Here is a 142,206-nt window from a genome sequence, read left to right on the forward strand (position 1 = left end):
TCAGCAAGAGCAGCGCGCCTTTCAAGCCAACACTCTCAAGACTCTTTAGGAGCTGCGAGATGAGATAGTTCCGGATCCTAGTCCTCATACTCGGAGAGCTCGATGCGAGCCGGGAGAGAGTAGTTCGAGTTCATCTCGATGTAGTTAGTTACCCCGGGCGGATTCTGACTAGGCAAATCCCTAGTGTCCACATAGATGTAGTTTGTTTTCGTATTAATACATGTCTTTACTTTCTGCACTTGTAGTTTTTATTAGTATTATCTATTATGTATGCCTGTGTTTTGTGGAATTTGTATAAGGATTTGTTGTATATGAGCAGAAGGAAATACAAATACATCATGCCCAAATTTTCTTATTTATGCACTATGCATGTTTTTACAAATAAATTCAAAAAATCCAAAATATTTCATGTTAGAATAATTACATTTTTACCTTTTAGTTAACCCATGTACATCTTGTTCTATATCTATCAACCCACACTCCAAACTTGTTTGGGGGTGGTATATTCTCATCACGAAGAACATAGTACATGTTATTGTTGTTTTTGCTCATGTTTTTATGGTAATCTCTTTCCTTTTCTTCATACTTTGGGGACAAAACATATTTTTGTTTGGGGGTGGTATAGTAACATTCTACAAAAACTAGGCATATATTATATAGCAATTCTTATATTATATATGTTTTGACTCCCACCTACGTGGCGAACGTCCATTGGTAGGAATCTCCATTTTATTCGTTTAATCAACAGGGCTAAAGCCCAATTTGCAATATCATGGATCAATGTACAAGCTCATTAACTCATGTGGCTAAGGCTGAACCTTAGCCACATGGCTTGCCACTAATGTACGTTGATTTATGTCCAGATTCGTTTCTTATCAAAGAGATAATTATCAGTTGAAAGTTATAGTCTATCACAATTACTCAAGCTACAAGATTACTTGAGATACAAGGACTCTCTACTCTACCTATATAAATACCAAACTATTTTTCATTCAGAACTACGTTCTTGAGACTTGATCCCATTGATAATTTGGGTACGTAGGCAACCGCAAGGTACAGTCTTATCATTCCCCCAATCACCATCATTTTTCTAATTACTTTTCTACGTTCTTCGTCTCTTTTATCAACACTTGATGTTTTGATCATATCTGGTCGAAACATAATTGGCGCCGTCTGCGGTTCTTATGCAAAACCGACGATCACGTTCTACAAAAGTTATGAGGAATACTCGACGAGCCTAAGTTCTCGATGCACTTACTGACGATCATCGCGAATGTGCGGTTCCAGGTCAACCTGGTGGTATCGAACTACTCCCTCCTATTCCTTTTCAACATCCGATTGCATACGACCCGGCTACCGTTCCACCGATGCGCCAAATTATTCAAAGACGGTTATTGCCTCCTCGACGATTCTTCGTCATCTGTTGCGGATAATGTCCGTCATATGTCTCGAGGCATTCTTGTATTGAAAATATTACACTGGCCTTGTTTCATGCTGTCAGACGTCTTAAGCTTATTTCAAAATAGGAGTAGTCGAAGTTTATACTTGTCGAATATCCGCTGCGCAAGTTTTTTCGCAACGTCTACGGATCGAGTCGCAGAATGGAAAAATTACCTTAGCGTTTACAATATTGTCTCCGACACTCATACAATTAAACAGAGACAAACTTTGGTTTCGCTAATGACTGATTTTCTTATTGATGATATTCCTATGTCGAAAGCATTACTCGATGAGGAAAACGTCGATCTCTAATTGTCATTACCTCCCGGGGGCGATGACTTGAAATATTTATCGGATATATCAGCTAATTGCTAGATTTACACCGATAGTTCGCATAATAAGTCTGCTTCCGGTCTTGTTTGTGTCATCTTGAAGTTGAATGAAGACATAATTGAGAGGTCTCTACATTGGGGATTTGACGCGTCAAATAAAATGGCCGAGTCCGAAACTGTCATTTGTGGTATACGCACAACTCTTCAGCTGGGGGCGACTAAGTTACGATTAATTATTCTAAGCTAGTCGTTAGCCAATTTGAATGATAATATGCGGCTCGCAATGATAGAATGGACGTTTATTTAGACTTCGTTCAACGAATTGCATGAAATTTTACATCTATCATTACTGTACAGTATCCGCGTTATGATGTAAGGCATCCTGATTCTATCGCATACTTATCCGTGGAAAATCAAGTCGTCACTGTTATGACAACACTGGATTAACCACTTATGCTGTAAGATGATTCCAACGAGCTTGACACTGATAATGTCTCGGTATCTACCGACGATGATCATGCAGCTGACGATGCTCAAGAATTCCTGATGACTAAAAAACTCTATCACAGCAGCACAAGTCTCAATCCTATCCTTCGTTGTTTGGGCAGAACAAACAATTTACTAGGCCTTGAAGGAATTCATTCAGGACTATGTGAACACCACTCCCGGGGGCGAAGTCTCACTCACATAGCAATGACCCAATGGTATTGGTGGCCATACATGCCAAAGGATGTTAAGCGTTTGTCCGAGAAGTGTGTGCCTTGGCAAACACATGATATATGATATGGGTCAACTTCCCGCGACGAAGCGTCATCCAATCCATAAAACTTGGTCATTTGCGAAATGGGGCCTTGACATTGTTGGTTTATTTCCGACAGCCCCTGACAGTGTTCGTTTCTGGCTCATCGCAACAAATTATTTTACTAAATGAGCGGACAAAATTAACAAGTTGAACGAAAAACCTGAGTTCTAATGTTATAATTTTGTTTCCATCGCAACGTTACTATCGCTCCGACAAAATTTGACGAAATTACCACGTTTAATTTCGTCAGTCTAAGTTGAACGCTTTTACGCTCGCTTAATCGTTACTATCGCTACAACAAAATCTGACGAAATTACCACGTTTAATTTTAAATCGGTCCTAAGATGAACGCCGTTATTTACCGCTAGTAGTCGTTATTATCGCTATAACAAAATCGGCGAAATTACCACGCTTAATTTCGTCGGTCTAAGTTGAACGCTTTTACACTTTCGCTTAGTCGTTACTATCGCTATTTACAAAACTCGACGAAATTACCACGCGTTTAATTTCGATGGGTCCTAAGATGAACGCTTTTATGCTCGCTTAGTCGTTACTATCGCTACGATAAAATCTGACGAAATTACCACGTTTAAATTAGATGGGTCTAAGTTGAACGCGTTTTTCGCGCTTTAAGCGCTTAGTCGTTACTATCGCTATTTACAAACTCGTGAAAATTACCACGTTTAATTTCGTCGATCTAAGTTGAACGCTTTTACGCCGCTTAGTCGTTACTATCGCTACAACAAAATCGGCGAAATTATCACGTTTAATTTCGTCGGTCCCCAAGATGAACGCCGTACGGCTACAAGCTTTTAGTCGTTACTATCACTACGACAAAATCGTGAAATTACCACCAATTTAATTTTCAATGGATCCTAGTTGAACGCTTTTACACTCGCTTAGTCTAATTTTGCCAAGTTAAGTTAGCATTGGGGCGTTTTCTCTATATGGGGCGCCTCTGCTCTATTTCATTTCAACTACATAAATCAACAACATTGTCAGTTTTCCACAGGTATGCTATCTGTCACAACAACAACATTCAATAGCAAACACATACTTTATTTTTATTTATTTTTCATCAAAAGAAGTTTTAGCTCTATGGTATTACATTCACACAATTACCTAATCAATTGTCTCACAAATTATCTTACACGCCGAAAGAGTAAATCTTCGTTTTCTTCTTTGAAATCTGCATTTGCTTCGCTTAGCACTTTCGGCTAACTATCTTCCGCATTTATTATTTTTTTTAAGGCATTGCGCCGCTCTTTCTCAACAAAACTTTTCGTCAACTTCATTATTTTTTCTAAGGCATTGGGCCGATATTTCTGAGAGACACTTTTCGTCGATTTTTCTGAGCAAAAATTTTCTCCGACTTCTTTATTTATTCTACAGCATTGCGGCGTGATCACCTTGAGCAAAACCTTTCTTCAGCTTCTTTATTTTTTCTAAGGTATTAAGATCTTTCCACTCGAAATTTTTCGTCAATATCTTTTGCTCGTAATTCCTCTGTTTCAACCTGCGAGAAAAATACAAATCTTTTCGTCAGTTTTTCAGACTTGACCAAAATTTTACGATAACTGATAAAAAAAAATACAAACATATCTGTTTCCGACACCGCTTTGTCATATTCTCCGCACTTTTCTTCGTTTTCTTCGTCTTCTTCAACAGGCCAAATTTAAGTTTTATCGAAACTCAATAATTTAAGCTTAATATCCTAGCCGATCCAATTTGAAGCTGCTCGATCCTGAGCTAGATTATGTCGTGGCCTTGTGTATTCGTTATATCTATCACCTTCTTTCCACCTCACCAAGTCTACGATCGTCAACGCATCTTCTTCTTCTTGATTATATTTCGCCCGTATAGTACGGTCGTTTCTACCTGCAAAAAAAATAATAAATAAAATAAATAAATAAAATCGGGTCAGATTGCTCAAAAACCAGATTTACTAACTCCACGAGGGTGAACCGGGTCAGATCAAGGCAACACAGGTACAATGCCCTTCTCTTCCTGGCGCTGCACCGTATCGTGTGTAATTGAAACAAGTTTTTTGAGTGCTGGCGCCATCAGTATCGCCCTCACCATCTTCTCCAGCAGGTCTATGGGAATCCCATTCACATGGATCACTTGAAGAAGATGGACTACAGCTCAGATATGAGATTCCACTTTGAAAAGATGATGAGATAACATCGGACCACACAAGACCAAATCTGAACGAAATCAAATTCAACAGAGTCAAACCGTCAAACATTAGCTCAGAAACCCTTTCCTCTTTGCTTAGTGCAAATTTTGAGTTCAATGAGGAAACAGATTTTCACCTTTTTCTTTATGAAGGTCTGAATAAGATTCTGATGGGGCTGTGTAATGTATCCACCCTAAGCTTATGTGGTTTCTTTATAGAGATTATCTCCAGGGATCCAGATTTATTACCTCGTCTTCCTACCAAATGTGGTAGCCTCAAGCATCTGAAGGTTGAAATGTCCCCTACCAAGCACCATGTCAATATGATAATCTCTTTGCTAAGGAGTTATCCAAACCTGCAACTCTGAACATATGTTTCAAGGAACATTCAACATCCACGACCACGATCAATACGAGAAGATATCAGCAGTTACAACAGTCATCTGCTCTTGATACAATGAAGCGCCTTAAAAAAGTTGAAATTGATGACTTTGGAGAATCTAAAGTAGGTAGTATTCCTGCGCCAATCAAACCATTGCAGATATTTGTGTTTGCCAATGTTGCATTGGCACTTAAGGCAGCCCCAGACAAGCAAGAGAAAGAGCTGCTCCTGTTAGGTATCTTGATTCCGTATGGGACCTTATATTCATTAGATAACTCACATGAAACTCCTTTTTTACCATTGCATTGGTAACCAAAACTGATTTTAAGTCCTCCATCAGACGCATGATCCGTCTCCCCTAGCATGTGGCAGATCTTTGCATGTAAAGAATCACGACACCATAAACATCAAGGCAAGAAAGAAGAATATGAGGAAAGAAGGTACCTTAAAGCAGAGGAGACCGAGAAAGTGGGTGACTATCAGTTTTAAAACCGTATAAATAGACAAGCACAGTACTCATCCAAAACAGTTTATGGTACGGTGGGAGACTTAGTGGTATATGTGTTATCTAATTCTATTATCCAAACCGACTTAAGTACTGGTGGGATTCTTCTCCAACTCCAACTTCATCTCTACTCTCAATTCTTATCTCATCCGAACACTTTGAGTCCGATTAGTACTTCAACATAGAATTACTACCTGGTTGATATTCGATCAGAGAAAGACAAGAACAAAGCTGGTGTTCCTCACCTTCCTTCCATTGCTAAAAACAAGATTATATCAATTCCGTAAGTAGTTATGCTTCCTTTTATATTCAACTGCTGTTATGTACTTTTGCTATCTAGAACAATTGGCAAGAAGAGAAGTCCAGACAAATTAGTAGGGTATTGCCATCGTAGCAGACGTAATGATATTGTTTTCTAAATTTGTAGGAAAGAAATACATTTAACTACATTACGTCCCGTATACATTAATTTGACATTATGTCGTTTCCGATAAATTCACGAATTTTTTCCGATTGTCCATTTTCCTATCGTTTACGTTCACACGACACTTTGTTATACATTCCGCTTACTATTTTCTTATTCCAAGTTTTTCTTGATTTTTCTTCTCTTCTTTGCCATGTGAACTTTGTTCGCATGACAAAGAGGGGGCGGTGTTTCGACCCCCACCTACATGGCGAACGTCCATTGGGAGGAATCTCCACTTTATTCGTTTAATCGACAGGGCTAAAGCCCAATTTGCAATACCATGGATCAATGTACAGGCCCATTAACTCATGTGTCTAAGGCTGAACCTTAGCCACATGGCTTGCCACTAATGTACATTGATTTATGTCCAGATTCATTTCTTATCAAAGAGATAATTATCAGTTGAAAGTTATAGTCTATCACAATTACTCAAGCTACAAGATTACTTGAGATACAAGGACTCTCTACTCTACCTATATAAATACCAAACTATTTTTCATTCAGAACTATGTTCTTGAGATTTGATCCCATTGATAATTTGGGTACGTAGGCAACTGCAAGATACAGTCTCATCATTCCCCCGATCACCATCATTTTTCTAATTACTTTTCTACGTTCTTCGTCTCTTTTATCAACACTTGATGTTTTGATCATATCTGGTCGAAATAATATATATTAAGTATATTTCTATATTTCTTTCTTTTTGTAAAAAAATTTCGAAAAAACCAAAAATATTTTTCTGTTTAGTACTAAAAGTCTTATTTTCCTTTTTCTATGATGAACAAATGGTTTAGAAGTCTCATTATAGCAATAGAGTAAAGATTCGTTCTTCGAACTCAGACTAATACACATACAATAGTTTATGCATCTTTTCATGAATGGCATGCATCAGTATCATTGATTGTATATAGCAGTAAGTTTCCGAAGCCGAGGATAGAACAATTAAGTTTCATATCCTGTAAGAATCTAGCCAAAAACCTCATCTGAATGATTATTGAGTGATGACACAAAAGATGTCCGGATAGAAAGACCACACGTCCACTTGCTTGATCATCACGCCATATCTTAGGAGAGAATTTAGGCCATTTTTGGATCGATATAGCCAAATAAATGTTAAAAACCCAAAAAGATAGTTTTTCCTCTAGTTACCCCCCTTGAGCCTTCACCAATTTCTAAAAACCTTTTTATTCTTCTCCATCAATCCCTGAACCGTTACTACACACAATAAAAAACGTACCCAGCTGACAAGTTGAGAATTGGATGAATAGTAAAAAGATAAGAGAAAGCCTTGTACAAAAACAGAATAGTTAGAAGCTTCGAAAAGAAAAGAAAGAAAAGATTCAAAAAAATTGAAATCTCCCAAAAGTTCAAAATCAAAAGGAGTCGATTTCAAAAGAAACAAAAGCAAAGTTAGAACTCCCAAAAATCAACATCATATTGAGTCACAAAGCCAAAGGGCTAAAGAATGAATCACAAATTTGGAAGTAAAAGGACAAAACGAGGTTCTTCTCTAGTTACAAATATTCTGAAGACCCAATTTCTCAACTTATCAGAGTTTGTTTTCCCTTCCTTTTATTTCTAAACCACTAACTTAGCCCTGTAATTCATAATAAAAGACTTCTAGCTCAATTAGGAATAGGATGGTGTGATAGTAAGTAGATATTGTGATCAATCGACCCCGATTTTTTTGGACGTCATTCGTGTATGTGAGGAATATAAGTGCCCTCTGCACTTGAGAAAATGAAACTTCTATCGAGAGTGAATTGCTACACACCCCTAGAGTTGTGATTGCAACACACCCTAATATTCTCACTACTTTTTTTTTTTTTTTAGAACCCACCTTTTTGGAGTTTTGAGCAAAGACGCTCTCTCCAAAAAGATTCAAAACCCACTTTAAAAGACTTTTTTTGCATTTCACCACTCATATTTTGCACGTTTATCTTTAGATGATTAAATTACTGTGTATATGTTATTCTGAGTTCAGTTCAAAGGAGCTTTTCTTTATTCCCCCGCTAATGAGATGTATAGACTTTTGAGGATAAACAAGTAAACAAGACATTTGTACTAGATAGAGGAAGTTTGTGAGTACCTTCTATGGAAAACTCTCAGGAGGCTTAAGCTCGTTCAGTAGGAAATTCCTAGTGGTTTAAGGCCTTGTTGCATATGGTCAATGCAATCACATTCCGCGAAACGAGACTAGTATAATAAATCACACATTTGTGATCTTAGTTTTTTCTCTCTCATCTTTGCTCGAGGACAAGCAAAATGTTGTTTGGGGTAGTTGATCAGTCCCCAAATGTGCATTTTATTACCTTTACAATGTTTCAAATATGCCCTTCTTACGCTTAATGAACAAACAACTCATAGCTTTTGCAGGATACCGGCCATTTAGGACTTATACTCTTAATAAATGCATTTTAGCGTAAAAAGGAGTGCTATCGACGTTGCTTGGGAAGATTCCAGCTTATGAGAAAAAGTGTTGAAAAGTCAAAATCAAAGTCAATGGTCAACAGTTAGGGATTCAAAACCAAAAGACGGAAGATTATATCCTTAACCCATAAGACTAAAGATTGTGTCCTCAACTCAAAAGTTGGCATCATTAGCAAGACTTGTTCAAAAAGATACATAAACCCTAATAAGGTGTCTTATTTTTAAAGGATGAAGGCAAAGTTGTAATATGTAAATTGTGTGGTATATAAGCCAAAGTGAGAGGATAGAGAGCTTACCCTAGAATTAATCTTTGGTTATTAGGAGTAGATTAATATGTCTTAAATTAATAGTTTAATTGTTATTTACATTATTTTCCATTTTCATGTTCTTCAAGTTTTAGTTAATACTCAAGTTCTTATTTGTCTTCATACAAGTTTTCAATCTTGTTTTCCTTTACTCTTATCTTTTTACTTCTTTCTACTTTGCATTCACAACCCCAACACAAATTCACTATATAGCGTCGAAAAGTATTAATTTTGAAATCTGGTCGGAATTTCAGTTTTTCAATAATTCGGAATTCCAAGAATTTCGAAATCTCGAACTATGGTGCCAACATCACATCAGCACCCGGGTATAAATAGAAGTGACTTCTTTATAAATGCCGGTCATAATCTCGTTTTTCTCATTCAGTAAATCAGTAATAAAGTAATAAACAAACATGCCGAACCGCCACGTGCGCATGCAAGTCAGGAAATATTTCTCTCTAAACAAGGAAATGTACTCCCAGCAAGACTTAAAGAAGATGAAGAAGAAAGAAAAAAAGAGGATGCTGACAAGAAATAGTGGAAGTAATGAGGGGAGAGCTCAGAAGCTGGTCGTTTTGGTTGTTGGATTTGCTCTGTTCCTCATAATATTGTGGTTGGGACTTTCAATACATGTAAACGCACACAATATTCCTCGTCTTCAAGGTAACAAAAATACACGCTCTCTTTCTTTATGTGACTGTTTTGTTTGTTTATACATGTCAATGCATTTTTGTTGGCGTTGGACTAGAAATAAACAAGCTCATTTTTGTCTTCTTGGTGTTCTTGAGTTTGGATTTTTATTTGTTGTTGGCGTTGGTGCGACGAGTGACGAATCCTCTGTTGCTAGGGGTATGTTCATTCATTCTTACACTGATTATGGTAGTTTTGTATGTGTCATATCTGTTTTTTTTAAAAATTGTGGTAAAGACAAGCCCCTACTGTTTTTTTGTTTGTTTATCCAGTTTTGCTTTTTTCACTGTTTTCTTGTCTTTTCTTGAAACTCAAGATGGGGATTATTTGATTGGGAATGTTTGTCTGTTCTTCTTGTGGAAAATTTCAGTTTCTTGGTGAAAGTATGATACGCCCCCAAAATTTGAAGTCGTCTTTTGAGGGTACTAATATATTATGATTTGTTTAGGTATTGATTGCCATGCTAATCAAGCTAGCGTGATGAGTGACGAATGCTCATTTCCTTGGGGTACATTTGTTCTTTCAGTTCTTACTTGTAGTTAATTTCATCTTCGTTTGTATTTGTTGGCGTTACTTGTAAGTAAATTCTAGAATTGTGTTTGTCTCTGTTTTTAATGCTTTGGGCATGATAGTGCTATTTAGTAAGACTATTTGTGTTATTATTTGCCTTATGTGTTGTTTGGTAGCATTTGGTTACTGCTGTTATGGTGTTTATGTGTTTTTGAAATATTAGTTGGTCTTGTTGATTACTGATTGCAGTGGAGAAAACTCGTCTGCCGATGATCCCTCCAATTTACTATGAGAATGGCAGCGTTGCAGACATTAGGACTGGTCTCAACTTTGGTCCTTCTAAGGCAACCATCCTGAACACCAGCAACATGGTATTCGAGCCACTGAACCATCATAAACACGAACACCGGAGCGAGGCCTCTGAGTTGATACAGTCATGTCTCCTCTGCATTTCTTTTGGTAAAGATGTTTACAGTCAGCTCTTCCTACACGACTGCTCTGGTTTGAGGCTTAAGTATGGTGGTACAGGCTTTCTACACTTTCTAGTGAAACAGATTACTAGGGAGGTCAAGGTATACCTATTTTCAGCTAGTTAAACTTTATTGTCTTGAGTTAATTTCTTTACATTTTCATAGAGATTCTTAATTTGAATACTAAAACGCTACTGGAAAATCAATTGATGCACAGATAACCCCTCCGTTTTACGGTCAGAATGGTAGCATTGAAGGGCTAGTGACTGGTCTCACTTTTGGTTGTTCTGTATCCCCTTCTTTTAATGCATGCTGGGGTGAGCTCTTATCTTTAATTGTATACTCTATCTACAAAAGTACTGATCACCTTCCACTTAAAGTTTCCTTAGAGCTGTTTAGTTTGATATCATTCTTTTACTGCTTGATGGGAGCTGGGAACCTCTTATCTAAGAAATTGCTCTATTTGTGAATGTCAATCGTTTTTGCAGATGAAATCTCACACTATTCCAATTTGGAAGACCCTAAAGCTGCTGAGTCTGGAACTGGAAGGCCAAAGGGAATGTTGTAGAATTTTTACAAACTCTTCTACCATTGTCTCCAGATCAACTCTTGAATTCTACACAGGCCAAGCTCCTAATGGAATGGAAACCTACTGGATCATGCAATATTACAGGACAGATCAGAAGGGGCACTCTGAGATTGCCAAGGCTAAGGTATTTTCAGACCCTTATCAACCTCTAAGCCAACAACTTTCTCTAATTTTCTGTAATTTGTCCGTAATAATAAGAAGCTTAACTCAAAAGCCTGAAGAACTATAAGATTAAAAACTCATTATACACACTGGTGGGGACCACGTTTGATTGGATGATTTTGACATTAAGCATGTCACATGTGTATATGTGTATACATACATCACGCATATGTTTTGCCGTGATGTGTGCATACCATAACTGATTATTGAAGATATACTTTAATCTTCAATTAGACACATATACTCTGACTTGATTTAAAAAGACAGTGCTTCCTACAAAGTTTGCAATGGAAACGATGAGAAGGTTTTACTGATGTTATATTTCCCTGTCTAACATCAGTTCAAACTTCTGTATTAGGTGAAATGGGCTGATGATTGTGGGATTTTGGCTGACTCCAAGAGATATAGAAAGGTTACAAGGTCCACTGTTTCATTTCAAGGCCTTCGTGGAAGCTATATGGTTTTTCTGAGCAGGAGCTCATTGTGAATTTGTGATATATAGTAGACCTTGATAGTCCACTGACATTTTTACGAGTTCCAAATGCTCTAGTGAAGAAAACCTTGCAACTAAGCATAGTGGTGGGGCTTCAAAATGTTCGTTGTCTGCAAACTGTTAGAAATCTGAGACCTTGTATAACTGACGAAAGTTGAGCTACTAAGAGTGGGATGTAAAAGCTTATGAAGAAGCATTGATGTTTAATGTGATTCTAGTTGTTTTTTGTATTTCCGTTTAGGATTTAGGTTGTACATACAATACCATTACTATACAAATGAATGAATAACAAATTTTGAATAGAAATTAGCACATTTTGGTATAAGATACTGTTTTTTTTTTTTTCGATCGATAATCAGTATAAGATACTGTTCACAAGAAAGACCGAAGAAAACATACATCCTACAGAATATCAGTAGCAGCTTAAGGGTTTGAAACTTGACATAGGTCTGCTTCCAAGTAATGGTATGCGGGATGAGTCTAACAGTAAAGGCCCACAACACTCTGGGCAATATATAATATAGTCCGGCTTAAACCCTGATGCGAAGTACACAACTGAAACGAGTTGTTCTTGTGATTTGTGGCAGTTACAATAAATTTAGAGCATTGAATATCACACATAAGTTTATTTGAGCTGGATATAGTGAAATAGAAGGATAATGTAATGTCGTTTGGTTAAGTCACCATACACTTACTAGAATATCATCGGTCACTTACTCACCAGTTGTAGAACCTCATTTCCTAGTGCAGGCAAATATTTTATTTTATACGTGACTTTTTATGTCAACAAAACGAGTATCTAAGGTTGCAAGATTCCATTTCTACATGCAGTGGGGTGGGCAATGGGCGGTCGGTAGCCAACCTGATTAAAAGCCTTTCAAAATTTATGGCGGTCGGCCAGCCCATATTACTTGCCCTCAAAGGCTTTAGGGCCGCCTATATATATATATATATTTTTTTACTACATCAATTTTAAAACTCATTTATATTACAAAAATGTCTGATAATCTACAAACTCAAAATCCAAACAATCCAATCTAGTAATAATCCCGATAAGTCCAAAATTTAAAAATCTTGACATCCACAATCTAATGAATCAAGTCAGCTCACTAAAATTACATTTTAAATTGAAATATTATAAAGAAGAAACATAAATTTTGGTTATTTGTTAAACTATTTGAATATCAATTATTTCTATAATAGATTCAAACAAATATAATATTACCTTTCTTCTAATTTTAAAAGTGATTCAAGCTTTATTTGAAATGGAAATATTGGCTTTTGAATAAGTGATGGAGAAGGTTTGAGATTAAAATGTCGATTTGTTTTGGTTTCTATTAAAATGTCCGTTTTTCAATGGTGTCAAGGAAATCTTTATTTTAGACTTGGCTTGGATGTGAATAAAAATATAATTTATAAGAAATAAGAAAATAATAAGTTATGGACTTTGATCGGTAAAGTCTTATTTTTTATTCACCAGTTGTAGAACCTCATTTCCTAGTGCAGGCAAATATTTTATTTTATACGTGACTTTTTATGTCAACAAAACGAGTATCTAAGGTTGCAAGATTCCATTTCTACATGGAGTGCTATATGCAAAAACCAAAACCAAAACCAAAATTGCAATACCTTGAGACTTGGGCCCATGCCTCAAGGGCAGTCCAATTTAGATTCCCAAGCCCTTGACCTTACCCTCTGCATGGCCTACCGCCGGTTTGATTAGAAGCCAATTTGTGCCCATTTCGATTTCGATAACTACTTCCATATCGTCGTGTTCAAATCTAATTAATTTTTCTATCGAAAAAAATATATATATAATTAATGAGGCTTTTCCTCCAATGTATTTCAATATACATCAATCTCAGCCACACATCTAAATTTTTGTTAGAAAAATAAAATTCTAAAGCAAACTTGTTAACTGGAGAAACTGGTTAGATAATGAAACAAGTATAGAAAATACCGAATCTACCCATGATACTAATCGAATGGAAAAGCAAAAAAGTAACCATCGTACTCTCAGAAATTTTGAACCTTCGGAAAAAAGGAAATAGTTACGATATAACACCGGATATATATTAGTAAGGATAGGAAACCCAGGGTTAAGAGATAAACTTTCATTCCTTGTTTTTAGGGGAATTTGAAAACAAAAAGGAGTTCACACGGAGTTTTTAAAAACACAGAGAGTTTTTACCCAAAAAAAAAAAAAAAAAAAAAAAAATGAGAGTAACATCAATGAGGGGTTGCTGTGTAAGTGTAAAAAAGAAAAGGTTTAAAAAAAGGGAAGATCGTCTTCAATGAGGGGTTCTTTGTGTAAGTGTTTTCGGGGTTTTTCCGCTTTTGAAAATATAAGCTCTTTTTACAAGCGGTGAGTGGATTTTCTTTTTTTTTCTCTTTGATATATATTAAGCTTCTATTTCTATTATCGTGAATTATATTAATGTCTTGTGGTTTGACAAAAGATTGGATAGAATGGATGATGCAAGTGTTGTTTGATATGGTGTCAAGGTTAACAATTAAAATATAATGGGTAATTTCCACGTTGGTTTCCTGTTGGATAATTTTGTATGTATTAATACACTTATTTTGTGCGTGTTGGATTTCTCCTCTTAAATTTTGTTAAGGTTTGGTTACTTATATTAAGAGCATCTCTAAGTGGTGGTAGCATACTCTTCATATTTGAAGAAAAAATTTGAAGAAGTCGGTCGCAAATTTCGACCAACTTTAGGTGGTCGCACATTTCGCCCGCAAAATCACTTGTAGAGCCCACCATGTGCGACATTAGTACTGACGCGTGCCAATATCACTGTCGCGTGACAGTGGTACTCGCGTACCAGTACTAAATGTCACGTGCTATGTTTAATATAATGTCGCGCGACAGTCAGACTTTTGTCATTTCACAACTTTTTTTTCAACTTAGTCACTCTAGTTTTAGGAAAAAAATAAGTTTCAACGACGAATACGTCTATAATAACCAAACACGATAGAGTGGTGATGGTGAGGAAGAAGAAAACAGTGGTAATAGTGCATACGTTTAGAACAATCCCATTGGTGATCTAGATAATGAACCAACCACTTCTGGAGCTGGAAATCAAGGAGCTGAGGCTGACGATCCATTGCTGCTTCAATATCAGGAAGTCGATTTTGAAGCAAGATATTTATATGGTTGATTTCAGCCATCTTAGGGCGGTGTCTAAGAGGTTTTATAATAGGCATGTCTCAAGAGTTGTTCTTGAACAACATGTATGTATTTTAATTTCATATATTAGAAGTAGTAGTAGTTAATTTTAGTAGTTCAATACGTACATTTTTATTTTTATTTTTTAAATTTTAGTTTTATTTTGCGTACATCAGAGATGTGTTATGTATCGGGTTTGGTGCACTCCACGTGCACTTAAGACGTGGTGGGATGATATTAAAAAAGTCGGTGCACTTGACCATGTTAGAGATACAATTTTAGCGACTCCCTTTGCTCATCTAGTTGACATCCCTTACAATAAGACTAACATTCAGAAATTTATTAATGGTTTAGTTGAGAGATGGTGGGATGGTACACATACTTTTCACTTCCCTCAAGGAGAGTTGGGTTTTACTCTACTAGATTTTTGCATGATATCTGGTTTGAGTATAGTATAGGATATTGAAAGGCGTTTGGTTCTAGTTTTTTTTCAACAAAAGCAGCGTTTTAAGCGTTTTTAACCGTTTTAAACTTAGGTAATCCGTTGAGATGTAACAAGAGTGAATTCCGGATGTATTTTGCTTTTGACTATTAATAATTAATTGAATTCCGGTTAAAATAAGGATAGATGGTTGTAAAATCCTTTGTATACATAAAAACTTCTAGTATTTGAAATTAATGATAGAGAATAAAATTTGTTGACTTTAACTCTACTTTTAAAGGGATAGGGAGCCATTAGACTCAACCTCATACAAACATTAAAGATCGGCGTCTTTTGCACCAAAATATATGTTTTTAAATAGATGTTTGTATATCATCTAGCTAGGTGTATTTTTTGAAATGTTTTATGAAATTCCAGTGGGACTAAAGTGCTCTCGAAAAGTAAAGAAAAGAGAACCTCACTTGGTTTGCAATCTTTGCATCATTAAATTTACAAAAATTAGCGTCATTAGAAGTTCTCATCTAACTATCTAAGTATGGGGTATATGAAAGTACCGAGTTACTTACTTACGTTCATACTTGGGAGTCCCTCTTATTATACCATAGAAAGTAGTGCAGCACCCTCAACCCAAATATAGGCTATAGCTATGTGCCTATTAATTCCAGAGTCCAGCTCAAAGACCCAACCTTGTTAGCTGTTGTGCTGTAATTCTCTGATGCTTGCATTAAATAACATAGTATCCAAAAATAACAAAAATGGGACATTGGGAATGGGACATTGGGACCTTTGCTCTTTGAATGGAGTTATAAGCACTTTCTCAACTGAAGCGCATTATTTATTTAGGTAACCTCTTCATTGGAAAGTAAATTCCAACTTTCACCACTGAGTGTTTAGCCATATGAGTCTCTCAACTCTCAGACAACTAGCTGAATAAAGGCGTTACTAACTTACTATTACGAAAAAACTATTTTGTACGTTATAGTGAGTTGGTGTTAGGAGCCCATCTCTTTAATTTTACTTTTCTTTTTGTCACGGTAGGTAACAAAAAAATTTCAATAACAATCGGGAAAATAAAAAGTAGTACAAGAAAATGAGTCGAGATGAAGGGATTTTCAATACTAAGATTATCAACTTCACACACAACTTCGATCTCCAGACAACAGTGCAGTTTCTTTTCCTTTCAAGCTAAGGAGAGTTGTGCATGCATTGCACACTTCGTGCACTAAACTATACACGCCTTGTACTAGCGGAAATAGACTATGGCAATAATAAGCTTCACTTTGATGATGTAATGCAAAAACTTCTACATGTTGATATCCTTAAGTTTCTGGATGTTCAGTTTTCTAAATATAATATAACTCTTTACTCATTCCAGATTTTTCAAAGGTGAAATGATCTTACAACATTTTACCCTCAGTGGGGAGCAAAAATGTTCTGTATATGAGCCATTCGCCCATTCATGGGATCTTAGATAAACAAAACTCACTGTATAAATCCAAAGCAGACTGAATTACCCTTGGCTAGCATATTGTTTATTGGGAAGCGCCCTCCAACCAATATCACGCCGAAAGAACCCTTCCTGCCAGTCAATTTGATCGACTGCTTGATATGCCCTGTCATGTGCCTCTTCGATATCCCTTCCCTTCGCTGTTATCCCAAGTACACGACCCCCAACTGCAATGTAGTTATCACTGGAGTCTAGTGAGGTTCCAGCATGAAATATTTTAACTGATGGAGCAACACTCTCTGCTTCTTCGAGATTTCGGATTACTGTTCCCTTCTTGTAGGTCCCAGGGTAGCCTTGACTTGCCATCACCACCACCATAGCTGAACCAGGGGACCACTTTACTGATACACCACTTAACTCTCCTTTACATGCTGCAAGTAGTATTTGTGCTAAATCAGATTCCAACCGGACCATCAGAACCTGTTTGAACAGTTCATGCAGAAAAAATCAGGGAACGGCAGATACATTTATATAATGAAAACTCAGAATATGAAATATGATCATTTTCATTCGAGGCTGTGATTGTGTTTGGCTTGGCAGGAAATTGTGGTCAATAGACACTGTAATCTGTATAATTTTTTTCTTTTTAAGTTTGGTGACTGCTGGGCGATGAGAAAACATCTAGAAGTACAATTCCCAGCACGACTTCACAATGTGTCACCTTGGCATATGCGACGAGTCTACCATAACGACAATCACATGTAAGGCTCTTTCTCTGATGGGAACAGTGCCATCGCAGTTAGAAGTTAGAGCAACTAATCGACCATATAATTTGTTATAACTTCTTTGCACAAAGAAAGGGTTGTGAGCATCCTATCATGCCAGACAACTGATTCATACTTATGATGGATTTTGAATATGAATGAGTTGCCTTTTGACCCAGGGAAATTCCTGGACCAAGCCCATATAAGAGCAGGTTCACTACCTTGCATGTGTGGTGGCATCAACTCTAACATTAGTACTTTTTCAAGAACCTTGACAATAACCTGGATGAGATAAGTTAACTTAGGGTTATGACTAACCTGGCACTCCGGATCTCCAAAACGCACATTGTACTCAATTAGCTTAGGTGCTCCTGTTTTCTCAATCATGAGCCCTGCATACAAGACCCCAACAAACTTGCAGCCTTCAGCAGACATTCCTTTCACTGTTGGTAGGATTATAGAACTCATAACCAAAGACTTCAGCTCTTCTGTTAATATTGGTGCTGGCGAGTATGCACCCATTCCACCCGTATTGGGTCCTGTATCACCATCCCCAACGCGTTTATGGTCCTGAGCTGATTCAAGAGGTATGGCATTCTCACCATCCACCAAGGCAAAGAATGAAGCTTCTTCTCCTTCCAGAAATTCCTCAATAACCACAGAGCAACCCGCAGAACCAAATATACCCTCAACCAACATTGAATCAACAGCTTCATATGCCTCCTCCAAAGTCATTGCAACTACGACTCCTTTTCCTGCAGCAAGTCCATCTGCTTTGATAACAATGGGTGCGCCTTGTTCTTTGATGTACTGCTTTGCATCAGATGGGTTTGTAAACGTTTGATACTGCAGGTATGATCAGCAAAGAATTAGAATATATTCTGCAACCATTTTAACAAGGCAAGAGTAGAAGTCATCTTGAAATTCCTTTTTAACATGAAATGATGCAAGTTTTATACAAAAACAGCATTCCCAATATACTAACAACTCCAAGAATAAAGGACGATCCCAGTGCAGGACTAGCAAAATCGTGATTTTCTGCTACATGATGCATCACTAATATGAGAGAATTGGTGCCTGATAATAGAACGTGTTAGTATATCGCACTGGTGTACGATGTACAATATGGCTGTCATTTGAATAAGCAAAAATAGAGTCACTTACACAAAATTGTGAAACAAAAGAACATTTCTTACTGTGTACTTCCAAGACAGTAATATTCCAATACAGGAGAACACTTTTGAAGATGCTATTGAAAATAAAATAATATTCTTTGCAAATATTCCCCATCATTGAACAAATCATTATCCTTTTCTCTCATTTCACTTTTTGCGAAACAAAAGCTTTTGAAGTTTAAAAGGTATGGAATTGCATTGAGTCTCATAAAAGTGGAGAAAGAAAATCAGTAAAACTCTGTCATAATTACATTCTAAGGCACAAATATATTTTTCTGCAACTGGGAAGACTAGACCCAGAGACAAAACTAGCATGTTCATATGTATCTTGGAACTGCCTTCAAATTGACAAAATAAGCCACAAATAAAAGAAGATTGAACTCTATCATACTGCAAAATAAATCTTTACAGACCTTAGCAGTGGGAATTCCATACTTGTGACACAGCTTCTTCATGAAGTCCTTTGAGCCCTCTAAAGCAGCAGCCTCCGCTGATGGGCCAAAAGTAGGAATTTCTGCCTTTACGAGATCATTTGCAAGGCCCGCAACCAATGGAACTTCTGGCCCCACCACAACCAATCCAACTCCCCACCTCTGGCAAAACGATATGACATCTGAGCTATTAGAAATGTCAAGGTCAGATATGCAAGTGGCATCTCCCGAGTTAGAAATCCCAGCATTACCAGGAGCACAAAAGACAGCACCACAGGATGCTGATCGCTTCAAGGCATAGCAAAGTGCATGTTCCCTTCCCCCACCACCGATGACCAACACCACCAGCCTCTCTTCTGACATTAAGAAAAATTCTCAATCGTAAATTATAAAACACAAGGGAAATCATGAGTGATTCAAAAACCATATACAGAACTAAGAAGATATCAAGTAGCTTCAAGCAGTTTACAACATCTTACAAAATTTTCCTTGAAACAAGTAAGACATAGTAAAGGCAATGACTTTGCATCAACAAAAGCCTACGAAAAATCATAAGGGTTGTATGTTAGGGGACGTTTTATGGGTAGACTGCAAGCTATGGAGGAGGCAATTATCTCGATTGTAGGGCTAATTTTTATTTTGTTGAAAACCTAGGAGGAGTGGAGGGATACTGCATTTGGCAGCTTCGTCTTGGGTGTAGGACTCGTAGTTGGGCTGTGTGACGTGAGGACTTTGATCTATGGATGTGTCCTCTTAGGATTCATAAGATATCTCATCCTATAACCCTCTTCTTCATTGGATAACTACAATATCATCAGATGAAAAACTACACCCAGTAGTCGAAAGTTGAAGAAAGCATTGAAAAGCATTACAATTTTAGAGCACAAACCAAGTGATACAATACAAACTTGAATACAGTTATAAAACAAAAGGAAAAAAGTTTCTATTTCCAAACTATACACAATACATTGGAAATAAAAAAAACGTGTAAGAAACTAGAAGACTGAAAAACATGCAATTTTAGAGTTCACAACATGTATACCATATGACATTATGATGACATTTCAGTATCAGTAAACAAAAGAACCATTCCTATTTTTCAACATTTGAGTTATCATTAAAATTCCTTACCCGAAACACGCTCACTGTTGTTCTTACCGCCTCCACTTCCACTGTTGAAACCAGATTGCTCAGAAATCTGGGAAAAGCACTTAAATAGCTGACACGAGCTCCGCAAGCTGAACTTGTGCGATGGGGCAAAATAAACCGAAGCAGGCCGATTCACACTAAAGGATTTTGACACTGACTTGTCAATACAACTCCAAAATGCCACTCTATTTGAAGCAATGCAAGCCATCATACAGTCCTTTCAAATAAAACCAAATGTATTCCCAACCAATGTACAACTCAACTCCTAACACAATATTCACCCCTTTCTAGCTGTCCCTTCAAAGATATAAAACACTAAACCCTGTTCTTAAAATACCTCTAAAACAATAAAACTATCAAAAAGAATCTTACTTTCTTCCTTCCTTCAATATTCCTTAAGCCCCTTTTTATTCTTTTCACTATCTGAATACGTTTTCCCTTCAAGTTTTGATATTTATACTCAAAGCAAGTGAAAATTATGTTAAAAACCGAACCTTTTTTTTGTAGAAACTAAGAAAACCCAACTTCCTGTGCTTCAAGTTTTGAGATGGAAGCTCGAATGGTGAAAAGAAAGTAAAGAGTCATGTATAATGGGCCTGGTCTTTTAAAGATATTACCCATTACTCAAGGCCTATATACCCTGGCACCATTTATCAGCCACCCACATGGGGCCATGGGGGACCTTGAAAAAATAAATGTACAGAGTCTACTCCACTGAATGTGTTGAACAAGTTGTTAAAAGAGTTGAGTTGAACAAGAATGGCTGTTGTTGCTGGGTTCATTTCAACTCCATTCTCAATAGTTTCCAACTCTAAAGCTAAATTTTTTGAAACAAACTTTAGTCCAGTTCAACAACTCTATTATCATGCACATGCATCATCATCATCACCCTTATCCACATTTTCCACTACTGTTAAATTCAAAAGACAGTTTCCAACACATATTTCTTTTCCAAAAGCTTCTGCTTCTTCCTTCTCTTCAGGTATAACTCACTGCTCACTTTACTGTATGTATATATCACTATGTTAGTCTATGTGCATCAGTGCATGTGTGTTTTTTTTTTAAATATATATTATGTCTCAATTACTACTAGTTTTAGTTAATTTAAAAGATTGGGGTGTGCCCAATGTTTCATTAGTGATTTTGTGAGATTTTGAGTGGTTGGGAAGTTAAGGTTCTTGGTTTTGTGGTTGGATTTCGAGAAATTAAACATAGAGTTGCATTTATAAATGTATACTGTTATGGTGTTGAGTGAGTGGATATTAACAGAAATTGTGGATTCCATTTGCTTTAGTTTGTGCAAAATGTCTACCTATGATCATGTTTTGTTTACCTTGTTATGCACCGAACTGTTTGTTTCGTGGGCATTGATATACAAATCTCTTTCCGGTGAATTGTTTTGGTAGGAAGTACAGAATATGTCATCGAGCCAAATACAGATGTGAAGTTTCAAACATATTTGAGCCTACCAGGTTGCTCCAGTCCTTTAGCTTTGATTGGTACAGGTAAATTGCTAAATTATAACTATGTATAGATGTGACAAGAAATAGATTTATGCTTGTGTATGTAGTTATTTAGGAGATACCAAGCTCATGGACCTTTCCAATGGTACACTTGCATTTTGTTTAGACTTTATTCATTGCTGCTTCAGTTTGTTTGACGATATTGGTCGAGGCTTTATATATAATTTGATATTAACATAATTGCAGGATACAGGGAGAAGGTTTTCGCAATTATTGGTGTAAAGGTCTATGCTGTAGGTCTATATGCAAATCTAACTGTACTGGAAAACTTAAATGCTTCGAAAGGTCCTTCAGCTGCTGACTCTCAAGATTCCTCGTATTTGCTTAGCCTAATTTATCAAGGTAAAATTGATCATTCTCAAGATACTGCTTGCTTTTCAGAAGATGTGATGTGTTAAGATGCTGATATTACTTTCTTCTTATGAAGCTCCTCTCGAAAAATCATTGCAGATCATTCTTGTTAGAGACATCGATGGGAAGACCTTCTGGGATGCCTTGGACAGTGCCATCTCTCCAAGAATCAAAGCACCCACACCTACTGATGAATCTGCACTTTCGAATTTCCGGAGCATCTTTCAGGGACGCCCTCTTAAGAACGGAACGCTCATATTCTTGACTTGGCTAGAGCCATCGAAAATGATTGTAAGTGTACCTTAGATACATATTTATTCACCTATTCTTCCATAGCAGGAGGGTAGTGTTTTTCTGTTATTCAGGAAGGGTGAGATGATTGTAGGCTGAACCCCAATTTCGTTATTGCCACACTTAAGGGAAACCTTCATTGGGCATCTTGTTCCACATTTATATTACTGAATATATACATGCACCCATTGTTTTAGAACAAATATGAATTCATGTACCTGTAATTATGAAAAAGAAAATTATCCTTACTGTGCCGCGAAAATGTGATAGGGTTGGCTGCACTAAATGCTGTTATCAACTATTTCATACGGTAGATGCATCATACAGGGATTGCTTTAAGAAGCTCTCTTCTGGTGTTTTCATGAAGCTCATTTGTTCAAATCCATTTGTGCTTAGATACCTGTATCCACTTTTAATTGTAATTTTTCTTGTATGGTGTTATTTAAGGCTGTGAACTGAAAGGAGATGATTTGATGGATCCTTTGTAGGTTTCTATCTCGTCCAATGGATTGCCTTCTAGAGTGGATGCTACAATAGAATCGATTAACATAAACTCGGCTCTCTTTGATGTTTTTTTCGGGGATGCTCCGGTTTCTCCCTCTTTGAAAGCTGCAGTTTCCAGTGGGTTGGAAAAGATCCTCAGATAAATCTGTGTGAGTTTGTTTAACAATTTCTGTTCAACTTGTATCATCAATACTTTGTTCATAGTCGCCTCGATTCACATTGCTTCTACATTTTACATCACTGAATCTGGGAGGTATATTGATTAAATTACTTGAGCCTAGTTTAAAAGAGGAAACATTCAAATACGTTAGCCTGCTTGTTCTTATCTTTTCTATATATTTCTCTTGGTATACATTACTCGCAAAGGCTCTTGCTATTTGGTCAATTTTAGCTATCCCTTTGTGTGCCTGTCACCAAATAATGGTTTTATGCACTATACTGTAGCTTTCAGGAAATTGGAGGATAACTTTTTCTAGAATTGCAAATAGGGCATAACGTTCATTGTATCTTACTAAATGATAATAGTTAGGCAAATCAGTGCACATTGGCCACATACAATCAAGCTCACTGTAAGAAACAATTAGAAGAGTGAAATGCACACTTGGAAAGAAGAAAATACTGAAATCAGAAAGCCGTACAATTCTTGTTAAACTTTATCTGCTCAAGCATCTTGACAACCTCTTCCATGTTTGGTCTATTGGATGGATCTGATTCAAGGCACATTTGTGCAATAATGAATACATTCTTAACTTCATTTAGAGGATAACATCCTAAACTGTTATCAATGGCATGCTCTTCGCTCTTCTTGTCTACAACTGTTTTCACCTGGTACACAATATGTAGCTAAACTTGTTGAAAGGTATACCAGATTAAAGCACAAAATCTTTAAACAAATGTAATCCCACATAAATGTATTATACAATCGGATCAGGGGAAACAGATAAAAACAGTAGAGGAATGGAGCCTATTGGAACAGTTGCTAGTGTTGGGGAAAGAGTTGGTAGGAAATTAAATCCGTAGAGGTAGAGAACTCTGAGAGCTCCGATCCTGTTTAGATTTGATAGCTCCGATCCTATTAGGAGTTGCAGAAAAACATGCTTTATGTGTTTCCCATTAATACATTTACATTTACATTTACAGTAAGTCATGTGATTAAATGAAAGTGACTGAGTTGAAGAGGAGCAGAAAAGATAGGAATTGCACCAACTGTATATGATGAAGAAATGAGCAGAAACATGACACTTAGCTTGTATAAGAAGTTTTGATTTCAGAATATGATGCTTTAACATGGTGTGCAGAAGACGTGGGGAAACCATCTGGGGAATTTTAAAACTGTGAGTGTGAGAAGACTAAAATTCAAAAACCTATAGAGATAGGTCGGTTCCAAAGAATCCTTTAGATATTGTGAGGAAATATAGTCGGCAAGGAAGAGTTCAAAAATAATTAGAAGAGCTCTACTGAAAACAGTTTACGGTGGACAGTAGTGAACTGATGATTGATGCAAGGAACGGTTTGTTTTCAGATAATATGGTCTTTAGCTTGTCAACAGGCGTTGTGAAAGGCTCGTTAAGTTATAACTGAATATACATTAGAAGGGGAACTAAAATTTTCAGAGTTATAGCATGATATTGGTATTTGGGGACACGACAATGTTTTTGAGTTAATGAAACAATTCTCTCCTACACTAAAATCCTCTTTTTCTGCTAATATGTATAAAACATTTAACTCTTTAGAAAGATAATATATAGCAAAAACAACAGTAATAATAATAAACACAAACACAAATACAAATACAAATCTTTCCACTTATTATTGAGACAAGGACTAATATTCATGTTATACCCACTTATGATTAAAATATGAAGAGAACCTTCATGCACAACAAATCGAAATCCCTTTTAACGTTTTCCAATCTAGAACAAAATCTGAAATCTGTTAAGACATGGAGAGAGGGAATTACCCATGTTACCAGCTTAGTTCCCTCTTCTATGAAGTCTGCATTCATTGGTCTTTTTCCAGTTAGAAGCTCAAGTAGAACTACACCGTAGCTGTACACATCTCCTTTTGTTGTCGCTCTTCCTGTATCAAAATACTCTGCAGAGAACAAGATTAGTGTTATGCTTATGGATCCAAAACACAACAAAGGGAGATAGTTGATCTTGTCTTCTGGTTTTTACCAGGAGCTAGGTATCCAAAAGTCCCACCAACAAATGTAGAAACATGAGTCTTGTCTGGTTCCATCAGTGTAGCCAGTCCAAAGTCAGACACTCGAGCGTCCATATTTTGATCTAACAGTATATTGCTTGATTTGATATCTCTGTGGATTATATGAGGGATACAATCATTATGGAGATATGATATGCCACGTGCAGCTCCTAACGCTATTTTATATCTTGAAGGCCAATCCAGTGGCTTCTTGTCATTTGATCTTCCTGCATAAGGATATTGTTATAAGAGAAGCTCAGTAAATAGCTATGGAAAAATGAAAATAATTTTACTGCATACCATGTAGCACAGTGTCCAAACTTCCATTGGGCATTAGATCATATATGAGAAGATTATAGTGAGGTGTAGTATAATATCCATGAAGAGTAACAATGTTCCGGTGTTTTATGTCTCCCATTGCTTCAAGTTCTCTTTCGAAACCTCTATCCCTATCTGCACTTCCACTATTGAGCCGCTTAACAGCGAAGGAAGTAGAATCATCGATGGTAAGTCTGTACACAGTCCCATAGCCTCCAGATCCAATTATATCTTTGTTGGTTAATCTCGTTGTTTTCTTTTTAAATACGTCTGATGTGAGATATTGCATCGTCGCTGATCTAAACATCACCATTTTCCCACCTGCATGTAGTGGTCGTCAACGTGTTAGTATGCATATCAGAAGGGAAAAAATCTGGTAATAATGTCCTATCTAACAATACTGGAAGTACCTGACATGCTTTCTTGAAACACCTGGTGCTTTCTTTGCCATCTACGGTAGAGAAGGACTGCAATTACTATCTTGGATACAACAAACGCGACACAGCTTATTGTGATGTAGAAAGCGAGTGGAACTTTAGCCATCTATCTTTGCAGAAGTAAGCAAAATATAGGAAGAATGAAACCCCCTGATGCCAGTTATTAATAAAACATATAGAATCATTAAACAGGACTAGTTGGACCATAAAAAGTACTCTCTATGGTCATGTTGTCAACCTTGCTGCATTGTTTATGCTCTTGTTTGTCACTGGAATCTTGAAACAGAAAACATACACATTTGGTGCATGCAGTATTGAACGAAGTCATAAAAATAGAGAAAAAGATGGAAGGACGAAGTCATAACATCTATATGTAAAACCTAGTAGAAGTATAAAACAAGATCACTAGCTATGAGCCTATGACACCTTGTGCACTGTTGGGTTTTTTCTTTTACCCTCTGACAAATAAATGAGATCTTACCAGAGTGGAAGAACAACACCCCCAAGTTTGAGTTCTCAGAGAGATCTCAATAGCATTGTCGGCGCGCAGAACAAGTGCAAAGACCAATGTGAATTCATATTGGCACCTTGTTAGCTCTTCCGGTGAGAAAGACTACAGAGAGCTCTGAAGCTTTTTGAAATATTTAAAGGTAGGTCCAGCTAACTATATATTATTCCATCATGTTGAAATTTTGATAAGTGGACTTTGAAAATAAGGAAAAGTGTTGCGACAGACACGGGTCCCCCTTTATGCTAGGATCATTATCGAGATCGTTATACTTAAATTATGGAATAATTGAATTAATCAAACCATCATTGAGTAGCTCGTGGCATGTATCAGTAGTGAATCTAGTGGAGAATGATATATTAATTTTGTACAACCAGAACAATATGCTGGCAGAGTAGCAGGTATGAAACCGAGCACCCGTATGAAACCTGTGAAAGTCTTGCTGTCTTTACCTAACAAAAGTTTCTTTACCACTTTTGGTGTGGGTTTGGTACTTTGGTATGAGTATTCTTTTTTTTTTCTAGTGGAAGTTTTTTACCTTATCCTGAATCTAGTTTCTCATCTTCTATTCTTTATGAAAGAAAAACAAAAACTCATCACATGAGAACTGAGCAACTGGCATACTTATTTGGATTGTCACATGAGGAAAAACTTTTTTCTTTAGGCGTGTGACCATATCTTTTTTTGGGCAATCCAACTTTTGGCTGAAAGTTCAGTGCCGAAAAGTTGGGAAGTCATGTAGCCATGTAGGTGACGAAGTGAGCTTCTCGGATGGTGCACAAAATTAACTTCTAGAACTTCAAAACAATTTTCATGCAATGAAATTTTTTTGGTTATTGGGGACATACCAAAGAAGATATCAAAAGATACATTTTTGATGATCCCCCTAAGCTTCTATTTGATTAAATTTTCCATAAAAATAGCTTACTTTTTATAAAATCAGCATTACGCTAAGCAACCATGTAGGCATGCACACAGACACGCAGTGACGGGCTGATTAATTATACATTGATTAAGCTAATAACAGTTGAAATCGGTGACAGTTTGGCCGAGTGGGCTAAAGCGCCAGATTTAGGCTCTTGTCGGAAAGGACGTGGTTCGAACCCCACACAATTTTTTCAAAGATACTTCAATAATAATTCAGCTGAGAAGTGAAGCTTTGACGTAATATCTTCATATATCTGACACTTTACGTACCTTTGATCCGACTTCCGTTAAACCAAATAATGATGTCGATTTTTTTCGATACCATAATGATGGTGAGTCCCTAGCATTTAGTCAAGGGGCATATTGCAATAAATATGATAATTTCGAATGAGTCCGGTTTCTCTATAACCGGATACAAAAATGAATCTAGGTAACCGTGTTATTGTAATGTTGGATCCGTCTCGAAATACAGATTTCGACCTTGACATCTGTATGTTGTGTATTTTCTATATGTTTTAAACAAAACACATAACATGCCTCTATCAATCTAGTTTGAAAGTAATAACAATCGTCTTGAAAATTTCTCCTCTCCCTCACCATCTCCTATAGACTATGCTCCCAAAGTGAAAAGCGTTTTCATTGTCGCCTGCAAGCATAGCTAGTAAATGTTAGAATAGTTGTATCAACACAGCAACTAGAGTAGAATAAAAGGAACAATAGACAAAGACAGAATTAACAGGTAATAACCAAGGCGGGATTAAGGCATCCTTAAGGAAAGATTTAAGCCCCTTCCAATGGTGCAAAAAGCGTGAATGGCGTCTTCCTCCACGAGGATTCAATAGTTAATAGCGATCGACTTTGCACTAGCACTAGAGAAACAACAATATAACTCTCTCTGGCTCTGGGAAGAATAGAAGAAGAATATGATATGTTATAGTTTATGTTTCTCGAGATGGGTTTTACGATATGTTAAAGTCTCTCCCCTCTATGGACTCACAAATCCTATTTATAGAGATTAGGCCGGTCTCCTAAACATATAAGGAAGAGAGACCAACTCCTAATAGAACACCAAAACTTCTTTGCTCAAGAAAAAAAAAAAAACAAGTTTAGGCAATTAGTCAAACCACTACCCACAACAGTAAGCCCAAGCCCAAGCCTGAACCCAACCCGATGTGGTGGATAACCAATGTGGGACTATCTATTATGCACTAAAGTGGAGAGAACACTATTTGTTCATCTCCTCCACTTTGCACACACACACACACACTAGTATTTAGAAATACACAAGAGATTCCAACAATCCCCCACTATTTCAAAATATTAATAGTCCCCCACTATTTTGAAATAGGATATTACAAAAGAAATGGGTTAACTAAATGCCAGAGAGAATCGAAAAAACAATGCATAAGATACTGGTGTTTTAGAGGCTTGAACCAGTCATAGGATAACATGTCTTATAATACGTGAAAGTGGTGGATTAAAAAATATTTGAACCAACATTCCTTTGTAGTAAAATAGATCATATGCACCCACATTGTTCTTTCATTATATGTATGTTAGCGGTGTTTGCTTTTTGGCCCTTCTTGGCCGCATGTGTTCCATGAATGCTTTAGAGTACTTGCCCATATACTCATAACAAACCGACCCAGTTCTACATTCACGTGGGGTGGATATCCATCAAGTGTACATTGCGGTTAAAATACACTATCTCATTATAAAATGGACTATGGATTCCAATAAGAGTAAAATAACTCATCCTTACTCATTGCAATTCTAGTTATACAAAGTATACTATAGTACCATCTCGCCATAGGGTGGGACGTCTCGTAAATAAATAAGACGATAGTACTGCAGGACGACGAAGTGACTTGTTTTTTCTTTTGAACCTACTTCATGGGATCTCCAATCACATAGGTAGAGTTGCTGTCAGTGTCGCCTTATATATGGGTATAAGTCCCATCCCCCTCGACGTATAACCACTTGCCTCCAAATAAGTGGTGTAGTCAGACATGTGGCCAAACTAAGTCTGACCTAACATAATCTCTAGTAGCTGCTTGATTAAGTTATATCTCAAACTTACATGTATTCTTTTCCCATTGCACATAAGGTAACATGTCTTAGCTATTGCAATGAGACAGTTGCAAAGCATATACACATCAGGAGGCTGTTTAGAGCCAATAGGAAGATTTGTCAAAAGGTTGCTAACCCACTCAACATCATCACATGCCTTTTATAAGGCGATTAGACTGGATAATATCCAAGACACTTAATTTCCACCAAGGGTAAACACATAAACATTCTTTGGATCCGGTTTATAACACATTACCCTTCCAACAATGATGAAAATCTACTAAATATAAATCCATAATCAATGGCTCCGCTATAGTACTTGGATAAACTGACAATATACATCCAATGTTTCTTATATGAACAATGGGTTATCAACTCGGTATGCCATTAATGTAAGCAATGTCATGTCTCACATATATAATTCATCAAGTCTGATAGGCTACCAATGATATTGACATATTTAGTATGAGAAAAAACACTGGTGGAATTATTATATTTCATAAGATGGATATTTGCCACAAAAGGTGTTAACGCATGCTTACTATCAGAATACCCATACTTTTCAATGAAAAATATTTCTACTATGTGCTAAAACAATATAATAAGACCAACATGAGTTATAATTTCTATATTCACCAGTCATTCAATTCTGTAGTGCCCAAAATTCCCTTAGACCATGATAAAAACCGTTTAATCCGAACGTTTATTGGTTTTCTTGATTAATTAAGTCTGAGGTCCAGAGTCCGAAGTCCGAAGTCCAAAGACCAAAGTCCCAAGTCCAAAGTCTATATAGTCGTACGTTTTAGTCAAGTTATCTTACTCACGTGGGTTTGGTAGGATAGGTCGAGTAAAGGGATCGTCAAACCTTAGGGCTCGGAAAGGTTCACAACCTGGAATTACAACTTTTGGTGAGTAGGATTTTAGGTTTCTTAGTTGGTTTTAATTAAATTAACTTAATGCAAATAATGTAAATTACTACGGTGATTTATATGTAGGTAAACAAGATAAAGAAAGGGGGAGAGTTAGTCATACTCATGTAAGAATCATTTTTCAACAGTTTATATTACCCATCACTACATCTCTAATTAGGTCTCGTGTTGGAGACAACGTCGAGTATTGATCTCTAGAGCATGCCCACATCTCTAAGCTGCATCGCTAGCATAAAGGAGTTGAACTAATATTTCATCTACGGAATATCATTTCAGCTCTGGCTCGATTCCACATCGGCTAGACAAATTGGAGAGTTGTCTTTACACCATAAATGTCGACATTTTGGTTCGCGACGAGGCTGATACGAACATCGGCCTCAAATTTATGCGATCTCCGTCATCTTGGGACCGGATGTCTAATCATGCCTAATTCCTAAGTAGTGATTCTAGAATATTAAAGAGTCAATCCGTTCTCACACGAAGCGAGCATAACCACTCCCCACGGGGATTAGCTCATGATCATTGAAGGAATAATAAAACTTGATGTATACATTAAGTAAATAAATCTGGGGCGAGGAATTAAAAAAAAGAAATGGTATTTATTAAAGGGGTAAAATGACTTCACAGTATTTAAAGGCGTTGGAATGAAAATAATAACAGTTTAAGTCTTTGAAATGAAACTACAGACGTTAAAGTAAAACTAATGTATAGCTAAAGCATAGAATGCTGAAGGAGAATATTTGAAGACGACCCTTACATATATATAGGTTGATGTCTCGTGAAGCCTTTAATTGGGTTTCGTCTGTTTGTTTGCTAATTGAGGCATTCAAAACTTTGAATAACAAAGTTTTGTCTCCATGTGAATCAATTTGACCCAAAGTTTTGTTACGAAACAAAACTTTCATTTAATGTTTTGTCTTTTTGTGTTTTGATTTTGTCTTTTAGCCCAATTCAATTCAAACATTGAATTGGTACGTGTTTTTCCCATTGCAAGGTAGCACAAATTTGTGACCATTACTTGCCACCTGCCTATCTAACTTCGTCGTCATTTGGGCTGGGCTCATGAAGTGGGTCCTCTTAGTGTGTCGATGGCGCCAATTTTGGCATTTTTTACGACTTTAAATGTCAGCGTGGGAGTTAAAATTAAGCCGCGATTTAATTATGGCGGTTTCACTATGAGTCGGCATCCAGTTTATCGGATGTGAGCTTCGGGAAGTTCTTTGCTTCTTTATATGTGGACCCGTTACAAGACTGTTTTGTTCTTTTGAAAACTTCGGCTCTAGTCAGACTTTGTTGGGCTTCACTGGGGTTGAGTGGGAAACTTCAAATATTCCAGTATTCCTGTACTTCGATGCATGTTTTATCATTATATTCATTTTAAATGTGAAAATCTGCAAAAGTACGAAAATATAATTATTACATGATTATTAAACACATAAACGACCAAAATGCTATGTCCCTCGGGGTTTAATATTACAATTTTGGGTGCTTATCAGACCATCCGGCCGGTCTGGTTTAAGGTACGATGTGGGCTTCAACCATATTCAAACGTCAACATTTTGACAATTGAATATAGCAGTTACAGAAATGAGTTTAACAACATAATGAACTATCATTTTCGATGATGGTCTATTATGTGTTTCAAATAAGAATTTCTCTGTCTCATACACATTCTCAATGCTAACACTCATGATATTAAATCATCTAAACAAAGAGAGATTAACACATCTGTCTTGCTTTACTCTAAAGAAAAGACACACCTTTATCAACAACGGTACTTTGACATCCATATATGATACTAATATGTTGTTGAATTGCTCATGCCATTTATAAGCGCTTTAATCAATTCATACAAAGATTTAACTAAATTGTATACATTCAGCTTATCACCTGGTACTACTTGGTATTGTAGTTCCGCACAACTACTCAACTAGAGTCTTTAGAATTCTGTAGAAGAAATTCTAGTTAGATGAGCAAGGTTTCAAAGTAGTATAAATCTTGTCTCTGATTGAAACCCCTTGGTTATTATTATTAGCCTTGTATTTTGCAATACAACTATCACATTTTAGTTTTCTCTTGAATATCCAATTCAACCTATAGATCCCCCAATAAAACAAGTGTCACACCCCGAATTTCGACAGAATTCGGAAAAACATTATTTGTTCCCGACTCTTCGATTTCCGAGGTGTGACGCACTCTCTACTTTCAAAAACCCATAAACAGTTTAAAAATGCGGATAATTAAAAACCAATAAAAATTTCGAATTAACAAAAGTCCTCTTCATTACAAAAATTAACAAATGAAAATGCAAATAACCTTATCTCAACTGAAAATCTATATCACCTCAAAGGAAAACAAAGTCTATCTTGAAATGTGATGCTAACGCAACCCACAAGCAGCAACCAATCTTCTTCAACACTAAACCTATCAAGACTTATCAACTATGTTCATTTAATGAACACACCCGATAAGCAAACATGCAAATCGGGTCAGCATTATAAAAATGCTGGTGTGAATAGCTCTAAAATACAACATGTAATTATACATATATATACCACAATCCATGCGGCTTAGTTCCTCCATCGAGAGAGCCTTAACTTTCAACGACTAATACAACATCCTTAAGTTGTAATAATTAAAGGCGGTAGTTCCTCCAATTGAGCGCCTTAACTTCCCACTACCACACAACAAACTATACTCATAATAAATAAGGCATGTAGTTCCTCCATCGAGGTGCCTTAGGTTCTAACTAAACAAATAATCAACCAAACATATTATATCCGCATCGCATTTCATGCTCAATAACAGAGTGGATTAGTCTGCGCCCAAGTAATTAGTTTGACCCACCCTCTACGCAAAACCATATACAAACATCTATCTAAAGATACCTTATTAACCACATATTACCATAATTAGATTATTTGGGGCTTTCTTTGCGTGTCCACAAAATCCGCGTCGTATCTATGTCTTACCTAGTTTCCTGGCTACCACAATCGCTTCCCCGGCCCGAACATGTACATCCACATGCCTCCCACACATAATGAACCACTCCGTGCGTAACTACCCTGGCGGGATGCCGCACACCCAGGTAACCCTCACACGGAAGCCATTATGTAAGTAATCTTTCTTACTATTCGGCACAAAATATCGCGTCGTCTCGTTCTATTTTTCGCGAGCGGAAAAATCAAGTCACTATTAAATTTCGCCGAAAAGGGTCATTCAGACTTTCTTGAAACGCCATAAGGGCCAATCACATTACTTACGCCCGAAGGCCATTCAGATTCACCGAAACGCCGGAAGGGTCAATCAAATTACTTACGCCCGAAGGCGATTCAGATTCACTGAAACGTTAGAAGGGCCAATCATATCACATACGCCCACACAGGGCAAATCACATGAGTTGTGGTAGTCAGGTTCTAGGATTTTCGTTACGTAATTTATTCAGGTGTCATACATTTATGACTCATAATAATTCCACTATATCACGTCTTGAGTCAAATACCTTATTGCACTTAAGCCACAATATTTAGAAATATCTCAATATATCTCATAACCATTTTCATTCTGTCACGTGCCAATATATTATTTCACTACGCCACAATCCCGTGGGAAATATCCACAAATATTATACTACCTCATAGTAGCATCTCACATATATAATAATGAAGTGTTTATACATTTATTTCTCCAAAACTATTGCATTTAATATATATATCCCAACATATTATATAATGTCACAATATCAATGTCAAATCTTAATTAGATAATGACCACCAAATTTATACAAGCTTCTATAGCATTTTAGCATTTGATTTGTCCATACAATTTACAACATAAAATGTAGCACAATTAAACAGTCCACAGTCCACAATCAAAGCCCAATATATATATGTTTTACACACTACTCACGTCAAATCTTAATTAGATAATGACAAACAACGTTATATAATTTCGACAATATTTTATTACTATATTTGTCCATATTCTTTAATATGTGAAAAACTGGAAAAAGTCAACATTCCACAGTCAACGGTCAAAGGTCAAAGTCAACACGTCATGGTCAAAGTCAACGGTCAACACGTCATGGTCGAAGTCAAACTGTTGTCTCCATGTTCGACAGGTTCAGGGTCATAGCCATGGTTCATGGCTAAGGGCAAAGGTGCATGGCTCAAGGGCTCATGACTAAGGAAATGGTTCGGACCCAACTGGCCAAGCCCAAACCTTAGAACCCAGAAGTCTAAATGTTGGAAGACCCATTTGGATCTCTATTAAGTCCTATGGACTGGCCCCAAACAATATAGAAACTGGCCCAAAACAGTTAAACTGAACTGGCCCAAAACTAAAACAAAACCGGGCCCAAGCAAAACAAATTAAACTGGCCCATAGAACTTAATCTGGAACTGGCCTGCTACCCACTAATAGGTTTCGGCCCAAGAATTGAAATTTGATTTCGGCCCAACAACCAAAATTAGATTTCGGCCCAACAACCACCTAAGCCCAAAAGAAACCGACCCAGGCCCAAGTAAGAGGAACAGGTCGTCCTCTTCCTTCTTCCTCCCAGCAGCTCTCTCCTCCACCACTTCCAACCGCGCACCCAGCGCTCCCAAACCAAACCGAACTAACTTCGGTTTGTACCCCAAAAACCCCATCTTTTGCTACCCTCAAACTCGAAGTTCCTCACTCCACCGGTAAGCATTTCGGCGGCCACCACCGCTAAGTTCCAATCGCCATTTCAACCCGGTTTTGGTCCCGGAGGAACCCCCACCACTTTAATACAACCAAAACTTTTACTACCTAACTCCAAAAATTCAGCTCCCAACATCAACCGGCCGCCATTGACAACCGCTTCAAGCTCCCAAATGATCTATATGCTAACCACCAACCATCAACTCACCAACATCACAACCTAAAACCCCATGTCTAGTTTCAACCAAAACAATACAAAACATAAATAAGGGCGATTTTTCTCGGCGCCATTAACACTTTTACTGAGCACCGGCATAAGCTTTGAAATGCCACACTCCTCTCAACAATACAAACCCACAACAACAAAAGCGAGTTCAAACAACCAAAAACACAAACCCATAACAACAAAAACGAAGTTTGAACAACCCAAAAAATGGGCGATTCCATTATTTTAGTTTTAGCAGCCATTAATCGACCTCCTGAGTTCGAAAGCACTCCAACAGTTCCAACGAATCCTACTCCTAAAGTTTTAGTAATTAAACGAAACAACACCTAACGTTTAAGAGTTAATCATTTACCTGGATGAGAAATAAAACATCATAGAAAAACAGTACAAAAACTGAATGAAAGAAAACAGATAAAACAAACATATATAACTTCTATTTATTTTTCGATGGAAACAAAAATGTAACTACTCACAATAATGAACAACTCGACGAAATTCCTCCGAGTCCGAGTCGTCGCGCTCCACGCTCTAGCAATCCAGTTTTTTTCTCTGCCTCCATTTTTATTATTTTTTTATTATCTAAAAACCCTATTCTCTAGAACAATGTGATTATATACTTGGGTTTGAAACCCAAGCCCAATACAGACTCGGGCCCAAAAACCAGGCCCACGTATCCCAAACCCAATCCGATCTAATTTTAAATAAATAAATAATTAATTAATTAATATGTATTTTAAATACGGGCGTTACAACAAGAGTCCAGTTTAGAGGAGTTGTATCCTTCAAAAAAGGACACTTCTCATAGACGGACAACTTCCTTATAGGTTAATGAATCTTCTTCAATAAACATATAAACATCATCACCGTGAATGGTGGATATACTCACTGATAGTTTTCCAAATTTCTTATTCAAAAATTATGGGATCCTCTTATGTAGTTCATTATGAACATCCAACCACTCTATGCCAATTTTACAGAAAGCACATCCTCAAATAAAATTAGCATATAAAACATTCAATAATAGTGTGGTATCTACAAGATTGTTATCACGCATGACAACTAAAACAAACATCACTATTATGAGTTTCACCAATGAACATCTACTAGATAGTTATAGGTCTCAAAAAAATATTTCTTTTAGATTCATTCACAATAGCCTTGGCAAGACACCCCCCACATTTTAAAACATTTTTGGATATGCCCAAGACCGAAACTTTGTAGTTCGGTGTCTTTCCAATTATTTTGTGAGATGAACTATGGTAAAACAGTGTCATGCATATGCGTCACCACCCCCCACAGTTCAATAGTTACTCAACTTAATCAAACTTACATGCAAAACACATTCTACCGCTACAAACACTAAAAGAAACAACAACAATAATATGCACTCTTATGACAAGAATATACTTTACTCAAGTCTATGATTATGGATCATATAAAACATAGTCATATTATGTTCATGCTATCTATATGAAAGGAAATCCACAAGTGATTCAAATGAATTTGAAAGAATAGAAGAATTAGATGAAAAAGGTTTTACCCAAGATAATATCATTATCATTCTTTTTTTTATCATTCAACATTCCAACTTACATAGAGAGACAATCCATGCACTTGTACATCACCTTGGTTATTTATTCATAGTCATAGGAGGATAATGCCTAATAAGACAATCCACAAGCGTTACATCTCCCTGTCTAAAATAGTCACTGGAGGATATTGTCTAAGAAGACAATCCATAACCTTACATCTCCTTGACTAAATTAGGCTTAGGAAGATATGATTGTTTCTCATATTGTTTCCTCTCATAGACAACGATGTTCATTACTTAATAATATATGACATGGTTAAACTTCATGCCTATGTTAAATAATGCATTCATGCCAAATATGGTTAATATCATATCATAGGTTCAGAAAAAGTAAACTTTAACTGTACCCCTCACAACAAAAAGTATACGATAATTAAGCAAATCTAGCTACTGAATATGCAAAACAACTGAGGACTTTACCTCCTCTTTTTACATGAGCTCAAGCAAGATAGGATACCCTATCAACAAGACCTCAAGTACTACCACAACATCTAATGGCTCAACCCATTAATGTCTTCAACTAGAAAATTTACCAATAAACTAAATATCATCAAGTTCAAAGCAAATCCACAATCCAATTCACGATTAATTAATATCCAAAACTAGCATGCTATACAACTTTAACATATGCTATATTGGATATAAGCTACAAATTATTTCATCTAACATGTATTTTCACAATAGTACAATTTTAACCATCGTTTAACAACACGTACACTCAATAGAGGTAAGCAATTATGCATTGAATACATTATAATTACTATCCAAGATTTGAGTGTGATTAATATTAAATATATTAAGGTCTCTCTTATACCATCTACATACATCTACATATGTACAAAGAAAAATAATATCAAACTAATTCTAGTCAAACCAATTAATATCTTAGTGATAAACATGTATAATTTGTTGACTAGGTTATTAAAGAAGTTTAAACTTAGGGATTTCCCTCCTAAGAAAAACTAGCATGCAACTCAAGGCAAGAATATCACCATATAATCAAACCAAAAGAATTGCAAAGAGTGAAAAAATACGATACCTAACCGATTGAAAAATCGGATTACCATATTTTCCTCCTTCCAGAAAAAATAGTTCAAAAGAACTGTAATTCTGAACCAGCTCAGGACGAATTGGGTATCAATCCTTATACCACTGGAAAGATCTTTGAATCAGCTATCCAACACAAGAAGCGTATTGCAAAACCGAGCTCTGAGTTGAAAGTTACAGCAATTTCCGTAACGAGTGACGCTGCTGTCAAAAAGACGAACTTTGACGTTTTTCTTGATAGAAATCTCATATTTGACTCCCACAAACGTAGGAGAAAAGTCTACAACCATATAGGGTTTGATAAACCATAAAATATCAATAAATATTCAATCTTTAATTGGTTTCCCTAACAAAAACGAAATTATTAGAAAATTTCTAAAGTCATAACCCAATAACACAAACAATAACTCAAAGTAAAAGACTTATCTTTTGATTGCCGTATTAAAGCACTCTCCTTTGTTCTACTACGAAACTCTTTCCTTAATATTGTTAGAATAGTTATATCAACACAGCAACTAGAGTAGAACAGAAGGAACAAGATGAACAAGGACGTAATTAATGGTAATAACCAAGGCCACGAATTAAAGTCAGTCCTTAAGGAAAGATTTCGCCTTCCAATGGTGCGCGAAAGGCAAAGAAGGCGCCTTTCCTCACAGATTCAATGGTTAACAGCAGTCGACTTTGCACTAAAAACAACAATATAAACAATAATATAACTCTCTGAGGGAAGAAGAAGAAAGAAGAATAGGATATGTTATAGTTTCGTTTCTCCTGAGATGGGTTTCTAATCTGTTAAAGTCTCTCCTCTCTATGGACTCACAGTCCTATTTATAGAGGTTAGGTCGGTCTCCTAAACAAATAAAGAAGAGAGACCAACTCCTAATAGAACACCAAAACTTGCTGCTCAAGAAAAAAGCAAAACAAATTTATGGCAATTGGTCAAACCACTACCCACAACAGTAAGCCCAAGCCCAAGCCTGAACCCGACCCGATGTGGTGGTAACCAATGTGGGACTATCTATTATGCACTAAAGTAAAGAGAACACTATTTGTTCATCTCCTCCACTTTGCACACACACACACACTAGTATTTAGAAATACACAAGAGATTCCAACAGTAAATTCGCGGACATCAAAAATTTGATACGGAAATTATTCGCCAAAAATTTGAAATTTTGAATAATAATGCGTTTAAAAATTCGGCCAAACATACAATTCGTCTTTTATACGCATGTAATATGGAAAAAAACATATATACTTTGTTGCATTACAAGTTTAGAATGTAATAATTTGTCAAAATTGCTCATTAACTACACATACATAACTCAATTTTTTATTTATATTTACTTGCTAACACTTTAGTTCTTCGATATTCTTTAGGTATGAAAGGTTCTAACTTATAAGTGGATTTTCAAAACCTTCCATTTTGAAATTGCATCATACCTTTTATAGTACATTTTTTTCATTTAAAAAATACGGATCTTATTATTCGGCAATTATAAGCCTGGATCATAAAATTCGTGTATTAATCCATAGATTTGAAACGTTCGCTTTATTATTCATATTATACGTAAAAATATATAAAACGAGTATTAAACGCGGATTTACTAGCTATGCCTGCAAGACACTTTTTCTTTTTTCTTTTTTTTTTGTTAGAACTTAGAACAAAGCACTTTTTGAAGGCCCACCATCACTAATCACGGTGCTCGATCTATAATTTCAATTTAATAACAATCCTTCAAAGATTTTTTTTCTTCTTGGTGTAATTGTTTAACATGACAATGAATAAATATCTCTGGCTATGCATGTAATGTAGACAATCCATGTAGTCTTTGAAATTATCGATCATATTATTCGACAATCTGACTAAGAAAATCATTCAAAGCATCCAAAGTAGCCATATAACTACTTGACAAGCCATGTTCAAATGGACTTGCAAGAGAAACTGCTTGCTTTCTTATGTCCTCATTAGCTATCAATTTCTCTATTCCAATCAAAATATCACCCTTCTTAAGCTGCTCAATTTGATTTCCATGAGCATCCACTTTGATCATCAATCCAACCTTGAGATGATCAACTATCAACTTAGCATTGTAATGTTGATCACGACATATAGGCCACATCAGCAGTGGCACACCACGTAATATTGCTTCGAGTGTAGAGTTCCAACCACCGTGAGATACGAATCCACCTGTTGATCTATGGCTCAAAATCAATAACTGTGGAGCCCATCCACGGATAATCAACCCTCTTCCTTTGACCCGCTCCACAAACCCGTTTGAAACTACTTCCATATTTGAAGGTGAAGAAAATGGACCATGTGGCCCAGGTCGACTTGAATCCGATTGCATGACCCATATAAAAGGCCTATTACATTCATCCAAAGCAATTGCCAGCTCAGCTAACTCATCGAAAGTGGGACCAACTTCAGACCCAAAAGAAACAAATATAACTGATCCACGTGGCTTAGAATCTAACCATTGATTAATCTCATCTTCACTATAATTAGTCTGATCACGCTTCGATCTCAAATCACGATCGTGAACCACCGATCCATCAGATCTCGAGAACTGTTCAGGTAATAACGGACCCATACTAAAAACTGGCTTGTCAATTTCCTTACTCAAGTACTCAACAAATGGACGTTCAAGATCGGGACACGCATTAATCATCAGCGCGATCGAAATCTCTAAATGCGAAACCCATGCGGGTCGATTACCGGGTCCGGTACTAATTGGTGGGCCGGGCCTGAATGGTGGGCCAAACCCGGGTTTCGGAGGACCCGAGTTAGGGTGATGAGGTGGGGTCAAGTGAGTCAGATCGGTCTGTGTGACACAAATATGATCAGGTAGTCCAGGAAGCAAAAGAGGCTCACCAGGTGTCAAATTCTCAGGTGAGAGTTTCCCCATAGCAAATTCAATAGAAGCAGTGCATGCACTAGAAGTATAGAAACTCATAGTAGGGATATTAAATTTCTTGCAAGGTTGGTGGGCCCAATGGACCATAACATCAATAATAGCACACTTGGGAGGATCAGAGCCATTGAAAAGGGTAGTTAACAGATCAGTGAAGGGTTGGGCCAAGTCTTGCCTACGGGGGTCATGGTGGTGGTTGTTGGGTGGGTCAGATTCTGGTTGTGAAGATGGGGGAGTGAGTGTGGAAATTTGGAAAAGAGGGTGGTGATCAGGAAGTGAAGAGGAGAGTGAAGAAGGTACAATGAGGGTGATTTTGTAAGAGGAAGAGAGACGTTTGCAAAGCTCAATAGAGGGAAAGAGGTGGCCATGGCCATGGAAGGGTATAACAAGTATATGAGTAGACATTGGGAAGCTTAAAGGAAAGGAAACGTTTGTGGACACCTATGGTTAAAATTTGTGTAAGGAAAATATATAAAGGATGAGTGTCTTGCATGCTAAGGAGTTAAGGATGTTGATTGACTGCTAGTGATGGTTTATTTGGCATTTGAATGGTAGTTGAAATTAGTTTGTTGGTATAGAACGAAGTAACAAACTTACAGGTCGAGTGTTCGAAGAAGAGTTGAACATTAATTTGAAAGTGAACGTTTTGGTTTCATTATTACTTTATTGCATGGCTGGGAATGTCTGTATATCAGAATATGCGTGCCGACTGCCGATACATGTTTTTTGATTTTCCATATATACATATACGGCCATATTTTCAGCTTGTCTCTTGACCTGAAACCCTGAATATATATATTGGTCCGATACTTTTCAATATGTGTATACTTGAAATCCAGGATCCAATCTATTGGATTATTAATTAGTTTATCACATTGATGTTCCAGGTTTTGATGAGTGCTCTTAAAATTTTCTTTTCTTTATAATTTTTTTTTTTAATGTTTAGAGGGTTAAAACAAACCCACACCCACACTCCTCGGTCCCATTGTATGTAGTAGCACCATATCTCTAGAATGAAAGGCTCACCTTGCCTATTATATAATTACACAAGAAAGAAATCACAACCAACACATTGTACAAACTTGTAAACTCTTCTATAAAGAGAGGGGTGCACAACCAATTAAACTAGAAACTCTTCATGTGGGTTGGGCTTTAAGTATGAAGGATTTAAGTTCTTTTCTATAAATTGTTGAATTTGAGTATGAAGGAGTGGAACATATTCAACATTTCAACCACACAACCAAGTAACAGACATAAAACAATACATGAAAATTGACAAATTTGATTATTTTATATTAGATTTTAGAACCACGTCTTGGCATCCAAAGAATTTTCATACTAATCAAGACAAAAGTGTATTATTGTTATTTTTTCGATCACAAGACAAAAGTGTCTTCTTATGCATAGAGCAACATAGTTTTGATAGCCGTACTTGGTTTGTTTGTTGTTGTTGTTGTTGTTGTTGTTGTTGTTTTTTTTTTTTTTTTTTAAGTGAAAATTTTATTGATACTGATAACGAATTTTATAAATAATTAGGACAAACGTACAACAAGCTGCGCCGCAAGTCTTTTCTGAATAGCAAATTCAATCATTCTAAAAACGAACTTGTTAGAACCAGCTGTCATAACGTTACTGTCTATAACTTTCTGAAGTCTTTTGAGGAGCTCAACAGACTGTTGTTCCAAGAAACCGAAATTGTTGAAACTAAACGGAATGAAACAATGTTGGTTAGCCCTACAAGCTTCCTCATGTTGTTGTTGTTGTTGTTGTTGTTGTTGTTGTTGTTTTTTTTTTTTTTTTTTTTGATAAAATCTTCATAGATATATTTATATTAAAACATGCATAATAGCATTCGGAGAATACATATAAACGTTCTTTGGTCCATATGATCTAGCCCAATCAGCCAAACTTATTGGCCAAGAGTTTCCAGTTACAGAAGTGGTTCTAAAATAAAAAAAACAAAAAAAAACTTAAAGAGGCATGAGTGCTTTCTAGCATAGCATTCCAGGTCCAATTTGAATTCTTTTCAGGCTCCGTCAGAATCCTAGTAACTTCTTTATTGGTGCCTTCAAAAGTAGCTTCCAACAGATGTTTCTGCCTGGTCAAATCACTGCAAACTCAGCTACTAACAAATGTGCTTCATTTTTTGATAAAGCTCTACTCTGTTGTGTAGCAGCAGCAATACATCCTCCATTCCATTCCCTAATAATCACAGCAAACACACTTGTTTTTTTAGCACACATAAACAAACCAATGTAATTCACTTTAACCTTTCTGAAGGGAGGAGCAACCCAATTATCCTCTATGCAAGGTAAAACAACCTTAAGAGATATGTCAGATAGGTCACACTATCTATAGTTGTCCACTCTTGCCAAGCAGAGAAAGCTTTCTCTAAGACAGAGATAAAGTTAGGTTTCATAAAGCTAAACCTACACTCATTTCGATGCCACCATATACTGTAGTACATAAGAGAGAAAGCATATAAAGATAAATGCTTATAACTGCTATCTCTACTCCTAAAGTAATTAAACCAATTTTGTGTTACAAAAGCATCACAATCCACCCTTAAACCCAGCCAAAATGAGAACCAAAGCCTTGAAGTCCAAGGACAAGTAAAGAAGAGATGTTGGAAGTCCTCAACATGATTATTGCAGAAAACACAGCAGTTATCCATAGGAACATGGTGTTGCTCAAGATCCCTCCAGTAGATAAGAGATTGTCTGCAATTTTCCATAGAAAAAGCTTCACTATTGCAGGAATTTTCAACTTCCAAATAATCATAAAATCATATGATTGTTGAGCAGAAGAACACTGCCAATATTACTTTCCAGCGCTCTAATAAAATTGAACACAGATTTCACAGAAAATCTTTCATTAACTGCAGGTTTCCACATCAACTTATCTGAAGAAGATGCCATAACATTGATACTCACAATAGAGTTTAGAACTAGACTAGGAACCAAAGCACTGAGTCCCACACAATCCCAAGAACCATCAGGATTAATGAACTCATTAACAATAAGATTAAGATCCACCAAAGGTGGCAGAGGCACAACCATGTCAATCAGAGAGCATGGTTTATCCATTACCTTAATCCATTGATCAGTCCAGAATTTCACAAAAGCACTATCCCCAATACTCCAGATAGCCCCCCAACTCTACAAATCTTTTAACTTTTTGTAAACCTCTGCATATAGGAGACACCCCAAAGGAGGGGTTAGCATGATTATGAAGAGTTAGATCTTTCTCATACTTGGCAAGCATAAGATCACTCCATAAAGATTTCTCAAAGACAGCCTTCCACAAGAGTTTACAGAGCAAAGCTAGATTAAAGAGATGAGAATCTCTAAACCCTAATCCCCCATCAGCTTTAAGCATACATAACTTTTTCCTGGTGCATATATGAATAACATTACTATCAGCATCATTCCACCAGAAATTACGACAAGCTTTATCCATTTTAGAGGAGATATCAAGAGGTAGATAAAAGGCAGACATTGAGTAAATAGGTTTTGCCTGTGCAACAGCCTTAACTAGGGTAGCCTTACCTGCCTATGAAAGCAGTTTTCCTTGCCAATTTGAGACAGCCCCTCGTACCTTATCCAAAAGAAAGCTGAAGTCCTGGATTTTTGATGTCGAGAAAATAATGGGAGAACCCAAGTATTTATCTCTCACAGACATAGGTCTCACCTGAAGAGTATGCATAATGCATTACAGCTTCTTGGATGTCTCGAGAAGTACCTCCACTTAAAAGAACAACAGACTTATCCAAATTCACCATCTGACCAGTGCCATTACAATAAAGGTCCATAATCTTTTTGATTTTGTGAACTTCAAAAGGGGAAGTTTTTCCAAAAACAATTAGATCATCAGCATAGAGCATATGTGAAACACTAGGTGCCCTCCTCGAGATCTTAATGCCAGAGATATCTTGTACAGCTTGGGCTTGAAGAAGAAGTCTTGACAAGGCCTCAATGAGAATAATGAAGAGATAGGGGACAAGGGATCCCTGTCACACCCCGAATTTCGACAGAATTCGGAAAAATAATATTTGTTCCCGACTCTTCGATCTTCGAGGTGTGACGCACTCTCAACTCCCAAAAACCCATAAACAGTTTAAATATGCGGATAATTAAAAACCAATAAAAAATTTTAACTTAAACAAAAGTCCTCTTCATTACAAAAATTTACAAATAAGATTAGGTTACAAATCTCTTTTCAATAACTCTTTATTTAAAATTATAATGAAAATACAAATAACATTGTCTCAACTGAAAATCTATTTCACCTCAAGGGAAAACAAAACCTATCTTGAAATGTGACGCTAACGCAACCCACAAGTAGCAACCAACATTTTTCAATACTAAATCTGTCAAGACTTATCAACTATGTTCATTTAATGAACACACCCGATAAGCAAACATGCAAATCGGGTTAGCATTATAAACAATCTTTGGTTAGCATTATAAACAATATTTACACATATACATACCACAATATAAGCCCTTAATTCAACATATAACTTACAACAACTATACATACATTCTTATCCATAAGTAAGGCGATAGTTCCTCCACCAAGGCTTTTTAACTTCCAACAACCACACAACAAATCATAATGCGATAATAAAAAGGCATTTAGTTCCTCTATGAGGCGTCTTAGGTTCTAACTAAACTAATAACCAGCCAAACATATTCTATATTTACCGCATTTCATGCTCAATTATATAGTGGGTGGTCCCTGCACGAGTAATTAGTTTGACCCACCCTTCTGCAAAACCATATACAATCATCTATCTAAAGATATATCATTAACCAACATATTACCATAATTATATTAATTAAGGCTTTCTTTGCGTGTCCCTAAAATCACGTCGTATCTATGTCGTACCTAGTTTCCCTAGCTACCACAATCGCTTCCCAACGCCGAACATGTACATCCACATGCCTCCCCTTATATAATGAACTACTCCGTGCGTAACTACCCTGAGCGGGATGCCGCACACCAGGTAACTCTCACACGAAAGTCATTATGTGAGTACTGCCACTATTCGGCATAAAATATCGCACGTCTCGTTCTAATTTTGCGAACGGAATAATCAAGCCACCATTCGGCTACGCCAGAAGGGCCAATCCCATTACTTACGCCAGAAGGGCCATTCAGATTCACTGAAACGCCCAAAGGGCCAATCATATCACATATGCCCATCACAAAGGCCAAATCACATGAATTGTGGTAGCTAGGATCTAAGATTTTCGTTACGTAATTTATTCAAGTGTCATACATTTATATCTCATAAACATTCCACTATATCACGTGCAGGTCAAATACCTTGTTGCACTAAGCCACAATATTTAGAAATATCTCAATATATCTCATAACCATTTTCATTCTATCACGTGCCAATATATTATTGCACTACGCCACAATCCCGTGGGAAATATCCACAAATACTCTATTAGCATCTCACAGATAAAATAATAGAGCGTTTATATATTTATTTCTCCAAAACTATTGCATTTAATATATATATCCCAACATATTATATAATGTCACAATTGCTTCAAACGTATCGCATAACATTTTTTTATAGCGTTTTAGGAATATTATATCTCCTAAAGTTTCTATCTCGTCACGTGTCAAAATATACACAATATCAACGTCAAATCTTTCTTAGATAATGACAAACAAATTTATACAAGATTCCACAGCATTTTAGCATTTGATTTGTCCATACAATTTACAACATAAAACATAGCACAATTAAACAGTCCACAGTCCACAATCAAAGCCCAAAAATCTAAAGTCCATAAATCTAAGTCCGTATGTAGTTTAATACTCATAAAAACATATATATCTAAGTCTTATTATAATAATTCCCCTCTTGTTACGTGGCAATATTTATATGTTTTACACACTACTTACGTCAAATCTTAATTAAATAATGACAAACAAGGTTATACAATTTCGACAATATTTTATTACTACATTTGTCCATATTCTTAAATATGTGAAAATCTGGAAAAAGTAAACATTCCACAGTCAACGGTCAACAATCAATGTCAAAGTCAAACTGTCGTTTCCATGTTCAACAGGTTCAGGGTCATAGCCCTGGTTCATGGCTAAGGTTAAGGTGCATGGCTCTTGGGCTCATGTCTAAGGTAATGGTTCGGACACAACTAGCCAAGCCCAAACCCAAATCTTATAACCCAAAAGTCTAAACATTTAAAGACCCAATTAGATCTATTTTAATTATATGGATAGACATATCCCAAACAAAATAGAAATTGGCCCAAAGAAAACACTAGTTAGTCCGCCCAAACTTAAACTAAACTGGTCCAAAACTCAAGATTAATCCGGCCCAACCACTAATTAGTGTTTAGGCCCAAAAACGGAAATCAGAACCGGCCCAACCAAAACACAATTAAAATTGGCCTCAACAAGAAATAGAACCGGCCCAACATAACAATAGAGTTTTGGCCCAACCAAACAAAAGGTTTAGGCCCAAGCCCCAAGCCCACGAACCAAACAATGTCATCTTCTCCATCAGCCACCACCAGCTCCTCAAGTCCGGCCACCACTCGTCCTCCCCTCTTAACCCACCGATTTTAATCCCCATAAAAAACCAAACAACATTAATAAAAACAAAAACCCCAAATTATTCAATCCCTATACTTCATCAAAACTAGATCTATAATTTTTCGACCTCCATTAATGGTTCTTCAAGCTTTAACAGCTACCCCCACACTCTACAGCACTCAATCACTTGCTACCACCAACTATACCACAACAAAACGAGTTCAAACAATAATCCAAATGATTTTCTTGTGACGCCATTACAACCTTTTTCAAAGCTTCAATAGCTTCATCCAATCAACCAACAACCCACATCAAATACTTAACCCCCAACATCAATCAACTAATTCAAAACCACATCAAAGAAAAATAGTTCAATAAAAACAGTACAGGCGACGCCATTGATGCCGGATTACATTGCTTTGGCTGGGCGCCATTGACGTACCTTCAGAGCTTGAACAGCTCCCTAACAACCGATTCTAAACCCACATCACCCACCAAAACAATCAACATGATTTATGTTGGTACCCTTCCTCCAAATATGGATTTGTATCGCGCAGCCATTAACAAGCATAAACAACACCTGCTACAACTAAACTAATCATCCGTCAATCCAAACAATGACAACCATAACAGTATTCAAGTTTAAACTAATCTACCCTCTGTCGTGCCGCCATTACCAAGCATAAAGCTTCAACAGTTCATCATAGAGTTTCAACAGTTCAATAAAACTAAAATATATCAACAGAAATAACTAAGTAGAAAAACTGATCGGAAACACTCGATATTAAAAGTTTTTATTCGTAGACATAAACCTCTAGTTTCGATAAAAAAGAAAAAACATAACTACTCACCTAATTAAAAGCTCCACGAATTTTCCCCTAGTCCGAATCGTCGCGCTCCAACACTTTAGCAATCAAGCCGCCTCCATTTTTATTTTATTTTATTTTTTATCTCTAAACCCTATTCTCTAGAAAAATATGAATATATACTCGGATTTGAAACCTAAACCCGACATAGACTCAGGCCCAGAAATCAGGCCCACATATCCCAAATCCAATCCAGCGAATTTTTAAATAAATAATTAAATTAATTAATTAATTAATAAATACGTATTTTAAATAAGGGCGTTACAATCCCCTTGTCTAAGTCCCCTCAAAGGTGTGATAGTCCTACGGGGGGACCCATTCAACAAGACATTATACTTCACTATAGATATGCAGAATTCCACTAGACTTATCCACTTGCTCGAGAAACCCAGCTTAACCATGATAGCAAGAAGAGCTCCCCAATCAACTCAATCATAACCTTTCGACATATCAACTTTAAGAGCAAACAAACCCAGTTTATTCTTCTTAGCCCTTTTTATCTTATGCACAATCTCATGAACCACTCCTATATTATCCCCAATAGATCTTTTGGGAGCAAAAGCCCCTTAATTAGGTGATATAAACTTAGGCAGTAACCTTCTCAGCCTATTTGCAAGGATCTTAGAAATAACCTTGTAAGAGACATTACAAAGGCTAAAAGGTCTGTAATGAGAAGTATTTGAGGGTCAATCAATCTTAGGAATCAAAGAAATGTAAGTTTGATTGAGGTATATTCCAAACATGCCAGTATTGAAAAAACATTGTACCATCCTCACTAGATCCTCCCCAACCAGACGCCAATACTTTTGATACAGGAAAGCCATCAATCCCCGGAGCTTTCAAACCACACATATTCTTCACCACCTTTCTAATCTTAGTTCTAGATGGACATCTAGTTAGAGAATCATTCTCAAAGATAGAAATACAAGGTTCAAACAAATCTAGGATGATGTCAAGGGAAGATAGAAGAGCTAAATTTGGTGGAGGTCTGAAAGTATCCTCAAAAGATGAAATGAACTCTTGTGCAACTTCCGGTCTAGAAGTAACCCAAAGACCGGCTTCATTCTGAATTTTGTCAATACTATTCCTTCTTCTTCTGAAACTAGCATTAGAATGGAAGAATTTAGTATTGTTATCAGCCTCCAAAACCATAGAAGTATTTGAGTGCTGCTTCCAATATGATTCCTCCTTCTCGTACAACTCCAAGATATGCTCTTTTATATTTTTAATCTCCGCCAGCACGAGATCAGAAATGGGGTCAGCCAGAAGAGAAGAGAGAGCAGATTCAACCTCTTTAATTTGAGAAAAAATATTTCCAAAATAAGTTTTGTTCCAAACCCTCAAAGAGGATTGCAGCTCAACAAGTTTAGAGTTCAGATTGAATGAAGGAGACACATGAACATAAGTCTGCCAACAATGCTGAATCACATCCATACAAGAGGGGTCTTTAGTCCACATCTCATGAAACCTAAAGGGTTTAGGGCAACTATCAACCTTCCCAAAAACATAAACAGCTAAGGCAACATGATCAGAAGGAGTAGTGACATGATCCACAGAAACCATAGGAAAGGAATTTAACCACTCAGCATTAGCAACAAGACGGTCAATCCTCTCCCTTATATTAGCAGCCCCTAATATATTATTAGACCAAGTAAAAGCAGGACCATGATAGCCAAGATCAACCATCTCAAGATCCTCTATCAGGGAAACAAAATCATCAATATACCTAGAGGGTGTGGGATTCCCACCCTCCTTTTCAGACAAACTAGTAATGACATTAAAGTCACCCAGAATCAACCAAGGCCCATAATGAACATTTCTCAAATCTCTTAAATAGTTCCAAACAACAATTCGTTTATGAGCAACAGGATCTCCATATATATATAAAAGATACATGTCATGAAACATTCGAGAGATAATGTCACACCCCGAATTTCGACAGAATTCGGAAAAACAATATTTGTTCCCGACTCTTCGATCTTCGAGGTGCGACGCACTCTCAACTACCAAAAACTCATAAACAGTTTAAATACGCGGATAATTAAAACCAATAAAAATTTCAAATTAACAAAAGTCCTATTCATTACAAAAATTCACAAAACTGATTAAGTTATAAATCTCCTTTCAACCCTCTTTAGTTATAAATACAACTGAAAATATAAAACAACATTTGTCTCAACTAAAAATCTATTACACCTTAAGGGAAAACAAAACATATCCTGAGTGCGACGCTAATGCAAACCACAAGCAGCAACCAACCTTCTTCAACATGAAACATGTCAATACTTATCAACTATGTTCATTTAATGAACACACCCGATAAGCAAACATGCAAATTGGGTTAGCATTATAAACAATGCTGGTGTGAGTAGCTATAAAATACAACATATACTTATACATATATTTACACACTAAATAAGCAGTTAGTTCCTCAACCGAGGCGCCTTAACATCCAACGAATAATACAACATCATTAAATACCATAATTTAGGCAGGTAGTTCCTCCACTGAGGCGCCTTAGCTTCCCGACAATAATACAAAGGCATTTAGTTCTTCCATGAGGCGCCTTAGGTTCTAACTAAACTAATAACCAGCCAAGCATATTCTATACTTACTGCATTTCATGCTCAATTACAGAGTGGGTCGTCTCAGCACAAGTAATTAGTTTGACCCACCTTTATGCAAAACCATATATAATCCTCTATCTAAAGATATATCTTTAACCAACATATTACCATAATTATATTAATTAAGACTTTCTTTGCGTGTCCCTAAAATCACGTCGTATCTATGTCTTACCTAGTTTCCCTGGCTACCACAATCGCTTCCCAACGCCGAACATGTACATCCACATGCCTCCCCTTACATAATGAACCACTCCGTGCGTAACTATCCCGAAAGGGGATGTCGCGACACCGTAACCCTCACACGAAAAGCCATTATGTAAAAATCTTGCCATTATACGGCATAAAATATCGCGCATCTTGTTCTAATTTTGCGAACGGAATAATCAAGCCACTATTCGGCTACGCCAGAAGGGCCATTCAGATTCACTGAAACGCCATAAGGGCCAATCACATTGCTTACGCCAGAAGGGCCATTCAGATTCATTGAAACGCCGAAGGGCCAATCATATCACATACGCCCATCACTAGGGCCAAATCTCATGAGTTGTGGTAGCTAGGTTCTAGGATTTTCGTTACATAATTTATTCAGGTGTCATACATTTATATCTCAGAATAATTCCACTATATCACGTGCAAGTCAAATACCTTATCGCACTAAGCCACAATATTTAAAATATCTCAATATATCTCATAACCATTTTCATTCTGTCACGTGCCAATATATTATTGCACTACGCCACAATCCCATGGGAAATATCCACAAATACTCTACTAGCATCTCACAGATAAAATAATTGAGTGTTTATACATTTATTTCTCCAAAACTATTGCATTAAATATATATATCCCAAAATATTATATAATGTCACAATTACTTCAAGCGTATCGCATAACATTTTTATAGCATTTTAGGAATTATTATATCTCCTAAAGTTTCTATCTCATCACGTGTCAAAATATACACAATATCAATATCAAATCTTTCTTAGATAATGACAACCAAATTTGTACAAGCTTCCACAGCATTTTAGCATTGGATTTGTCCATACAATTTACAACATAAAACGTAGCACAATTAAACAGTTCCACAGTTCACAATCAAAGCCCAAAGCCAAAACCCAAAAATCTAAATATTTAAAGACCAAATTTGGATCTATATTACTTTATATGGACCGGCCCCAAAGCAAACTTGAAACTGGCCCAACGAAAGCTAATTGGGTTCGACCCAAGCTAACAAAAAAATGAAACTTAAACTGGCCCAAAACCTTAATTGGTTCGGCCCACAAACCACTAAAATGAAACTGCCCCATAACAAACTAAACTAATCTTTGGCCCAAAGACTAAACTAAACTGGTCCGGCCCAAACAAAACAATACTCAAGGCTTTGGCCCAAAGCCCAAGTCCAGTTGGTCATCTCCCTCACCAGCTCCAGCAACCTCTTCCTCCACCGCACTAGCTCGCGCCGGCCACCAACTCTCCTCTTCATCATATCGGTTTTGACCCAAATCAAAAACCAACCAACTTTAACAAAAGCGAAAACTTCAATTCTTGAATTCCCAATCTTCACCAAAACTAGATCTGGAAAATTTCTGGACGCCATTAATGGCTTCTACAACCTCCGACAGCCCCACACACAACAATCAACTATAAACTAGTCTAGATAAAAGCCTCACACTCTACTTAAACCCAAAAACAGCCCAACCGAGTTTTTCTTAAAACTCTCCACCGGCGCCATTAACGCCGGATTTCAAGCTTCAACAACACCCTTTCTCCACCACCAAATCATCAATACACTTCACCCATACACCAACAATCAACATAAAAAAAAAAACACAACCAAAACCACAACACTAACAGTTCACGCCACTTGCTGGAACAGGCTCGCGACCCCATTAACGAAGCTCCAAAGCTTGAACCGTTCCAACAATTTTAATGAAGGGCTTCAACAGCCTAATAATCTAACCAGTTTTAACAATAACCAGCAGAATGATCACAGACGATGAAGAGCAGGAAAAATTTAACAGAAACATTGTACTCTAGTAAAACTGTTATCTCTGTATAGACACTATAGATTATTGACGAGAAAAAGAAGAAAACTAAACTACTCACCTGTATTAACAGCTCCTACGAATTCATCATAGTTCGAATCGTCGCGCTCCAACACTCTAGCAATCCAGCTTCTATCTCTGCCTCCATTTTTATTATATTTTATTATCTAAGAACCCTATTCTCCACAACAATATGAATATATATCTGGGTTTGAAACCTAAGCCCAACACAGACTAGGGCCTAGAAACCAGGCCCACATATCCCAAATCCAATCCAGCAAATTTTAAATAAATAAATAAATTAATTAATAAATAGATAAATACGAATTTTAGATACGGGCGTTACAGATATATAATTTAAAAAAACGTACCAGAGATAGCATTTTTGTTCCCATCCACCACTGAGAAATAAATGTTATCCTTATAGAGAACAGCAAGGCCTCCAATTCTTCCAACAAGATCAACTGCAAACACTTGAGGATACTTAAGTTTTTTCTATACATGCTTCAACTTCTTATATAATAATTTAGTCTCGACTAAAAATAAAATATCAGGATCAAACTTCTTAACTAAAGCTAAAACACTACGAATGGCCTTAGAAGAGCCCATTCCCCGATAATTCCAGGATGTAATCATGGATTCTTTAGGAAAGCTTACAAAACCCAACAAACTCCCACTTATACAACTCCAATCCTTGAAGAAAACAAAGACAAAACTAGTTGAACTCCGAAAATAACATAAATAATCAAATTGTATCTCACAATTGACTTCACAAACCCAGAAGATAAAGACATTCAATCACTTTCTTACCACCCTCCAAAAGGCTCATTGAGAAGTTATTCATAAAACTGAAATCGGATCACTGTCTTTGAAAAGTACTTCAGCGAGATCATCATAAAGTGACAGCTCAGAAAACCCGGAATAGGACTAACACTCCGCCACAAGAAAGAGCCCAGCTATCAATGGAAAAATTCTCTTTTCAGCAATTCATCCCTAACTAACACATAGGAAATCGGCGAATCAAGATCTAGTTTCCTTTCAGCAGAGCGTTCTATATCTCAATGGTATTAGCGTCATGTGTAACCCAATTCACCACTGACATAAACACACCAAAACAGATGCACCTCCACTGCAAACTTTATACATAAGAACAAGACTTGAAATTCAGTAGAAATAGGCAATACCGGAGAAAGTGGAAGAAAGTGATTGAGGTAATTAGCTACTAGGATCAGAATTCATCATCTTATACAACTAGGAAATGGCCTGAATCTTATCGGGGTTGGCCTGAAACTCACCAAAAATACTCTGGACGGCCGTAACTTTGGGATACTCTACCACCTTAGGCAGGCACCGCCATCACACTGAGAAAAAATGGAAACATAAAGTTGCAAAGTTGTCTTCCTCCTAAAGTTCATACCTTTATCATTTCAAATCTCAAACCGGCCAAGCAAAATCGTGAAGAAGAAGGAGCAAAATCGATTCATCCAACTTTGAAGAAATCACTCATCAAAATCGTGAAGACGAAAGAACCCTCTACCACAGATTACTAAGCTTGGATGAAATCATGAAAAAATGTATGAACTTGCACTGTTAGCAGTGAAGGATTTTACCATATCCATTTACCATAAAGATCTTGTGTTACAGTGTGGTAGAATTAACAACTTTGTGCTGGAAATTACTTTTCATAATAGTCCACGAAGTCTAGTGTTGGTTGATATGGTCTAAAGTATGATTAGAGAAATAGGGTTCTGATCAAAATGAGTTGCTAAAAGAGCAAGTCCAATCGACAGCTGTCAAAATGAGCTACTAAAAGATGCCACGTTAGTGTTTTTTGGTAGGAGTGTCAAATTTGGCAGCCGCAAAGCACAAAAACCTTTCCAATGGTGGTTTTCTTATTTTGAAGTGGTAAAGGCATACAGACTATAGAAACTCTGTCGTCCATCCATTAATTGTAAGTTTAAGTCGAATTTTATTGGATAGACGTCACAATTTCTACCGTCCGTCGAAATTTAACTCACGGACGACAAAAATTATGTTGTCCGTCTCCTGAAACATAATTTTGGCAGCTACTAGACACGGCCACAAATTTAGTTGGGATATATAACACCGACCAACCAAATTTAGAACCCTTTTAGCAACCACACTGAAATGATTATTTGGCTTTTGAGGTGCTATATGGTCTGCTTGAAAATATTTCTATAGTTTGAATTGATGTCTTGAGGATAAGATATTTCTATAGTTTGAAATTGATGTCTTAATGATAAGATATTTATATAGTTTGAAATTGATGGCTTGATGAGTAGTAAAGAATGACGTTTGCCGTGATGACAAAAATTTCTTTTTTCTTTTTCTTTATTTTTGGAAATTTACTTTGGCTTTCCGCTGGCCAAACAAAACCAACGACCATGTCTTTGGCTTAAAACTGTTGCCTTTTAATATAAATACATTCACTTTATTAGGTCTCAATGTTTCCACCCTTTTATTAGGTTCTCTTGTCAATTTACGATGGGAATTCTTATTCTTATTCACTTTCATATTGCATTTTTGTTGAGATTAATCCCACGGATCTAAAGCCAAGCTAATTAATATATAAATCTCATAATCTCTTTACTTATCACCAATTGGTTTTAAATTAGATACCCAAATTCAATATAGCATCAGAGCGGATTATTTCTCTAGCCGGAAAAAGTCATATTATTTCACGCTATCTATTTAAAAATTGTTCACGTGTCAAGCGCAGAATACGCCACAAATGGGATGATGTTGAGATTAATCCCCCGTCGGAAGTCTAAAGGTATAAGTCATAAGGCCTCTCCACTGGACTCCCAAATTCAATAATTTTCGTGGCCGAATAATTTGTAAGAAAATAAAATTTGCAATGAACAATATTTTCGATACTTTGAGTGCAAAAATGATCTTCAATCTTGAAGCAAACTATCACCATCAGCAAATTTGGTTGTTTGTTTGTTTTTTCTTCGATTTTTATTTTGTGATAAAGATAATTCAACATCAAGTTTGTTGGTTGTAATGTCAAGGGTCGGGTTCTGAAAAATCCGAACCCAAACCGATAAGAAAGTTAGGAACTCAAAACCAAACCAAACCGATAAAAAAATTGAAAACTTCGAAATCGAACCGAACTGATAAGAAATATTGTAAACCGAATCCAAACTGACCCGAACTGAAAACTATAAAATCAATTAAATATTAAATTAAATCAATTAATTTCAACCACACAATTGATAAATATATACAAAGTTAATCATAAATATTACTAAAACGTCATCTTATCGGTTCGGGTTTATATCTGTTCGGTGGAGAACAAACCCAAAACCAAACCAATATCTTATCGGTTCGATAGAAAATAAATCAAATTACCAAAACCTAAACCATTTTTTATCGATTTGGTTCGGGTCGGTTATCGAGTTATCGAAATGCATTTACAACCCTACTCATAACCACAAATTCACAAAAGTCTGTAAGTTTCGAACCACATAGACCTTAGGGGACCAGCACACAAAAAAGTTGCGTAGTCAATTTTTAAGGTCGGTGACAATGACGTCAATGTGATGCTTAATTTGGTTTGGGATATAGAATATAAAGTACAATTGTTACAGATTTCCACGTTCAAGCACACAACCATGGCAGTGAAGAGCAAGGTTCTCGTAATAGGGGGAACTGGATACATTGGTAAGAGATTTGTTAAGGCAAGTTTAGCCCAAGGTCATATAACTTATGTACTTCACCGGCCAGAAATTGGTTTCAACATAGACAAAGTTCAAATGCTCATTGATTTTAAGCAACAAGGTGCCCATTTAATAGAAGGGTCATTTTCTGATTACCAAAGCCTTGTGCATGCTGTGAAACAAGTTGATGTTGTTCTGTGCGCAATTTCTGGTACTGATAGTAATAACCTCCTCTTACAACTCAAACTTATCGACGCTATCAAAGAAGCTGGAAATATCAAGGTAAGATCGTCCTATGACTGTGCGCAAATTATTTCATTATTTTAAATTCATGCTCAACATTTTATAATTTGCACGATTTATGTGCAAGATTTTGTACAAAAAGTCATAGAATTTGACAAAAATAAAATTTATGTACAAAATTTTTCAGCGATTCTTACCATCAGAATTCGGTATGGATCCATCAAGAATGGGACATGCACTTGAACCTGGAAGAGATGCATTTGATAAGAAGATGTTAGTGAGAAAGGCCGTTGAGGATGCTGGTATCCCTTTCACTTATGTCTCTGCTAACTGCTTTGCTGGCTACTTCGTCGGTAATCTGTCCCAACTAACGGGTTCATTTATTCCTCCAAGAGATAAAGTGTGCCTATATGGAGATGGCAGTGTGAAAGGTACTACAAATTGCAAATAACGACTCACAATCCCACCTTCAAATATAAAAAAAAAATTAAATGACAAATTTTTTAATTTTGCTTATATTTTTGTAACTTATCATTTTCAAAAAAATTGTAGAAATCTATGTGGACGAGGAGGACGTTGCAACATATACCATTAAAACTGTAGACGATTCACGGACACGTAATAAAACTGTGTACCTAAGGCCACCAGGAAACATAATCTCACAGAAAGAATTGGTCTGCATGTGGGAGAAACTCATTGGAAAAGAATTGGAGAAGTCTAGCATTTCGCCAGAAGAATTACTCGCAACTATGAAAGGTAAAATACTACAACCTAACCAGGCATGTGTAGATTAGAAGAAATTCTTATTGGAAGACGAGTTTATGTTACCATGGAGAAATTTCAGGATTTTAATTAGGGCCCCCCAACTAGATGAGTCAATTAGGATGTCTCCCTATTAGATGGGAAATTAGGATTCCCCCAATACACACAAAAAAAAACATGGTCAATCCAATTTGACTTTTTTTTTTTTTGGTATTGGGAGAGGGTTAATACTCGTTAACCCAAAAAAAAATCCCCTTAACTCTTCAGTTTGAGAATTGAATCTTCATGACAAAATGATTTTTTTTTAGTAAAGTTATCTATAACATGCATTAGTTGACTCTCATTTGAAATATGCTTGAATTTTTCAGGAATGGAGGATCATGGCCAGGTAATAGCTGGTCATCTCTATCACATTTTCTTTGAAGGTTGCTTGACAAACTTTGAAATAGGAGAAGGTGGAGAAGAGGCTTCGAAGCTTTATCCGGAAGTAAAATATACTCGAATGGATGAATACCTTAAACGCTATGTATAACAAAGCCCATGTATATGGCTGGAAAGTAGAACTAGAGAGAATTCCTATCACTACTTTCTTAAGGACCTATTGTGGTATGTCATGTGTAGGAGTAAGCTCGTATATGGCTTGATGCTTGTTGAACTTGTAAGTTTATTGTGTTACTCCCTTTAATGATCTTAAACTTAGGGAGATATTGCGAGGTTTTAACTTTGGCAATAAAACAGGTGGGTCTGCTATAACCCCAGCTTATCTTTTAAAAAACAAATGGTGTATCTAATCCTTAACAGCTGAAGTTGTATATGAATGTTTTGTTTGTGCAAAATGGATTTTTGACATTTAGGCAAATTAAGACTTCTAGTGACCCAGGTTTGAGATTGTTGCTAAGAATATATACTTAAAGTGATAATCATGTTGCAAAATTTGTTCTCTTTTATTGATTTTTGAGTGCATTTTGGCTATCAACAATTGCATTTAGGGTTAACTAGTATTACCCCTCTGTTTCGATCCCCACCTACGTGGCAAATATCTATTAGTAGGGGTCTCTATTTTATTCATTTAATCAACAAATTTAAAAGCCCAATTCCGCATATCGTGGATCAATGTGCGGGCGATTTAACTTCGTGTCTGCGTCAAAAAATTTGAACGCATGGCTTGCCACTAATAATATACGATTGATTTATGCCCAGATTCATTTCTTATCAAAGAGATAATTATTAGTTGAGAGTTGTATTCTATCACAATTGATCAAGCTACAAGATTACTTGAGCTACAAAGACTCTCTACTCTACCTCTATATATACCAAACTATTTTTCATAAAGAAGTACGTGGAAACTTGATCCCTAGCTAGAGAATAGATCTTGGGTACGTAGGCAGCCATTATTTTGGTTCAGTTTCATCTCCCCCAACATCAAATTCCTCTGTTTCTTAGTGCGTTCTTTACCATTGCTCTCGTTGTGTTGAAGCAGTTTATTGCCGAAACATAATTGGCACCGCCGTCTGTGGGTTTTTTGAATCCATTATCACGTAAAACAATCAAGATGGTAAGCATAAGAAGAAGACCGAACAGACAACATATTTCTCCTGCCAATAGGAATCGCAACCCTCGAAATTCAAGTCGGGCAAATGCAAGAACCGTTGAACAATCGAGTTACTCCTAGTGGTAGGATCAATTCTCAACATCCAACTACTGCAGCACCGCTACCGCGCAAACGGAGATACAAATGCCTCCGAAAGAAGGCGTTGCGGAAGAAAGTATAAGGAAAACCTTCATCCCAGACTGGACCAACCTGACAGGGAAGGCCGACCTCACAGATTTGAGGAAAATCGTCATCCTAGACGAGTCCGGCCGGTGAGGAAAAAGCGTCCGCGGAAGAAAGTATAAGGAAAACCTTCATCCTAGACTGGACCGACCTGACAGGGAAGGCCAACCTCGTAAATTTGAGAAAAATTGTCATCCCAGACAGGTCCGACCAGACAGGGAAAGAAGGTGTCATAGAAGAAAATATAAGGAATACCAATATCCCAAACGAGACTGACCTGACAGGGAAGGCCGACCTCGTTGACCTGAGGAAAATCGTCGTCCTAGACAGGTCTGATCCGATAAGGAAGGAAGGTGTCACAGAAGCAATTAGAGGGAAGACCACAATCCCAGGCAAACTACCGACCTAGATAGGCTGGTTACACGAAAAGAAAAAGACAATCTCCAGTTGGACCCGAAAGTGTGTACCTCCTAAAATCTCTAACTCTTGTAAGAGGTAATGGCAGGTGTCATCTTCCACATAGGCTCGGCCGGCGTCAATGCATTTAAATCTTCTGGGTGAAATGGATTTCACTCTTCAATACAATTTTTTCCGATCTGCTGAGAAAAATAATGGAGGCTTATATCGATGATATAGTCGTTAAATCAAAGGATACGGGTGATCATCTTTCCGATTTTAACTTGTTTTTTATAGGCTTAACAAGTATAACATGTGACTCAATCCCGCCAAATGTTCTTTTGGGCCTCTCTTCTAGAAAATTTCTGGGATACCTCATGACTCGTAGAGGTATTGAGGCTAATCTTGATTAGATACGTGCCGTTATTGATATGTCATTACCCAAAAATAAGAAGAAAATTCAACGACTTACTGGTCGGCTTGCCGCTCTTCATAGATTTATTTCTAAATATTTCGATCGTTGTCATCCCTTCTTCCAGACTTTAAAGAGGGCGTCAACTTGGAACATTGATTGTGAGATGACATTGCAACAACTGAAGAAATACTTGGTCAGTCCTCCTATATTGACAAGTCCTTCAACGGGTCAACCTAGTGGCATATACCTGGCAGCTACAACTCAAGCTGTTAGTGTTGTTCTTTTCATTGATGATAGAAAAATCTATGGAAGACATTCTGCCGCCGCTAATTGGGGGCGACGAAGACCAACATGAAAACGCAATTCCTAATCCCATTGACCTATGGATTATTTACTCAGATGGCTCCCATAGTAAATCTGGGTCTGGAATTGGATGTGTTTTTGTTAAACCCGGTGGAGAAAAGATTGGGAAATCTGTGCGACTTGGCTTCGCCGCTTCAAATAACGAAGCCAGTATGAGGTCGCCATTTGTGCCTTGAACAAATTTTGATTGATCGGGGCGAAAGCTCGAGTTATACACGGTTATCGCCTTTGTTGCAAATCGGTTTGGTGGGTCTTCACGAAAAAGAGATGAAATGCGTATGGCGGCTTATCTTAGTTTGATACATAGTCTTGCTCGACAATTTGATAGCATCTCTATCACTCAAAGACCCCGAAATGACTTACGTCATGCAGATTCATTGGCTTATCTCTCCGCCGCCGTTAGAAGCGAAGGGTTTGACACATCACTTTTGCAGTCATCTTTTCGTCAATCTAAGTTTGAACGCTTTAACGCTCGCTTAGTTCATTACTATCATTATAAAAAAATCTGACGAAGTTACCACATTTAGCTTTGTCAGTCTAAGTTTGAACGCTTTTTACGCTCGCTTAGTCATTACTATCGCTACGACAAAATCTGACGAAGTTACCATATTTAGCTTTGTCAGTCTAATTTTGAACGCTTTTTACGCTCGCTTAGTCATTACTATCACTACAACAAAATCTGACGAAGTTACTACATTTAACTTCGCCAATCTAAGTCTGAACGCTTTTACGCCGCTTAGTTCGTTACTATCACTATAACAAATCTGACAAAGTTACCACGTTTAGCTTTATCAGTCTAAGTTTGAATGCTTTTATGCTCGCTTAGTCCATTACTATCACTACGACAATATCCGACTAAGTCACCGCATTTCGTTTTGACAATCAAAGTTCTAACGTTTTTACACTCGCTTAGTCTAATTATATAAAAGCGGTTACGATGCCCTTCCTTAGAAGGCGTTGCACCGTATCATGTTTGATTAATATTGGTTTGGATACAGCGCCTTCATCGTCTTCACTCTTCAGCAGCTCATGAAGAAGTCGCGCACAACACCAAAACGTATTCCTTTTACGTAAATTAGCCTACACATGTTCGAAACAGAGAATTCCTAATGACAAGATGCAACAGTTCAAGGCCATGCATACAAAAAAAAAAAAAAAAAAAAACAGAAGAACAGTGGGGCTTGAGGGTCGTACCTTGGATGTTGGCATTAGAAAGGTTCATGTGCGTAATGTAACTGCCGAAGGAGTTTTCTCCTGTGTTTACCATGCTCGTGATGATGGAGACGACTCACACAATTCTCCAGACGCACCACAAGAACAAGGTTTTCCTACCATGATCGCTTGGACCTTTGGTAGTAACATTGTTGCTATAGCTGAGTATAAGGAGTATAAGTTTAACTTACCGAGAATTCAAGATGAGCTGAACGATTGCTAATTCGATGGAAGGCCACACACGCCAGTAGTAATACGAAAAGAGACAACTTTGTGCGACGTCAAAAATTGTTTTGCTTACGTCTGTTCTGTTGGATGAGCGTACAGTGTTTTTATGGATTGGGATGTGCCACACCAGCACTTATATAGGTTTACGAGCGGGTTTTCCAGTGCTAATGGGATTCTTCTCTAACTCCAACTTCATCTCTACTCTCAATTCTTATCTCATCCGAATACTTTGACTCCAATTCGTATTTAACTTCATTTTATTACTATTATTACTAAACTGCCCCTACGTTCAGTTTTCAACGGTATAATCCAAATATCGATATTCCGTTGGCACGCATCGTTGAATTCAAATTTCGTTTTATTACGTGACGCGTTCGGTACAGTTTTCGCCAATTGAATTTTTTTGTAATTTTATTTCTGTGCATATTTTATTTTTTTCTGTGCATTTTCGGCCATCTTTTTTTTAACTACATTGCGTCCCGTATACGTTAGTTTGACATTATTTCGTTTCTGATAATTTACGAATTTTTTTCGACAGTCAATTTTCCAATTATTTCTTTTCGCACGACACTTCGTTATACATTCCGCTCATTTTTCTTTCTTCTTTGCCATATGAACTTTGTTCGCATGACAAAGAAGGGGCGGCGGTGTTTCGACCCCCACCTACGTGGCAAACATCCATTAGTAGGGGTCTCTATTTTATTCATTTAATCAACAGGGCTAAAGTCCAATTTGCAATATCATTGATCAATGTACAGGCCCATTAACTCATGTGTCTAAGGCTGAACCTTAGCCACATGGCTTGCCACTAATGTACATTGATTTATGTCCAGATTCATTTCTTATCAAAGAGATAATTATTAGTTGAGAGTTGTATTCTATCACAATTGCTCAAGCTACAAGATTACTTGAGCTACAAGGACTCTATACTCTACCTCTATATATACCAAACTATTTTTCATAAAAAACTACGTGGAAACTTGATCCCTAGATAATAGATCTTGGGTACGTAGGCAGCCATTATTTTGGTTCAGTTTCATCTCCCCCAACATCAAATTCCTCCGTGTCTTAGTGCGTTCTTTACCATTGCTCTCGTTGTGTTGAAGCAGTTTATTGCCGAAACACCCTCCTAGATGGGGAAATTAGGGTCTCCCCCCAAGCAAGTTGACTTTTTTTTTTTTTTTTTGTATTTGGGGAGAAGATCCTAATTGCCTATCTAGTGGGGGAGACCCTAATTGCCTATCTAGTAGGGGGAAATCCTAATTGGCTCATCTAGTGGGGGGTAACACTAACAAACCTTTGCATTTAATCAAAAGCCATTTTCAGATCAAACGCCTAAACCTATTTTAAGACCTCGATTAACAAGTGTCAACTACCCACAAGGCTCCTAACTCCTGATATGGTCAATGCGTGAACAAACCTTAATCTTAACCAACCAAATCTTCTCACATAGCCAAGGAAAGTTAGGTAAACCATATCCGTATTACTTAATGAATATATACAATGCTTCCCACACAATTCTGCCACAGTCAAGAATGTTTTTTATCGATTTAAACATGAAGTTAGTATTAACTTAAGTTTGCATTAAGTTTTTACTATCTATCTCGACACAATCAACAGTAAGATGGGGACATGGCAAGGTGATTTTGTGTGCGACTGAAAAGCGATTGGGTCAACAAAAACTATAGCTTTCCCTCCTATTTATGGTAAGTTTCAAAAGGTAAGAACACAACCTTATCCTATTCCTTCATCCTTCTTTACCTCTTTTAGCTCGTTTTTCCTTGTTCTTCATCTTGTTCTTTTGGGTTAAGGGTGATTCCATATACGTACTGGAGTCAAGCTTAATCCTTTAAAACTCTGTGAAGTGCACCTACTCCCTACATGCGAAGCTCTAAGCTTTGACATAGTTCTCTTCTTCTAGCGAAGTTGAGGTCCACTTTCAAACTTTTAGTTTCAAATATAGCAAGAGTAGGATTAAACATGGCTTCTCTACCATGCATTAGGTGTAACGCCCGTATTTAAAATACGTATTTATTTATTTATTTATTTATCTATTTAAAATTTGTTGGATTGGATTTAGGATACGTGGGCCTGAATTTTGGGCCCGAGTCTGTATTGGGCTTAGGTTTCAAACTCAAGTATATATACATATTTTTCTAGAGAATTGGGGTTTTTTAGATAAAAATAAAATAAAAATGGATGCGGAGATAAAAGCTTGAATTGCTAGAGGGTCGGAGCGCGACGATTCGGACGATGAGGGATTCGTTGAGTTTTTAATACAGGTGAGTAGATTTTATCTCTCACTGACTACTAAAACTATGATTTTCGTCTGTTTAAAATTTACGAATTTACTATCCAAAAATATATAAGTTTTATTCATTTTTCCAGTTCATTCTGTTCGATACCGAAATATTCTGTCGGCTGTTGAAACCCAGTTATACTGATAAAATGGGTTTGACTATTAATTAATTTTAATTAGTTATCCATATATAATAAACTATTATTTGTGTTATCGATTTTATTTGTTTTGGGTTGGAATGTTTTGTTGGTTGTTGAGTTAGAATCGGCGGTGGCTATTGATTGTGGGTGGAAGGTGGTTGTCAATTTGGTTGTGTGTTGTTGTTGGATGGAATACGGTGGTTGGGTTGTTGAAGCTTAGAAAAAGCTTGGAATAGGCGGTAATGGAGGTCGAGATATCCATACAGTTTGAGGAAGGATTGTTGAAGTTATGAATTGAGTTTTTGGTGTTAACTAAAGTTGTAGGGGTTTTGTTTTGGGGTATTTGGTTGTTGGTTGGAGAGTGGGGGCTGTTGGGAGCTTGAAGACTCGTCAATGGCGGTCGGGGGTCGAGTTTTGGAGGTGAAAGGAATCGAGTTTTGTGGGTATGGAAGGATAGGGTTTTTCACAAGGGTCAAAACCGCTGGGGTAAAAAACGGGAAGGAGGAGAGTTGGTGGCCGGCGCGCAAGCTGGAACGTGCAGGAGAAGAAGCTGCTACTGGAGGGAGGAAGACGATTGTTAGTTTAGTTGGGCTTTGGGCCAAAAATCTAATTTTGTTTTGGGTCTAAACATGAGTTAGTTGTTGGGCCAGTTCTATTTATTAAAGTTTTGGGCCAGTTTCAATTTCTTTTAGTTCTTTGGGCCCGATTCTATTTGGTTGGTTGGGTCAGTTCTATTTTGTTTGCTTGGGCCTAAACCTTTGTTAGTTGTTAGGCCGAAATTAATCTTAAGTTTTGGACCAGTTTAATTTAAGTTTTGGACCATTTTTAGTTTTAGTTTGGGCCGGTTTCAGTTTAAATTCTTTGGGCCGAACCCATGTGTGTTTTGAGCCACTTTCTAATTTGGTTTTGGGCCGGTCCATATAACGTAAAATAGATTCAATGGGGTCTTTAAATATTTAGATTTTTGGGCTTTGATTGTGGACTTTTGACAGTTGACCAATTTGACTTGACTTGTGATTTGGACTCGAATAATTATGCGTGATATTTGGACTTGAGTTGTTCTTTCTTCTTAAAGTCGTTTCATTTTGACATTGGTAGAATGGACATATATTTTGGTTATTTATATATCATTTATATTGTCCACAAATGGAAATAATGCGTGCCTCTGATGGTGAATTGAGTTCACATAAATATATTGAACGAATACATTACATGATTGATTACTACTATGAGTTGCTACTTAAATGAATTGTAGTATTTATGAAGACTTGATACATTCCATACGTTGTAGTGCAATATATGATTGGCACGTGGAATAATAAGTTTTGAGATTTGATATAGAGATACTTGGATATCGTGCAATGAATAGTATTGACACGTGATAATGTAGATTTTTATTCTAACGAGAAACGTTGAGCTTTAGTACAATTAAGTATACTGGCATGAGATAGAACAAGAATTATTATTGAGATTTTCCAAATATGGTGGTTTAGTGCAATAATTTATTTGGCACGTGATAGAGTGAAATGGTTATGAGATACTAAGGTATGACACCTGAATAAATTACGTAACGAAAATCCTGGAACCTAGCTACCACAACTCATGTGATTTGGCCCTAGTGATGGGCGTATGTGATATGATTGGCCCTTCTGGCGTTTCAGTGAATCTGAATGGCCCTTCGAGCGTAAGTAATTTGATTGGCCCTTCTGGCGTTTCAATGAATCTGAATAGCCCTTCTGGCGTAGCCGAATAGTGGCTTGATTATTCCGTTCGCAAAACTAGAACGAGACGCGATATTTTATGTCAAATAGTGGCAGTACTCACATAATGACTTTCGTGTGAGGGTTACTTGGTATGCGATATCCCGCTTAGGGTAGCTGCACATGGAGTGGTTTATTATGTGAGGGGAGGCATGTAGATGTATATGTTCGGCGTTGGGTAGCAATTGTGGTAGCCAGGGAAACTAAGTAAGACATAAATACGACGTGATTTTAGGGACACGCAAAGAAAGCCTTAAATAATATAATTATGGTAATATGTTGGTTAATGATATATCTTTAAATATATAATTGTATATGGTTTTGAAAAGGTGGGTCAAACTAATGACTTGTGTAGAGATGACCCACTCTGTAATTGAGCATGAAATGCGGTAAGGATAAAATATGTTTGGCTGGTTTTTAGTTTAGTTAGAAGCTAAGGCGCCTCGGTGGAGGAACTAAATGCCTTTGTATTATTGTTGGGAAGCTAAGGCGCCTCAATGGAGGAACTACATGCCTTATTTAATATGCATATGGTTTGTTGTGTGGTTGGTGGGAAGTTAAGGTGCCTCAGTGGAGGAACTACCTGCCTTAATTATTGTAATTAAGAATGTTGTATTATTCGTTGGATGTTAAAGCGCCTCGGTGGAGGAACTAACTGCCTTATTTATTGGGTATATATATGTATTAGTATGATTTATATTTTAGGGCTACTCACACCAGCATTGTTTATAATGCTGACCCGATTTGCATGTTTGCTAATCGGGTGTGTTCATTAAATGAACATAGTTGATAAGTCTTGACAGGTTTAGTGTTGAAGAAGGTTGGTTGCTGCTTGTGGTTTGCGTTAGCTTCGCATTTCAGGATAGGTTTTGTTTTCCCTTGAGGTGAAATAGCTTTTCCGTTTAGACAATGTTTTTTGTATTTTCATTTGTAATTTTAATTAAAGAGTTATTGAAATGGAGATTTGTAACCTAATCTTATTTGTGAATTTTTGGTAATGAAGAGGACTTTTGTTATCTTAAATTTTTATTGGTTTTTAATTATCCGCGTATTTAAACTGATTATGGGTTTTTGGGAGTTGAGAGTGCATCACACCTCGAAAATCGAAGAGTCGGGAACAAATATTGTTTTTCCGAATTCTGTCGAAATTCGGGGTGTGACATTAGGATTAGAAGGTGGCACCACAACTCAAGATATGACTTGGATTTCTCTGTTCTCAAACCCAACCACAAACTTTTCCAGTGGTCAACTGGACTGGATTGAAACAAACATGGAACTAGATGTGAATATGTGATTGATGTTCCGGAAGACATCCTTGAAGAAGGTTGTGAAAAGTGGAGAGAGTAGTTATTGGGTTTCTTTGTGGACAAACATCTACCTTTTCCAGTGGTTAAAAAGGTCCTAGAGAGAACTTGGAAAACTAAAGCACATTATGACATTGCTACAGATCATGAGCTGTTCTATTTCAAGTTTTATGATGATGAGGATAGGCAAATGGTACTAGAAAAAGGGCCTCTGTTTATTGCAGGAAGAGTTTTCATGGTTCGACCATGGACAAAAGACTTGGAAACACAAAGAAAAAGTATGACTACACTTTCTATCTGGGTAAAGTTATGGAATGTTCCAAAACAACTATGGACCAAAGTAGGCATGAGTTTTGTTGGAAGTAGAATAGGGAAACCTCATTGTTGGGATGAGGCGAGTAAAAAAAACTTAAGACTAGATTATGCAAAGATCTGTGTTGAAGTACCTGTAGGTACTAAATATTCGGATACAATTAGATTGAGAATGGGAAAAGGAGTAGTTGTTGAAGTTATTGTTTAGTACATGTGGCATCCAGCTATATGCAGGATCTGCAACAAGCTAGAACACAAGGAACTAAAATATACGTCCAAACAAAGAGATTAATGTACAAAATGTAAATTAAGATGCGGGTGAACAAAATATAACAGCAAAAGGAAGTGGATCAGAAACAGTAGTAGCAATAACAGAAGGAAATGGTGCAAGAACAATAGTAGCAGCAGTTACAGAGAGAGCCACAAGGAGTGAAACAAGAATACCAACAAGGAATCATGCTATGGTACCTAATGTTACTCCAATGAAAGCTACAAGTGATAGTCATGTGGCTCAAACCTTAACCACAGGAAGTCAGAGGCGTGTGCAAGGAGTAACTTGGACACAAGCTCAAGGAGTCCACACTCGGTTCCTATCACCTAGGCAAGCAAGAAGCAATAACTGAACAGCAACAGGGAGAGCAAAGTGCTGCTCCAAGCAATCCTAGGATTCAAAATAGTGGCAACACAAATGCAATGGAGGACAGAGCAAGGGTAAAATAATGCCTTGAAGAAAGGAATCAATTTGCAGCTCTATGTGATAGTAATGAAGAGCTGGAAGATGACATTTTAGAAAAAGAAGATGTCTTATTTCCTGATCATGAAATAGATGAGATGTTAAGGAAAAACACTATGCAAACGAGGGCTACAAGTGTAGTAGATGCAGGAGCTACTAGTTCTGAGAGCTCGACATAACAATAGTCAGCAAAATCCAAGACTAGAGCCTAGAGTAGGGCTACAGATGAAGTGACATCATCAGTTACAGAGAAGAGAGGAAAGGACAAAAACATGTCCAAAGGTAAAAAGAAAAAATCTCCAAATACATGGAAATAAACCTTTGTGCATAGAACGTTAGGGGGATGAATCAAGTTGCTAAACTTAAGGAAATTAATAGTTTTAGATTGAAGAATAAATTTTGTCTGTTAGGTTTGTTGGAAACAAAGGTTAGACAAGTTAATTGTGAAGGTATTAGGATGGTGTGTTGCCCTTCTAGCCAATTTTTACATAACTACTCTAGTGATGCAAGTGGCAGAATTTGGATCATGTGGGATGACAAGATGGTAGATGTTACAGAGATTAAGGAGTCTACGCAGTTCTTACATTGTAAGGTGACTTATCTTCATAATGGTACTTCGTTTATTCTTACTATAGTGTATGTAAGTAATAGTAAGAGACAAAGAGGACAATTGTGGAATGAATTAAGAAACATGAGTTTATCTTTGAATGAACCTTGGGTTTTGATGGGAGATTTCAATAATGTGTTTTACTCTCATGAAAGAGTTGGGGGTGAACCTGTCCACCCTAGAGAGACAACACCTTTTGCTAATTTTGTTTCTTATTTTGGTTTAACAGACCTCAAATCCTTGGGTTGTTTCTATACTTGGACAAATTTTGGTGAGGATGTGAGAAAATACTCAAAGATAGATAGAGTGTTGATCAACTCTCTATGGCTTCATGCTTTTTCTAATTCTTTGGTGGAGTTTCATACGTAAGGCATTTCTGACCATTCTCCAATGGTTATTTCTATGTTTGAAAGAGAGAAAGGTTCATTTCCTTTCAGGTTTTGCAATTATTGGGCATTACACCCTAATTTTCTACAGACAATACAATTGTGTTGGGACACTGAAGTTTATGGCAATCATATGTATGTTTTAACTAACTCAGAAGCTGAAAATTGCTAAGTCCAAATTGAAAGGGTGGGCTAGGAGATACCTATCAAATTTGCAGAAGAGGCTTGATGTTGCAAGAGATGACCTTAAGCAAATTCAGAAGATGATACAACAACAACCTTTGGATTCAGTGTTGTACTTCAGGGAAAGAGAGGGCAGGATCAAGATGAGTTTACTTTTAGAGATGGAAGAAGTGGATTTCAAACAGAGAACTGAATGTGATTGGATGATATATGGTGAGGTGGTGACAAATGTAATGCCTATTATGTGGACACTGGAGGATCTCTCAGGCAATAGATTACAAGGTCAGGAAGATATTTCTAAAGCTTTCATAGGCTATTATAAGTCTTTACTGGGAGAGGTTTCAGATACTATATGTGACTATGCTCAACTAGAAGATTTACAGTTGAGAAATGAAGTGGATAAAGTTGTGGCAAGGCTGGGAACTATGTGAAGACATTAGGAATGAAAAAATAAAAGAAGTTTTATTCTCTATGAAGGAGAATAGTTCACTAGGGCCTGATGGGTACAATGTATATTTTTTTCAAGAAAGTTTGGAATATCATAGATGATTATTTCATTAGGACTGTCAAGTCTACTTTTATGCAAAACCTCATTCATAAAGGTACCAATTCTACCTTTTTATATCTCATTCCTAAACTGCATAAACTTTCCAAGATTGATGAATTTCGGCCCATTGCATGTTGTAATGTAATTTACAAATGCATCTCCAAAGTGATCAGTAATAGATTGAAACTTCATATATCAGCTCTGATTGGCTTAAATCAATCTGCTTTTGTGCCTGGTGGAGCAATTCAAGATAACCTTCTTCTTGCTCATGAACTGCTTAGAGGTTATAATAGAGTACATGGTGCTGCTCAATGCTCTATTAAGATTGATATTCAGAAAGCCTATGATTCTTTGAGTTGGGATACTATTGAAAAGATTATATTCAGATCTCGATTCTGTACTAAGTTTATAGGCTAGGTGAAAATGTGCTACACTTCTCCTTGTTTATTTATCCTTGTTAATGGGTACCCTCAAGAATATTTTGATGGTATGAAAGGCATCAGACAAGGTGACCCCCTGTCACCATATTTGTTTGTACTCATTATGGAGGTGTTAGGCAGTCTTCTGAAGCAAGAAGTTGCAAATAAAAGTATTGCTTACCACTCAAAGTGTAGGAGAGTGCAAGTTACGCACTTGTGCTTTGCTGATGATGTTCTTATTTTCTGTAAAAGGGAAGAAGCTACTTTGCAAGGTGTTAGTGAAGTACTGAACTCTTTCTCAAATCTCACATGTCTAAAACTGAATGTCTCAAAGACTACCTTGCTCACTAGAAGTATCATCCTTGATGTTAGTAAAGCCTTCTCAGATTTGCTTGGGTTTAGACATGTTACACCTCCTATTAAGTATCTCGGGCTCCCTCTTTCAGCATCAAGAATTGGAACTCAAGATGGTTTACCTCTGATAGAAATGATCACAAGTAGAGTAACAAATTGGAAGAATAGGTCTCTCACTTTTGCTGGTAGACTTCAGTTAATACAATCGGTTCTTTCTTCTTTACATACCTATTGGGCAAAAACCTTTATGTTGCCTAGTGGAGTAGTAAATTATGTTTCCAAGATAACGAATAGGTTTCTTTGGTCTGGTCCTAGTATGGACAGAAAATTGCACAAAGCTAGTCATGGAACTATAAGGTATAGCAAGATAGAGGGTAGATTAAATATTGTGGATCTAAAAGTTTGGAATGTGGCTACCTACTGTGGTTTGATTTTCAAAGTTGCATCAAGGGAGGACACTCTATGGACTAAATGGGTGTGGAAATACCATCTTAGAGGTAAGAACTTCTGGTCTATGAAGATTCCTTAAGATTGCTCTTGGGTATGGAGATGTATCTTGAAACATAGAAAGTCTGCGGCTAGATTTATGAGGTACACTATAGCAAATGGTGAAAAGACTAGTGTGTGGCATCATCCTTAGTGTTATGAGAAGCTTATAGTGAACAACTCTCAAGCAAAACATCTTATCCCCCTTTTTGATGATGCAAAGGTTAGTGAACTGATCATGGATGGGCACTGGAATGATTTAGTTCTAAATTTACTTTCTGTAGAGTTGAAAAATCTCACTATAAGTGTTGTGATTAATGATTTGGTTGCTGAGGACTCTGTGGTATGGACTGAAACTTCAACTGAGCTATTTTCCACTAAATCTGCCTACATGAGTACGTCTTAAAAAGATAAGAGAGAAAGTTAAATGGTACAAACTGGTATGGGGGAAGTTTGTCATTCCAAAACACTCTTTTATTACTTGGCAATTGTATAGTGGTTGTCTATCCACTCAAGACAGGCTTATAAAGAGGCATATTTTACATCACTCAGAGTGTTGCTTCTGTAATATTGACAGAGAGAATTCTCATCATTTATTCTTTGATTGTTAGTTTACTAACACCATTTGGTCTGAAGTAAAGAGGCATATGGGATTGGATCCTTTTGTTAAGGAATCTAATCATGAATGGTACATTCTTATGAGAAGATGAGGTTCTACTACTGATTCTGAAATTCTAAGAGCAATGATAAATGCAACTGTCTATGCTATATGGAATGAGAGGAATTGTAGGAGATTCAAGCACAAGAGTCACACCACCTTGCAAGTTACAAATGATATTATGAGAAAGATGAAGTTATATCTTCAGAAAGTTGTAAAAGAGGCCTCTGACAATTCTGCTACTAGGTTCTTACTGCAGAATCTTGGTGTTCAAACATGCATGAAGCCACAAATGTTGCAGCAATGCATGTGGAATAAGCCTTTACCACCTGCTGCGATGTTAAACTCTGATGGTACTTTGTCACCAGATAAATCAGGATTTGGAGGTATAATTCGAGACGAAAAGGGAGTAGTCTTATTGGTCTACAGAGGTAGTTCTATTCAAAGATCTATATTGTTTCAAGAGCTTAAAGGAATTGCTGAAGGTCTGAAGGCATCTCTGATGATTGACATTTGGCATTTGATGGTAAATTCTGACTCTTTGCGTGCAATGCAAATAGTAAATGGACAAGAAGCTATTCCGTGGTACTGTAGAAATATTATGCAAGCTATTTATATTCACAAGAGAGACTTTGACTCTATTGTGGTTCAGCATATATACTGAGAGGGAAACAAAGCTATTGATTACGTTGTCAAATTAGTGGATATGAGTTCTGTAGGAATTTTGTACTATATAGGTCCTTTAGAGGATGCTCTGCATGTAATAGTGGAGAATGATGCAAAAGGAACTGTTTTTAATAGATTAAGATGAATGCAGGTTGGGGTCTGCTATACCCATAACAGTTTCAAAAAAAATGTGAAACCAGTAATTAACTAAATGCGAGTGATGTTCAAAGTAGGAGTAGAGGACTGTTATATTACTTTTTTCACAGAAACTTTCTCAAGACTGAAATATGGAAAGGCAAATTTACCAAATATTAAAGTGCAAGTCCTGCTCAAATGAAATCTAAACGTTACGAAAAGTAAAAACCAAAAACACCATATATATGAGTATATGACTAATATTTGCTGACGTTTTGCTTAGTGATCATGACGTTGTGCATTTTTAACTAAACAACTCTTCTTTCTGCTTCTAGGATCCTTGAAAGCCAAACATTATCTTGTCCCATATCCCCAAATTACTCTAATCAAGCAGACTTTGCATCCATAATTTATAATTAACGAACTTTCGGTCCAAGACGAAAAAGATGTCGAGCATTATATCTCAATGCATTAAGCAATGTTTTCTTTGTTCTTTTGTGTGTGTGTGTGGACTGTGGAGTGCTCGATCATCTAAAATCAGTGAATTTCCTAACATTTTATAGAGACTAGAGAGCACATAATTTATTGTGATCGGGACACTTCACCCGATTCCTAACAACTTGTTCACTGACAAGTTCGGATCACTACCATATATAAATTTAAGTAGTCTCAGATGAAGATAACGTAGATTAATATATAGCTGTTTTTCTTTTTTTTTAAATAAAAGAAAAATAGTAGGCTGCATTTTGGCAATTTCGTAGAAGAATGACATATATCTTTCTCTGCTGCAAATTGCAAAAACACTCTTATAGGCCCATTTATTATTGCTTATTTAGGATTTACAGCAATACAGGCCCATCCTCAATCAACTTTTAGATGTGTCAACTGTCGAGAACCAAAATGTAACAGACAAAGTTAATTCAAAATCATAGAACTTACTGAATCTTAGTTATACAGCAGTATAGTAGTTGTCAAGAAATAGGTGATGTACATTACGAAGGTTGTATGGTACAATTCAAGACTAGTGAGTTGTTTCTTGGCATTTTCTATAATTTTTATTTTCTGTAACATTTTTATGCTAGTTCATTGATAATTTGATATGCATTTAATTTACAGGTGTAGCTGCATCCATGACCTACCAACAACAATACTCACCGGTCAAAGAGTCGCCATGGTCATGCAATAATGTGGCACAGTTGAGCAAAACCATATGTCCATATGCTTAGTCAAGTTAATAAGTTGAGGTTTCACACTTTCACACAGATGCATGATGCTTGAATAGTTGAACGACTGAATAATCAGTGAGGCGAAATATATAGTTCTTATCGCAATCCAGATTAATTAATTAGATATATTAACAAATAATAGCTGATCATGGATTTGGATTTTGTCATAGAGTTCGTCTACCCGAGGATATTCTCATAGGACGAGATCCAACACTGTTGGATGTGTGATCTAACGGTCTGAAAACCAAAAACAAAATCAAAATCAAAATATTGTTTTTGATTTTCGAACCGTTAGATCACAAATCCATCCGAACCCTCATCCCGATGAGGATATTCTCGTGTAGCCCAGGCCTTTGCCATAATAGTCTAGTGCATGTAACCAACATGTTTTGTTTCTCTGTTTTGTTTTGTTTCCTTGTACTGTTTCTTTTCATATTTCGTTGTTCCTACGCTTACATGCCAAAAAGTCAAAACATGTAGAACCGTTACTTGAGTTGAAAGAGTGCACCTAACCAACAACCGTCCGACCACAACTTACCAACTTCAACCTTTACACTTGACTAATTTCTATATAAAATGTGTAGAGAAACTCTCTTTTGTTAAAAAGAACTTCCCCATTTGAGAGAACAAGGCAAAGAAATATGGGTGTAAAGAGCAGGGTTCTTGTGGTAGGAGGAACGGGGTACATTGGTAAGAGAATGGTTAAGGCAAGCTTAGCCCAAGGTCATACAACATTTGTCCTTCAGAGGCCAGAGATTGGTCTAGATATCGACAAACTTCAGATGCTCCTTTCTTTCAAGGAACTAGGAGCCAAGTTAATTGAAGGCTCATTTTCTGATCATCAAAGCCTTGTAAAGGCAGTGAAACAAGTTGATGTTGTTATTTGCACAATGTCTGGTGTGCATTTCAGAAGTCATAATCTCATGTTGCAGCTTAAACTTGTAGAAGCTATCAAAGACGCTGGAAATGTTAAGGTAAGATCATGAAAAAGATCTTAAGATCAATAACTTCAGAACATCTTTTTGGCTATGACTTTAAAACACATCCCCACTTGCCCATGTGCAGTTTTAACTCATAAGCGGGATGAAGTCTCCAAGTGAGATTCTAGTAATTTGGCAATTTACATTCAGAGTTCAGGTAGCCAACCTGGATGTTATGGTATATATAGCTTTGTCAATTGCGTGCTGTTCTTCACTGAACATTAGTTTGTTTTTATTATGATGTATTTTCATTGCTATTATTTGTCATTAGTATTGTAGCACCTAAAAATCCAATTTCGTGTTGAATATGAGCAAGTTCAAGAGTTATTTGGACTCAGGAGTTTAAAATATTTCATTGATTTTGCAAGTTGTTGTTAAACAACATACATGTTTTCTAAGAGATTGAAGCATTAGAGATGATGATGCGATAAGTTGTCCGTAGTTGAATATACATAAGAGCAAGCTAGTAATAATCATTTTTATGCATTATTTTCAAATCTAAAACAGGGCAAAGATTAGATCTAGGAGGCACCAGCACAAAATACTCCTAAAACTAAACTATTTGTGGGTTTTTAAGGTGGTTGAAAGTTAAAAAAAAACAATGAACAAGTAGGCAAGCAGCTATCACGTACTGGTCTTTTATGTTGGAATGGAAGAGTATGCACCCTTTTGTCAAAGGACGAAAATGAAAAAAACACCATAATTCAATGAAAGAGTTTGGTATACAAAGAAAGAATATGGTTGAATTTATCGGCCAGTGACCATCTGTTTACCTAATCTAGTGGACTTTCAAGTTTCACCAAATTCTCTATGGGTTTGGATCAGTAGGAAATCTTATAGACGACATATTGAATACTTCTACAACATGTGTTGGAATCTCCAAGTGTATTTCAAAACACTTGTGTGTTGTTTAGTCCCACATTGTTGAACCACCACTAGGAAGTGAGGTATATGAGGTGAACCTCTAACATAAAGGCGTGCCCTTAGGGTACAAAGGCTTTTGTGTTAGGAGGGAGGACTCACCCAAAGGCACACGCACCCACACCGAGCCAAGTCGCGTCGGGCTTGGGCTTGTCTATGATATGATCATACCCATATAAACACATCCTGTGAGTTTCCTTAAGGACAACCTAATCCGTGCCTTTTTTTACCCTGTTATTCAATGAACAAGTCCCATTGTACTTTTTATTTTGGAATATATGATACAACAACATGTACATTATCTATGAATAAAAGCAAGATGATTAAGTTTACTTTGTTTTGTTTATTTATTTATGATTTGATTAGGTGATTGTTAAACGTTTCCACCATAACTTTTATTTTTATTTTTGGTTTGGATTCGTGTCTATCGTCTAGTTCAACTGTCCAAAGTAGTTTATAATGAGAACTGCAACCATAACTTAAAGAATACAATTAGCAAATTGTTTTCTAGAATTGAAGTTCCCACCATAACTTTCTTATTGTTCTGCTTTAGACTTTTGTGCCTAATATTCAAATATTTGATATAGTTTATCATAGGAAGTAAATGTATAAAAAGACTGTGGGGCTTTGTTTTAAAAAGATTGAAATAATTGACTTGAAATGATGTTGCAGCGTTTCCTACCTTCGGAATTTGGTGTAGATCCAGCTCGGATGGCACATGCCCTGGAACCAGGAAGAGTTACATTTGATGAGAAAATGATAGTGAGAAAGGCCATAGAGGATGCTGGTATCCCCTTCACTTATGTCTCTGCTAACTGCTTTGCTGGTTACTTCGTTGGTAACCTGTCACAGATGGGCACTTTGCTTCCTGCTAGGGACAAAGTCTGCCTATATGGAGATGGAAATGTAAAAGGTACTGCAAATAATCACTGATAATCTGAAACTTCCTATATTTTATATAGAAGGACTAAAGCCTAAAGATGTATGGCTCAAAAAAATTATATGCTTGGTGGTTTGTAAAGCCGTACTAGGCACATCAGAGCAGACAAACACTATAACTTATCAAGAATTCACTATCTTTTGTAATGATACTATCCATATCTTCTAAGAGGGTCTAAATGGAAATCACTCAAATATAGTTGCATTTAGTATTCTTCTTCTGCGGCAACTTATTATCATTCTCATTTTCCGTCAGCGGTTTACATGGATGAAGATGACATTGCCACATTCACAATAAAGAGCATAAATGATCCACGAACCCTCAATAAAACGGTGTACCTCAGGCCACCGGAAAATATCATTTCTCAAAGAGAGTTAGTTGGCATCTGGGAGCAACTCATTGGAAAAGAGTTAGAAAAGTTCAGTATCTCAGCCGAAGATTTACTTGCTCCCATGAAAGGTAAAGATTTATAAGTACAAATAAACGATCATAATAAGGTAGTTTCATCTATGGGCCATGAGTCCATGACTATCAAGTTATTGAGGTGCTTAATTTTTTCAGGACTGGACTTTGCTGGTCAAGTAGGAATTGGCCATTTCTATCACATTTTCTTTGAAGGATGCCTTACGAACTTTGAAATAGGAGAAGGTGGAGTAGAGGCTTCAAAGCTTTATCCGGAAGTTAAGTACACCCGGGTGCATGAGTACCTTCAACGTTACCTATAAGGTATACATGTTGTTCATGTGTAACTCAGTCATCAACTCGAGTTTATGAGTGTTTACTTTGGACAATTGATTGTAGGGTAGAGACTTATATGTATCCTTTCTGTGGTGCATATTTAGCAAAATAAATGTCCTGGTCATACATGTATCAAATGTCTGTGTAAACAGTTGTTTCAGCATTTATATATTTTGTCAGTTCACCAATGTCTGATTTCATGTTGCAGTGGAAACTATTATTTGTAAGTAATGGACTGGGGTGCCGGATCGGGGTTTTTTGGGTTTTAGCGGTTTTATCAGTTTCGAATTTTATTTCCCAAAACGGACAATTGTTGTACTAGCATGATAAATTGACAGATACAAGCAAGTGAATACACACACAATATGGTCATATGGATGCAGCACCATGTCATATATCTCTCCAAGATATAATATGATCTTACAAACACTTGGCAAGTGCTGATTAGCGAACAAAGGACAATCACAAGACAGAGCTTTTTGGTTCATATGTCATTGTACGTGAGTTCTTTGTTCTAATTTTGGTAAAATATGTGGACATGAAGGGACGGAAATCGTAGAACTGTGGAAGCACCACAAGAAAATTCTCAAGTGTTTCTTGTGGTACAGACTACAGAGAGTGTCAAGTGGACATGACACAATTCAAGCTCAGAAAGGCACAAACCAATAAGAAGCGAGATAGAGATCTCTTAAAGATAAGGACCGACCCCTAACCCCGAATAGAGATATATGCATACTACTATAGAGAGTTAAGTAACTTCATACAACTTAAACATGGCTGTGCTTCTTGGAAAAGTATGTGAATCTTCTAAATTTTGTCATCATCAACATTCATCAGCAATGTGAATATGTGATAAATATAGATCGAGTTGAACTTTTTGTGCGATGTCAAGCATAGCGCCTTAAAGGAACTTCCTCATAAACTTCTCTAATTTAAAGAAGGCTAGGGGCTAAATACTGAAGATAGATGTATAGCTCAAAATTTCTGATGCTTGGTAATTTCTACAACCATACTAGGTACATTACAAGCAAACAAACACCATAACATCTCAAGATTAGCTAGCTATTATAATTATATTAACAAAAGTGTAAAGTGGTAACAGGGGAAAAAAAAGAGTTGGTCACAGGGTCTAAAGTCTAAACAATGATTAGTTGATTTACTCTCAATGTAGTTAAGTAATTTCTCATTATCATTTTTCTGTCAGCCGTTTGCCCGTTTATATGATTGAAGATGACATCAACATACAGAATTAAGAGCATATATAGACAATCCAAATTTACTCTATAAAACGGTATACCTCAGTTGGTCAGGCCTCAGGCTGCCAGACAATGTCATATCATTTCTCAGAGCTTGTACATGTACCACTTAGTCTTGTATCCTTTTGGTGCTGCATATTCGGAAAATAAGTGTGTTAGTACTACTGCATGTATCAAATGTTTGTGAAACCAGTTGTTAATGTGCATCCTCCTTTCTCAGTTCAATGGTGAATATATACTGGCATACCGCAATGTTATACAATATTTTTCTTTTTAACAAAGATATAGGGGTGGGGGGGGGGGGGAGTGTCGAAATTCAGCTGATGTTTACATCACAACATTTTTTAATGAAATCTAATCCTTAAGATCATGAGCCCTCAGCAAGTCATTTAACATGCACAACAGTACCAATCTCTAGAACAGAGGATTTCAAAGAATTTAGGTCACCATGTTAGTTTATAGCGGAAGTGGCTGTGCTTGTGAGTGAGCATGCAAAGTAAATATCACTCAGATCCACACAATTGTAAGACAAGCTCGCTTACTACATATCCAAACAACTGTGGGACAATACTATTGCAACTATGATAAGATACTAAAATCTTAGCAGACATTTGGCATTTGTTGATTGGCCAACAAAGGACCTCACAAGACAGATAATTTTGCTTTGTATGTCGACTTCTTTATTCTATTACTACTGGCAAAATATGTGGACACGAAGGGGTGGAAAGGATGAGAGGTGGAAGAGATTGTCAAGTGGACAAACAAAATCAAGCTCAAAATGACACAAACCAATAAGAAGAGAGATAGAGATCTGTTGAAGATAAGGACCCTCACCATCCACCACTATTAATTCAGACTTGAGAAAGAGTCACAAACATCTCTAAGCTCAGCAACCATACCAAAGAGTACTAACCTTAGTACTGATCATATTTATATTTCTTTCTGAATCCTAATTTCCCTATCCACTATGGCTGCTTCTACCATGGCTCTATCATCTCCTTCTCTAGCCGGAAAGGCAGTAAAGATTGCCCCATCAGCATCTGACCTCCTGGGTGAAGGAAGGATTACCATGAGAAAGACAGGAGGCAGGCCAAAGCCAGTCTCATCTAGCCAATGGTATGGTCCAGATAGAGTCAAGTACTTGGGACCATTTTCTGGTGAGTCACCATCCTATCTCACCGGTGAATTCCCAGGTGACTACGGTTGGGACACAGCTGGCCTTTCCGCCGACCCAGAGACATTCTCCAAGAACCGTGAACTTGAGGTCATTCACTCAAGATGGGCAATGCTTGGAGCCCTTGGTTGTGTCTTCCCTGAACTACTTTCCCGCAATGGGGTAAAGTTCGGCGAGGCAGTATGGTTCAAGGCTGGTGCACAAATTTTCAGTGAAGGTGGATTGGACTACTTGGGTAACCCCAGTTTGGTTCATGCTCAAAGTATTCTAGCCATCTGGGCCACACAAGTAATCTTGATGGGTGCTGTTGAGGGCTACCGCATTGCTGGTGGACCACTAGGTGAGGTAGTCGACCCATTGTACCCCGGTGGCAGCTTCGACCCTCTTGGACTGGCTGATGATCCCGAGGCTTTTGCTGAATTGAAGGTAAAGGAGCTTAAGAATGGGAGATTGGCTATGTTCTCCATGTTTGGATTCTTTGTTCAAGCAATTGTTACTGGCAAGGGACCTTTGGAGAACTTGGCTGACCACCTTGCTGACCCCGTTAACAACAATGCTTGGGCATTTGCCACAAACTTTGTCCCCGGCAAGTGATCTGACCTATAAATTTGAGCCAGGGCATTTGGATTCTTATGTATGATGTAAATTGTTGTGACCTAATGAATGAAAATGTGAATTTTGTGTGCCATTCCAGCCTACTAATTAATGGTTAAGTCATGTGTCAGGTCAATTCTAATTAGGAACTCAATTCAATTCAAGTAAAGTGTGTTTATCACTGCAAATTAAAGACAGCCGACTTGTACATTATAAGTTTGGGAGGGGTTCTGGGGACATATCTTTAACAAATAAACAAACTCAAAATTGTTAGGGCATTTATAAGTTTTGGATTAGGCTGATTTTTTGTAGATATGATTTTCTAACTATTTTAAACATTGTCACAAATAATAAAAAAAAAAAAAAAAAAAAAAAAAAATCTAAACTTGTCAAATATAGTTAACAATTTACAAAATTTAGCAATTTACAATTTACAAATATGATTTCCTAACGATTTTGAATTTGTTTACATGTTAAAATAACTACCACAGTTTGAGTTTGATGGAGAAAGGGATTGCAATGTTGTTCAATACTTCAATCTACGGTAACTGATTTCCCTGGATGGTGTCCAACTTTTTCAATTCCTTTTAGTAATAATGCATATTGCAAACCTCACTAGTATCAACTCTCAGTCTCATGAATTCTAAATCCAAAGTTTTTCAGGGATCCTTCCTTGGTTCTATATATTCCTTAACATATGTATCATACTAATATTATTATATAAAAGATGGGTTAGTTAATACATTAATGTACGTTACTTATTATTAATGTCCACTTGAAAAATAATATATATATATATATATATATATATATATAGTGGGGCTGACTATCTTAACAGCTTATTTTGACAGCTTATCTTGACATCTACAACTTACACAATGAGCTAATTATTTTCTGGGAATATGTTCTCTATACAATAAAGATCATCTCTACAAATTATCAAGACATTTGAACATGTCTAACATTGCCAAAAGTTGTGTTTAAGTTTAATATTTATCTAACGGTCCACAATTTTAGCACTCTTTTGGTGGAGACGAATTTTGGTGGAGATTCTATCCAAGATAGGAAGATCTTCTCTACCAAAAATCAGCCTTTAGTTTAATATACAAATTCACTTTTAGGTTTTGGATGCCAAATGACACTCTAAATTGACACTCCTACCAAAAAGTGCACTTCTACAATGAATTAATAGCTGATTTTTTGTGGAGATGACCCTATTACCATGTTAATCATGTCTGCAAAATTTCAATTCATTTCGATATCTCTAACCTTGTCAAATTTATTTACAAAACTGGAAACATATATACCATTAAAAAAATTGCAAACTTCAACACAACTTTTGACAAGGATATACATATTGAAATGAGCTGATTTTTTTTTTATAGATCATATCCATAGTGGGGAGATCATATCTACTAAAAATCGGCTATTAAATCATTGTGTTTAGTAGGGATGTCAATTTGGGGTGTCATTTAGGGGTGTCAACTTGTTCATTGTGTTTAGTAAGTTTCGCAAGTGAGGCATACGCCCTCGGAAAAGCCTCACACACTAAAGCGTACGCTTCCTATGCATATACGCCATTACTCAACGCTTCCAGGGTGTTTTAGGTACAGGTACGCCTCGCCTCAAACGCCATTTTAAAACATTGGTGTGAAAGACGAGGAAAAATTAGAATGATTGACAGGTAAAATCAAGAAAACAAATTGAATACGTACGTAGAAATTAATCAAATGGAAAACATCAGCAAACTGCAGTAGATAACTAAAACAATTTATATGATATGCACTGTGCATTACCTCTACCGATCTACTAACTATTCTCAGCGGCGAATAGGACATATCGGTTTGAATACTTCATCATCTATTAATAGAGCACTTCCTCATTCAATAGCCAAAAGTTTGTACTGGCATTGTCAGGTTGTAGAAATCCTCCCCTATGCTATGATTTGGATGCTCTGGTCATAGTTAAAGAAATTATGATTGTGGTTACAAAAGTGAAAGCCTTACAAAACTGATTTACATAAGTGGTACATCCAACTAGTTCATATAGAATATATATTGAGTGATTAATATGAACCCAATCAGATGCATTAGTTGATAAAACAGAGGGACCTAAATACTTGATCATCTGATACAAGTGATCTGATGTATCTAATTTAGCCTAGGAAGAGCATTGTCATGCCTTCGGATCGTGGACTTGTGTGCGAATTGAATGGGTTTAAGCTTGAAAATCTTAAGCCTCTGGTATCAACATCTAGATTTTGAGGAGATTGGTGATTACTAGTATTAAATACGTCCTTTGGTTTTCCTGGACTTCAAAAAGTCTAGAAAGCAATTTCACCGACCACCCCACGGAATGCTAAAATATTTTGGATTTCTGGGCATAAAGATCCAAATGCGAATATTCATTTGAGCAATTGAGCCACTGGCTATGATTATTATATATTTCAATAAATAGAATTTTATTCTCAGATAAGCGGAGCAAGCATCTGACACATTCAACTCAGAAATGACAGTTTTTCATTGCAAGAGCATACAGGGATTGTGACTTCAAGTCCATCAAATTCAATCAGAAAACTCCACTAACGCCATCAATTGCATGCGTCCATACCGTTGCTAATTTATAATCATTGGCTGTAATTAAGATTGTACGTTGCAGGTTTGAACTCTTGAAGTTCAGTTGGTACATTTTAATCCCAACATTTGACAAGGATCAAGTACAAGCAGTGAACTTCGGGCAAGTCTCAATGATATTGAAAGTTATGATGCGTGTCTGTTGCATGGAACCAGTCTTCAATCTTTCAAAAATCTTCAAAGAGCAAGAGATGATGGTAATCTCACATCGACACATGGCAGAACACAATTGGTTTTAGATATATCTGGGATTCTTGGGAATTCCAAATATGGATTCTAATCTGTGAAGCTTTTAGAGGCGATTCAAAATAATTGGTGGATCAAATCAAAGAGTGCCAACTAATCATATACATACAAATAAGAAGAAACATAAATCCCTTTCAACCAATGAGAAAAGAAATTCAGATTTTATGGTAAAAATTCCCTGTACTGCCAACTCCTATAAATGCAAAACACTTGACAACAGCTAGAAACACAACTTGAGTAACAAACATACATATTTTTCTTTCTCCGCAGTTTATCACTTCCTCCAGTACCATGGCTGCTTCATCGATGGCTCTAACTTCTCCCTTTCTTGCTGGAAAGGCAGTAAAGCTTTCTCCATCAACATCTGAGCTTCTAGGTGAAGGAAGGGTAACCATGAGAAAGACAGTGGGCAAGCCAACCCAATGGTATGGTCCTGACAGAGTTAAGTACTTGGGACCATTTTCTGGTGAATCGCCATCCTATCTAACCGGTGAATTCCCAGGAGACTACGGTTGGGACACTGCTGGCCTCTCTGCTGACCCGGAAACATTTTCAAAGAACCGTGAACTTGAGGTCATTCACTCAAGATGGGCAATGCTTGGAGCCCTCGGATGCGTCTTCCCTGAACTACTTTCACGCAACGGGGTCAAGTTTGGCGAAGCTGTATGGTTCAAGGCTGGCGCACAAATTTTCAGCGAAGGTGGATTGGACTACTTGGGCAACCCCAGCTTGGTTCATGCACAAAGCATTCTAGCCATTTGGGCTACGCAAGTAATCTTGATGGGCGCTGTTGAGGGCTATCGTATTGCTGGTGGACCACTAGGTGAGGTGGTCGACCCATTGTACCCCGGTGGCAGCTTTGACCCTCTTGGATTGGCTGATGATCCTGAAGCTTTTGCTGAATTGAAGGTAAAGGAGCTGAAGAATGGAAGATTGGCTATGTTTTCCATGTTTGGATTCTTTGTTCAAGCAATTGTAACTGGGAAGGGACCTTTGGAGAACTTGGCTGACCACTTGGCTGACCCAGTTAACAATAATGCCTGGGCATATGCCACAAACTTCGTTCCTGGCAAGTGATTGGATTCCAACTCTATCCATGTGTGGTTTTTGTCTAATTCTCTTTTTGTGTGTGTGTGATGTAAATTGTTGTGAACTACTGAATAAATGTGAATTTCTCTACTTCAACTTATGTTATTGATTAGTTACAATGATTAGACAACGATTACAACTCAGTTATAGTGAGATATTAGAATTGATTTAAATTGTGTATTTCAATTTTAGAAGTCAGTAAATTAAGATTTCAAGAGTAGATTGTGTCAAAAGAATATATGTTCGACTCCTACTGCAGTTAAAATCCATCATTTTTTTCAATTTCCCCTTCATCTGTTCAAGGGCTTCGAGCTCGTAGAATTCACAGCTGCCCATTATCCAAGCCTCCATATTAGGCTAGTTGACAGCCATTTTGAGAAATTCCGATATTTGATACTTCACTTTCAAAGCAAAAGACTCATTTTCTAAGCAAGAATCCTTCTTTTTTATCTACCAAGTCAGTATGTATTATGAAATGTTGACTTTTATTCATTTTCTTTAGGTTTTACAGTTAGAATTACTAATATTTTAGAGTGATGCATCAATTTGACTCTGACGTTGATACACAACAAAATTTGTGCACCCCTGGAAACATACAAAGTTTCGGTAGAAGAATATTTGTGCGCCCAAATGGATGTATAAGAAATTAATACAAATTTTGAGTATGAAGAGTTTTAAAGACTCTACCACAGCCTTGAACGTCTTATAGTGCGTATCTCATTTTAGGCAAACTCTACCATACATAATTTGAGTCGATCGGAAGAGTTTTATAGGCTCCAAGGAGAGTACTCATAAGAATTATTGTTGGTACTTGGTAGTGCTTAGAAAGATCCAAAGGTAGTTGGGTGAAGCACATGCCGTGGGAATATGCTACCAATCGTGAAAATGTTTTGTTCGGCAGTAAATCAGTAACACATGAAAAGACTTGATATTTTCATTTTTCTTCAGAGTTGAGATCAAAAGTTGTTGATTATGTACGTACGTATATATAAAAGTACCTTACAAATTGTTGATTATCTATTTAATCCGGATTGTATATAAATGGCTCACCCAAATGACACTACTTAATACTTGTAGACTATGGGATGCGCCATGCAGTATGCCTGAGCTGAGGCCCATATGGCCGGTAGAGTCTTCCCTCTACTTCTGTGATAAATGATAACAGCTGATAGCCAGATTAGTGATAGCTACCTTTCAAAACCTTTAATTTGAAGGCAAAGAGATGAAGGTAATCTAAAACGAACACGTGGCCGAATTCAGTTGGTTATGAATCAGTGAAATCTAAAGATGGACACTGAGCTAAACATTAGAGGATAGTATACTTGGATAAGCTGGTGGATCAAAGTGTGCCAACTTGTCATATACTGATATACGAACGAATAAACATAAGCTTGATGAATTTGTAAAGCCAATGAGAAAAGAGATTTAGATATCCATGGATAAAGAACCACATGTACAGATATAGTCTCAACTTCTATTAAAGCAACACACTCACAATAACCACAAACACATACACATTCTTCTTAGTTCCTTACTCGTGTCTATCCCTCTAATTCCAGTACCATGGCTGCTTCCGCAATGGCTCTCTCATCTCCTTCTCTAGCTGGAAAGGCAGTGAAGATTGGTCCATCAGCATCTGAGCTTCTAGGTGAGGGAAGGATTACCATGAGAAAGACAGGTGGTGGCAGGCCAAAGCCAGTCTCATCTAGCCCATGGTATGGTCCCGATAGAGTCAAGTACTTGGGACCATTTTCTGGTGAGTCGCCATCTTATCTAACCGGTGAATTCCCCGGTGACTATGGTTGGGACACCGCTGGCCTCTCTGCTGACCCCGAGACATTCTCCAAGAACCGTGAACTTGAGGTCATTCACTCAAGATGGGCAATGCTTGGTGCCCTCGGGATCGTCTTCCCTGAACTTCTTTCACGCAATGGGGTCAAGTTCGGCGAAGCAGTCTGGTTCAAGGCTGGTGCACAAATTTTCAGTGAAGGTGGATTGGACTACTTGGGTAACCCCAGTTTGGTTCATGCTCAAAGTATTCTAGCCATCTGGGCTACACAAGTTATATTGATGGGTGCTGTTGAGGGCTACCGCATTGCTGGTGGACCACTAGGTGAGGTAGTCGACCCATTGTACCCTGGTGGCAGTTTCGACCCTCTAGGATTGGCTGATGATCCTGAGGCTTTTGCTGAATTGAAGGTAAAGGAGCTAAAGAACGGGAGATTAGCTATGTTCTCTATGTTTGGATTTTTTGTTCAAGCAATCGTAACTGGCAAGGGACCTTTGGAGAATCTAGCTGACCACCTGGCTGACCCAGTTAACAACAATGCTTGGGCATATGCCACAAACTTTGTTCCCGGCAAGTGATTAGTCCTAAATCTCGTTCTTATTGTGGATCTCAGATAATATTCGCGTTTGTGATGTAAATGGTTGTGAGGATGAATAAAATGTGAACTATGTGAACCACTCCAGTTAATAGCAATTTCCTCATTTTTTCATGAATAAAATGTGAACTATGTTGACCACTCCAGTTAAGTTCAAATTGTTATGTCTTCCCAGTAGCAGCAGTTTGGGATGGAGCATTAATTCAGTCTAGAAGTGCATAAAAAATTCGAAAAATTCGAAAAAATAGGAAAATACTTTGATTCCTTAACATAAAACTAAAAGTGTGTGATACTAAAAAAAAGAACATAGAAACGGGGTATGGAATTCCGAATTCTTATCCCCGGCATAGGCAACTTGGTCTATGTTCACAGTGCTTGAATTTAGAATGAGACTAAGCGTTGTGATCATCTTCAAACAGATAACCAGTCGGGCCTCACTGCATCTTAAATGATCTTGAAATTTTCCAGACTCAATAGCTGGTAAACATGTTAAAACAGCTTGATCAATCCCAGTAGCTTAGCTTGAACGAACAAGAGTTAGCTGTGGGTCGGAATTCCATATATGACACGCAATTGGCGTTCATATACGGTCACTGGAAGATCTCTGCGGTATTGCAAATAAAGTAAAACTGGCTTTTCATAGTTATTATTGTGCAGTTGAATTTCGGACCTACAGTATATCCATTAACAACTATTAGCTACTTTTTAGGCCTACTATTACTACTCACTATTTGTATAACGATGGTTTGCATTGCAATACACACTGACACCTATCTCTATGTAAATCAATGATTAGGACTTTTGACACATCAATAGGTTTAAATAGTAGGTCAAATAAGTGAGTCGGTGTAGCATTCCTAATTAACAACTAGTATGAGTGAAATTTTGGCCGATAATAAATAAAACCTGTTTTTGCCAATGTGAAATAATATCATGATATGCAGCAAGAGGGGAGAAATTTTATTCAAAGTACATGAAAGGTTACATGTATGCCAAATTGAACTGTTACAGTAATTTCTTGTCATGTCTCATTTGTATGAAAAAAATACGAAGGATACATTTGCCTTTGATTGCTTCGCAGTAAAAAGCATCGAATACATAAGAAGAGTTGCAATACACTGGATAAATGCTGTGGATACATGTAACAATTTACAAAGTGGAAAGGATCCAAGGGTAAGTCGATACGAAGTTCTTAAAGCACATAGCTTCCAGAGTCTCCATTCTCAAACTCCCTTTAACTTTCCGGCCCCTACTTGCAAAAGAATTTGAAGAAGGCAACTTGTAGTCCAGCTTGGGAGATAAGTCAGCTATAATAAGTGTTTGCCAAATGAGTTAGTTTTTGAGGATTAAGAGAACTCAGCATGTATAAAGGAATCAAGCCCGTTTTGATGACTTCGCTCTTGCCACAGATTTCTCATATAGATCTGTATACTGTGAAGCTGAAGAGTCCCAACTGAAATCTATCTTCATGTTCCTCTGTACAAGCTGCTGCCAACTCTCACTGCTTTTTCTGTAGTGATTGAATGCCCTTTCCAAAGCACTGTTTGCTCCCTAAAGAAGTGCGGATAATGGTCAGACTGGTAGATGGAGTAAGGAAATTATATGCACTCGGGAAACAAGAAGAACAGCTTCACATTTCTAGAGGTCAAATAAAGACTTATCTACCAACGATAAACGTCGAATACCTGCTCATCAGCCGTCACAAAGGTAAAACCATTACGAAAATTAAGCGGAATGGTATCATCGTCAACATCAAAAACACTACAAAAAAGAAAAATGAAGAAGATTTATCTAGATTATAGAGGAAAAAAATGTTCAACGTATTTGACAACAGAATAAATGGGAGTGCCACAATGATTATATACCTGTCATTCAAGCCACCAGTTTTTCTCGCAATAGGTACAGCTCCATATCTCATGGAAATCATCTACAAAAGCATTTCCAAGATACTCTAGATAAATTATATCTCATGTAAAAGCAAAGACAACTCACCAGTGCAAAAAGTGGTGTTCTTGTTTTTGCATGTCTACACACAAATTGATCGAGAAACACAGTGTGGAGCATAGGATCCACTCACCATTGGTACTTAATGGTCACCATGAAAACAAAATGGGATTATATTTTTCTGGACAATACCTATTTCACTATTTGTGCAGATCGCCAATAAACTCTCTGTTTCAAAGAGAAGTGGCCACCTCAAGACCACAGAGGATATGACGCATCAACTGTTATCATTGTTTGTTCTTTACCCATATAGTTTCAACCTATCGAAAATTTAGCCAAAGAGTGCAAGGAGCCATGGATTATACCTGTGTAAGACCACAGGGCTCAAAAATTGATGGGATAACGAACATGTCAGACGCTGCATATATGGAGTGGGAGAGAGCCTCATCAAACTTCAGTATTAATCGAATGTGAGGGTGACTCTGAAACTGTTTTGCAATACCCTCGAACTCCCTCTACAAAAGAAAGTAATCATGTTGAGAGTAAAAGATAAGTAAATTAAATTTCTACGATAACCATATTACAAAAACCTTTGCATTTAACAGCTATACTTTTGTGTTGATTATGCTGCCCAGTGCTGGAAGGATGCAACGCCTCGCCACTCACCACATGTCAATATTGTCCCCACTTACACCACCCAAAGGCCCAGGTTGAAAAGCCCCATACCCACATGGATGGGCAAGCTTTGGACCTGGGCCTTTGGGTGGCGTAAGTGGGGACAGTAACGACATGTGGTGAGTGGTGGGGGTCACAAAGGATGCCCATAAAGTTGCAATCAAGCTACAAAAAACTCAAATATGCTTTTACTAGGTGGAGAGCAATTCTACAAACTCCTCCCGTAGCTCTGGTGTTTAAAATTTGCACACCAAGTAAAATATATGTATGTATATACCTTGAGACAGAAGGAAACTTACTTGAATATGTTCCACAGGGCTTGAACCCAAAAGTACAAATTGTCCCCCTAACTCCAGCGTACGATATATTGCATGTCTAATAAGATGTACACCCTTCTGTGGCACTAACCTTGTTATGCAACCAACCTAGTTTGAAATAGATCAAAGAACTCAAGTGGGAACACTACAACGAATTTTTTAATCCAAATAAATCAGAATATAATAAGGATACTAAATCATATACTTAGGAAGAGATTTACAGTTTTACTATGGTTACATATAAAAAAGAACATCTTTAGCAACAATAGTTGAATTGCACATAATGGTGGACTAAAAGATATTTTACACTTTACCGAGTAGAAAAAATAAATGGACAAGAAGATACCATGACTTGGCAATAAAGAAATTAATCAAAAATCTAGACAAAACTTCTTACAGTAATCTTTTTATGATTTTCATGGACAACTTAAGATGTTACAATACTGTCCTCTTTCCTGATATGAAGGTCAACCAAGTCCATTAAAAATTTAGAATGAGTTATTATGAATACCGATGTTGATATATTGCATACCTTATCGGACACCAAAAAGATAAATGATATATTGTAGAAGGATGCTGCAGAATGATACTTACCAGCGGCTGTGTGGAGTCAGCAGAGGAAAGTTTTAGTTTCTTTCTCAAAGCTTCTTTATTTTCCAGTTTCCCTTGAGGATCATCAGCATTGTATTGGACTTTTAGAAAATCATCAGTCGACGGGTCCCATGAATCAGTATCAATTCCATTAAGAACTCCAACAAACTTTTTGGAGTAAGAATTCAATGTTGTATGAAGGCCACGTCCACCCTTTTTTAAAAGAAGTATATGATTACATAAAGGTAAAAGTGTAAAACCATGCGTGTCCTCAAACTATTTTATGCAAACAATTCATTACTATTGCAAAGTTGATGCCTGGAAAATCGTGGGAATTTGATAGTGAGTGGCATCAAACCATTACCAAATTTGTAGTCAGTATGATTCATAAATCTAATGAAAAGGATGCTATGAAGTAGTGAAGTACACATATACTGCATATAAAATCTATCATTGGCTGCAGAATCAAACTTCTAATATCTGAGGTATGCACCTCTATAATAATCTATGATCCAATGACCAATAGTTTGAAATTTTAACATTATGCACTAATCTGGAACATCACTCTGATTGACATTACCACTTTAGACTAGAAGCTACTACATCTCTTAATGGATTCATATCAGGGTAAACAGAAAGTGCTTTATCTCAATTTGTAGTTGATACAATTAAGGTTATTTGTTGGTCAAATGAGAATAAAAAATGGACTTCGGAAGTCTGAGCAAAAAACATCCACCCAATATAAGCTCTAGAATCTCTTCTGTGACTATTTTCAAATTCTGGAGCAACTTGTATATTCTTTGAGCCTTAGAAGCACAAAGGCTCATAGTATCAATATATTAAAGTCTTGTAGAATAGTCATTTCAATCACATTATAGCATTCAGCAAATTGGAAGTTAAAAACTAGAATAAATAAAAGCAAAACTGAACATAATTTACAAACTGCTACATCATTCATACCTCTGCAGTTCGCACCTCTTGAGCATATGTAGGAGAGACTGTAGTTACTATATTAGAGAACACCACTGCACCCTGCCATATATTGACAATAAGGAGAGAATAAAAAAAGTCAGCACCACGTCTTTACAAAGGAATCTTTGAAGTCCATGACTTTAATAGATTGAATAATATATTCTAGTAGCATGAAAATTATATTTGGTCTCAGAATCTCTCAGTCAAAAAGGGAGATGGTATAAGACGCTCGAGGTATGTGTTGGACTCTCAATTCGCCACAAGTTTCTAATGATATCCCTCAGCCAAAAGGATTTATTTTATCAGTCTGTAACATCTAAAGATTCTTTTACCTTCACAGGATTAACTCTGTCATGTGCTGAATTATCTTGCATCCTATCTGGTCTATTTAGCTGTGAAACATCGAGCCCACAAGAAGCCAACTCTGAAGCCGGTGCACTCCCTTGATATTCAAAATTGTGGCACGTAAAGCAAATTCTTGCTGAATTTAGACCCTTGGGTGCATATATATCCCAATAAAGTGGTGCCTAGGAAAGCAAGACGATTTTTAAGTAAAACATCAAAACAGAATATGATATTTGTAGTAAAAAATAAAATATAAGACAAAATTATGATACTAAATTTTGTCAGCCCTTACAACAAAAGCAGTCTGCCAATCGTGGCAATGGAGTATGTCTGGTTTTTTTCCAGCTTGAAGAATCAACTCAAGTGCTGCACGGCTAAAATATGAGAAGCGTTTAAAATCATCATGTTCCCCATAAATTTGACCTCTCCAAAAGAACTTAGCTGGATGTTGAGGCTCAATAAAGTAGACAGGAAGGCCTGCATTGTCAAACTTTTCTCAAAATGGAGCATTTTCAGGCACACAAATACACATAGGATAAAGTCACATCCAATAGATCTTACTTGGGGGGCGGACACACACTACTGGAATCAATGACAACCCCTTTAATGGATATACCATTTGTTTAAATATGTAACTATCCATATATTTATAATCCATCAAGAATATACATGTTCTTTGCATATAGCATTCAATAGCATACCAATTGGTAGGTATATTAAATTAACATACAAGTACATACATATTATAATTGGTCGGCTTTGGAAGGAAAATGTGTGCAGTAATAGAGGGGGAGATGGCATGGCCGCATGAATAGAGTGTAAATAAAGGGAGTTTGAAAGGGGGTAACAAAAGACACAAATATCAAAATGTTAAAGAAGGAAAGGCGGGAAAATAGAGACTTTATTGTACTTTTTTGTGTTTCAAATTTGCAATATCATAACTTTCCATTGGCAAGTTGGTTATCAACAAAGAATGAGACCAGTCATGCACACCAAATTCCAAAAACGAAAAAACAAAAATAAAAATGAAGTGTTCAGCACTCAGTAATACGAGTTGGAATCTAGGATATAGTGAATACCTTCAACAACTCCAACCCAAACTTTATTTTTAAAGAGTCGTCCATCAAAATAAGACTCTAGCACCATATCCAAGGCCTGCATGAACAGTTCAATCTCTAATCTAAACCTTCCAAATTAAAAAAGAAAAAGTAACCATGTCACTGTTTTGCATGAAAATCATTATTCAGAAGAAACAAAAACCTGCTTGTCATACCCTCAAGTCAGTAACACGGTCATATTGCATGCAGTCATATTTGGGGATAACAATTTCCACAAGATGTCCCTTCTTTTGTAATGCTTTACCAAGACCAGACACAACATCTCCTAAACCTCCAACCTATTGAAGAGGCAATCAACAGATTATAATTTGGAAAAAACAATGCAAGTAATATTAACCAGCTAATTAATTCAAAATATTTGCTAACTAATACTATAAAAATAGTAAATTTTCTGAAAATTATTATCAGCAAAGAAGGTCCTATAAAATTGAATTCTATAAGAAAGATCTATGATCCGATATAGGGTATCTAGAGCTCCGTATAACAAACAATATAAGACCTGGGGTTGCTCCACTCATTGTCAATCGGTTTTAAGTTGGATACCCAAAACTAATAGAATATCATTGAAAAATTGTATTGCGCCTATCTGTTAGAAAATAAAGTGAGACTAAATTTACCTTTGCTACAGGTGCCATCTCTGCTGCAATATGAATAATATGCAATCCTTGACTGCATATACCAACACAAAGCATGAAAAACACCAGATATGTGTATATGCATCCTTATAAAAGCTTTATATTTATTGCTTGTATTGAAAAGAAATAAATACTGCATACCTTGTTGGTGATGATATCAGCCTAAGAAAGGTTGCCACGATTTCAGTTTCGTTTTTGTTTTTGCAAGCCAAGTAGGCATCGTAAATCCGTGTGTCTCTTTTCCATGCCATTTCTCCCAACAGCTCTGCATCATTGGATGATATTTTCTTCTCAAGAAACCAACCATCAATCATAAGCAATATACGACTCCAAAACTCCCACGGCATATCAATAACAGGTTTTTCCAACGCCTTTCTCTTGCTTTCCTCTTTCAGATTATTAAGTACATCTTGAAATTCCTTAACCGATTCCTGGTATAACTGAACATGAGAATGTATCTCTTCATCAGATCTTTGGAGGCTCTCTTCTAAATGTCTTATTTTCTGTTGCATTAGCCCATCATATTGTTGCATTTTTTTAGATGATGATAGATGCAACTTTGCTTCTTCCAAAGATTCTTCCAAACTATCAACCTTCTTCCGGAGCTCATGATTTTGTTGCAGAACTGAAATAGCTTCATCAGCTTGTTTCGCAGCCTTATTAAGCAGTTCTTGTAGACTTCCAACCTTTTCCCACAGGTCCTTGCATTCAAGTTTTAGGGGAGAGAGTTTTAACAGATCATCCTGAGCAACTACAAGTTTAGATTCCAAGTTCTTTAGGGTAGCCTGCAAAGACACACGTTCACTCTCTAATGCTATTACGCGCTTATCTGTTTCATTGACGTTACTTAATTGCTCCTGAAGTACTCGTATATCATCCTTCAGGGACATGTTCTCTTTTCTTAATAGCCTGAGTTCCTTACTTAGAGAATTGAAGCTACCATTATCCTTATTCGAAACTATGTTCTTCTCATCGATACCCTCAGTAACTCCCTTTTTAGACAATTCACTCTTCAATTTCTCCAATTGACTTTCAAGGAGTTCCACATGTATCTTTTCTTGTGCTGCAACCTTAATTCGTGCATCGGTTTCTGCCAACCTCATCTCCAAGCTGTTAACATCTTCTTGCAAAGCCTCCTTTTCAATAAGAATCTTATCAAGATCTTCTAGTGCACGAACCCTTGCTTGATTGAGAAGTAAAATATCTAACAATATTCCAAAAAAATATAGAAATTAGTTTCTCAATGAAAGAAAATAAATTTCGACAGAAAGACAAACTTTAAGAACCCTCTAGTAGCCTAGCAGAGGCTTAATGGCTACTTTTTTTCAGCATTTTTTATCATTCCTATCAAATCCCCAAGTTGAACATGTTCTCCATTGCGAGCATTCTCAATCTGAACAGAACATAGCTCCCATTAATTCAATGAAACCCACTTCAGGGAACAATCAGGTAGCAGTAATTAACAAAAGCACATTACAATAGGGCAGAACATGCAAAAAATCATTTCAATTTCTGATATACTAGGCTTCAACGTGGTATGGTTTATCAGTACACTAAAATTGGAAAGCCTATGTGTACACAGATACACTGTAAAACTAAGGTACAAAGAATATGAATTCCATCCACTAACTTGTGATGATGTTAATCCTGCACAATTCAATAATATTTTGCAGTATGGTAAGAATGCTTCATTCGAGGTTCTATATATAAGAGTTTAGACGTCTCGCTCAAAATGATTTCTAGGGATGGATCAATTACTTCAAAGAGTTGACTTCAGGTCTGACCAAGTAGTAGTATATCATGTGCTTTAATTGCCAATCAGAAACTTAGGACACCTAACAGACTGTCTTGATTGGTTTTAAGAACTACTTATCCATGATTAATGGAAATGTCTGTTGATTGTTGTGAATAGTTTTGTTTACAAGCATTGGCAGTAGTAAGTACCTTAAACTTTGCCTCCTCTAAAATTGTAGGACCAACAAAATCTGCTCCATCCATGCTCTTGGCAATTACATCGATGACACGTTCATCACTGGATGTGCTTTCCTGCTGTGAACTTGAGGTATGGTCTACTGTAGAACTCTTAACATTGAGGCTCCTATCATTTGACCGGAAGTCTTCATCAATCGAAATTTCTCTAGATGAACTTGTACGTTCTATGTCACTTTTAACTTCAGTGCTCTCATCGCTAATGTTTTCACTGGGTGAATCTGCAGTTTCACCGTCTGCGTCAGTATTATTCTCACAACTTGACTGGAAACTCTCATTCACTGGTAGTTGTCCAGGAGAGACTTTCTTTGCCTGTTGTCTCTTATTTCGGAAGCTGAAAAAATTGCAATATTTCACCAGTTGAGCACATGAAAGAAAAATAGATGAACTAAAATTCTAAAAACACAAGAAAATCAAAATACAACTTATACAAGCATTCTACTTTGCTTCAAACAACCAAAAGTCATAAATAGTGAGACGGATATCAAAAACAGATAGATGAGAAGCTAAAAGAAGCCAGGAACCCACTGAATCCAAATAAAAAATATAAGTACAAGCCAGTTCTTTCATGTCAAAGCTGCGAAAATATATAAAGACTTTAAGAACTTCTTTGAACAGGATGACGAACTTATTTTCATTTTGAAAAGATAGGTTCCATTGAAGCATACTCTGTTTTGCAGAACGCAAAATCAATGACTTCTCAGTCCCACTATAACCACCTCTGGAGTTTGCTTTAAGTGCTGATTCACCAAATCTTGTTGATCTTTCTATCTTTTGCATTGCTCAATTTTTTAAGCATTTCCTCAATCTTTTTAATCTTCAGCTTGGAAATTGTGAAGCCGTTGCATCAGGCCATATAGACTAACCATCTTTTCCAAAGTGTTCCATCCATCTTCAAACCGCAGCCCCTACTGCTACTACATCTAACTTTCTAAACAACATTTACTTTATGGTAATTTAATTTATGGTAAATTTTAAGAATGTATTGATAGGCCTAGTAATTTGTGCATTACTACTGATATACAAAAGAAATTAGATTGCCCAGGCACCAACGTGCACTCCCTGTCTTCGAGTAAACCCAATCCACATGTCAATCTGTAAATTCCTTACAATAGCAGGCTAATAAGGTTTGCTACTAGAGCATTTGAGCTCCATAAGAAGCTTCGGGTCATGAATGATGTGCCGCCAACTAAGCTGACTATGGCAACATGTCAACCAAAATTTTCTTCCATAAATCTTCAGCAAAGTACAGTAAGTTCTATATAACGTAAATGCCCCATTTAACAATAAAGGAATAACCTAATGGCTCAAATATTTAGTAAGGTAACTAAAGCACCTCCAAAGTGAACAATGTACCGCATAGTCTAGATCTCTAAACTTAAAACAGATCTGATGAGAGACACAGCAAGTTCCTGAATGATCTAGCTTAAATATTCCATCAATACCAGTACCAATGTAGACACTGTACAAGGCAAATTTCTATCCCAAATTCATCCCACTTGAACCCCCAATAAAGAAACACAGAGACATCACATTTTACAAAACCATGGAACCATTATGCTCTTAAGTTTAGCATGCATTCAGGATTTTCGCTAAACTCTGTTCATAACTGATAATGACCACTTTTATCCAGTAAAAAGCATATCTAAAGGATAAATTCTGCAAAAAGAACCAACAGATTTCTAACAAAAACAAAGAATGCCCCATTAAACCCATTGTGTATAAAGTATATAACATTCAATCAACAATTTCTAACTACCAAATGCACAAAACAAAACAGCCCAATGCTTATTACAATCAATAAAAAACAAATCTTTAATTGAAAAAAAATCAAAAAGTACCTCAAATTTCTCTGCCGTATCTTGCAAGAAGTGAGTATTAACCGAGGAGAAGAAGTGGGCAAGCGTGCATTTGAATGGTTATAGGTAAGACCACGCCAACTATGATGAGTAATAAAGAAGGTTGCCATGAAAGCCTTCTCAAACTTTCAAATACTACACAAAGCATAGAACAAAAAAACTGTTTATTTCCCACCACTATAAACACTGCATGGGGTTATCAGTGTTATGAGTTAACCGTTGTTACAAGTAAAGAATAGTAATGTGTTTGTACTCTTTAATGTTGTTGTCTTATTTTTTAATGTTGTAATGGAACTGTGTAATTGTGTAAATAATCTAATGAAAAAATTTGCTAAACAAAAGCTGACTTTGAGTATTTAGTGTATTACGTGTTGTGTCTGTTTCTTATCTTGGCTTTGTGGTGATGACATGTGGATCTCACTAAAAGTTAGGAAAAATGATGTATTAAGACTATATATATGGTACTTCCTCTCCAATTAACACGGGTTTTCAACTATAACGGGATACTTTTTCCAATTAAAACATATGATTTGTTAAAAAAAAATTGAATATGTTATTCAGGAAGTTTTCTATCTCCTTTAAAACTCTGATGTTATTGAGAGGGGGGATATTAATTATCGAAAAAAATAAATAAATAATCCATATGCTTTTGATCTGAAAATTAATGATTTTGATGGATTTAAGTCGTTAACATATGCTTTTAAAGTTATTCACATCACTAACTTAACAAATTTCCATACTTGTCACGATTCTTTGATAACTTTCTCATGTTAAAAAGATATGAAAGTAACACAACCTAGCTAGGTTGTTGCTTGTAATATATTTTGTACCTTAATGTATATATGTTTTTTTTTCTTAGAGAGATTGTCATTTACCGATGTAGTATTTTATTTAATCCATACAAATACATGAATTTACTATATATTTTATTGAGGAGGAAACATAAATCACATGTATTTTTTTACGGCTAAAAAAAGTGAAACAACTTTTATTTCACAAATTTCTACACTATAAGACAATAACATCTTTTATCTATCAAATAACATTTTTTTTTTTAATTTCCACATTTGTACAAATTAGAAGTACCTCCCTCACTTCACTACAATAAGTAGTATCAGCTCCATCTGTTTTAATATTTTAGAATAACCTCCCTCAAGTCACTAAAATTATATAATTATCTCTGTTTTTTTTTAAATAAATTAGAAAAAACCTCCTTTTTTGTCACAAAATTTATGTAATCAACCCTCCAAGACTTATATCCATACCACTTCTTGAATTAGAATTAGCATAAAAACTTTTTGAATTAGAATTAGAATCCGAAAAAATCTATGCTACTTATCGATCTCAAGGTGATCAGTTTGAAGACTTAAAAAAGAAACCGAGCATAGCACTGTTCGCATCTTTAATATACATATTCCAAACTGAAACAACTTTTATTTGATGGGTTGACAGGAAATTTGTAGAAATTAGTATGAAACACAACTGAGATAAAAAATTTATTTGAGTTGGGTCGTGGGACACAACAAATTTATTGTTTTAAACTACTTCTCATAGAGATAATTCAGAAGCTTCTTCTAACCTTCAACATTCTTTCCCAATATCATTTTTTTCGCCATGTCTCAACAACAACTAAAAACATAGTTTTTTTTACTTCTGATACCAATTTCGAAAACCTTAAAATTGTGTTAGAAAAAACTCCAACTCTTCCACATTAAACTCCAATCTCACAATCTCACTCACGCCACGTCCTACATCAAAAAACCTCATTGAATAACCTCATTTCTATTATCTAGTTGAACATTTTACTCCTCTTTGCTCTATCTACTCTCTTACTTCGTCCTTCTAAGTTCTAACCCATTATTCTCTACTGAAAAATGGCAAGTAGTTTTTTCAACCAATTCGAACCACCACCTCCCAAGCCCATCCAAAACTTATGGGTCCGATATAATGAAAGTGGATAAAAATTTTCCTTTACAGATGATGAAAACGACTCTCTAGTTGAAGATGTTATGAGAATCAAAATACCATCCCAATACATTCAAGATTTTAGGAGTGCCCATTTTCGCGCCAGGAAAACTCCAACCGTCGTAAATCTTTTATATGCAAATTCAAAAAAGAACCTAGTTTTACTAGAAGGGTTGACAAGAAATCTTTCGAAATTAGTAAGAAACAAAACTGAGAAAGATAATTTTTTTGACCAGATAACTGTCCGTGGTCGGGGTCGTGGGTCAAAGCAACTTCATTTATTTAGTCCACTTCTCATAGAGATTATTCAATAAAAACTTCTTATAACATTCAATTTTCTTTCCCAAAATCTCTTTTTTCGTCATGTCTCAACAACAGCTAAAAACATAGCCTTTTTTTCTTCTGATACCGATTTCGAAAACCCTAAAATTATGTTAGAAAAAACTCCAACTCTTTCAACTTAAGATATTAAAAAAGATAAAGGAAAAAGTAAAGAATCAACTTCTACCAACCGAAGTTCCTTTCATAATTTGGGGATAATTCTCAGAGTGATCGTTCAGAATAGTGCCATTAAAAAAAAGGATCGCGAGTTTCATCCAGTAGTTCATGATTTCATATTTCTTCTTGCAGGAGAGGGAGAGAGGTATGACAATACTTCATTTTTTTTACTACCAATAATAATTATTTATTTATTTTGTATTTGTTTTATTTAATCCGTACAAATATATGAATTTACTATATATCTTATTGAGGAGGAAATATAAATCACATGTTTTTTTTACGGCTAAAAAAAAGTGGAGAAACCAAAATATCTTGTTTGGGCTGAATATTATTTATTGAGGACGTCTAGAGTGCGCAGGGTGTACTCGTGCGCAGGCTTATAGGCCCTTGGACAATACTTTGTGAAGCTTGCTATTACGAGTGACCTAGATTCAATACATTACTCTCTCTCTTGCGCACATTAGCTTTACTCTTATTTATTAATCTTTGATAAATCTCTACACTGACAATAATACCTTTTATCTATCAAATAACATTTTTTTTTTTTTAATTTCCACATTTGTACAAATTAGAAGTACCTCCCTCACTTCACTACAATAAGTAGTATCAGCTCCATCTATTTTAATATTTTAGAATAACCTCCCTCAAGTCACTAAAATTATATAATTATCCCTGCTTTTTTTAAATAAATTAGAAAAACCTTCTTTTTTTATCACAAAATTTATGTAATCAACCCTCCAAGATTTATATGCGTATCACTTCTTGAATTAGAATTAGCATAAAAACTTTTTGAATTAGAATTAGAATCCGAAAAAATCTATGCTACTTATCGATCTCAAGGTAATCAGTTTGAAGACTTAAAAAAGAAACTGAACATAGCACTGTTCGCATCTTTAATATGCATATTCCAAACTGAAACAACTTTTATTTGAGGGGTTGACAGGAAATTTGTCGAAATTAGTATGAAACACAATTGAGAGAAAAAGATAATTCATAAGCTTCTTATAACCTTCAACATTCTTTCCCAATATCATTTTTTTCGCAATTTCTCAACAACACCTAAAAACATAGTTTTTTTTCTTTCTGATACCAATTTCGAAAACCTAAAATTGTGTTAGAAAAAACTCCAACTTAAAAGGCAAAGGAAAAAGTAAAGCATCAACTTCTATTATTCCAAGTTCATTCAATAGTTTCGGGATAATTCTTAGGGAGATCGTTCTGAACAGTGGCATTAAAAGAGAGGAGTTCAATCCTATAGTTAATTAAAGACTTCATACTTCTTCTCGTGGTAGAGAAGTATGATTTGATATGATAAGACTTGCATTTTTTTTACAACCAATAATATCAATTTTTTTAAAGATTTTATTATTATTATTATTATTATTATTATTATTATTATTATATTTTTAGGGACCTTGATAGGGTAAGGAATCACCCTGCACTTTTGAACGTCGGATTAGATAGAGTGAGCTTTGGAAATGGCAAAAGAAAAGTGGTCAGTCACCCACTATACCTTTGTTTCCCAAGGTCAATGCTCAAATCAAATAAAAATCTATGCTACTTATCGATCGGTTTGAAGACTTAAAAAAGAAACCGAGCATAACACTGTTTTCAACTTGTTTCAACTTTCAACAAACGACATAATACAGAGAGATTATTGTTGGTGTTTTTGAGCTGTGGGCATTGTTTTATTTTGTGTTTTGATGAAATATGGCTAGTGCTTTTGGGTCTATTAATGGTGGACCATGGGTTCAAATAAGTTGTTTCAAGGATAGGAAAGTTAGAAGGAAGCTTTCTTGTGTTTCTTCTTTAACTGATCAATATAGAACTCAATGCCCGAGCATTTCTGTTATGGTTTCAATAGATTGGGAGTTCTAGCTGACAAGAACCTCAAAGTTTGCTTATTTGGTCATTTAGAGGTATCAAAACATTATAACTTTCAATCCTGTTATCTTTCTGATTTGGATTTTTAAATGAACCTGAATATAACTTACCTTGATACAACAAACGTAAATATTACATCTGCTCTCATCATTTTTATTTTTTTTGGCTAATGAGTTCTCATGTTGAATTGAATATATGACATTGAATATCCAAGTTAAGACACAGTAAATTGCCTTGTGTACTATTTTGGAATTAAATGTTTGAGTTTGATGTCTTGAATCCCCCTTGTCTTGTTATCTGTATGTGTAATGGGGGTGTTCTTCTTTAGACTTGCTGGAACGCGGCAGCAGCATCACTGAAGGTGGCTTCACTTGTGAAAGCAAAAGTCTCAAATCAAAAAACAAAGGGGATTTTTTAGTATTACCCCCCTAAAAGAAAGGGAGGATTCACCTAAAGCATCGAACTTCAAACACAGACCTGGTGAGATGCTTAAATGGAGAACGAGCAGGAAACTATGAACTACACTACAGCTAGAACTAAATGTACATATATCAACGTATGCTGGTGCGTTCAAGTCTTGCTTAGATCTTGGTGTGCCCTAAGCAAGTAAGCAACTTTCCTTAGGTTTCACTTTTCCCTAAAAAATTGTCCTAATTTATCATATGGATATATCTTACTTTTGTTTAAGGAGTTGTTAACCTGGGCAAGTTACTGTACCTATTTGACCACTAGATTCTGTAAGTTGTTATCAATAGTCTGCCAATGTTTTACGCATGCAAATTCTGGTTAATTTGATCTATGAAGTAGGCCTATCGTAATTAGGGCTCTAATGGTTACTCCCATAGAGATTTTGTGTTCAGCGCTCAATTGCTGTTATGCCAGTCCTATATAATGTATGGGAATCACTTTCAATTTTGTCCATATATGTTTTTCTTTTGATTGGTGGAATGTGACTGAGGAAAGGCCATAAGTTTTTATTTCTTTATCTTTTTACGTGCATATTCTTTTACTTAATCAACTCTGATTTTTCATCCCAGAGTTCTCTAGATTGAAACTTATTCTAATTGCACTCTCATTTCCACAGCAATTATCTCTTAACCATCCCCCCATTCCTGAAAAATTGGGGCTTCCTGATAAAATTTCAATGAAGAGTGATGAGACAACAAATTTTGGTACACCTGACATAAACTTTTCGGACAAAGAGATGGAGCATAAAGTCTCGGTGCAGAACCTTTCCCCTGATGAACTGTTTCCTGTGAGTAGTTGGTTATGAGCACCTTTGAATGATAAAGATTAAAGACCATCTTGGCTTTCCTGATGTTTTGGTGTTTGATTCCTACAGCTCTCAGTCAAGGTTTTAGGAAAAGGGAATAAGGATACAGCGATTGCATTGCTACGGTAATACTATAGTCTCAAATACTTTATACAAATTCATCTAATACCCATTATTGGTTCTTATTAAACCTCAGAAGAGACGTTTGATACAGGTTAGCACTTAAGAAGGACCCTGAATACATAAGAGCTTTGGTTCTTCTTGGGCAGGCTCTCATTCCACTGGAAACAACGGAGGCTACTGTATATCTTGAGCGTGCAGTTACCAAGGTCAGTTATTTTTTTAACCGTTCATGAATTGTTATAAACTTATTTAGTTGATTATGGTGAATCTATTATCCTTCAGTCTTCAGTTACCAGAACTTGTGATGCTATTCTGAACAGCTATTGCATTTTGGCCATCCAACTAAAGACGAAGATATTGATCTGTTAATTCTTGCTTCTACATGGGCAGGTGTTACTTGTATTCCACAGGTGAGGTTCAGTATAAGTCCATTTTATGGTTTGATGGCATTTCTAGTTGATAGAGGAAAATTTACTTTAGATTGTCCCCACTCCATAAAACACGTGTCTACACAAAGATAAACCTTTTATGATTTTTTTTTAAAACATGATTTAACTATGGCGTCACCAATGATGCCAGTGTTCTCCATCCAAGTATCCAACCCAGGTTTTCTGTGCTCATAGATTGTGATACACTGACTGGTCATATGGTTGGTATCTTTACCATTCATGTGTAGGTTGTGAGCCCGAGAGGTGGCTAACTATATGACTTTCCACGTTTTGGAGAACAATGGAGTGGGGGGGCTGAGCACCCTATTCACTTCGTATTTTAATCCTTGGTGAAAATCATATTAGATTTTATCTTCTTTTGCAGGGGAAGATTCTACAAGGATTGGAACACTTGCAAAGAATTGGACAGATGAGGGAACCTGAGGACCCCAATGGAAAATCTCATTACTATGATGGGTTGCTCGTATTAGCAAGGTTTGTTTTCATACATTTGATCATCATTTTACTTTTTTGAGGTTTTCTTACATTGTTCGAATTTTTATTCAACTAAAATTTAATTTGATAAATTGTTGAATCTGTCTCTTGGACAGTGCTCTTATTAATGAAGGCCAAAAGGATGAAGCTGCTAAGTACTTGCGCAAGGCTACTGCTTATGATTATGATAGGTATAATATATATTTGCAACATTGCTTAGAGGATTCAAATGATGTCATTACTACTAGTGATCAGAAAGCTCAATGATGAGCGAAGTCCACCAACGGCGCTTTGAATTGTTAAGAGGAAGCGGCAAGTCAGAAGTGTAATATACTCATTGTGATCTCATTGACACTACTCGGTTGCTTGTACAGGAGGGCCCTCGCAACATTGCAAAGGGCACTTGGTCCTTGTCTTCTTTTCCACCTTCTCCTTGATCTGTTCCACCAAATCCAAATTGTAATCACCCTTCACTAGTTTATTCCCCTTTATGTACTCTTCGTACAAAATTTTGATTGCAACGACATCCATATCAAACAACCATGAACCGTTATATTTTGGTTGTTCTGCCAACAACAAAACAATGAAACTAATAAACTAAGACAATAATGTTAATGTGATGACCATTATAGAAAAACAGGGAGGGAGGGAGCAAACATACCTCGAAATCTCTCCAAGTGAGTGTTCAAATCCACGAGTTTCGGCTCATCGATCAGGATGGCAAGTCGTCTCTTCTTTTGGGGGCAAGTCTTCCATGTTTTGATCAAGGGCATATTTGTATTCTTTTATAATTTATACCCAACAGCAACAACATGTTTGTTTCTTGGGTAAATATCACATGCCCACTACAAGGAAATTCAATTGTCAGTACAGTGTACACACTTGGGATAAACTCAAATCGTCCAAAAGGGAAATTAGCATAGGGCTGTTTTTTGGCGCTTACGATGAGGCCTTGGAGCCCCAGTTTATAATAAGATACACTCATACCAGCCAAAGATTTGAATCCAACCCCATCTCTTAGTCCATGCTAAACGTTTAAACAACCATTCATTCACTGTGCAAGTTTCTTATGGAGTTGATGATCTATAATCTCGAAGATGTATTTAAACCAACCATTTTAGATTTTAGTAATGATTTCATTGTCATTTTCTATATAATAAGTTAACGCATAAAAACATCGATCTGGAGATGGGCTGTCAAATGGGAAGATGGAATTAGTGAAACATGCCCATGCATGGTACTTGAAGTTTCAAAATAGTACCTACCGATAAGACTATTGGGCCAGTTATTGACATACCCATCCGACCTGATAACGGCCCAGCCCAAAAACTGAAGTTATTTTTTTAGTTTTTCAAATAAGTATTATTAAATTTGTAACTACTAGTATACATTTTAGGCTTGATAGATTAGTGTTGTAGTACCACATATAAGACTTGGGTTCGAGTTTTACTACTCTATTTTAGAAAAATAATAAAAAAATACACTATTTCCATATAATTTTATTAGACCTAGGCTAGGCCTTGGTGTTCATCTGTTGGCTGGCTTGCTGAGGGTTATAGTTGGTTGCTGGTTCACGCATGGAGTTTAAAGCTTGGGACTTGTGAGTTATTTGGGTGATAAAGATTATACCAAGATTATTGAAAAAAAAAAAAAAAACTTGGGGGCAAAAATGTCACAGCATTAATTTGGGCCTTTGGGGGTTAAAATTTGAAAGAACAAAAAAAGAAGATTAGATAAATTTCCTTAAAAGCGTGAGATTATACCAGATTCTTTATTTTTTTACTGGTTAACGAGTTGTCGATTTATATGTTTGGGTCAATGTGATGTTCTTTTTCCCGATAATCTCCAATGTGATGCTTGATTAAGTGATTGTAAGAAACTAGAAAGTGATTGTGAAGGTGTGCTAAAGCAACGCTGTTTCCCTAGAACATGAACCCCTGGCATGACGGTAAAACGGTCTTGTAGATCCAGTAACCCAGAAATTATTTTGTTTATTGTGTTTGGAAACAATTTTTTTTTTTATTTTCCGTCTTTTTATGGAAAACATTTACTGAGAAGTGAAAAGTAGCTGTGGGCTGTGGCTGATCTTTGGTGGGTATTAAAAAAAAATTATGGTGATCTGGCATGAAAATCTTGTCAAAACAAGTAAGAGGGGCATCCTAGCCATGTGTTTTCATTACTCAGAATAACTCCAAAATGTAACAGATTGAGACCGTCGATCAGTTTATGTTCATCAACTATGTATGTGGAAATCCAGGTACAAACTAAAGGTTCTACTCCTTAAAAGAGGGAAACAAATGCACAATATAATCATAAAATGGAAAAACTTCATTATACAAAAAGATAGAACTTGGATTCTCTCTGAACTCCTCTTTCCACGCCTCCTCATCAGCATCCAACTTGCATTCTTCTGCATTCCAAACAAATTTTGCTTTATTTGCAAGTGCTCTAACATCTCTCACACTATTCGCATGCCAGGACAATCGCCTTTGTACGGAATCGAGAGTCAAGTATTCACCAGTCTCCCTTTCCACCTTCTCTAGGATCCGATTCACCAAATACATATTGAGATCACCCTTCACTAGTTTATTCCCCTTCATGTACTCTTCATACAAAGTTTTGAATGCAACGACATCCATGTCAAACAACCATGAACCATTAAATTTTGATTGGACTGCCAACAACAAAACAATGGAACTAATAAAGCTATCTACAAAGAAGTCAAATGTACACAACTAAACGCAACATCAATTCAACTAAAAGACAATTTTCATTTCACATGAACAGAAAATAATGAAAACCTTTCCACATGCTTGATTTCAACAACTAATGATGAGAAAACTTTTTTCAATTCGATTTCTATTAAATGGAATGTTGGGGCTCAACTTACGCTACTCAAGCATCAATCAAAGAAAACTACATATGCAAAGTGGCAACGTAAGCTCAAATTCCTTTCTACGTTTATGAAAAATGGGCATGATATGCAAAGTGGCATATCGATCGTTATAGGAAAAGAAGTGAATCACAAACATTAGACTCCAAACACTTTCATACAGTACACAGCAGCCATAGGTAAAATCACATAGGTATACAAAAAAGGAGACGTGCTGAGTTAGCCGTCTATTACACAAATCAAACTTGTCAAAAAAAGATAATAACAGGACATAGTTACACCACCCAGGAACCATGTAGACTATTTTAAAAAAAACACGTAAAATGCCAATGAGAGTTCCTAACGATGATAGGGATTAACTTGTAAACTTTACACTGCAGTAGCGAAGGTTCAGGACGTGTGTTCTAGGGTCTCTTCTCTATGTACTATCCATTCATATGACACTAGATTGCCTCAACTGAGCGAGATACTGGTCAAACAAAAGCCTATTAGTCCGATGACAAAAAGAAGAATGAGGGCTGCTAACAACACTAGTCAATCTTAAATAAATTCTCAAAATCAACTCAAAAATTACACAAAAACCAAAACAGAACCATCAAAGTAAGCAATACAGATTGACAAGATCCTTGACAATTAGTGTGGCATGGGGATAAATAAATAGAGAATGTACATTGGGAAAATTTAGAATGAGCCTTTTTCAAATTCCTTTTTCAATTATCTAATTTTGGGACAGACTTTGTTACTAGGGTACAAAACGTATAACATTGATTAAGTTATCTGTAAATTTATAATTCTTGATCAGTATGCTATTGTTACTGTGTTTGAAATATTCACTTCAACATCCAAAAATGGTCAAACATTGTATTTAGTTAATCTGCAGTTAACCAAACAGCTGAAAACAAGTACAATAAACACTCACTACTGTGAAAACAACTTGCAATGAATCAAACACAGCCTAAACATGAAAATAAAGTGCAAAGTGTGACTTCTAATGAGCTGGTTCATATTCAAGAAGTCACATAAATAACAATACTAAAAAACAAATCAAACCCAAAGTTCCCAGCTCCCATAGGGTACATTGTCAACAAAAAACTACCTTAAAGGAGGGACAAAACATACCTGGAAATCTCTCCAAGTGAGTCTTCATATCACCAAGATGAGTTTGGGCCTTGGAAGGGCAAAGGGATTCGTCTACAAAAACACAGACAAACAGCTGAAAAATTAATTTCAACATCCAAAAAGGATCGATTATTGCATTTCATATTCTGCACTTTAACCAAACAGCTCGAAGAAACAAATGAAGGCATCAACAAAATCACCCAAGAACAAATAAATTATTTTAATATGAAAAGTTCAAAAGGTATGAGGTTGGATAGAAATTCTATTCATGTAACAATACGTGGGATTGTGAACCTCGCCAAACAGACTATATGAATATTACCAAGGCTGGATTGGTATCGCAACATAAATGTAATACGTCCTGCGGAAACCGACAAGTGAAAATTGATAAAGATCAAAATGTGGATCCCATATAGGTCTTGTTTAAAACCAAATGCGGGATCCAACTTTGACCTCATATTTAGTTGTGCTTGTCATTTTCAACAGAGAGTAAATAGTGTTGATGCGTAGTCTCCGTGCATAAGAATAATTCCTTTTAATGTCTCACCAAAAATGTAAACAATTAGGTCAAATATTTGCCGTAGAGTAAAAAATTTGGCAAACATCATATCATGTGACAAAGCTTGGAAAGACGAATCAACTTTTTGTACCTTACTCCACACCAAATATTACCAAACCTATACTACATGTTCTTCATTTAATCAACCCTACACCACCTTCAATTCCCGGGCCAAGTTATCCATTTACACATTTACCCCAACTTCCATTCACTTGCTTCTTCCACCTCTCCTCTTTCTGTCTCTCAACATAGCCTATCTAGCTTAAGGATACACAATGGGTACCAAAGAATTAAATCAAGAGACTAATTAATATTTCCACCTTGTTACCAAAAAATACTTCTCTAAGAAAAACTCTTACAATTGTAAGTAATAATCAAGAAACCTCTTTGTGTTAATTTTGTTAATATCACATCATATAGCTTCAGTAGCGAACTTTAAAACGCTGATTATTATTTTCCATATTTAAAACAGAGAAATATATGTACAGTTATCATATTTGAAACTTCAAATCGGAAGGTTCAAGTATATACCTGGAAGTCCCTGGGTGTTCACAATCCTGATAGGATCGCCAGAGGGTTCATCTACGAAAACACAAACAAGTATTAGGACAAGCAATAAATTACAAACAGTTCCATATGGTAGAGAGAGAGATATATGGACAGCTTCATATTTGGGACTTCAAATCAGAAAGTTCAAATATATACCTGCCAGAGCCTGGTTTTTCGCATTCCCGATAGAATCGCCAAGGTTTTGTAAATCTATGAAAACACAAACAAGTATTGGGACAAGTAATAAATTACAAACAGTTCCATATAGTACAGATATATAAGAACAGTTATAATTTCAAAACAGAAGGCACAAATATATACCTGGAAGTCCCTGGGCGCTCACGTACCAGATAGAATCGCCAAGTTTTTTTCGTATAACTATGAAAACACAAACAAGTATTAGGACAACAAAAAGATTACAAACAGTTCCATAATAGTAGAGAGATATGCACAGTTCAACTCGGACCAACGAATCGCTATCATACCATATTTTTTAATGTAGCTGTATAGAAAATTCAAAATTGACATCCACTTGGAATCATTTGAAAAACATTAACCAAATTGTTTGCATTTACAACAGCATCTATGATAGAGACAGCCTATCATATCACTAGTTCACTACTCCAAATTCCAAAACAGCTAGAAGGACAAGTCTGCTTCTATTTTCAAAATCAACAAGAAACTTTACAAAGCAAAACAGGAAAGCCTTTAAAAGAAAAAAAAACATGGGAGGGTTACAAACATGGTAGCATTTTTGCCTTTTTTTAATTAAATAAATTACTTTTTAGAGTTTATAACTTGATAACAAGATGGCAAAATGCAAACAAGGAAGAAGCAATTGAAGGCATTAATTACATCAATGAAGAACAAATAGATTTATTTCACACTGAATGTGAAAAAATCAAAAGGTATGAGATGCATGAATTGAACTTGTATTTATGTACTAACTGTGGACCTCGCCATACAAACTGTAGGAAAAAATTGCCAATTGGCTGGATTGTTTCGCAAGATGGTGTGGTAAGTCCAGTTGAAACTGTCAAGTGCAACTTTACAAGTCTGGGTCGTACATAATGTTTAAAACTAATTAAGGGGTCCCACTTAGAGTTTTTACTTAGCTGTGCTTATTGTTTTCAAGAGGAATGAAATAGTCAAATAATTCGTTTAATTTGTTTTAACTTCTGAGAAATCCGGTGAACCAATTAGGTCAAATATTTGCAATAAGGTAAATACTTTAGTAGACATCAAATAATGTGACAAAGCTTGGAAAGACCTTGTGACCATACTCCGTACCACCTGTTTTCTACAAACCACCTTCAACTCCCGAGTCAAGTCATCGATTTACTCTTGCTTCTTCCACCCCTCACTTACTCTATCTTTATGTAACCTAATATCCAGCTCTAGGATCCGCAATGGGGTACAAAGACTTTGTTCTGAATTTGTAGCGCCATACCCTCAAACATGGAAACAAGATATTTTGTTATTACCACATGATAAATCTTTTAGATTCACTAGCCATCTCTGTTAAAAGCTGATTATAACTTTTCGGATCGGAAAGTTATAACATGATAAATCTTTTAGATTCACTAGCCATCTCTGTTAAAAGCTGATTATAACTCTTCGGATCGAAAAGTTATAACATAATCAACAACGTTCATTACAGATCTATTGATTCAGTTAAATTCACTATACATTGATTGTACCTTACTCCACACCAAATTTTACCAAACTTATACTACATGTTCTTGTTCTTCATTTAATCAACCCTACACCACCTTCAATTCCCAAGTCAAGTTATCTATTTAAACATTTACCCCAAATTTCATTAAATTCCTTCTTCCTCCAAGTCAAGTATATACCTGGAAGTCCCTGGGTGTTCACAATCTCAATAGGATCGCCAGAGGGTTCATCTACGAAAACACAAACAAGTATTAGGACAAGTAATAAATTACAAACAGTTTCATATGGTAGAGAGAGAGATATATGGACAGCTTCATATTTGGGACTTCAAATCGGAAGGTCCAAATATATACCTGCAAGAACCTGGTTTTTCGCATTCCCGATAGAATCGCCAAGGTTTTGTATATCTATGAAAACACAAGCAATAAATTACAAACAGGTCCATATAGTACAGATATATAAGAAAAGTTATCATTTCAAATCGGAAGGCACAAATATATACCTGGAAGTCCCAGGGTGTTCACGTTCCCAATAGGGTTTTGTATAACTATGAAAACACAAACAAGTATTAGGACGACAAAAAGACCATATTTTTTTTATGTAGCTGTATAGAAAATTGACATCCACTTGGCATCATTTGAAAAACATTAACCAAATATCTAGCTCTAGGATGCACAGTGAAAACAAACATGGAAACAAGATCTTTTGTTATTACTACATGATAAACTACCGGACTATTGATAACATAATCAACAACGTTCATTACAGATCAATTGATGATAAACTACTGCCAAAGTTATTAGTCATAATAATAATAATAATAATAATAAAACAATATATCTGCTCACCATGACAGTCATGACTACAACTCCGCCTCTTCCTTGGAAAACGGCCTTCAAAAATAGAGGACAAGTCAGGACTTTGAGGAGAGGCCATGTTCTGATCTTGGCCCCAAAACCAATCAACGAAATTTCTGGAAAGTTTCGGTTTTCGGTGGCCACGGGTAGGGCTGTCAATGGGTTTCGATAACCCGATAAACGATCCGAACCAAACCGATAAAAAACGGTTTGGGTTGAAATAATTTGATTTATTTTCTACCGAAACCGAACCGAACCGAACCGATAAAATATTGGTTTGGTTTTGGGTTTGTCCTCCACCGAACCGATATGAACCCGAACCGATAAGATGGCATTTTAGTAATATTTATGATTAATTTTGTATATGTTTATCAGTTATGTGATTGAAATTAATTGATTTAATTTAAGATTTAATTGATTTTGTAGTTTTCGGTTCGGATCGGTTTGGATTCGGTTTGCAATATTTCTTATCGGTTCGGTTCGGTTTCGGATTCTCAATTTTTTTATTAGTTCGGTTCGGGTTTGGGTTCCTAACTTTCTTATCGGTTCGGATTCGGATTTTCCATAACCCGACCCAAACCGATCCTTTGACAGCCCTAGCCACGGGACTTCTTTAAAGAAAACGTCTAAACTCTACAGTGTATTTTCATCACGTCATTAATTTTATTTTCCTTTTTTGTCCTTACTTTATTGCTGTAATTACATGTTTTGTCCTCCAAATTCTCAAGTCACCTCCACTCCATGCAACTGTCCATTATGTATTTATTTATGTTACACTGAAGATTACTTTCTGCTTTCCATTCCAAATTTTCTGTCTCAGTTTTCCACTTTATATCTCTCTCTCTCTCTCTCTTTTCCTTGCTTTGGGTAGTGAATTTATATCTTTGAGTAGTGAATTATGAGGTTCGTGCGTGCTTCCCTACTATCAATTTTGCAGCTACCACCTTCTGGCGTTTGCTTCATCCTTTCCGGTTTATAGACTATCTATATCGAACGTGTCTTCTGGTGTAATACCATCTGATCTTCATGGGCAGCCTGATAAAATGCGTAGAAATGAGATGGCACGTATGTATCGTCAGAAACGTATCCTTAATATGAGTGCAGAGCAATTGGCAATTGAGAGAAAGCGTCGTCGCATTCGCGATAAACAACGTAGACAAAAAATGACCGAGGAACAGAGGTTGCGAGAGAGAGAGCGACACCGAAGGTATTATCATCGCCGTAAAGGTATATTAAATGTTGGTGTTAGCAGTGATTCTACCAAGGATAGTTTTCATTCAGGTATGAATACGGATATTGTACAGTTCTTTATTTTGCGTTTGCATATTCATATTTCATGATGCATCCCGCTCCATCTATAGATCGAATATATGGCATGATTCAAAAGCACGTACAATCGGAAGTGGACAGACTTAGTGAACGATCTCTTCCTGCAAATCTGGACTTAGGAGGGAAAGCTCTCAACATTCACATTGGTAATCTACTTTGACATACTATTTTATCATTGTGTTGTATGTTGAATTTTAATATATTATGTTTTCCCTTTCAGGAAACTTCAATGATGTAGCAACTACAGTTGTACCTCTGAAGGATGACATCAATGGGTATGACAACGGGACATAGAAGGTGTGATCCCTATTTCACATTATTTAACGTTGATAAATTTTTTTTTTCTTTTTTTTTTTTTTTTTTTTTTAATTGCTAACTCAAAGGACTAATGCAAAAATATGTCATTAGGCCAAGAGGATGTGAGTTCTATCCGATCCATCAATTCAAATCGAACTAGAAAAATTCCAAGTACACGTAGGTCGTCTCATAATTGTGCAAGAGACTACGTCTACGCACCAAACTTTCAACAATTCGAGATAACACACATGCACACATGCGAGTTCTGCCATGCCGAATTATTTCCTTCTGAATCCCGTGTATTTTGTTGTCTTCGTGGAAAAGTCAAGCTCCCGCTATTGCATTCTTCTGAACCATGTCAGGGGGCCTACTTCTTTTGAAGATCTTAAAACTGTTAGTTCACGAGTGTGCACAACATTTAAAGAAGCAGCTGAATTATAGGGTCTTCTAGAGTGTGACAATTCCATACACGAGTGCTTATTGGAAGCGGCAGCAATACACATGCCTTCAGCCTTAAGAAACTTGTTTGGTTCTATATTGGTATACTGCAATCCAATTGGTGTTCGTGACCTGTGGAATGAGTTTCACCCTTACATGCTAGAGGACTATGCTTCCACAAGCGACCCGAATGCTGCAATTAATCGTTTGCTTAGGGAGCTAGAAACATTTTTAGCTGAAAATGGAAAGAAGTTATCTAGCTATGATTTGCCTGCCCCTTCAACTGATAGTGATGATCATTCTAACCTTCATAGTCTAATTGCAGAAGAAAGATCCGTGATCATACCTCCAGAAGATTTATCATCTATTAATAGATTGAATGATAGCCAAATGAATGCATTCCGTATAATTGTACATTCAGTTCATCGTCATGAAAGCTCTGTATACTTCATTGATGGGCCGGGTGGCACTGGTAAAACATTTTTGTACCCCTCCATTTTGGCTTACTTGAGGAACAATGGCCACATAGCAATTGCGACATCAACTTCGGGTCTTGCAGCTACCATGCTTCCTGGGGGTCGCACTGCACACTCAAGATTCAAGATACCTGTGCCCACAGATGCAAGATCCATGTGTCGAATTGGTAAACGAAGCCCTCTTGCTGAATTGCTACATCAATCCAGTCTCATTATTTGGGACGAGGCAACAATGTCATACCGCCACACGTTTGAAGCACTGGATAGAACACTGAAAGATTTGACTGACTCCAACTTACCATTTGGTGGGAAGATTTTTGTGTTGGGTGGAGACTTTCGACAAGTCTTCCCTGTTGTTCCTCATGGGACTATTGCAGAGAAGATCAATGCGTGTATCACAAAATCTGATTTATGGAGGAGTGCCAAAGTAATTCATCTGACAGAGAACATGCGAGCTAAATCTGATCCATCCTTTTCAGATATGCTATTACGCATAGGTGACGGCAATGAACCTTGCGTACTTGACGATATGATCAAAATTCCAGATGACATGATTATTCCGTGGGAGAATGAGCATTCACTACTCCGCTTGATATCTTCTGTTTTTCCTACCCTACCAGAAAATGCTCAAGATAAAAACTACATAGCTCATAGGGCTTTACTAACCCTACCAAATGAGTATGTTGATCAGCTTAACGATATAGTCATTCAAATGTTCCCGGGTGAGGATAGAATATTCTATTCGTTCGACTCGGTTGAGAATGACCCTAGACATCTATATCAGCAGGAATTCTTAAACTCCATATCTACAGGTGGTTTAGCCCCACACAAACTGACACTGAAATTGGGATCTCCAATTCTACTTCTCAGAAATCTCTACCCAGTTAATGGGCTCTGTAATGGGACAAGACTTCTTTGTCGGGGATTTCGAAGAAATGTTATCTATGCTGAAATTCTAAGTGGAAGTCATGCTGGCAAACCAGCTTTTCTTCATCGAATTCCAATGAAACCGTCAATAGATCTCAAACTTTCGTTTGACTTCACAAGAAAACAGTTCCCCATACGTTTGGGATTCGCCTTAACGGTGCACAAATCCCAAGGACAGACACTGCCTCATGTGGGAACTTATTTACCAAATCATGTGTTCGAGCACGGTCAACTCTATGTTGCATTGTCACGAGGAATGTCAGAGCACAACCAAATTGTTGGTCAAAAAAAGGAGTCTTAAGTGGTTTTGAGGGTACATTTACAAAAAATGTTGTCTACAAAGACGTTCTCTGATCATGTAATGTGCAATTGTATTCCGGCACAGACTCTCCATAAGTCCAATCTCACCACATTGTAAGTTCTGTACTTACTTACTTTTGTCATCTTATTTCTCTAATCAACGTAAATTATTCTGAAGATAACCCTTATTTAATATCATGTGTTCTTTTCACAAAGGTAATAGTATCAAGTGTTTGTCAAGTTACAGGTGATGTTCTCCAACAACCTGTTAGATACCTTTTTGTTTCTTTATGCATGTCTGTGGTTGCAAATTGTTAAAGTTTCCTTTTTGTTTCTCTATGCATGTCTGTGGTTGCAAATTGTTAAAGTAGTCTACCACCAGCTGAAGTTTGGCCTTCAAAATTATCATACAAGCACAAGTGTCCAGGAAAAAGAGACAGTGTATTTTCTGGATGATTCATGGTTTTCTAAGGATGATTTTTGCACCATCTTTACAATGTAAGAGTATGGTAAATATGATGTTCTATCAAGTATTTGCTTCATATGTAATCTTTTTTTCCGACATTTACTAAAAGTTCTATGAATGTGTCTATAATAGGTACACAAATGGCGCCATTTATGCAGGAGTCTACTACTGCATACCTAAAGAGTTATATATATATATATAGGAGATGAAAACGTGTACAGAACTTAACTCCTCTTACTTTTGTATGTTGATCAAGACTTCTGTATATAGTGTTCTACATAATATTCTAATTTGCTAAAAATATATATATACAGAACCCACCGCCTACTTTTGGGTTTAGTTTTTTGCAACTTCTAATTATATGTCGAGACTTCTGTATAAGATATTCTACACAATGTTCTGTAAAAAAAAAGGATACGAGTATATGCACAATCTTTGTGCGACTGAAGGTTCACTTCACGCTCATCGAGCGTGCCCATATGTCTAGTAAATATAAGCCCATTGGAAAAATGACGTATCTACTATCTATATACTAAAGCAGAGACCTTCAAAGGAGGATTTTCTCTCTCCTATGTGGCACTCTTATATGAGAGTTAGCCTTTTCTCTATCCTGTGGCACTCTAATATGAAAGATAATATTTTATAATAGCCTACAATCCCATGTACATGGAACCTCTTTGAAGAGTTTGAGTGTATTTATAATTCTTATATTTAGAGAGTTTGAGAGTATTTCCAATTTTTATATATTTGATCAAATAAAACAAAATGCTAAAAAATTGGTGATTTATAAAAGGTAATTTCCTATTACGAATCAGACACTTTTAGTGTTCCAATTTTTATATATTAGATCAAATAAAAAAAAAAATTGCTAAAAAATAGGTGATTTGTATAAACTAATTCCCTATTACAAATCATACAATTTTAGTGTCTATGATAAAATACTGAGTTATTTTGAATATATCCTTAAAAGGGCCTCAAAAAATAGTTAAAAACAATTATACAAAAAATAACATCACAAAATATATATAATAGAAAATGAAAAAAAAAATAACGGTAAAGTAATAATGACAAATATTTTAAAATATGTATAATACTGAATGAAACTAACGTCAACAAACAATTAATGGAAAACCGAAAACTGGATGCAAATGTATCGAATTAACCTCAAATAATATTTAACGAAAAATCAGAAACTGGATGCAAATGCAAGTATTATACTAATCTTAAAAAGTAATTAATAGAAAATCGGAATATGGATACAACTGTATTAAACTAACCTCAAAGAATAATTAACGGAAAATCAAAATGTGGATGCAAATACATCAAACTAGCATAAAAAAATAATTGTCGGAAAATCGGAAACTGGATGCAAATGCATTGAGCTAATCCTCAAAGATTAAATTAACAAGAAATCGGGAACTAGATGCGACTGCATTGAACTAACCTCAAAGAAAAATTATGTATAAATTGGAAACATAATGCAAATACGTGGAACTAATGTTAAAAAATAATTAACGGGAAATCGGAAACCGGATGCAACTGCACTGAACTAATCTAAAAAAATACACTTGATACAAAACCTCAAGAAATAATTAACAATAAATCGAAACCGGTTGCAAATTCATTGAACTAACCTCAAACAATAATTAACGGAAATCGAAACTAGATGCAAATGCAACTTTATCAAATAATAAACGAAAATCTAAAAACAGGATGCAAATGCATTAAACTAATCTCACATAATAATTAACGGAAATCGAAACAGGATGCAAATGCATTGAAGTAACCTCGAAGAACAATTACCAAGAAATTCGAAACCGGTTTGCAAATTCATTGAACTAACCTCAAACAATAATTAACGGAAATCGAAACTAGATGCAAATGCAACTTTATCAAATAATAAACGAGAAATCTAAAACAGGATGCAAATGCATTAAACGAATCTCACATAATAATTAACGGGAAATCAGAAACAGGATGCAAATGCATTGAACTAATCTCGAAGAACAATTACCAAGAAATTGGAAATTGGATGCAAATGTATTGAACTACCGAAAAGAATAATTAACGAAATCATAAACCGTATGCAACTGCATTGAACCGATATCAAAAATAAATAACGGAATTGGAAATTAGATGCAACTGCATTGAACTAACCTCAAAATATAAATAACGGAAAATCAGAAACTGGATGCAAATACATTGAACTAACCTCAAAACATAGTTGGGTTATATGTTGTGGGAATGTCTCGATAAGTATAGTTTTACACTTAAAATGGTGTTTATCTTATCTCTTTCCGTATGATTGGGAACTCCTTGATATTCAAAGTAGTCCAATATATATAAACTTCGCCTTATTAGGCAATATCACAAAACTTCAATCAAACTTCTATTATTAAACAACAAAATGAAGTTGAAGAGTTTTATCAAAGGTGAGTTCATTTTTTTTTAATGGAGAGTCAGATTTTCACGTTATAAGAAATCTGGTTGAGTGATTAATATAATGTTAATATATATAATAGTTCTGCATATTTGCAAATACTTTTCAGAATAATTAATATAACAACACCCGTTCGTAGATAATCTTTGAAGATTCCACATAATGAGCCATGCATAATTTAAAGAATAATTAGCGAGAAATTGGGAACTGGATAATCTTCGATGATCTCACATAGTAAATTAAACATAATTTACTTTTTATGTCATGTTTGCAATGACACTACAGATGGATCAGTAGAAATTGGTATTACACACCATATTGGATAATTATAAGGAAATTAGAAATTGGATTCAAATACATAACTGAGCTCAAAGAGTGATTAACGGAAATCGGAAACTTTATACAAATTGCATTAAACTAACGACAAAAGAATAATTAACGGAAATTAGGAATTGGATGCAAATCCTTGAAAAATATTTAACGGAAAATCGAAACGGTATGCAAATACATCAAACAAACCTCAAATAATAATTAATGGGAAACCGAAACCGGATGCAAATGCATTGAACTTTACTCAAAAAATAATTAACATAAAATAAAAAACCGAATGTAACTGCATTGAACTAACCTCATAGAATAATTTGTGGGAAATCGAAAATTAAATGCAAATGTATTGAAAAACCTCAAAGAATAGTTAGCGGGAAATCAGAAACCGGATATAATTGTATCGAACTAACCTCGAAGTATAAATAATCAGAAACTAGATGCAGATGTATTGAACTAACTTTAAAGAGTTATTAATGGGAAATCGAAAACTTGATCCAGATGCAATGAACTAATCTCAAAGACTCATTAACGAAACATTGAAAAATGGATGAAATTGCACTGAACTAACCTAAATTAATAATTAACGGGAAAATATAAATTTGATGTAACTGCATTGAACTAACCTAAAAAAATAATTATCGGTAAATCAGAAACTTGATGCAAATGCATTGAACTAACCTCAGAGAACAATTAACATAAAATCGGAAGTTGGATACAACTGCATTGAACTAACCTCAAAGAATAATTAACGGAAAACCAAAAACTGGATGCAACTGCATTAAACTAAAATCAAAAATTAAGTAGTGGGAAATCAGAAATTGGATGCAAATGCATTGAAATAACCTAAAAAAATAGTTAACTAGAAATCGGAAGTCGGATGTAACTACATCGCATTGACCTCAATCAAAGCATAAATGTCCATTTTTTTAGCCTTCTCACATGAGTAATTACGAATAATTAGGAACCCAAAACGAAAGTGAGTTTATAAAAATAGACTCTTACATGTATGCAAACTGTATAGAAATTGTAAACTATCGAACTAACCAACAATTAACGGGAAATCAGAAACTGGATGCAGATGTATTGAACTAACCTCAAAAAGTAATTAATGGGTGATTGGAATTTGGATGCAAATGCTATGAACTAATCTCAAAGACTAATTAACGAAACATCAAAAACTGGATGCAACTATACTGAATTAACCTTAATGAATAACTAACGGGAAATCTTAAAGTGGATGCAATTGCACTGAACTAACCTCAAATAATAATTAATGGAAAATTAGAAACTTGATGCAACTGCATTGAACTAATCTCAGAGAATAATTAATGAGAAATTGGAAACTGGATGCAACGTACTACATTAAACTAACCTCAAATAATAATTAATGGAAAATCAGAAATTTGATGCAAATGCATTGAACTAATAACCCTAAAACATATTTGTATTATATGTAAGGGGAATAAATGTCTCAACAAATATAGTTTTGCATTTTAAGTAGTGTTTATTATAATTCTTTTATTGTGATTGGGAATGCCTTGTTATTCAAGTAGCTTCAATATTATCTTCGCCACATTAGGTATTCTCACAAAACTTCAATCAAACTTTTATTATTAAACCTAACAATAAAAAGAAGTCGATGAGTTTTATCAAGTTTTGGTGCTTCTTTTTTATAGAGAGTGGTGCAAGAAATTTAAATGAGTAATTAATATAATTTTCATATCTCATAGCTATGCATAGTTGCTAATATTTTTTAGAATAATTTAATATAACGGCACCCGTTCGTAGGACACGTTCATGTGATAATCTTTTTAAGTGGGAGTAGTGTATTCTTTGAGGATATGGAAACAATCAATCTGTTTCAGTGATTTGTACACATTAGTAAGCCGAACGGTGATGATTTACCGCTAAATCACTATAAATCTAATAAAACTATTATACAAGCTAGATTGAGTTTAAGATAATTTGAAAATTACGGATTAATATTCTAAACCACAAAGTGAAGAGGCTATCTCAATTTGATCCCTTAGTTTCCAAGTACTTATGCACCATAATTGTTGCTCATTAACGTATTTCGGTTTATTTTCAATAAAAATATATTCTTATTCAAAAATTTGTCGCTAAATCACCATAAATCTAAGAAAACTATTATACAAGCTAGATCGAGTTTAAGATAATTCTATTTGAAAATTACGGATTAATATCCTAAACCACAAAGTGAATAGGCTATCTCAATTTGATCTCTTAGTTTCCAAGTACTTATGCACCATAATCACTTTCATTAACATATTTTTCGGTTTATTTTCAATAAAAATATATTCTCGATTCGAAAATTTGCTGCTAAATCACCATAAATATAATAAAACTATTATATAAGCTAGATCGAGTTTAAGATAATTCTATTTGAAAATTACGGATTAATATCCTAAACCACAAAGTGAATAGGCTATCTCAATTTGATCCCTTAGTTTCTAAGTTCTTATGTACCATAATTATTGGTCATTAACGTTTTTCAATTTATTTTCAATAAAAATATATTCTGATTCGATAATTTGTGCGAGACATTTCGTAAAGCCTTTTCAACACACAAAATATTTAATAGATCCCGGGCGTATGCCCGGGTCCAAAATCTAGTTAAAGACTATAATAGTTATCAATCTCGAATTGAAAATTTCAGATGCTTCCGTGGAATGTTAGGAAAAATGGACTTACTCTCCAATCAACACGGGTTTTCAACCATAACGGGATACTTTTTCCAATTAAAAAAAATACGATTTGTCACAAAAAAAATAATAATAATATATATGTTATTGAGCAAGTTTTCTACCTCTTTCAAAACTCAAAAACTCGAGAAATTAAATATTTTTGTTGATGTTTAAAGTTTTTTAATTCCATACTTTTGAGAGAAAAAAAAATCGTGGAACCATCCAATTATGTTGAGAGGAGATGTGAGAGAGGGAGGGAGAGGGATATGAGTATCATGATTTGAAAATTAATGACTTTGATGGATTTAAGTCTTTTAACATATGTTTCTAAAGTCATTCACATCACTGACTTAACAAATTTCCATACTTGTCACGATTCTTCAATGACTTTCTCATCTTAAAACGAGATGAAAATAACACAACCTAGCAAGATTGTTGTTTGTAATATATATTGTACCTTAGTGTATATATGTTTTTTTTTCTCTTAGAGAGATTGTCATTTACCGATGTAGTATTTTATTTAATCCGTACAAATACAGGAATTTACTATATATCTTATTGAGGAGAAAATATAAATCACATGTTTTTTTTTACGGCTAAAAAAAAAGTGGATAAACCAAGATATCTTTTTTGGGTTGAATATTATTTATTAATCTTTGACAAATCTCTACACAATAACACCTTTTATCTATCAAATAACATTTTTTTTTTAATTCTATCCTTCAACCAATTCGACCCACCAAAACCCAAACCCATTCAAAGTTTGTGGGTCCGATATGATGAAAGTGCATCAAAACTTTCTTTAAGAGATGATGAAAACAACCGTAAAGTTGAAGATGTACTCAGAATCCAAATACCCGAGTAATACATAAAAGATTTTCGGAATGCTTATGTAGAAAGTGGTTGCCACTTTGCATATGTAGAAACTTCTTACAATAATCTTTTTATATTTTGAAAATCATAAATAACCATTATATTTTGAAAATCATAAACGTAGAAAGGAATTTTAGCTTACGTTGCCACTTTGCATATGTAGTTTTCTTTGATTGATGCTTGAGTAGCGTAAGTTGAGCCCCAACATTCCATTTAATAGAAATCGAATTGAAAAAAGTTTTCTCAAGGTACCATTTAAGTCATCGTTAGTTGTTGGAATCAAGCATGTGGAAAAGTTTTCATTATTTTCTTTTCATGTGAAACGAAAATTGTCTTTTAGTTGAATTGATGTTGGGTTTAGTTGTGTACATTTGACTTATTTGTAGATAGTTTTATCGGTTCCATTGTTTTGTTGTTGGCAATCCAACCAAAATATAATGGTTCATGGCTGTTTGACATGGATGTCGTTGCATTCAAAACTTTGTATGAAGAGTACGTGAAGGGGAATAAACTAGTGAAGGGTGATCTCAATTTGTATTTGGTGAATCGGATCCTAGAGAAGGTGGAAAAGGAGACTGGTGAATACTTGACTTGCGATTCCATACAAAGGCGATTGTCCTAGCATGCGAATAGTGTGAGAGATGTTAGAGAACTTGCAAATAAAGCAAAATTTGTTTGGAATACAGAAGAATGCAAGTTGGTTGTTGATGAGGAGGTGTGGAAAGAGGAGTTCAGAGAGAATCCAACTTATATCTTTTTGTATAATATAGTTTTTCCATTTTATGATTATATTGTGCATTTGTTTCCCTATTTTAAAGAGGAGTATAACCTTTAGTTTGTACTTGGATTTTTATGTGTTTAGTTTGTACTTGGATTTTCACATACATACATAGTTGATGAACATAAACTGATCGACGGTCTCAATTTGTTACATTTTGGAGTTATTCTGAGTAATGAAAACACATGGCTATGATGAACTCCCTCTTACTTGTTTTGACAAGATTTTTATGCCAGATCATCATAATTTTTTTTTAATACCCACCAAAGATCAGGCACATCTACTTTTCACTTCTCAGTAAATGTTTTCCATAAAAAGACGAAAAATAAAAATAATTTTCTCTCCAAACACAATAAACAAATTAAATTATGGGTTACTGCATGCATAGGATCTACAAGACCGTTTTACCGTCATGTCAGGGGTTCATATTCTAGAGAAACAGCCTTGCTTTGGCACACCTTTCACAATCACTTTCTAGTTTATTACAATCGCTTAATTAAGCATCACATTGGAGATTATTGGAAAAAAAACACATCGCATTGACCCAAACATATAAATCGACAACTCGTTAACCAGTAAAAAAAAATAAAGAATCTGATATAATCACATGGTTTTAAAGAAATTTATCTAATATTCTTTTTTTGTTCTTTCAAATTTTAACCCCAAAGGCCCAAATTAATGTTGTGACATTTTAGCCCCCAAGTATTTTTTTTTCAATAATCTTGGTATAATCTTTATCACCCAAATAACTCACAAGTCCCAAGCTTTAAACTCCATGCATGAACCAGCAACCAACTATAACCCTCAACAAGCCAACCAACTGATGAACACCAACGGCAATTAGTAGGTACTCTTTTGAAACTTCAAAGTACCATGCATGGGCGTGTTTAACTAATTCCATCTTCCCATTTTACAGCCCATCTCCAGATCGATGTTTTTATGCGTTAAGTTATTATATAGAAAATGACAATGAAATCATTACTAAAATCTAAAATGGTTGGTTCAAATGTATCTTTGAGATTATAGATCATCAACTCCATAAGAAACTTGCACGGTGAATGAATGGTTGTTTAAACGTTTAGCATGGACTAAGAGAAGGGGCTGGGTTCAAATCTTTAGCTGGGTATAAGTATATCTTATTCTAAACTGGGGCTCCAAGGCCTCATCGTAAGCGCCAAAGAACAACCCTATGCTAATTTCCCTTTTGGACGATTTGAGTTTATCTGAAGTGTGTACACTGTACTGACAATTGAATTTCCTTGTAATGTGCATGTGATCGTTAACCAAGAACAAACATGTTGTTGTTGTTGGGTATAAATTATAAAAGAATACAAATTTGCCCTTGATCAAAACATGGAAGACTTGTCGTGGATTTGAACACTCACTTGGAGAGATTTCCAGGTATGATAAGTTAATGCTAAAATGTCACAACATTAATTTGGGCCTTTGGGGTTAAAATTTGAAAGAACAAAAAAAGAAGATTAGATAAATTTCTTTAAAACCATGTGATTATATCAGATTCTTTATTTTTTTTTACTGGTTAACGAGTTGTCGATTTATATGTTTGGGTCAATGTGATGTTTTTTTTTTTCCGATAATCTCCAATGTGATGCTTGATTAAGTGATTGTAATAAACTAGAAAGCGATTGTGAAAGGTGTGCTAAAGCAAGGTTGTTTCCCTAGAATATGAACCCTGGCATGACCGTAAAACGGTCTTGTAGATCCTATGCATGCAGTAACCTAGAAATTAATTTGTTTATTGTGTTTGGAGACAAATTTATTTTTATTTTTCGTCTTTTTATGGAAAACATTTACTGAGAAGTGAAAAGTAACTGTGGCTGATCTTTGGTCGGTATTAAAAAAAATTATGGTGATTTGGCATGAAAATCTTGTTAAAACAAGTAAGAGGGAGTTCATCCTAGCCATGTGTTTTCATTACTCAGAATAACTTCAAAATGTAACAAATTGAGACCATCGATCAGTTTATGTTCATCAACTAAGTTTATGTTCATCAACTATGTGGAAATCCAAGTACAAACTAAAAGTTCTACTCTTCCTTAAAAGAGGGAAACAAATGCACAATATAATCATAAAATGGAAAAACTATATTATACAAAAAGATAGAAGTTGGATTCTCTCTGAACACCTCTTTCCACGCCTCCTCATCAGCAACCAACTTGTATTCTTCTGCATTCCAAACAAATTTTGCTTTATTTGCAAGTTCTCTAACATCTCTCACACTATTCGCATGCTAGGACAATCGCTTTTGTATGGAATCGCGAGTCAAGTATTCACCAGTCTCCTTTTCCACCTTCTCTAGGATTTGATTCACCAAATACAAATTGAGATCACCTTTCACTAGTTTATTCCCCTTCATGTACTCTTCATACAAAATTTTGAATGCAACGACATCCATGTCAAACAGCCATGAACCATTATATTTTGGTTGGACTGCCAACAACAAAACAATGAAACTAATAAAACTATCTACAAATAAGTCAAATGTATAACATTGATTAAGTTATCTGTAAATTTATAATTCTTGATCAGTATGCTATTGTTACTGTGTTTGAAATATTCACTTCAACATCCAAAAATGGTCAAACATTGTATGCAGTTAACCAAACAGCTGAAAACAAGTACAATAAACACTCACTACCGTGAAAACAACTTGCAATGAATCAAACACAGCCTAAACATGAAAATAAAGTGCAAAGTGTGATTTCTAATGAGCTGGTTCATATTCCAGAAGTCACATAAATAACAATACTCAAAAACAAATCAAACCCAAAGTTCCCAGCTCCCATAGGGTACATTGTCAACAAAAAACTACCTTAAAGGAGGGACAAAACATACCTGGAAATCTCTCCAAGTGAGTCTTCATATCACCAAGATGAGTTTGGGCCTTGAAAGAGCAAAGGGATTCGTCTACAAAAACACAGACAAACAGCTGAAAAATTCATTTCAACATCCAAAAAGGATCAATTATTGCATTTCATATTCTGCACTTTAACCAAACAGCTTGAAAAAACAAATGGCGATTAAATAATTAAACACAAACAAGTATTAGGACAAGCAATAAATTACAAACAGTTCCATATGGTAGAGAGAGATATATATGGACAGCCTCATATTTGGGACTTCAAATCATAAGGTCCAAATATATACCTGCAAGAACCTAGTTTTACGCATTCCCGATAGAATCGCCAAGGTTTTGTATATCTATGAAAACACAAACAAGTATTGGGACAAGGAATAAATTACAAACACCATATAGTACAGATATATAAGAAAAGTTATAATTTCAAAACGGAAGGCACAAATATATACCTGGAAGTTCCTGGGTGTTCACGTTCCAGATAGAATCGCCAAGGTTTTGTATAACTATGAAAACACAAACAAGTATTAGGACAACAAAAAGATTACAAATAGTTCCATAATAGTAGAGAGAGATATGCACAGTTCAACTCGGACTAACGAATCGCTGTCATACCATATTTTTGTATGTAGCTGTATAGAAAATTCAAAATTGACATCCACTTGGTATCATTTGAAAAACATTAACCAAATTGTTTGCATTTACAGCAGCATCTATGATAGAGACGGCCTATCATATCACTAGTTCACTACTCCAAATTCCAAAATAGCTAGAAGGACAAGTTTGCTTCTATTTTCAAAATCAACAAGAAACTTTACAAAGCGAAACAGGAAAGCCTTTAAAAGAAAAAAACATGGGAGGGTCACGAACATGGTAGCGTTTTTGCTTTTTTAAAAATAAATATATTACTTTTTAGAGTTTATAACTTGATAACAAGATGGCAAAATGCAAACAAGGAAGAAGCAATTGAAGGCATTAATTACATCACTGAAGAACAAATAGATTTATTTCACACTGAATGTGAAAAAATCAAAAGATATGAGATGCATGAATTGAACTTCTATTTATGTACTAACTGTGGACCTCGCCATACAAACTGTAGAAAAAAATTGCCAATTGGCTGGATTGTTTTGCAAGATGGTGTGGTAAGTCCAATTGAAAATGTCTAGTGCAAATTTATAAGTCTGGGTCGTACATAATGTTTAAAACTAATTAAGGGGTCCCACTTATAGCTTTTACTTAGCTGTGCTCATTGTTTTCAAGAGGAATGAAATAGTCAACTAATTCGTTTAATTTGTTTGAACTTCTGAGAAATCCGGTGAACCAATTAGGTCAGATATTTGCAATAAGGTAAATACTTTAGTAAACATCTATATAACAATACACAGCAGTGTGGAGCCCGCAGAGCCCCCATCCGGTGGCTATAACTCTTTCTCCCATCTTATGACGTGGCAGATCTAACCTTTTTCCAGCCTGGTTCATCTAACTTGATGGATAAAATTACACAAACTCTCCAAACACTTGGATCTGCCATGTCACAACTTAGAAAAGACAATGGCAACCATTGGATGGAGTCTCTATGGGCTCCACACCATTGCTTTTTATTAGATAGACTAAGATTTTGCGCGTCGTGCGGCGGCAAGACATATATCGCTACGCTTTGGCCTAACGCATCCACCCTCGTCGACGCAAGACAAATACGCGGCTGGCTTCTCGCAGACGCAAGACATGATAATCTGTGCAAAAAAACCCAGCCCAAGTCCACCAACTTAAAAGCCCAAAAGTGTAAAAGGCCTAACATAAAAGGCCCATCCCAAATAGTTATAGTGTCCATTCACAAAGTGTAAAGGGCCCAATGTTAAAAAGCCAAAATTTCATGTAGCCTTTGTTGACCAAATGGTTATGGAGTGACTTAACAAAGTTGCACACACCCCATCATCTTTTAGATCCTCCATGTCATAAAATTAATCCAAAGGTTAGTGGGAGGTGTGGTTGGTCCGACACCACCCTATTTTGTTATATAAATAACAATAGCTGCTGGGTCTGTTTATGGGCCTATTTCTCTACAGGCTTATGGGCCAACAAAGCAATATTTTCTATGAGCTTGTGGAGCATCGGGGGGTCGCGTCGAGGCATTGCGGGCTGGGGGGTGGACGCACCAAGTGTCAGGGGTAGCACCGTAGGGGTGTTGAGGCATTGATGGGCCGTACGCGAGGGGGTCACACCACAAGTGCGTCAAGGCATCGCGGGTTGGGGGCTGGCTCACCGAGCGTTAGGGGGCGCCGTAGGCGCGTCGAGACATCGGGCCGTAGGCACGGGCATACACTAGTCAAATAATGTGACAAAGCTTGGAAAGACCTTGTGACCATACTCCGTACCACCTGTTTTCTACAAACAACCTTCAACTCCCAAGTCAAGTCATCGATTTACTCTTGCTTCTTCCACCCCTCATTTACTCTATGTTTATGTAACCTAATATCTAGCTCTAGGATCCGCAATGGGGTACAAAGACTTTGTTCTGAATTTGTAGCGCCATACCCTCAAACATGGAAACAAGATATTTTGTTATTACCACATGATAAATCTTTTAGATTCACTAGCCATCTCTGTTAAAAGCTGATTATAACTTTTCGGATCGGAAAGTTATAACATGATAAATCTTTTAGATTCACTAGCCACCTCTGTTAAAAGCTGATTATAACTCTTCGGATCGGAAAGTTATAATATAATCAACAACGTTCATTACAGATCTATTGATTCAGTTAAATTCACTATATATTGATTGTACCTTACTCCACACCAAATTTTACCAAACCTATACTACATGTTCTTGTTCTTCATTTAATCAACCCTACACGGCTACACCACCTTCAATTCCTGAGTCAAGTTATCTATTTAAGCATTTACCCCAAATTTCATTAAATTCCTTCTTCCACCTCTCTTTCTATTTTTCTCCCTAACCTACACATTTACCCCAAATTCCATTCACTTGCGTTTTCCACCTCTCCTCTTTCTGTTTCTCTACATAAACTATCTAACTTAAGGATCCACAATGGTTTACAAAGAATTGACGCAATAGACTACTTAGGCTCTGTTTGGCAGTGTGAATAGAGAGTCCATATTCAGGAATTGGTGACGTGGCAGTCATTTTTATCTTGTATAGGTGTTTGGTCTGTCTAAAACATGGATACTCTAGTAAGCCCCTTGAATTGCGGGAACACAAAAATGTGGATAAGCAAATCCAAAGGAAAAGTCCAGATTCACTAAAACGTGTTTTCTATCCATGAAAGAGAAAAAAATAAAAATAATAAAAACACATAAAGAATGTGTTCTCTATCTCTTTCTCCTCCTCCCTCTCTCTCTTTCATGGGAATCTTATTAATAGAACTATAAATCTTATGTATTTTTTTTTTCTCTCCACCTTTTTTATTTTCTCACATTAAAACTTTTTTTTTTTCCTCCAAAAAGTAGTGTTTAAATCTTCACATTATTAATCAAATTGGGATTTTTTTTTTTTTGGGATGTTTTTTGTATAAATCAATTGGGTGCTTATGTATTCAATATTTAATTAGAGTTTTTTTTTTCCCTTTTATTTGTTTATTAGTTTTTATTTGTTTTTAAGTTTTTATTTGCAAATTTTGTATATGATTTTTTTTTTTTTTTTTTTTTTTTTGATATAAAAAAAATGAGTATATAGGTGTGAATGTCAACCAAACAGTAGCCAAGTAAAACATGTGATAGGATAAGAGGCAGACACACAAGTACTCCATCTCATGACTTGTATCACCTAATCATAGTTAAGTAATACAATATCTCTTGCAGCCAAACAGAGCCTTAATATTTCCACTTTGTTGCCCAAAAATATTTCTCCAAGGCTTAAGCAAAAGAAGATACCTCTTACAATTGTATGTACAGTTATCACATCATATACCTTCAGTAGCCTGATTATTATTTCACATATTTAAAAGAGAGAGATGTATGTACAGTTATCATATTTGTATACCTGGAAGTCCCTGGGTGTTGTATACCACAATAGAATCGCCAAGGGGTTCATCTATAAAAACATAAACTAGCATTAGAACAAGCAACAAATTACAAACAGTTCCATATATTAGAGAGACTACTATACTATGTGTGTGTTGGGGTAAACTTGTAATTAGGAAAACAGGGAGGGAGCAAACATACCTGGAAATCCGTCCAAGTGAGTGTTCAAATCCACAAGTTTCGGCTCATCATCAGGAAGGCAAGTCCGTCTCTTATAATTTATTATACCCAACAACAACAACAACAATTCGGCAAGGATTTCCAAATTCAAGACCCATTATTACTACGTTGGGCCCAACACATTCATCTATAGTTTGGGCCTCAAAGGTATTATAATGGCAACGCCGAAACTCATCTTCTTCTCTCACCTTCGTCGTCGCCTGTCTACATCCTCATTTTTACTAACTCGTTCACTCCATACTCAAATACCCAATTCTCTTTTCTCCTCTTCTTCAACTCCAAAGTTTCAATCTTTCGATTTTTTAAATTTCACTTCTTTTCGTTCCTTTTCTGGCATTTCCAGTAATGATGCTCAAGGAGTGGGTCTGGTTACTGAGACTGAATATTGGTATGACCCTTTTGTTCAAACTGTTGTTTCTGGTCTTGATGCTTATCATAATCTCACTGGCCTTCCTTGGTAAGCATTGCGTTTCTTCATTTAGTACATGTTATTTTATTACTTGTTCATTTTGTTAGTTGGGAAAATATGAAGATTATTGTACTAAAAAAGTGGATGGACATAAAGAAATTGATAAAGTTTGAAACTTGAGAAAAAAAAGTTTTACTTTAGGCCTACATTACTTGAGTGAGCTCGTTTTTGTCGAATCCCGATAGGTGTAGTGTTTTGATTTGTCACAAGATTTCGACTATTAAAAAATTTATCTATCTTGTGAACAATGTTAAACAGGTGGATAATAATTGCTACATCTACTTTGGCCCTTAGATTAGCTATACTGCCTTTGCTTCTGTTGCAACTCCAGAAGATGAAAAGGTTTTCAGAGCTGATGCCCAAGTGTAAGTATGATGAATTTTGTTAATCTGTCTTATTAGCTCATTCTTACATATTTTTTAGCTTGTTCTGATTCCTATTATTGACTGGCTTTATGATATTCTTTTTAGTGACTGTTTTGCATTTGTTTTCACAATAGGCAGTGAAGGTGTATTAGGCCAAATTATATCAGTTCCCGAAACCTACTTCTTCGCATACACAAAATGCAGTTTCTTACTTTTAAATCCATAGTTTTGTTTTCAAATGAAGTTTACTCACTGCACATAACTTGTGATTTTCTTATATTTTATTCTGTAAATAATATATATGAAACGACTGAAGAAGTTTTTCTTTACTTCAAAATTCAGTTACATTCTTACACTTTGTGAATCCTGAAATTGCTCCTTTCCCTCTAAAAATGCTACTCACTGTACGATATCTGTTAATTGAATAAGCTATGTATATGCAAAAATGATATGGCTGCGAGAATAGTATATCCTCTTGTTTCAAATTGTCCCGGAGATTGTCTTATAGCCATGTGATGCGTGAACCATGATTTCGTTGTCCCTATGAATTTATAGCTTGTTATTTGACTTATTTCAGCAGTTGTTTTTTAATATTTGGAGTATTTTTGCTGAGTGTACTTCCGATTTTTAATTTGATGCTACTCGATGGAGCCATTATATTATGACTATCAGTCGTCATTTTTAACATAGTTTGAGAATTCTTTATCTGACTCTCATATGCATTTCTCAAAGTGCCTCCTCCATTCCCGCCACTATTGTCAGGAAAGAGTTATATAAAGCAATATTTGCTCTTTCGGAAGGAAAAACAAGCAATTGGGTGCCCTTCAGCTTTATGGGGACTTGCATCCGTTACAGTGCAGGTAAAATATCTACCTGAGCCATTAACCTCATTAGAGAAAAGGGAGACCACTCATATTACTCACTATGCCCATCATATACATTTCAAAGTATTTGTATGTTGTTAAAGACAGAAACAATGCTAATATATTCCCTGCATTTTTAACGAATCATTATCCCAGTCCTCTACAACCCACCCCTTACTGCCACCACAGTCAATACTCTACCTAACCGTATACTACCATTTACTGCAACCTCTTTCGTTTTGTGTGGCTTTTGTTTCTACTCTTCCATAAGAATTCTTTGATATCTTTCTTGTCTAAAAATTGGCTGAGTCTTCATCCTTTCATTAATCCAAGCATTTCAGACCAAAATTTTCTATTTTTTTTTTCATAAAAAAGCGTTCTCTCTTTAATTTTCAGAAAGAACATAGCCGGAAGATGAAGCAGAAAAGTGCCTCCTCAGTATTTCATAATTACATAATCCTTTACAATGTATTTTAAGGATCATACATTTCAATAAAGTTTTTCCCAAATTGCCAAATGTCACTTTTATCATTTGATTTCTATTTAGTTTTTCTGAAATGGGGTTTGGCTTTTTCCATTCATAAGTCTATATTCAAGTAAGAGTTGAAGGTGAGACACCCCGGTAAATATGTCATCTTGTGTGTCTGTGTGTTTGTACAATGAACTAGCATGCAATATCTATGTAAATAAATGTTTTCATTTATATCATTCTTGACTTATGGACAGTTTGTGGTTTGCGGTTTACAGATTCCATGCTTTCTCCTGTTGATGGCATCTATACGGAAGATGTCACTGGATCATCACCCTGGGTTTGACTGTGTAAGGCACTAACAAAATTTTCTCAGTTATAATTTCTAAGTATTTAATTAATATCTTTTCTTAATAATTTGAAGAGTTCCTAAATGACGGAATGAAGTATTCCATGTGTATTTACCATCATTTCTTTGGCACACACATAAATATGAGAATTTGACACCCCTCCTTGGAAAAAAAAACAGAAAAGAAAAAGAATTCAGTCCTATGACCAGGCAGATGAAGGTCAGTACACGTTAATTGCTCCATTTCGTCATTTTTTTGGGGTTGGGGTTGGAGGGGGATGTCAAATTCTTATATAGTGATGGGGGCAGGTAAAAGAATCACTAAAAGAAAATGCTGTTCTGCAGTCCTCTGAGATCTCTGTAGAAAGAGTGTGACTATGGGGTTAAGTGGCTTGCATTAATTGCTATTTTTCACTAGTAGTCACTACAGGAAGTACATACTATGATATCATATGTCCAGACCCCAGAATATGATTGCTAGGATACAGAATGTTCTACCTTAAGATTGTGTCTCTGGTATAAAACTTTTCCTTATACTGCATTGACTTTCATTGATTTGAAGTTCATGTAAAATTCGTTTCAGGGTGGAACTTTGTGGTTCCAGAATCTGACTGAAACGCCTCACGGTATTTTAGGCTCTATCTTTCCATTTCTGATTGCTGGTTTGCATTTCACCAATGTTCAGGTATGTGACTCTGTTCATCTCCATTTCTTTTGGAAGTTCAAACACAATTGTATGCTTCTTTTGAAATTCAGTATATGAATTTGTTTTCTATTAATAAAATTAAGTGTCAATTAAACAAAAATAGAAAAGTCTCCGAGAAAATGATACGTGTGAAATATTTTAGAGTACGTCCCCATTTCCCACACACTAGGTTGAGTGTGTCTTTCTGATTATTTGTGCCTTCTTCTGCAACACTTGACCATAGATTATATGTTTAATTAAGTTATTTATCTATTTGGATAAAAAGGGAACTATGAGGTTACCACGAGGAACTTGGATAAAAATATAATGTCCTATTTTTCTGTCTGAATTTTCAGGTGTTTTTAAATAACTATTATGCTTAACATGAGTTTACTGTGATCTCAGATATCTTTCCGGATGGGGAGTGGTGGCAAAGACACAGGCCTGCTGAGCATACTAGCCAAAGTGAGTTGACAATTTCAGGCTTGTATTTGCATTTTGCAGTCTATTGGGTCTTTTCATCGTTGCCATCTTCATTGAATGTAAAAGGTTGAGCTGATGTGCGTTGTGCTTAATCCAATTTCTTAGTCGAAGGGGAAATTTCAACCTGTAAAAATAAAGTGCTTCACTCAGGGTTTCAATTTTCAGGAATCAGGACACAACTAGATTGCTTTTTGCCCAGTTTGTTGACTTGTCCCACTCAGTCGGCCTAATTCAGGCCATTTTTATCTTTGATTTGAGATTCCTCTCGTGGGCAGTTAAATCCCTGAGAACTCGCTGAGTAACAGTAGTTGCTACTTAGCCGACCCGTCTAACAATTTAATCCCCGTAAGTGATCGGACTCAAAAAATCCCTTAGTACTTGGCCGATTAGCTGATTAATACGTGCCGATTAGCAGATTAGCCGATTAATTGTGTTATGTACTTCACTGTTAAACATTGAACTCGACATTTCGCCAATTTGATCAACCCTCGATTCTTTAAAGTTTTACAATTTAATCATATTTATTTTAGTTGATTGAGTGTTTTGATTGTTTATTGATTGATTGGGTTCCTAATTGGTTCCATTATGTTGGTATTTCAATGTTAAATGTATTTAATAGGTATTTGTAAAGAAATATAGTGTTCTGAAAAATTGCCCGATTAATGCCGATTAATCCCCGACCGACTGGACCTAGTCGCTACTCGCTCTTCGACCGAGTAGCGACCAATTTCCGATTTAACTGCACAGCGTTTTACGCACTGAATCTGGAGCAGTTGGTCTTGAGATGGACATGATCAGTCATGTCTCTTTTTATTGCATTTATTCCATTTTAGACTGTCTTAGATCATCTAAATTGACTTAGTTGGAATTGAACAGTCGTCATTCCGAGTTGTTCTGAGCCTGGGACTTGACAACCCGATGATAGTTGGTTTTAGAGTGTGCTCTTTGATTTCTGATTCTTTTGTAGTGACATAGTGTTTTTTTTTAAGCTTTATGACAAAGTTGTTATGATTCTTTTGCAGTACTACAAGCACTATCTGGACATATTAACAGTTCCTTTATGTCTAATTGGGTTCTGTATACCTCAGGTAGCTCTCTCTCACGCACTCGCACACACACACCCCTCTGTAAAGGCATTCTCTTTCCTGTTTTATACTGTAGAAAAATGATGTATAGACAAACACGTGTATGTATCTTATCCAATTTAGTTGAGGATCCTTAATTCGATTCGTGTCAACTTGGAAAATAATGCTAGTGTTTGTTTCGTGGTCTCACAGGGCAGTCTAGTCTACTGGGTGACTAACAGTTCTCTCACTCTTGTTCAGGTTTGTCCGAACTTATGACCTTTTTATTTTAGGCTCTTCTTGTTTTACAACAAATTTTCCATGATAAATTTTAGGTTGAAACCTTGTTTGAATTGTCAGTTGGTATCTTGGTAGAAGGGTTCACAGCCATAATCACAGGAACTCGATGCGAAGTAGCTATTAGTCTATTACTAACAGCAGTTATTTGACAACATACCATCTCAGTTGCCATTTATTTAATTCCTAGTCATTGTTGCGTTTGTTAGACCGTTCATGAAGGCATGCCTTGTGGAATTGAAACATGGTCATTGGTCATAAATAAAACATTTTATTCAGTAGTGAAATGGTGATATTGGCTGTTAAGATATTCAGGTTACTGGTGCAACATCGGTTTGTTCTTGTTATCAGTAGAGTTCTGTAATGCATGATGTGGTTAAATTTATGTAGGTAGAAAATAACCTCCAGAAAACAAGAACGAAGAAGGGAAAAAAGAAAAAGAGAAAGGGATGGAGAAGGAATGACACTAAGAGAAAGCAAATGGAAAATTACTTGGTTTACCAGTAGTATCTGTTCTTCTAACCAACAAGCTCCTTGGTCCTTACATAGCTACATGCACAATGAGTTAGGCATATAAAGGGAACTGTTTCCCTTGTGAAAAAATAATAATACAGAAAGCCCTAAAAGAAAGGGAGGATTCGCCTAAAGCATCGAACTTCAAACACTGACCTGGTGAGATGCTTAAATGGAGAATGAGCAGAAAACTATGAACTACACTACAGCTAGAACTAAATGTACATATATCAACGTATGCTGGTGCGTTCAAGTCTTGCTTAGATCTTGGTGTGCCCTAAGCAAGTAAGAAAACACTTCGACAAATGTATCTTAGATTTTTTTGTTCCCTTTTTAGCATTTGGTAAATTAGTCGTCACTACTGATCTGAATCTCAACTGGAATATCTGGTCTAGACCTTTCCAAATAAACTTATTGAACAGCGCATCATGGATAATTCTTGAAACTCAGACGGCTAATATTAGTAACAGCCTCTCTTTACCACAGACTAAATGCGTGCCATCTCTCTCCTCCAGAGACACGTGTTGCTTTTTTCCTTGCCCTCTCTCATAGTTCAGATTTGAGACAACCCGTTGGGTGGACAAGGACCCAACCTCGTATTCCTATTCTTTCACTTCATTTAAGAAATTATCATCACATTTCGAGCATTCCATGGTTCATTAACGAAATTATCATCACATTTCGAGTATGCCCCAGATCATTTAATGTAATCCGCATTAGAACTTTCCTTAGGTTTCACTTTTCCCTCTAAAACCGTCCTAATTTATCATATGGATATATCTTACTTTTGTTTAAGGAGTTGTTAACCTGGGCAAGTGACTGTACCTATTTGACCACTAGATTTTGTAAGTTGTTATCAATAGTCTGCCAATGTTTTACGCATGCAAATTATGGTTATTTTGATCTATAAAGTAGGCCTCTCGTAATTAGGGCTCTAATGGTTACTCCCATAGAGATTTTATGTTCAGCGCTCAATTGCTGTTATGCCAGTCCTATATAATGTATGGGAATCACTTTCAATTTTGTCCATATATGTTTTTCTTTTGATTGGTGGAATGTGACTGAGGAAAGGCGACAAGTTTTTATTTCTTTATCTTTTTACGTGCATATTCTTTTACTTAATCGACTCTGATTTTTCACCCCAGAGTTCTCTAGATTGAAACTTATTCTAATCGTACTCTCATTTCCACAGCAATTATCTCTTAACCATCCCCCCATTCGTGAAAAATTGGGGCTTCCTGATAAAATTGCAATGAAGAGTGATGAGACAACAAATTTTGGTACACCTGACATAAACTTTTCGGACGAAGAGATGGAGCATAAAGTCTCGGTGCAGAGCCTTTCCCCTGATGAACTGCTTCCTGTGAGTAGTTGGTTATGAGCACCTTTGAATGATAAAGGCCATCTTGGCTTTCCTGATGTTTTGGTGTTTGATTCCTACAGCTCTCAGTCAAGGTTTTAGGAAAAGGGAATAAGGATACAGCAATTGCATTGCTACGGTAACACTATAGTCTCAAATACTTTATACAAATTCATCTAAGACCCATTCTTGGTTCTTATTAAACCTCAGAAGAGATGTTTGATACAGGTTAGCACTTAAGAAGGACCCTGAATACATAAGAGCTTTGGTTCTTCTTGGGCAGGCTCTCATGCCACTGGAAACGACGGAGGCTACTGTATATCTTGAGCGTGCAGTTACCAAGGTCAGTTATTTTTTAACCGCTCATGAGTTGTTATAAACTTATTTAGTTGATTATGGTGAATCTATTATCCTTCAGTCTTCAGTTACCAGAACTTGTGATGCTATTCTGAACAGCTATTGCATTTTGGCCATCCAACTAAAGATGAAGATATTGACCTGTTAATTCTTGCTTCTACATGGGCAGGTGTTACTTGTATTCGACAGGTGAGGTTCAGTATAAGTCCATTTTATGGTTTGATGGCATTTCTAGTTGATAGAGGAAAATTTACTTTAGATTGTCCCCACTCCATAAAACACGTGTCTACACAAAGATAAACCTTTTATGATTTTTTTTTTAAAACATGATTTAACTATGGCGTCACCAATGATGCCAGTGTTCTCCATCCAACCCAGGTTTTCTGTGCTCATAGATTGTGATACACTGATTGGTCATATGGTTGGTATCTTTACCATTCATGTGAGGTTGTGAGCCCTAGAGGTGGCTAATTATATGACTTTCCACGTTTTGGAGAACAATGGAGTGGGGGGGTGAACACCCTATTCACTTCGTATTTTAATCCTTGGTGAAAATCATATTAGATTTTATCTTCTTTTGCAGGGGAAGATTCTACAAGGATTGGAACACTTACAAAGAATTGGACAGATGAGGGAACCTGAGGACTCCAATGGAAAATCTCATTACTATGATGGGTTGCTCGTATTAGCAAGGTTTGTTTTCATACATTTGATCATCATTTTACATTTTTGAGGTTTTCTTACATTGTTCGAATTTTTATTCAACTAAAATTTAATTTGATAAATCGTTGAATCTGTTTCTTGGACAGTGCTCTTATTAATGAAGGCCAAAAGGATGAAGCTACTAAGTACTTGCGCAAGGCTACTGCTTACGATTATGATAGGTATAATATATATTTGCAACATTGCTTAGAGGATTCAGAGGATGTCATTACTACTAGTGATCAGAAAGCTCAATGATGAGCGAAGTCCACCAACGGCGCTTTGAATTGTTAAGAGGAAGCGGCAAGTCAGAAGTGTAATATACTCATTATGATCCCATAGACACTACTCGGTTACTTGTACAAAAGGAGTGCCCTCGCAACATTGCAAACGGCACTTGGTCCTTGTGACCGCATAGATACCAAGATTTTGAAGAGTGAGTTATTTAAGTTGACCCTTGTATCAATAGTTTCAATTCTTTTTTATGATTAAAAGGGTTTTGTAAGAAATTCAAATGTTTATAACTTGGCATGGTCATCATTCAGTTAGTTACAACTGGCTAGATATCATTTATAAGAAGATCGACCTCAAAGTTAATATTCTCTGAAAGGATTCAAATGCCTTTCTTTCAATAGAGTGGTCTGAATGTCTCGTATGTTTGTGTGATTTTACTATGTTTCTCTATTGCTTGGAAAAAGAAAAGAAAATACTTTATCGTGGTGGAATGATATGTAGGTGCTAGACACTCACCACTGCAGCAGCAGACGTTTTTGGAGTAATGTTTGTTTTCAGGCGTTGACTATTGCTATCAATCTCAAACTAAATAGGGTGGACTGTGCAGGAAAAACATAAAATATTTCAAACTAGTCCATGAGCTAGATACAGCAACAGATTTGGAATAAGATCACGGTTATGACTGTTACATGGTGCGAAATTGGTTGTGCGAAATCGTTGGAGTTTGCATGGCTATATCACGACATGATCGGTACCGCAAATTAGTGATAGCACTGCAACAGGCTTCACTGGGAGGGATGAGACTGAGACAGGATAAAATGCTTGCCAACATGGTATCACAGTGCTATCAGCTAAAAGAAAGTGGTGCTGCACCCTTGGCCTGCCCCACGTTTCAACATGCTTGCCATTAGTCCATTACTAGAATCATAAAACATGTGCAACACAGAAACGAAAAGAAATGCAAGGGGTCTCAAAAACAAAAACAACTTCCATGGGGATAAACTACAAAGCACATGGTGCCTAAAAAATGGTTTTGGGACCCCATCGTTCACAGGTACCACCCCACAGGAAAGGTGTCAATGTTATCTTGCATTCCTCTTATATTAATAATTAAAGTATCGAACAGATCTATTAAAATATCTTATTGGCTGAATGCTCTAGCTGATTCAATTACAATTGGACTGTATTATAAATGAAAGTAATAACAAATAAGTAATGGAGAAAGGCAACTTCTTTAGAACATACTTTAATCAGAAGTCATACTTGTAATCACAGTCTTAATCCTTTATCTTCTCCCAAGTTCAAATACAGCCAAGGAATCTTTACTAAGTCCCTCTCACCTCACAGTGTCCACCACAATTCATGGCTGGATATTGACTGTTTATCAGAATCATAGAGCCGTTGCAGCTAAGTATAATTTTATTTTCTTTCCAATAATTTGACTATAAAAAACCATTACATAAAAAAGTGTGAAGCTTGGAAATGAGCAAGGATATCGAAAAGAAAAAATAAAAGTAAAAATCCGGCCTCAAATAAATTGGTCATAAAAGAACTATTAAGATCATGGCATTGCTGGACTTAAATCAATAAATTGTGATAGAAGTCATAAAACGTTTTCAAACGTAACTGAGATGAGATGCCTTGGTTAAACATTGCTTTCGAGCATTGCACAAACATTTAAGTGTTATCAAACAAAGTTTCTAAACAAATGAGGAAATAAAATACTCATTTACATCATCTTAACAACAAAATACTCATTTACATCATCTTAAGTGGAAACACGAGGTTGCATCCATCAATATGAAAGAAGATTTGGGAACATAATCATTCTCAAACATTTCATCTGAATCACTATTCACTAATATATAAATTTTAAGTACGGAGGCATAATCATCATTACACATGAAAAAGGAAGGCAAAAGTGTATCTTAATTCTTAACATTATTATACCAAATTCAATCCTATGCCTCATTCGACACATGTGTTTGCTTGAATATGAATATTGAATAGTCATTCCAAACATTTCAGCGAGTGTTATTGGGGTTGAACGAAGTTATTCAGCAAGAATCATATGACATTGGCTCAACAAAAATTTGTTCCTTACTTATAATAGTTTCCAGTACCATCAAAACAGTGGGATGTAGTCACACTACCACTAAGTAGGTGATCCGAGAGACATTTTAGGCCAAGTAACCACATCAAACGATCTAGTAACTTAACAAGGAGTTCAACAAATATTCCTACACTAGAACCAGTAAATCTTACTGTATATCTGGTAGAGTACTAGAATCTCTTACATCCTGCACTATTTAGTATTTACTGCCCTCATCCATTCAACTATTCAAGATGCCCATATTAATTTGGAACTATACATTTTACTTATGTTATGGTCTATGTTTACTACTCATAGGATTAAATCTAACCTTAGCCTAATCTAGTGTGGTGCCTAATTGAGTCACATTTTGAGATTTTGAGTTCCTACTTGTTGGGTTGACCTGTCACACTCATTCCTTTTAAGTATCCAATATTATTTTATAATTAAGATTTTAGGACAATACTCATTTTTGCTATTTAATGAAAAAAATTATTTCTTTCTTTCTTCCCACTTGCTTTTCCTTTACTGTTTCTTCTCTGGTTTTCCTCCATTGCAAAACAAGCTTCCCCTTCTTTTCTATATACCTTTCAAGGGGGGTCCCCTTTTGTTTTCACTTTGACACCAACTTCACCATTTTCACTACCAACTTCTTCAAAAGCAAGTAACTGTGTTGTACACTTCATTTTCAACTAAAGATTGAATCTTTATTGTCTTTACTCTTTTTGGACTTCCGGGGTGCTTTTTTCTTGCAGGCATTAGCTTGTTTTTTGTCATTTGTTTGTTTTTATGGAATGTTATGGTAGAAGAGCAAAGGGGCTAGATCACATTTCTCAAGGGTATGTTAGTTAAATTACCTGTCATTACATTGTTTAGTTTAATGCATTAGACTTTAATGAGTAATGAGGTTTCTTAGAAAGCCTGAAAAAAAAAAACCAAAGTTTGATTCACTTTGAGGGGATCATTGTTAAAATAATGTGCATTTGGTCTTGAAGGGACGTATCAGATACTATCTTCTTCTTTCTTTCTTTTTTTTTTTTCCTTTTTTGGTCTGCTGTTATGGAGTGAAGTAAGATAAGAATATATTTGACAAAGGGTGTTTGTACTTTTATGGATTAGTATTGCATTATAGCTACCATGTTAAATTAAAATGTGTTGCTTTTGTTCATTGGTGTATGCCTTGTATATCAAGGAGTTATGGCATGAATAATGTCTGTGCTAAATTTTTTTACATTTGAATCATATGGTTTTTTGTTAGAAGCTTATTAGATCTAGTTTGGTGTTTTGGCTGTAGATTGGAATGTGCATTTTGGCAAACTAGGTGTGGATAGATTGACCAGGGAAGATAATAAGGATAGATCTGTGTCACTACAAGTATAGTATAACACCATCATTCCTCATCAACCCAAGAGCAAAAATATGTCATCCGAGTCCCTAAATTCTGAAC

General features: G+C 36.2%; 16 protein-coding genes and 1 long non-coding RNA gene across 23 annotated transcripts in view; 11 read left to right on the forward strand and 6 right to left on the reverse strand.

Moving 5' to 3' along the window:
* The window catches only part of LOC147478510 (uncharacterized), a 15,811-nt gene extending 3,751 nt beyond the window's left edge, over positions 1-12,060 (forward strand). Inside the window, exons 2-6 of the mRNA XM_086584137.1 lie at positions 9,234-9,503; positions 10,290-10,612; positions 10,728-10,827; positions 10,999-11,223; positions 11,620-12,060. Coding sequence (XP_086440263.1) covers positions 9,254-9,503; positions 10,290-10,612; positions 10,728-10,827; positions 10,999-11,078 — 753 coding nt within the window. The 5' untranslated portion in view covers positions 9,234-9,253 and the 3' untranslated portion in view covers positions 11,079-11,223; positions 11,620-12,060. The remainder of the gene's footprint in view (positions 1-9,233; positions 9,504-10,289; positions 10,613-10,727; positions 10,828-10,998; positions 11,224-11,619) is intronic.
* A 4,595-nt stretch (positions 12,061-16,655) lies between these two features.
* Positions 16,656-20,881, reverse strand: LOC147478511 (phosphoribosylamine--glycine ligase-like). Of its 2 annotated transcripts, none has more exons than XM_086582064.1 (4): positions 20,320-20,881; positions 19,171-19,544; positions 17,901-18,428; positions 16,656-17,298 (listed from the first exon to the last, which is right to left on the reverse strand). In XM_086582064.1, exons 1-4 carry the CDS (start codon positions 20,546-20,548, stop codon positions 16,882-16,884), a joined length of 1,548 nt encoding a protein of 515 aa, XP_086438190.1. In that variant the 5' UTR covers positions 20,549-20,881; the 3' UTR covers positions 16,656-16,881. The 2 variants fall into 2 exon arrangements, with proteins under 2 accessions (XP_086438190.1, XP_086438191.1); XM_086582065.1 differs by having other exon boundaries at positions 19,171-19,541; positions 20,320-20,682.
* A 120-nt stretch (positions 20,882-21,001) lies between these two features.
* FAP3 (Chalcone-flavanone isomerase family protein) lies at positions 21,002-23,358 on the forward strand. Its single transcript, XM_086582069.1, has 5 exons — positions 21,002-21,319; positions 21,744-21,842; positions 22,047-22,202; positions 22,288-22,502; positions 22,991-23,358. Exons 1-5 carry the CDS (start codon positions 21,097-21,099, stop codon positions 23,147-23,149), a joined length of 852 nt encoding a protein of 283 aa, XP_086438195.1. The 5' UTR covers positions 21,002-21,096; the 3' UTR covers positions 23,150-23,358.
* Positions 23,359-23,461: 103 nt separating this feature from the next.
* Positions 23,462-26,588, reverse strand: LOC147478513 (Protein kinase superfamily protein). Of its 3 annotated transcripts, none has more exons than XM_086582066.1 (6): positions 26,448-26,588; positions 25,940-26,116; positions 25,512-25,850; positions 25,184-25,438; positions 24,967-25,100; positions 23,462-23,831 (listed from the first exon to the last, which is right to left on the reverse strand). In XM_086582066.1, exons 2-6 carry the CDS (start codon positions 26,070-26,072, stop codon positions 23,631-23,633), a joined length of 1,062 nt encoding a protein of 353 aa, XP_086438192.1. In that variant the 5' UTR covers positions 26,073-26,116; positions 26,448-26,588; the 3' UTR covers positions 23,462-23,630. The 3 variants fall into 3 exon arrangements, with proteins under 3 accessions (XP_086438192.1, XP_086438194.1, XP_086438193.1); XM_086582068.1 differs by having other exon boundaries at positions 25,940-25,980; positions 26,448-26,560; XM_086582067.1 differs by lacking the exon at positions 26,448-26,588 and having other exon boundaries at positions 25,940-26,219.
* Positions 26,589-39,800: 13,212 nt separating this feature from the next.
* On the reverse strand, positions 39,801-41,270 carry LOC147478514 (UDP-glucosyl transferase 73B2-like). Its single transcript, XM_086586256.1, has one exon. It carries the CDS (start codon positions 41,268-41,270, stop codon positions 39,801-39,803), a length of 1,470 nt encoding a protein of 489 aa, XP_086442382.1.
* A 2,721-nt stretch (positions 41,271-43,991) lies between these two features.
* LOC147478515 (uncharacterized) lies at positions 43,992-50,206 on the reverse strand. The gene is made up of 3 exons (XM_086586257.1): positions 49,052-50,206; positions 44,556-44,874; positions 43,992-44,413 (listed from the first exon to the last, which is right to left on the reverse strand). The coding sequence occupies exons 1-3, from the start codon at positions 50,204-50,206 to the stop codon at positions 43,992-43,994; spliced, it is 1,896 nt and encodes a 631-aa protein (XP_086442383.1).
* A 6,347-nt stretch (positions 50,207-56,553) lies between these two features.
* Positions 56,554-58,452, forward strand: LOC147478516 (isoflavone reductase homolog). The gene is made up of 4 exons (XM_086583973.1): positions 56,554-56,950; positions 57,099-57,342; positions 57,464-57,667; positions 58,042-58,452. The coding sequence occupies exons 1-4, from the start codon at positions 56,624-56,626 to the stop codon at positions 58,203-58,205; spliced, it is 939 nt and encodes a 312-aa protein (XP_086440099.1). The 5' UTR covers positions 56,554-56,623; the 3' UTR covers positions 58,206-58,452.
* A 16,330-nt stretch (positions 58,453-74,782) lies between these two features.
* Positions 74,783-78,043, forward strand: LOC147478517 (isoflavone reductase homolog). The gene is made up of 4 exons (XM_086583761.1): positions 74,783-75,250; positions 76,850-77,090; positions 77,373-77,576; positions 77,679-78,043. Exons 1-4 carry the CDS (start codon positions 74,918-74,920, stop codon positions 77,840-77,842), a joined length of 942 nt encoding a protein of 313 aa, XP_086439887.1. The 5' UTR covers positions 74,783-74,917; the 3' UTR covers positions 77,843-78,043.
* A 1,760-nt stretch (positions 78,044-79,803) lies between these two features.
* Positions 79,804-80,973, forward strand: LOC147478518 (chlorophyll a-b binding protein, chloroplastic-like). Its single transcript, XM_086585056.1, has one exon. It carries the CDS (start codon positions 80,079-80,081, stop codon positions 80,877-80,879), a length of 801 nt encoding a protein of 266 aa, XP_086441182.1. The 5' UTR covers positions 79,804-80,078; the 3' UTR covers positions 80,880-80,973.
* A 2,893-nt stretch (positions 80,974-83,866) lies between these two features.
* Positions 83,867-84,937, forward strand: LOC147478519 (chlorophyll a-b binding protein, chloroplastic-like). Its single transcript, XM_086583518.1, has one exon. The coding sequence runs from the start codon at positions 84,050-84,052 to the stop codon at positions 84,833-84,835; it is 786 nt and encodes a 261-aa protein (XP_086439644.1). The 5' UTR covers positions 83,867-84,049; the 3' UTR covers positions 84,836-84,937.
* Positions 84,938-86,239: 1,302 nt separating this feature from the next.
* LOC147478520 (chlorophyll a-b binding protein, chloroplastic-like) lies at positions 86,240-87,377 on the forward strand. The gene has a single exon (XM_086584891.1). The coding sequence runs from the start codon at positions 86,411-86,413 to the stop codon at positions 87,212-87,214; it is 804 nt and encodes a 267-aa protein (XP_086441017.1). The 5' UTR covers positions 86,240-86,410; the 3' UTR covers positions 87,215-87,377.
* A 793-nt stretch (positions 87,378-88,170) lies between these two features.
* SS4 (starch synthase 4) lies at positions 88,171-97,996 on the reverse strand. The gene is made up of 16 exons (XM_086583340.1): positions 97,659-97,996; positions 95,773-96,151; positions 95,148-95,221; positions 93,970-95,031; positions 93,811-93,862; positions 93,349-93,471; positions 93,155-93,230; positions 92,368-92,552; positions 92,063-92,257; positions 91,719-91,790; positions 90,762-90,971; positions 90,150-90,275; positions 89,541-89,690; positions 89,097-89,158; positions 88,917-88,992; positions 88,171-88,782 (listed from the first exon to the last, which is right to left on the reverse strand). Exons 1-16 carry the CDS (start codon positions 97,784-97,786, stop codon positions 88,606-88,608), a joined length of 3,147 nt encoding a protein of 1,048 aa, XP_086439466.1. The 5' UTR covers positions 97,787-97,996; the 3' UTR covers positions 88,171-88,605.
* A 3,620-nt stretch (positions 97,997-101,616) lies between these two features.
* On the forward strand, positions 101,617-104,702 carry LOC147478522 (ALBINO3-like protein 2, chloroplastic). 3 transcript variants are annotated; one of them, XM_086581801.1, is made up of 8 exons: positions 101,632-102,061; positions 102,355-102,632; positions 103,111-103,281; positions 103,369-103,424; positions 103,514-103,628; positions 103,743-103,832; positions 104,236-104,345; positions 104,462-104,702. In XM_086581801.1, the coding sequence occupies exons 3-8, from the start codon at positions 103,171-103,173 to the stop codon at positions 104,610-104,612; spliced, it is 633 nt and encodes a 210-aa protein (XP_086437927.1). In that variant the 5' UTR covers positions 101,632-102,061; positions 102,355-102,632; positions 103,111-103,170; the 3' UTR covers positions 104,613-104,702. The 3 variants fall into 3 exon arrangements, with proteins under 3 accessions (XP_086437926.1, XP_086437927.1, XP_086437928.1); XM_086581800.1 differs by lacking the exon at positions 102,355-102,632 and having other exon boundaries at positions 101,617-102,061; XM_086581802.1 differs by lacking the exon at positions 101,632-102,061 and having other exon boundaries at positions 102,135-102,632.
* Positions 104,505-105,327, reverse strand: LOC147478523 (uncharacterized). The gene is made up of 2 exons (XR_015207301.1): positions 105,007-105,327; positions 104,505-104,911 (listed from the first exon to the last, which is right to left on the reverse strand). It is a non-coding gene; the product is annotated as an uncharacterized LOC147478523 (long non-coding RNA).
* Positions 105,328-112,789: 7,462 nt separating this feature from the next.
* Positions 112,790-116,325, forward strand: LOC147478524 (uncharacterized). Its single transcript, XM_086582931.1, has 4 exons — positions 112,790-113,280; positions 113,361-113,474; positions 113,549-113,625; positions 113,737-116,325. Exon 4 carries the CDS (start codon positions 114,127-114,129, stop codon positions 115,765-115,767), a length of 1,641 nt encoding a protein of 546 aa, XP_086439057.1. The 5' UTR covers positions 112,790-113,280; positions 113,361-113,474; positions 113,549-113,625; positions 113,737-114,126; the 3' UTR covers positions 115,768-116,325.
* Positions 116,326-130,517: 14,192 nt separating this feature from the next.
* On the forward strand, positions 130,518-139,035 carry LOC147478525 (ALBINO3-like protein 2, chloroplastic). 2 transcript variants are annotated; one of them, XR_015207302.1, is made up of 14 exons: positions 130,518-130,914; positions 131,185-131,291; positions 132,024-132,151; positions 132,902-132,973; positions 133,556-133,657; positions 134,063-134,122; positions 135,163-135,228; positions 135,418-135,465; positions 137,207-137,377; positions 137,458-137,513; positions 137,603-137,717; positions 137,793-137,920; positions 138,315-138,424; positions 138,541-139,035. XR_015207302.1 is itself a non-coding variant. In XM_086581803.1 (14 exons), exons 1-14 carry the CDS (start codon positions 130,613-130,615, stop codon positions 138,689-138,691), a joined length of 1,578 nt encoding a protein of 525 aa, XP_086437929.1. In that variant the 5' UTR covers positions 130,518-130,612; the 3' UTR covers positions 138,692-139,035. The 2 variants fall into 2 exon arrangements, 1 of the variants encoding a protein (XP_086437929.1); XM_086581803.1 differs by having other exon boundaries at positions 137,831-137,920.
* Positions 139,036-141,459: 2,424 nt separating this feature from the next.
* LOC147478526 (putative receptor-like protein kinase At2g42960) overlaps positions 141,460-142,206 on the forward strand; it is a 3,337-nt gene continuing 2,590 nt past the window's right edge. The window contains 2 exon segments of the mRNA XM_086582780.1: positions 141,460-141,598; positions 142,054-142,206. The exon segment at positions 142,054-142,206 is cut by the window's right edge and continues 22 nt beyond it. Coding sequence (XP_086438906.1) covers positions 142,179-142,206 — 28 coding nt within the window. The 5' untranslated portion in view covers positions 141,460-141,598; positions 142,054-142,178.

Source organism: Coptis chinensis, chromosome 9 (genome assembly GCF_015680905.1).
Source record: "Coptis chinensis isolate HL-2020 chromosome 9, ASM1568090v1, whole genome shotgun sequence".
Classification (NCBI taxonomy): Eukaryota; Viridiplantae; Streptophyta; class Magnoliopsida; order Ranunculales; family Ranunculaceae; genus Coptis; species Coptis chinensis.

Bases quoted from the DNA above. Each gene is read 5' to 3' on its own strand.
- SS4 (XM_086583340.1), bottom strand. From the start codon at position 97,786: ATGGCAACCTTCTTTATTACTCATCATAGTTGGCGTGGTCTTACCTAT. The intron at 93,863-93,969 runs GTATGCAGTATT...TGGTATATGCAG, and splicing joins CTGATATCATCACCAACAAG to TCAAGGATTGCATATTATTC. The intron at 88,993-89,096 runs GTATATAATCAT...TCTTTTTTGTAG, and splicing joins ACTGGTGGCTTGAATGACAG to TGTTTTTGATGTTGACGATG.
- LOC147478519 (XM_086583518.1), top strand. From the start codon at position 84,050: ATGGCTGCTTCATCGATGGCTCTAACTTCTCCCTTTCTTGCTGGAAAG.
- LOC147478517 (XM_086583761.1), top strand. From the start codon at position 74,918: ATGGGTGTAAAGAGCAGGGTTCTTGTGGTAGGAGGAACGGGGTACATT. The intron at 75,251-76,849 runs GTAAGATCATGA...ATGATGTTGCAG, and splicing joins AAGACGCTGGAAATGTTAAG to CGTTTCCTACCTTCGGAATT. The intron at 77,577-77,678 runs GTAAAGATTTAT...TAATTTTTTCAG, and splicing joins TTTACTTGCTCCCATGAAAG to GACTGGACTTTGCTGGTCAA.
- LOC147478513 (XM_086582066.1), bottom strand. From the start codon at position 26,072: ATGGCTAAAGTTCCACTCGCTTTCTACATCACAATAAGCTGTGTCGCG. The intron at 25,439-25,511 runs GTATGCAGTAAA...ATCCTTATGCAG, and splicing joins TTTGGACACTGTGCTACATG to GAAGATCAAATGACAAGAAG. The intron at 23,832-24,966 runs GTAATTCCCTCT...ATTGTGTACCAG, and splicing joins GAACTAAGCTGGTAACATGG to GTGAAAACAGTTGTAGACAA.
- LOC147478515 (XM_086586257.1), bottom strand. From the start codon at position 50,206: ATGTATCTTTTATATATATATGGAGATCCTGTTGCTCATAAACGAATT. The intron at 44,875-49,051 runs GTTTGGAATATA...GGGGTGTGACAG, and splicing joins TGTTTTTTCAATACTGGCAT to GGATCCCTTGTCCCCTATCT. The intron at 44,414-44,555 runs GTGAGACCTATG...TTTCATAGGCAG, and splicing joins GCATTATGCATACTCTTCAG to GTAAGGCTACCCTAGTTAAG.
- LOC147478525 (XM_086581803.1), top strand. From the start codon at position 130,613: ATGGCAACGCCGAAACTCATCTTCTTCTCTCACCTTCGTCGTCGCCTG. The intron at 132,152-132,901 runs GTAAAATATCTA...TGCGGTTTACAG, and splicing joins TTGCATCCGTTACAGTGCAG to ATTCCATGCTTTCTCCTGTT. The intron at 137,514-137,602 runs GTAACACTATAG...TGTTTGATACAG, and splicing joins ACAGCAATTGCATTGCTACG to GTTAGCACTTAAGAAGGACC.
- LOC147478514 (XM_086586256.1), bottom strand. From the start codon at position 41,270: ATGTCTACTCATATACTTGTTATACCCTTCCATGGCCATGGCCACCTC.
- LOC147478520 (XM_086584891.1), top strand. From the start codon at position 86,411: ATGGCTGCTTCCGCAATGGCTCTCTCATCTCCTTCTCTAGCTGGAAAG.
- LOC147478516 (XM_086583973.1), top strand. From the start codon at position 56,624: ATGGCAGTGAAGAGCAAGGTTCTCGTAATAGGGGGAACTGGATACATT. The intron at 56,951-57,098 runs GTAAGATCGTCC...AAAATTTTTCAG, and splicing joins AAGAAGCTGGAAATATCAAG to CGATTCTTACCATCAGAATT. The intron at 57,343-57,463 runs GTACTACAAATT...AAAAAATTGTAG, and splicing joins TGGAGATGGCAGTGTGAAAG to AAATCTATGTGGACGAGGAG.
- LOC147478522 (XM_086581800.1), top strand. From the start codon at position 101,975: ATGCCCGAGCATTTCTGTTATGGTTTCAATAGATTGGGAGTTCTAGCT. The intron at 103,629-103,742 runs GTCAGTTATTTT...TATTCTGAACAG, and splicing joins TTGAGCGTGCAGTTACCAAG to CTATTGCATTTTGGCCATCC. The intron at 103,833-104,235 runs GTGAGGTTCAGT...CTTCTTTTGCAG, and splicing joins GTGTTACTTGTATTCCACAG to GGGAAGATTCTACAAGGATT.
- LOC147478518 (XM_086585056.1), top strand. From the start codon at position 80,079: ATGGCTGCTTCTACCATGGCTCTATCATCTCCTTCTCTAGCCGGAAAG.
- FAP3 (XM_086582069.1), top strand. From the start codon at position 21,097: ATGGCTGTTGTTGCTGGGTTCATTTCAACTCCATTCTCAATAGTTTCC. The intron at 21,320-21,743 runs GTATAACTCACT...TTGTTTTGGTAG, and splicing joins TGCTTCTTCCTTCTCTTCAG to GAAGTACAGAATATGTCATC. The intron at 22,203-22,287 runs GTAAAATTGATC...CTTCTTATGAAG, and splicing joins GCTTAGCCTAATTTATCAAG to CTCCTCTCGAAAAATCATTG.
- LOC147478524 (XM_086582931.1), top strand. From the start codon at position 114,127: ATGCCTTCAGCCTTAAGAAACTTGTTTGGTTCTATATTGGTATACTGC.
- LOC147478511 (XM_086582064.1), bottom strand. From the start codon at position 20,548: ATGATGGCTTGCATTGCTTCAAATAGAGTGGCATTTTGGAGTTGTATT. The intron at 18,429-19,170 runs GTCTGTAAAGAT...TCATACCTGCAG, and splicing joins ATGGAATTCCCACTGCTAAG to TATCAAACGTTTACAAACCC. The intron at 17,299-17,900 runs GTTAGTCATAAC...CTGTTCAAACAG, and splicing joins TTGGAGATCCGGAGTGCCAG to GTTCTGATGGTCCGGTTGGA.